The following is a 121,414-nucleotide window of genomic DNA, read 5'->3' on the forward strand; positions in this document are numbered from 1 at the left end:
ATTGATGTGTTTTATTTAACTACGTGAGAGCCCATTGAGTTCACCATCTCCTATGACTGACGCAGTCTCACATCACCACCCCCACTCATATGGAGCCCCTGTCACTGACAGCAGCCACGGCTGGGAGTCTAACTCAGGGGTCCCAGCTGCCAGGAGCTCCCGCAGGCTCCACTGAGCACAGCTCTGAGTCACGGGCAGGCAGGGAGCTGGAGTAAAACTCAGGCCCTTGGAGAGGGCCGGCTCAGGGTCTCTGGCGTGGCCATTGTGAGCCGTGTTCTATCACTCACTGTGAGGTTCTGGTGCAAGTGCGGTCGATACTCACGAAGCTTCTGGTTCTATTGGCTGACATAGTCTCAGCCTCCTCCTCATGCAGTAAAAAACAACTCCAGCAACCAGAGCAGCAATGACTCCAAGGACGATTCCAACTAAAGGTAACGGAGCTGGAGCTGAGGTTGGTGTGGGCGTTGCGTCTCTCGGTTCTATTAAACACAAACGCAGACGATCACAGCAACACGTGAACACCCAAGAGATGCACACAGTCAACGTCTTCTTCCTCTTCCTGCCATGTCCCCCTCCTCTCGTGCGGTCTCTGCCCTGCAGCTCCTCCTGCTCTGCTCGTTGCTGCCTTGGGCCACCTCCGCGTCTACTCCCCAGCCCTCGAATCCGCCGCGTTCGCCACTTCTACTCCCCTCGCTCTCGGCCTGCCCATCTGTCTCTGCCCTGGTGCCTCCACGTCCATCGCCCTTGCGGTTGCCCCCTCCTCTACTAAGGCAGCCCCAGCCGTGTGAGGCGACTCCCTCTCTCCGCTCGAGTGAGATGAGCACCGCCACTTCCGCCTCCTTCTCCAGCTCTTCAGTTCTGACAGATCCAGTCCTGTGATCGCTGAGATCCATCGCACCATCCTCGTTTCTGTGCTGCACACCATCTGCTCCTCCTGGTTGTCAGGAGGAGCAGATGGGCTGTGGCTTTATTGAACGCGCATTCTGGCTCTACACGATACACCTAATGAGGACTGTTTTCCGGAACATGGGGTGATGTTTCGGCTTGACGCTGCTAAGACTCTCATCTCCTTGTCGAAAAGTAGTGTCGTGAGGGTGCTACATCCATTGAAAGGTGTGAATTAATCCACTGTAAGAACCGTCTAATTACCACGCATCTTTTAGTTTGTGTGTGTTTTTAAGAATGTTTCGTGTGAAAAAGTAACACACTCGACATGCACAGCGATGCAATGGGAATGTTCACAGTGCCGCAAGCATCTCGCCATCCAGTCTTTGAGGACTTTAGATGACCGCCTAGATGGCGAATCGGCGACAGAGTCAGGGGCAAGCGTGGGGCTGGGAAATCATTGTCAGGGGAGAGCATTGGACGCGAGTTCTGTGGTGCGGGAATGGGATGGGGGTTTCATGTTAGGGAGTGTACGCATGCAAGACATGGAGAGTGACTCAGAATCATTTAATCCAAAAACAAGGGTCGAAATGTTGTAGAATTAGCAACACAGAGGGAGGGATGATCATTTCAGGCCCAGGAAGACAACCCTAGTTTTCCCACAATGTCAATAATTATCTGTCGGACGCGGTTCTGCCTAATGCATCATTTTCTTGGAACGTAACCCCCTGCGTCCGGTGAGGCCTGCCTGTAAATGTTAAATCGTGTTCAGAACAGCATTTGATGACTTTTTTGGACAATGTCCGGCAGCAGGCAATGACGCCAAATGGAGTCATGGACAACCAGCAGGAGGTCAATCATCGCTGTGCCGGTTTCCTGTTGATGCCGTAAATTACCTTGCAGCTCCCACATCAACACTTGAAGTGAATTCGAATCAGAAACTTATTTCCTGAGTAGAGCCCCTTGAGCTAAAAAGCTTTTTTCCGACATCAAAACATTCCACATCTCACAAGTGGACAACAATCTCATGAGACACAGACAGAGACAGGAACTTAAGCTGTCATTGGCTCATGTAGCCAACTCAACAAAGAGTCACGTTTCTTATACTACAGGATGTAATATCTGTGAGGAATAACAAAGACCCTTTATGGCTGTGCCACAGAGTGAATTTTTGTGATAAATCTGGACAATAAAGAGAATTTGAATTCTCGCTTAGCGAGAATGATAAAACGGTGGGTGTTAAATAGATCAAGGGAGGACATAATGCAAACCTGGCTCATTGTGAACGTTCAGCTGCAGATAACCGATGTCTTCCGTGCTTGACTTGTCGTATCGATAAATCGTGACCTCACAGCGATATCGTCCAGCGTCGTGGGTCTGGATGTTGCTGATGGTGATGGAGGCGTTACACGTCGACTCATCTCCCACCCAAGTCACCTGCATCGGCCTGAGGCTTCTCTTTCTGTGTATGATCTTATACACCTTGATGGCAAACGTGAGAACACACCAGGGCATGACTGTGTGTCCACATAATACACATGCTCATATTCCCAAAACTGACATAATATATAAATAACATTGAATTATAACAGATACATATATAATAAGCCTATATTTTAGGAAATTACTCTTCTTTAGAGGAGAGAGAACAGAGAGAATTTGAGATTATTATGGCTGAATATACAATACTATACTGGTGTCTGAAGAACTTTAAAGTTGACAATGGGACCAGAAAAGGAGAGAGGGTGACCTCTATTGAAATAAATTAGCATGAACGGGCATTAATAAAGAACATTTAATCATCATTGTGAGCAGGAGGGTGTAAGTAATCGTGTGAAAGTGTAACAGTGACGCACCTTCTCATCGTGTCCGTCTATGGTCCTGAACCACTCCACCAGCGTGTGTCTAATGCCCGTGATGTTGCAGGTGTAAGAGCAGGGCAGGAGAGCCGTGCTGCCTACTGTGGCGTCCTTTGCATCCGGGGTGACAACGGCCAGGTCTGTGGACAAACTCACGATGGTCACATGAGCAGTGGGAATGAACCTCTGGAAGAGGAGGAGGTGCTGGTCTCACAACGCAGTGGTGACAATTAGGACAGAGAAAGCGGGCAAATACTTTCCGTTAGAGGTCCCTTCAAGTGGAGCCAAGGTCATGAGATGTTAACTACCTCGCCTGGTAGACAGGGGTCGTGGGTTCGAGCCCGACCCTGACACCTGCTGCTGTATGTTTGGAGTTTGCGTGTTTACTCTCCCGGTGGTCACGTGGATTTTTCTCCGGGTCCTCCGGATTTCCCTGCCATATATAGAAAGATCCGTTTAGAGTATCTGGCTGCGTTAAATGCCCGTATGATAAGCCACTTCGTTAAGCTATCATTTGTCGCGTCTGAAAAAGAGCCATAGACCTCAGTGGGCCTTACCAGGAAAAATAAAATAGTTTAGTTTAAGTGACATTGGAGCAGGGAGGATTGTTTTCCGATAATGCAAAATCGAGTAATGTTTAACACGTTGGCTTTCGCGACCAATACGTGGGCGATGGCGGGATTTTCAAATTGGTGTTCCGCCGAAATGGCGGGAAGGCGCTGTGGTCGTCGGCTTTCGTCGCCCCGTGGCGGTCCAGCAGCCCCCAGCTGAGTGATGTGGTCCAGCATGCTGGCAGCGGCGTGCAGCAGCTCCATCAGCTTGGCGTGCGCCTGCCTCAGCCCCTCTGCCGACACCTCCCCACCCTCCTGTTGCTGCGGCGTAGCCGTATCTGGCCTTCGACTGCTCCGTGCTCTCTTCACCCGTCCCGGGCTCTCCGACTGCAGCGGTGTCCTCCGCCCACGGTATCCTGACTCGAGCTGTCCGGCGCGTGTCCATGTTCGTAGATTTTTACTTCTGACACCAGATGTAATACCGTTGACGACTCTTGACGCCGGAGTTGGAGGCACACAGGTTTATTTCACAGCACAACAGTGGGCATATAACACTCGAGGGGGTATCGGCCCCCTCACCCGGCTAGCTGGGAATACACACGCTAGCTACCCTAGCCTGCCTCTTAGTCCTCCACTAACGGGCTAGGGGAGGCTGTCTGGCCCGACACTGGTCAGTCGGGCTACGGTACCCGGAGTCCCAGAGCACTAGCTCTGGTTCTCGGGACCACGCCGCTGGCTCGGTCCTGCGCGGCCCTGACAAGGGCGGCGTCCCAGGGGAGTCCAGGGCTCTAGCTAGACGATCTTCGGTCTTCACTAGTTTAGCTTTAACATTCTCCCCGAGCCCCCTGACACATCCCTTTTTTATACTCAACCCCCGCTGAGGGGTGGGGCCCCGGGCTGCCCGGTGCGGACGTCGTTGAGAGCACCTCCCCCCGTGCACTCACGTAGCCCCGCCCACTGTGTTTGTTTCCCATAAGCTGCCATGCATAACGGCTCTCTCTCTAACACCCCTACACGTGCAACGCAAATGTTTACATATTGTCGCATGCATCTAGCCGTCCAATGTTACATGAATGCCTAGATGGCGAATCGTTTAACGTTCAAGTGACAGTGTTATGTACGAGTGTTGAGCGTGAGTGCCGTGGTACGGGAAGAGAAGTGGCGGAGGAGGTTTTGTGTTGAGGCCATAGTGAAAACTAAAGAGTGCACACACACAAGAAATGGAGAGCCACTCAGCATCCTTTAGTACAAAAACAAGCACCAACATTATTTAGAATTTGTAAAACAAAGAGGAAGGGGGTGATAATTTTGGATCCAGAAACGCAACCATAGTTTTCCAGTTAGGTCTATTATTTGCCAAATGCGGTTTAGCCCAACGCGCCATTTTCCAGGAACATAACCCCTGCGTTTGACGAGCTCTGCCTGGTTTAACTGCAAAAAGTTTGGAATTAGCCAAATTGAGTGCAATATCAGATAACCAAACAATGTTACGATGTTTGCGTCGTACTGTTTTTATTTAATAAATAATTTCACCTGGATAATCCGTTGAGAGGGAACATCTGCTTCGCAAATGTACCCAGGAGACCAGGCTAAGATGACAAACTCATGAGACTTGACATCTGGATTTACAAACAGGTCGCTTTGTTTTGAACCCAAACTCTCTTAGCAGAGCTAGTTCAGAACTCTGACCTCTGAGCCATACGGCAACCTCATGAGCAAAGTTGTTTTAAGGTTGAGTCAATGAAAAGGAGGCCCAAGCCAGGATTGTATGCCAATTGGACACTGAAAGTGAAGAGTCACAGGCAGGAGTTGAACCCAGATGACCATGGTTCTAGGTGCACGGTTCTGTCACATGTACGTATTCATGTTGAACTGTTTTCACACCGTACGTAGCCAGGCACGGAGGTGCGGGGGAAGGACAACAAACCAAACACGAAAGGCAAAACGTGGATTTATAGGATGGGTATTGAGTGCTCGGGCTGGGCCACATGACAGATGATGGGAGTAGTGAGTGTAAGGACAGACCTATGATGGACGTGATACAAACCTGTTCGTGGGTGGACAGTCAGCTGTAGATACCCAATGTCTTGCTTGATTTGTGGATACACCGAGACCTCACAGCGATATCGCCCAGAGTCGTGGGTCTGGATGTCACTGACGGTGATGGAGGCGTCGCACTTGGACACATCACCCACTGAGGTGGCCTGTAAAGGCCATTGTCTGTTCTCTCCCTCGGAGAAGTGATAAATCTGTGGTCAATAAAGGTGAAAGCAACACAGAGATCAAATGCGTTATATTATTTCAGTATAATATTCGTTCAGATAAAACCCGAGAATGATTCGAAATCCTTAATTTCGATCGGATCATTGGGGTTTATTTGTAATAAATCGGCATTTTGCGACCTCCACAGCCACTGTGTAGCATATTATTACGTGCCAGAGACTTTATGAAATGATAGCACAATAGTCTGAGTCCATAATTGTCAATAAGTAACGGAAAAGCGGTTATAAGTGACTCAGAATTGTGCAAAGTTGCGTATACGGAAGGCAAACACCTTCAGCGAGCGCGATGCCGATCACACACGGTTCGAAATCGACCCTCGATCGATGGCTGTAGAAGCGCCCGGGGATAAGTTCTTACTAACAACTCCTCTATCATTTTTCATTGCTGAGGGGTTGCCCCCCCTACCTGAAAATCCTGGCTCCGCCTCTGGATGCTTCGATCGCAACACAAGCGGTGTTCAACCGCCTGATGAAGACCGCTCGTGTTGCGATCGAAACGTCGTGGTTTTTTTATATGTTTTTTATTGTATTTTCATTTTTTTTTTCTATTTACGTGACTACTGAAAAAACTAAGAATATGAATACAAAACCTGTTCATCTGCTTTGGTTATTTTAAATGCTCAATAGTCACGTGATCAGGTTTACTAACAAAACTTATCAATTCCACGCCTGTGCTTTCTGCAATTTAGCGGCAAATGGCGCACAGAACAGACAGAGGAGTAACTCACCCTCTCTTCTCGCCCGTCGATGATCCTTAACCACTCCACCAGCGTGTGGGTAACGCCGCTGATTGTGCAGGTGTAGGAGCAGGGCAGCAGAAATGTGGTGCCTACTATGACGTCCATTTTATCCGGGGTCACAACCACGAGTTCTAGGGAAACCACACACAACGACAACATTAGTGTATTTTCTTATCTAATATAAATGTAATAACGCTAAACATTTGTCAGTAACAATGCGTTTTTAAAGTACAGAACAGGCAGACCTCGTTGAACGCGGGGGGTTACGTTCTTGGAAATGCCATGTTGGGCACAACTTTGTTAAACAACAAAACAGACCTCGTGGGAAAACTCGGGTTGCCTTCGTACCTTCGAAATGATCACCCCCTCCCTCTTTGTTTAACTAATACTACAAGATGCCCGCCCTCGTTATTGTACTAACGGATGCAGAGTCGTTCTCACGTCGTGTGTGTGTGTGTACACTCTTTGTCCATTTCAACGCAACACAAAACCCCCGTCTCCATTCTTCCCGCACCACGGCACTCGCACCCTACGCTCGCCACTAACACTGTCACTTGAACATTAATCATTCACCATCTAGTCGTCTGTATGACTAACGTTCTCAATAACCAGATGCATGCGGTAATGTTTGAACATTTACGTTGTGCTGCTGCTGTGCGTTTTGAGTGCATTACATTATCACACAAAAAACATACCCACACGTACACAGACATACACGGTAAAAACATCGTTCTCACAGTCGATTCATTCACTCCAACGGATGCAGCACTCTCACGGCACTAACTTTTTTATGCAGATACGAAAATGTTAGCATCGTCGAACTGCGTATCACCGAAATATCACCCCCACGTTGTGGAAAGCAAACCCTATCAGCCACAACCGTCTCGCGACAAAACACGCATTAGATAAAGCTGCGTTGGGCAAGGATTTCTTCGAAAAAAAAATTCGTTACTAAATGTTATCCCTGTGTCCCACCACTAATATACACATTAATTGGGATTTCTCACAGAGTAGTGCAACGTGTCTTGCTAGAGAACAGTCCGCAGAGTGGATATCACAGAGCTGACTCTAAGATTCCTTCAAGCGATCTCTGCTGGTCCACACAGTTGGGAGCAGGACATTCCCAAATTGCTCTTCCACATAGAACAGCGCTTATCGCGTAACAATCAACCAGATACGTTTGAATTATCAGAGTTTTAATTTCGTCAATTAAGTGCAAAATTGCAGAAAGGGGGGGCTTAGTCCATCAACTGACTCGACTTTAGGACGAGTGAGTTGGTTAACTCGCAGGCAAATGTCTGGACTTGAACCCATGCTTCTGAGTGGAGCTAGCTCAGAACTCTGACCTGAGTCACCTCCTATGCGACATTGTTTTAAGATTGCGTAAATGTCGATGAGTAGCAGTCAAAGGTTTTGATGTTCATTGGTGGTGATGAGATCGTAGCCAGGGGTTGAACTCAGTTCACCGTGGCACTGGGCCCATGCCTCTAAAGTGTAGATGTTGAGTTCAATATCAGTTCTATAGGATAGATGATAAGAGTTGTGGATGGTAATATAGACGTTTGAAGGAAATAACACAAACCTGATGGACTGGTGATATTCAGCTGTAGATACCCAATGTCGTGCTTGTTTTGTGGAAACACTGTGACCTCACAGCGATATCGCCCAGAGTTGTGAGTCTTGATGTCACTGACGGTGATGGAGGCGTCGCACTTGGACACATCACCCATCCAGGTGGCGTGTAAAGGCCATTGTCCATCTCCATTGGGGAATCTATAAAGCTGTGGTCAACAAAAGCGAGAGCATGCACTGATCAAAGATGTATGTATGTTGTATGTATGTTGTATGTATGTTGTATGTATGTTGTATGTATGTTGAACTTCTTTGGCACAGTACATAGCCAACTGTGGTAATCGGAGATGCGGGGGAAGGACAACAAACTAAACACAAACATCAGTTTTAAAGAAACGAGTTTTCAACCTAGATGATAATTTAAAAGTGCGTAGCTCCAGTGGCTTCCTCATATCGGAAGGCAGAGCATTCAAGATGGCCGCAGCAGCGCATGTGACACCGCGCGATGCGGTGACCATCTTTGTTCGATGACCAATAAAAAGCTGCTGCGCCTAGAATGAATAAGAATGTCTTTATCACGTGTTGGACGCCTTTTACCGGAATTAAAATACAGGAGGTGGTAAGATGTAGAGTTAGCACGGTTGGCTACTTATCGTGCGAAAAAAGTTCAACGTACATACACGAGACCTGGATATGAGCTATACATTCACGGTCATATGTATGGACGTTATGACATCACAATGCCATGTGATGTCATAGCTGTTGTACATATCAAACAGTCTACCAGAACATGCATGCTAATTGCATTGTCTTTCAAAATGTATATCAATAAAACCCTGGGAGAGAATATTTTGAGACGGGTTTTAGATCACCCACCCTTGACCACTGGCTACGTATGCATATAATTAACGTGAGCAGATAAATATACTGTAGTGCACTATAAGGCAGTACTCGACTTAGGAATATAATTAGTTCCTGTGACCCATTCATACGTTGGATGTTCGTAAGTCGATGACTACATGTACATTGTTCCAGTGATGTCATTTTTTTTATTTAATTTGTATATATTTTAAAAATATACTCTAATGATCGAGATAAATTACCATTCTGTACTATGAATATGGAAAAATGTATTAATTGAAAGAATGGGTTAAATCTATGGGACCTTTTTGCCAGTATCAAAGTGTAATACGAGAGTTCATCGATGAGCGCCAATCAGTGGATAGGCTCCGCCGCTTGGGCCATCACCCAATTAGAGGGATGGGCCGAGGTTAGGGGCGGAGCTCAAAAGGCTCTGGGGAAGTAACCATCTAGAAGGTTCGTGAGGGGACGTGGCTGTAGGCGGGGATTGGTGACGTAGGCCAGGGGATATAAGGGTAAGCGGAAGAGAGCTCGAGGTCAGTGTGCGGAGTCAGAGAGCGAAAAAAATTAAAGCCTCTCCAAGACAAAAACAACCTCAAAGCTAGCGGCCCTGTGGCGCGCAAAACAAACAGTGGAGGAGCAGCGGCTGTCTCAACAGCTAACAAACAATGACGGCACCTCAGCGGCACGAGCTGAGAAAACTGCAGGGCAGCGTGCATGGAGACAAGCCAAAGACTACACAGTTACTCTCTTTCTGGTTCCTTCCATTTTGCTGAACGACATCACTTTTAATTTTCCTGTTGTTGTCCATCCTGCAGATGTGTCCAAATAGCGCCAGTTTCCTTCTCATCAGTGTCTGCATCATCAGGTTGTCTTCTTGCTGTGTGTGTTCACTCTTTGTTCTTCAATATCGCCTCAACACAAAACCCCGGTCTCCATTACTCTTCCCATACCACGGCACTCACGATGATGTTGGTCGCGAAAGCCTGCGTGTTAAACTGACTAACCTCTATGGGGAGGATACTTTTCTTCAAACCAGAAAATTGGAGAAACTCCGAATTAAGCGGATGAAGCTGTGGTCTTCACCGGCGTTCCTCAAAAGATGCAGAGATTACGTTGATTGCCACATAAATAGCCCAACCGGCAGTGGATACCCATTCTCATTTATATGCATTCATTAATCCCCTTGCCCCACATCGCTCAAGAAGTTCTCACAAGTGATGCCATCACATCTACCCCTCTATTTAAGGAACTAAACAGGAGGATTTCTCCACAAATCTGGCTGTCGCCTGATGAAGCTGGTTGTAATTACTGGCGAAACGTCACGGTACTCAGATTGTAAATGTTGTGGCTTTGCTCTGCAACACACCGGTGTGCTGTACTAGTAACGAATTGGCATGTTCTGTTTACGTGACAAACCCCATTACTAATTGCATGTGTGTCGGGTGGTGGCGGATTTAATAACAACTTTGATATATTTACGCGATCTAACCAAAAACAACCTCTAATATGGATCACCCCCCACCCCTCCCCAACAAACCGTGTATAGCCGAAAGACGCATTCAAAAAAGCTGCGTTGGGCAAGGTTTTCCCGCATTCAGCTGTCTCGCTATGATAGAGAGATTTGAAACTCACTCTCTCTTCTTTGCATCCATCTGTCATTCTCCACCACTCCACCAGCGTGTGGTTAACGCCGCTGATTGTACAGGTGTAGGAGCAGGGCAGGAGAATCTTGCTGCCTGCTACGGCGTTCATTTTCTCGGGGGTGACGACCATAAATTCTAGGGAAACAACAACAAACAGCGTATGGAACATGAGAATAGGGTTTAACCCTTTCTGGCAAAAAACCATGAGGTGTGTTAAGATGTTGAAACGCCAAATAGAAACTTTTTTCAAGACATTAAGTGTCGCATTGACCATGCACAGTACTTGTGGTGAACATGCAAACAGACGTGGCTCTGATAATTATATTGTCTTTGAAACTGATTGGCCTGCACCAAAGGACAGACTTATTTATGGCCTAGTCTCACCAGCTGTGTCATACCAGAGAACGCCTAAAGGCGAACAGTACGAAGACAATGCACGTATCAGAGCGTTTGTAGCTGGGAGTGAGCAGCTGTATCACGTTCTGATGGCAATTGGACATCGCTGTTGATGAGATTTATAGCCAGGAGTTGAAGCCAGATATGTTTATACTTATAGTTGCAACATGTCATGAGATGCAGAATCCATTGGATCCCTCAAAGTGCAGCGCAACCTTTCGTGTTAAGAGTATGGCCCACAGAAGTAGATATCACACAACTACCTCTGACATCCCATGAAGTGACCTCTGGTCCATGTGTGTGTGTTGAACTTCTCTCGCACCATACGTAGCCAACCGTGCTAATCGGAGGTGCGAGGAAACGACAACAAACTAAACACAAGAAATTAGTTTGTCTATTTAGATTATTTAAAAGCGCACAGCATAGTAGCTTCCTAATATCAGAAAGAAGAGCATTCCAGACAGTCGCAAAAGCGCATCCTAAAGCGAGGTGATGCAGTGACCGATGGCGAGCCAAAAGCCTCTGGCAGGATATCCAGAGTTCGCGTGATGATGGTTTATGCTCCTTGTTGATGTCAGTAAGGTGGTACTGTGGTTGATTTTTGATCATTGGTGTCTCTCTCCCCCCTCTTCTGGACATTTATAACACCCGCATCACCAGCAAAGCAATCAAGATTGCAGGTGATCCCACCCACCCATCTCACAGCCTCTTCAGCCTGCTGCCGTCAGGGAGGAGACTGCGGAGTCTTCCGGCCAGGACCAGCAGGCTCAAAGACAGTTTCTTTCACCAGGCTGTCAGGAGACTCAACTCCCTCCCTGCTCTACCATCACTCCCCCCCTCTGCCCACCCTCCTCCCTTTGCCCCCTGACCCCAACCTCCACACACACATTCACTCGTACATCCTGATCTCTGGACTGCACATTGCACTACATCGCACTACCACACTGGTTTAAATATCTTATTTCTTTAAATACTTTATTTAAATAATATTTTACATTTTATAATTCTTGACTGTTGTTTATTTTAAGTCTATTACATTTTTTGATTATTTATCTTGTGTTGATCGCCGATTGTTTATTGTTTATTTATGTCTGTTAATTGTGATTCATTTTTTAATTTCTTGGTTGCACCGTGGGACCAAGAGAGAGGACTGTAATTTCATCTGTGTTGTATGTCATGCATGTAACACACTTGACAATAAAGTGACTTTAAGACTTAAGACTAATACTTTAAGAACTTTGTGTAATAAGTGCGACCTTTAGAAAGTGCGAGTTTGGCAATGCAGCTTGGCGAGCACTCGACGGACACGACCCCATCTTGCAGTACCCATCACGACGCGTGCCAGAGAGTTTTGTCCACGCTGCAGTTTGCAAATGTTTTTTTCCTGACATCCCGTAGAGTAGTGAGATGCAATAATGGAGTCTTTACGATATTACTGTACTAGGCTATACGCCACCGTGTTGGCTATGTCACTACTCAAGCAGTAGAGGGCAGTACGTTCCCATCTATCCTGCTACAGAGAGTTCATGTTGATGGCAGTCGGGCCGACTTTTTCGTCATTCTCAGATCTAGAATTGAGGTGCTGCACCAACGTTAATGTGAAGAGAATTTTGTGCACTCACTGTGATGACCGGCCTGAGAGCAATGCACTTGTGAATCTGGCATTAAGGTCAGGTGAAACGAGTTCTAGTTAAATTTTGATTTAAAGCTTTCGTGACTGCAGGGATTAATATTCTTGGTTCTTTCGGTAAAGTCACGTAGAAGGGAAATAATTAAAAGATTAAACAATAAAATTATCACGACTTTCGACTGCAACACAAGCAGTCATCAGGTGTGAAATCCACAGCAAGAAAATTTGAAAAAAGTGGCGTTTTTTTCTTAACGTCAGCACCACGGACAGCGATTTGGCAGTTGGTCAGATGGACGAGTCCATCTATGTTCGGAAAAGAGGAGGGGGGAGCAGAAAAGGGAATGCGGTCTGAAAGTCACCGTAAGCGTGAAAACAATCAAGACCCGAAATGGTTTATCAAATCCTTCCAATGATTGCTAAGCCAGAATCCATCTTCTCGGTTGAAATTGTCTGTGTTTGTATATGTGGATAGCCTCATGCACGAATCTCTCATGGTAGCCAGATGGCTTGCAGAGAACCTCTGTCTTGGAGAAGTCAATATCATGTGAGCCCACTGAATTATAACAGTGATCTGCCACGGCCGAGGTGTTGGTCCTACCTTGTTTTAGGTCTGTTTTGTGCTCACGGATGCGGTCCGAGACGTGTCGTTTGGTTTCCCCAATGTAACTGCTACCACAGAGGCAACTTAGTTTGTAGACGACAGGGTACTGTATGTCTGGAACTACATCTTTTACAGACGGGACCAGATCACGGATTTTATGTACTGTGTTGAATCGGACCTGGGTCTTGTGTATATTCAAGATTTTGGAGATCTTTTTTGTGATCCCCGCAATGTAGGGTAAGGTGATGGTTTTGAATGGCCCCTCTCTTGCCCACTTCAGCGGTTGTTTCTTGCTGTGGTTGTCCCGCCTGATGACGGACGCTTGCGTTGCACCCGAAACGTGATTTAATTTGTTTTTTCACCTACGTGACTTTACCGAAAGAACCACAGAGTATGGATCCCTGCAGTCACGAAAACCTCAAATCTAGATTCGTCCTGTAGCTTTTAATTGAACTAATGGAGCGAGCATAATTATATTTGTATTTTTGGTAGACATTGTTTTGATTCAGAGAGAATATTTTATTTATATATTTATGGCAATTAACATTATTTGCCAAATTGATGTTGTAGTATTATAATTGGATTATAACAAGGTATTATTTAATTTGTGCAGGATTATACAGTATTTAGAAAACACTCTAGATGTTTCTAGAAGATAGTTTAGTTAAATGTAAAATCTTTCAGATGTTATACGTTGAATGTGTATTGTGTATGATAAGCAGGCGTTATACTGGTAGGAACGAAGTGGACCAGCCACCAATAGATTATATCGTCCGTCCGTTTGTCCGTCCGTCCGTGTAGCAACATCGCCCCCTACTGCAAACACTTGGCATGACCCTACAAAAACCGAGACCTAGGCCTGAAACTCTCCCTTCATATCGTACCCCCGCGTGTGTGAAAGGGAGTTATTGTTTAACAATGTTACATTCCCTGATGTTTTTAAATAGAAACATTTACATTTAAAGCTTTTACATAAATAATTAAAACATTTATATTAACAATTAACTCACGGCGGCCTAAGGCCTACAGCTAGGCCTAAAGCCTAGACCTAGGCCTCAAACTCTCCCTTCGTATCGTAACCCCGCGTGTGTGAAAGGGAGTTAATGTTTAACAATGTTACATTCCCTGATGTTTTTAAATAGCAACATTTACATTTAAAGCTTTTACATAAATAATTAAAACATTTATATTAACAATTAACTCACGGCGGCCTAAGGCCTACAGCTAGGCCTAAAGCCTAGACCTAGGCCTCAAACTCTCCCTTCGTATCGTACCCCCGCGTGTGTGAAAGGGAGTTAATGTTTAACAATGCTACATTCCTTGATGTTTTTAAATAGCAACATTTACATTTAAAGCTTTTACATAAATAATTAAAACATTTATATTACCAATTAACTCACGGCGGCCTAAGGCCTACAGCTAGGTCTAAAGCCTAGACTTAGGCCTCAAACTCTCCCTTCGTATCGTACACCCGGGTGTGTGAAAGGGAGTTAATGTTTAACAATGTTACATTCCCTGATGTTTTTAAATAGCAACATTTACATTTAAAGCTTTTACATAAATAATTAAAACATTTATATTAACAATTAACTCACGGCGGCCTAAGGCCTACAGCTAGGCCTAAAGCCTAGACCTAGGCCTCAAACTCTCCCTTCGTATCGTACCCCCGCGTGTGTGAAAGGGAGTTAATGTTTAACAATGTTACATTCCCTGATGTTTTTTAATAGAAACATTTAAATTTAAAGCTTTTACATTAAAAACAACTCCCTACCCCCCCACCCTCGTCGGCGGCTCTCCAGCCGAGCCAGGACTGGGAATCTCTCCCCCGCTCGGGGTGTATTGGGTGGGGCTACAGCGGCAGGGGGCGGGGCTACGCGGGGTTGGGCGGGGCAACGGCGGCAGGGGGCGTGGGCACGAGGTGGAGGGCGGGGCTATGCGGGGTTGGGGCGGGGTTACGGCGGGAAGGGGCGGGGCAAGGTGCTGGGGCGGGGCCACGGGTGGCCGGGGCGGGGTTACGCGGGTGGAGGGCGGGGCCACGGGGCATCCACTTATTGGCGGCCATTTTTTGCCATTTAATTTTATTATAGCCATTCAATTGTTCGGTCCTACCAAGCCCACCCCACAGGGTCCTGTTCATTATTGCGATTCGGGTGGACACTGTACAGGGGTTGAGCAGTGAGGTGGTGTGAACTGGGCTTGATTGGTGTGCATCTGGTCATAATTACAGATGCACAAATGCGCTTCAGAGGAACACTGAAATAAAGAGTTGCAGTTACACAACCCTCTGGTTGTGCCTTGGTGGTGGAGTATACCCCATTCTCAGAGGGAATGCAGAACACAACGCAGAGTATCTACTCATCCCCTCCAAACTCATCTACTATTATTGTTTTTACACGCTTTCATTTAACTCACTCTGTCTGTTGTCGTTGTTGTCGTTGTCTCCTCAAATTTTGTAACTCAATTTTAACCCACTTCTCAATGTGGTATCGACTGCAAACCTGGTATACTTATGTCATACTGATGACAATAATATACTCTATAGCTATTTTCACTGCCCAGATAATAGTTAACTAGTGATGATGATGAAGGTGGTGATGGTGATGAAGATGGTGGTAATAATGATGGTTGTGGTGATGATGCTGATTATAGTGATGATGATGGTGGTGATGATGATGGTGGTAATGATGATGGTGGTCATGAAATTGGTGATAGTGATGATAGTGGTGATGATGGCGGTTGTGGTGATGATAGTGGTGGTGACAATGATGAAGATGGTGGTGATGGTGATGATGTTGGTGGTGACGATGATGGTCGTCATGATGGTACTCTTAGGTTTTTTCGGTAAAGTCACGTAGGTAATAAAATAATAACATAACAATAATAATAAATGAAAATAACTCAATTATATCACGACGTTTGGGAGGCAACACAAGTCTCCGTCTTCAGATGGGACTGTAACATCTAAATTTACTGTATCAAGTGAAGAGAAATCCAAGAGACAAGCTCTTAAATACTGGTTAAGGCGAGGGGGGAGGAGCTTATCTAAATGTGGCAGTCAGGGACTGGGAGGGTGGGGAGGGCTAGATGGTGATGATGGTCGTTATGGTCATGATGGCGATGGTGGCGCTGATGAATTTGAGTTGACCACGACCTGCTATTGAACTCACCATGTGGTGTTCTTTGGTGATGCGCCTCGCACTCGAAGGCATTTCCAACTCCCGCGCTGTCAACGACCACCGTTCCTGCAGATAAATCAGAATCTCAGAATCAGAACTTATTTATTTACTTATGTAATATCTTCAATAATGGCGGGAGACGAGTTGACGGGGCAGCACTCTTTTATTCACAACGGTTGCACAAGTAACAGTCCCACCGAGATAACACCTATGTCACACGTGCCTGACTCGGCCACGCACTCCGTCTCCCCCGTGGGGTACGCGTACCTAACTCTGCCTTGCACTCAGGCTCTCCGGCTACGCTCTCCCCACGGGGAGCTATCAGACCCCTATGCGCATCCGGCTCGGGCCACACTCAGTCTCTCCCGTAGGGTACGCGTGCCTAACTCTGCCTCGGCTCAGGCTCTCCGGCTACGCTCTCCCCACGGGGAGCTATCAGACCCGCCTTGTCAGGCCACGGGTCTCGACCACTGAGTTACACTGCCCGAGCCCTTACAAGGGCGTCGGGCCGTGAATCCCAAGGCCTCGCCTCTGAGCCTCACAGAGCCCCGGCCCTTACAAGGGCAGCGGGGCTAGGAGTCCAGGGCCTATCTCTTCCTCCGTCTTCTATCTTCACCGGTTACCAACTCCCTGAGTGCCCGCTCGCATCGCCTTACATAGCCCTTCGCTCCCCAGGGGGCGGAGCCTATGCGGACCGCGATGTGAGCACCCGCTTGCGGACCGTGATGTAACCAATCACCACGCGCTGGCTCACGATCCCCCCTGCCAGCACGTATCACCACTACACTTGTACTGAATTTTATAGGTAAGATACTGGAGGAATTCGATGAGCTATGAAGCTCTTTTGCAAAGAAGATCCAGTAGGGCCACGGGGTAAGAACGTTACGCTGATGACGATCACATTAGGGGCGCCACGGTGGCTAGTAGATGTTAACGACCTCGCCTGGTATACAGGAGGCCGTGGGTTCGATCCCAACCATAACGCCACGGTGGCTAGGAGATGTTAACAACCTCGCCTGGTATACAGGAGGTTGTGGTGTTCGATCCCAACCATAACGCCTGTTGTATATTTTGAGTTTTCGTGTTTTCCCCGTGGTCTCGTGGCTTTTACTCTGGATCCTCCGGTTGTTCCCTCCACATTTAGAATCAACATCACGCGCTTAGAGTATTTGGCTGCTAGACATTTCCACGTGATGATGATGATGACGATCAGCCACTTCGTTGCGCTATCATTTGTGGCAAGCATCATAGCCGGCGCACAGCAATGCCTTGCATTGCCCTGCTCTTTGCTGTATCTATGTACGTATGTTGAACTTGTTTCGCACCGTACATAGCCAACCGTGCTAAGTGTGTGTTGAACTTCTTTCGCACCGTACGTAGCCAACCGTGCTACGTATGTTGAACTTCTTTCGCACCGTACGTAGCCAACCGTGCTAAGTGTGTATATTAAACTTATTTCGCACCACACGTAGCCAACCGTGCTACGTATGTTGAACTTCTTTCGCACCGTACGTAGACAACCGTGCTAAGCGGAGGTGCGGGGGAACGACAACAAACGACCTTGTTGCTGGCTACACAGAGGCCCGCAGATGCCCCGTGACAACCTGTCAAGCGTGATCGGTGCTGAACTGCCCAGACTCAACAGCCCTGCCAATCTGCACAGACCGGACGAGTTCCTGATTGCATTGTGCCACCGGTATTGACGGTATGTGTGGTATGTGGGGTGTGTGGAATGAAAACCGCAGAGTCGCCTGATTATGCTCGTCGTTGTTGTAATTACCGGCGATACGTCACGGTACTCGGATTGTAAATGTTGTAGTGTATAATACACTATACACTACACTACTATACACTACACTACTACACTACATACTACTGTACACTACACTATAAGTGTAAATGTTGTAGTGGGCTTACTATCCAACACACAACAACCAGTCATAGCTGTACTAGTATAATACACTATACACTACATTATACACTACACTACTATACACCACACCTGTTATCTGTTTGCACATAGTCACTTTAAGATGTTTTCTTGTTCATGTTTTTGTTTTTTGTTTGTTGCGGTTGCACCCTATTCAAGAGCCGAATGGCTCACAGGGCTATACCTAATACATGAACTTTGAAAAAAAAATTACTTTGAACTTTGAACTACACTACACACTACACTACTATACACTACACTACTATACACTACACTATAAGTGTAAATGTTGTAGTGGGCTTATTCTCCAACACGCCAGTTGAACTAGTAACGAATTGGCACGTTGTGTTGACGTGACAAGAATGACCGATTGGCTGTGTCGGTTGTTAGTGGTGGGTGTAACGACGACACAACATTGATATTTACGCGATCTAAGACAACACAAACCTCCACTGTGGATAATGTTGGTCGCGACAGCCTCCTCCTACCACGACGAAGTGTTGCACTGAACCACAGAGGTAGACTCGCAGATCGCACACAGATGGGTGACTCACTTCTACACAGAGACAAAGATCCCCCGTGTAGCCTCAACAGAATGTCGGGGGCAAGTGCTGTTAGTAGTAGCGAGTAATAGCGCTTATGAATGCTACCGGCACTGTGGCACACGAGGGGGTGGGTGGCCAGCACCACGCCCGGCCGCCTTTGTCTCCCTAGTGTCGATGTTTACTACACACCACCGCTCCAGGTATCGTACGTAAAGCTATGCATAGGGAGACTCATAGACCAGACTCATATAGAACCATATAGATCCACAGACACCCACGGAAACCCATAGAGACCCATACTCATCGAAACCCATATTTAAAATAAACTATTTTGATGTTACCAGTTAAGGCCCACCGAGCTGTAAAGCTCTCTTTCAGAAGCGACCTGACCATCACAATAGTGCAACGAACTGGCTTATCATCGTCATCATCATGTTTGGAGAATTAGTGATGGTCAGCTCGCTTCTGATAAAAGAGCTACACAGCAGACACTATGCGACATCTCCTTTACCAGTGGCAAAATATAGTGATAGGGTTTTACCCTTTCAACTGGTACAAAAACTGACACCTTTATACAAGTTTTTGTACCAGTTGAAAGGGTAAAAACCTACTACTATGTTTTGCCACTGGTAAAGGAGGTCTCATAGTGTAAATGCTTACCCCGAGCTCTCAATACTCTGATGGTGATGCTGTCTTTGAGTTGTACACCTTTTGGCGTAATCTGGTCCAATACCAGTGGAGACTAGGCTCTAAGAAAAGCTGTCTCGGGTGTGGACCAATCAACTTCAAGGACAGTGCACATCATTATCAGAGTTGTTTCTTTTTGTTTGCATTTTGACTGCTTGTGTTGTGGTTATTGCAAACATGACGGCTTGTAAAACGGTGTCAGTTTTTGTACCAGTTAAAAGGGTAAAAACCTATCACTATAGCTACACAGCAGCTCAGTGGGGCCTGACGCCTGGTGAGATCAACTTAGTTTAGTATGCGTCTCTGTGGGTCTCTATGGGTGTCTGTAGGTCTCTATGGGTGTCTGTGGGTCTCTGTGGGTCTCTATGGGTCTCTGTGGGTCTCTATAGGTGTCTGTGGGTCTCTGGGTCTCTATGGGTCTCTATAGGTCTCTGGGTCTATATGGATGTCTATGGGTGTCTGTGGGTCTCTATGGGTGTCTGTAGGTCTCTATGGGTGCCTGTGGGTCTCTGTGGGTCTCTATGGGACTCTGTGGGTTTCTATGGGTCTCTGTGGGTCTCTATATGTCTCTGGGTCTATATGGATGTCTATGGGTGTCTGTGGGTCTCTATGTATTTCTATGCGTTTAGAGTATTTGGCTGCTGCTATCAATGTCCACGTGGCTGATCTGCTATCTTTAGTGATGGCCCAGCTCCCTTCTGATAAAAGAGCTACAAAGCAGCTCAGTGGAGTCCTTAAGCCTTGTGACAATAAACAGGAGCAGTGAACAGGAGCAGTGAACAGGAGCAGTGAACATGAGTAGTGAGAGTTAAACAATAAGATGTAGCCCAGTTGCCCGGCTATTGTCCACGGGAGATCCGTGAGTGCTGGGTGGATCACTTCAACAGCAGCAGCAATAAAGACAAAGGCCAACGTGGTCACTGCCGAGATCAAGTGCAGTGAGGGGTCCTTTAGCGAACACTGCACAGATAACAAATGTAAGTGGCGTTTAAACGGTGGTAAACCAAACTCACTCGAGTCAAAACAACAACAGTGCAAGTGCAATGCGAGTGCAAGAGAGAGACAAAGGCGGCCGGGCGGGTATGTTGGTGGTGCTGGCCACCTACCACCAGCCCGCACCCTCCTGTGCCACGGGTCTCTGTGTGTCTATGGGTCTCTGTGTGTGTCTCTGGGTCTACGTGTGTGTCTCTGGGTCTACGTGTGTGTCACGGGTCTCTGTGTGTCTCTGGGTCTCTGTGTGTGTCTATGGGTCTACGTGTGTGTCACGGGTTTCTGTGTGTCTCTGGGTCTCTGTGTGTGTGTCTATGGGTCTACGTGTGTGTCTCTGGGTCTCTGTGTGTGTCTATGGGTCTACGTGTGTGTCACGGGTCTCTGTGTGTCTCTGGGTCTCTGTGTGTGTCTATGGGTCTACGTGTGTGTCTCTGGGTCTCTGTGTGTGTCTATGGGTCTACGTGTGTGTCTCTGGGTCTCTGTGTGTGTCTATGGGTCTACGTGTGTGTCTATGGGTATCTGTGTGTGTATATGGGTCTACGTGTGTGTCTATGGGTCTACGTGTGTGTCTCTGGGTCTCTGTGTGTGTATATGGGTCTACGTGTGTGTCTATGGGTCTACGTGTGTTATCTATAGGTCTCTGTGTGTTAACTATGGGTCTCTGTGTGTGTCTATGGGTCTCTGTGTGTGTCTATGGGTCTCTGTGTGTGTCTATGGGTATCTGTGTGTATCTATGGGTCTCTGTGTGTGTCTATGGGTCTATGTGTGTATCTATGGGTATCTGTGTGTGTCTATGGGTCTATGTGTGTCTACGGGTGTGTGTGTGTGTGTGTCTAAGGGTCTATATGTATGTCTATGGGTCTATATGTATGTCTATGGGTCTCTGTGTGTCTATGGGTCTCTGTGTCAATCACGGGCTCCAGGCTCACACCCAACCCCTTACAGGGCTCACATCTGGAATGGAATTCCATGAACTCCGAGGTTGCTGCGTCAGCGATCTGACCCCTGAAGCATCCAACCACCTGAGCGTTTTGAATGACGCGCCTCTGAATAATGTGCGTACGTGTGTGTGTACGTGTGTGTGTACGTGTGTGTGTGTACGTGTGTGTACGTGTGTGTGTGTACGTGTGTGTGTGTACGTGTGTGCGTGCGTACGTGTGTGTACGTGTACGTGTGTGTAGGTGTGTATGTGTGTACGTGTGTGTAGGTGTGTGTGTGTACGTGTGTACGTGTGTGTGGGAATGTGGGGAGCGGTAGTGCAGTGATTAGCGCTACGCTACGCACCTGGTGACCTGGGTTCGATTCCAACTCACGGCCGACACCGGTGACAATTATTTGAACCGGTCCTGGACCTCCTCTAGGTCCACTCAGGCCTCAAATGAGTACCTGGTCCGATTTGTAAACATCGCCACTGGGGAGACAAAGGCGGCCGGGCGTGGTGCTGGCCACTCAAACCCTCGTGTGCCGTGCCGGCCTTCATCGGTGCTGCTCGCTAACATCACTTGCCCCAACAGTCTGTTGAGGCTACGCGGGGGGTCTTTGTCTTTGATGAACTTCGTTCCAGGCCATTGTGAACCTCCAAAGGTGAGAGACGCTCAGACGCAGATCGTAAACCGAGGATCTGAGCTGACTCAGCGTGTTCGTGACACAGCCATTGTGAAGGTCTCGCACATCGCACCCACTGGGAAACACTGTCAACGCACGACGTCTGATTGTTGTTTGTTGTTGTTCTAAGGTGCAGAGATGACATTTTACATTCCAGCACAGCCAGACAGCCATGAAGCCAGGCAGCCCAGCACGCTATAGTGACGCGTGTATTTGTCAGTAAATATGAGGAAGTGTGGGGGGGGAAAACCCCAAAACCAACATAGCGATGTCGAGTCTCGCTTGCGCAAGTCACGAGACACAAACAGACAGCGGCCACACGCAGGTGGCGAGGAGAAGTCGTCTCCCTCGCCTGGTCTGCAGGAGGTCGTGGGTTCGATCCCAGACCCTGGCGACGCTGCTGCTGCTGTGTATTTGGAGTCTGCGTCTCTCTCCCCGTGGTGGTCGCTGCGTGGATTTTATCACTCTGAGTCCTCTGGTTTTTCCCTTAATTTAGAATCTACGTCACCACGAGCTCAGAGTCTTTGTCTGCTGCTATCAATGTCCACGTGGTGATGATGATGATGATATTAGTCACGTGTCTGAGCTGCTGTCATCAGTGATGTACCAGCTCGCTTCTGATACAATATCTACACAGCAGCTGAGTGGGTCTTACACCTGGTGACACAAACTTAGTTTAGTTGTAGTGTGGGGCTCTGTGGGTGTCTATGGGTCTCTATGGGTCTCTATGAGTATGGGTCTCTGTGGGTGTCTATGGGTCTCTATGGGTCTCTATGAGTATGGGTCTCTGTGGGTGTCTATGGGTCTCTATGGGTCTCTATGAGTATGGGTCTCTGTGGGTCTCTATGGGTCTCTATGAGTATGGGTCTCTGTGGGTCTCTGTGGGTCTCTATGGGTCTCTATGAGTATGGGTCTCTGTGGGTCTCTATGGGTCTCTATGGGTCTGTATGGGTCTCTATTATGAGTATAGGTCTCTGTGGGTCTGTATGGGTCTGAGTATGGGTCTCTATGCGTGTCTATTGGTCTCTTTGGGTCCCTATGGGTATCTGTGAGTCTCTATGCATGTCTATGCATCCAGAGTCTTTGTCTGCTGCTATCAATATCCCCGTGATGATGATGATGATGATGATATCAGTCACGTGGTTGAGCTGCTATGATTATGATAATTGTTTTTTAACCCTTTTATCTGGCAACAAAACTGACACCTTTTTTTACAAGGAGTTATGTTTGCATAGACCACAATACCTGCAGTCGTAATGCAAACAAAAAACACAACTCTGATAATGATATGCACTGTCCTTGAAGTTGATTGGCCCACATCCGAGACAGCTTTTCTTAGAGCCTAGTCTCACATGATGTTGGACCAGAAAAAAAAGTGTCAGTTTTTTTGCCAGATAAAAGGGTAATTTTTTTATTATCATATTTTGCTACTGGCAAAGGAGGTTCCATGAGGCTGCTATGATTAGTGATGACCCAGCCTCGCTTCTAAAAAGGAACTAAGTAGCTCAGGGAGCTTTAACTGGTACAATACAAAACATTGTTTCGCGTTTCTTCTTTTTTCAAAGGTGCGTGCCGGCCTTCATAGGTGCTACTCGCTAACTGCACATGCCTCAAAAGTCCTTTGAGGCTATACAGGTGGGATCTTTGTCTTTGAACTGATTTTAAATCTATTGGCCGTGCTGAGTCTGTGGGCAGTGTAGAGTTTAAATCTTGACTTAAAGCTTTCGTGACTGCAGGAATTCATATTCTTTGGGTCTATCGGTAAAGTCACGTAGAAAGGTTTGCTATTTTCTTTCAACCTATCTACGTGACTTTACCGAAAGACCCAAGGAATGGTGTTCAGTTTATGGGCAATGTTGAGTCTACGGGTAGTGTTGAGTCTATGGTGCAGTGTTGAGTTTATGGTGCAGTGTTCAGTCTATGGGCAGTGTTGAGTCTATGGGCAGTCATCTTTTTGGTTCTTTCGGTAAAGTCACGTAGAAGGGAAATAATAAAATTAAAATAAAATATAATAAAATAAAATTCTCACGACGTTTCGGCCACAACGCAAGCAGCCGTCCTCAGGTGAAGAACATGGCTTTCGGAAAGACAGCGTCCGAAGGACGACAGACCTGTTCTTCACCTGAGGACGGCTGCTTGCGTTGTGGCCGAAACGTCGTGAGAAATATTTTAATTATGTTTAATTTTATTATTTCCCTTCTACGTGACTTTACCGAAAGAACCAAGAAGATGAATCCCTGCAGTCACGAAAGCTTTAAATAGAAATCTATGGGCAGCGTTGAGTCTATGGAGTTTGTGAATAGTCACTCCGTGTGACGTACCGTGTGACGTACTGTGGAGCGGGCATGACAAAACACGCGCACGTTCTTAGGCGCCTTGACGGGCACAGAGAATAGGAAATGTCACGATCAGCTGATTTGTAAAAAACGTTTGCAAATTGCAAACAAATTCCTTGAATACCCCAAAGGAATCGATGTTCCTGTTTGTTCGACTTACAGGGCCGTACATGCCCAATCACACCTCATCTTTGTCACACACAAAGACAAACATCGCTCGCACAGCCTTCACAGACTGTTAGTAGTGAGTAGCAGCACCTACTAAGGCCGGCACGGCACGCGAGGGGGTGGGTGGCCAGCATCACGCCTGCCCGGCCGCATTTGTCTCCCCAGCGGCGACATTTACAGGTCTCTGTGTGAGTCTATGCGTCTCTCTGTGTCTGGGTCTCTATTTGAGGCTAAGTTGACCTAGGGGATTCCCCAAGACCGGGGTCAGTCAATCGTCACTGCTGTTGGTGGTGTTGTCCATGAGCTGGAATCGAACTCGGGTTTCTCCCGGGCTCGGAGCGCAGCGCTAACCGCTGCACCACCGCTCTACGCACACCACACTCACGCTCACCACACACACACACTCACACGCTCATACACTCATACACTCATACACACTCACATACACCGCGCTCACACACACTCATACACACTCACACACACCATACTCACACACGCTCACACGCTCACACACATACACTCACACACACCACACTCGCATACACCACACACACTCACCACACTCACACACTCACACACACCACCCTCACACACTCATACACACACACTCACAAAAACCACACTCACGCTCACACACTCACACATACTCACACACACACCACACTCACACACGCACACTCTCACACACCACACTCACACACACTCACACACCACACTCACACACACTCACACACACCACACTCACACACACCACACTCACGCTCACACACTCACGCTCACACACTCACACACACATACTCACACACACTACACTCACACACTCTCACACACCACACTCACACACACCACGGCGTATTGAGAGTTGTGCAAACACGGCCATCGTGAACCTCACTTCTCTGCGGTTATAAAAGGGAGAGAGAGACCCTGACCCAGGACTTGGAACTCGTAATTATATTCATGAGTGATAAAACATCTCCAGACTGTGCTGTTGGTGGCCATGTGCCAAGGTGAAGGTTGCATTCTGTGTGTGAGTCTGTGGGTCTCTGTGAGTCGGTGGGTCTCTGTGTGAGTCTGTGGGTCTCTGTGTGAGTCTGTGGGTCTCTGTGTGAGTCCATGGGTCTATCTGTGAGTCCATGGGTCTCTGTGTGAGTCCAGTGGTCTCTGTGTGAGTCAGTGGGCCTCTGTGTGAGTCTGTGGGTCTCTGTGTGAGTTGGTAGGTCTCTGTGTGAGTCGGTGGGTCTCTGTGTGAGTCGGTGGGTCTCTGTGTGAGTCGGTGGGTCTATGTGTGAGTCGGTGGGTGGCCAGCACCACGCCAGGCCTTCATAGGCGCTGCTGCTGCTACTCGCTAACAGCACTTGCCCCAACATCATGTTGAGGCTATAAGGGGGATCTTTGTCTTGTTTGCGTGTTATCTCTTGCGCGCGTGTGTGGGTGGTGCCTATCCAACTAATGCAGACGGTTTATCGGAGTTTGTAGTTTTATGGTTGAGTGAAGGGCGATGTAACGCCTCGCATGTGGACTGTGCTCGTGCCGTAATTAACGACACCCTGAGACTCAGCAGTGCCCACAGACTCAGCACTGCTACCTATAGACTCAACTCTGCTACCCATTGACTCAATACTGCTACCTATAGACTCAACACTGCTACCCATAGACTCAACACTGCTACCCACATACTCAACACTGTTACCCCATAGACTCAACACTGCTACCCACATACTCAACACTGCTACCCCATAGACTCAACACTGCTACCCATAGACTCAGCACTGCTACCTATAGACTCAACACTGCTACCCATAGACGCAACACTGCTACCCACAGACTCAACACTGCTACCCACATACTCAACACTGTTACCCCATAGACTCAACACTGTTACCCCATAGACTCAACACTGCTGCCCATAGACTCAGCACTGCTACCCATAGACTCAACACTGCTACCAATAGACTCAACACTGCTACCCATAGACTCAACACTGCTACCCATAGACTCAACACTGCTACCCATAGACTCAACACTGTTACCCATAGACTCAGCACTGCTACCCATAGACTCAACACTGCTACCCATAGACTCAACACTGCTACCCCATAGACTCAACACTGCTACCCATAGACTCAGCACTGCTACCCATAGACTCAGCACTGCTACCCATAGACTCAACACTGCTACCCATAGACGCAACACTGCTACCCCATAGACTCAACACTGCTGCCCATAGACTCAACACTGCTGCCCATAGACTCTGCACTGCTACCCATAGACTCAACACTGCTACCCCATAGACTCAACACTGCTACCCATAGACTCAACACTGCTACCCCATAGACTCAACACTGCTACCCATAGACTCAACACTGCTACCCATAGACTCAGCACTGCTACCCATAGACTCAACACTGCTATCCATAGACTCAACACTGCTACCCATAGACTCAACACTGCTACCCATAGACTCAACACTGCTACCCATAGACTGAACACTGTTACCCATAGACTCAACACTGTTACCCATAGACTCAACACTGCTACCCATAGACTCAACACTGCTGCCCATAGACTCAACACTGCTACCCATAGACTCAGCACTGCCACCCATAGACTCAACACTGCTACCCATAGACTCAACACTGCTGCCCATAGACTCTGCACTGCTGCCCATAGACTCAACACTGTTACCCATAGACTCAACACTGTTACCCATAGACTCAACACTGCTACCCATAGACTCAACACTGCTGCCCATAGACTCAACACTGCTACCAATAGACGCAACACTGCTACCCATAGACTCAGCACTGCCACCCATAGACTCAACACTGCTACCCATAGACTCAACACTGCTACCAATAGACTCAACACTGCTACCAATAGACGCAACACTGCTACATAGACTCAGTACTGCTACCCATAGACTCAGCAGTGCCCCTGTACATGAAGCAGTACCCCTCTTTAGCCTCCATTCCTCTCTGAGAGCATCCTCCCCTCTTCTCCATCGCCCATCCCACTCCTCTTCTCCCGTCTCAACACTCCACTCCGTCCCTCTCGTGACCCCCACGTGACCCCGACGTGACCCCGACGTGACCCCCACGTGACCCCTGCTCCAGACACTCCACCCTCAGCCTCGCTCAGCACTTGCCCCAATAGTCTGTTACAGGCTGCACGTGGTGGTGGTGGTGATGCTACTTACCAATGAAAATTAGTAGTACTATTGGTACTATTGGTAATGTTGTTGTTGTTGTTGTTCCAGGTTTAGAATTCGCGGCCATTCCTTTACGAATGTAGGACAGGAATTCTGCAAAATGAACAAGTTACAAACAATTTACAAATTAATTCATCGTTTGGCATGAGGGTCACATCTCCCCACTTCACCGCGCGGCAAGACTCGTCAACACGAGACAATGCATCTCAACGGGAGCTCTCTCTCAGCTGGTGGTTAAATAAAGGACGTCAATCACAAGGGACAATTCATCTCAATGGGGGTCTGAATCACAGAGCGCAGTCCAATCGGTTCCCCAGCTGGTGAAGGCCACGACAACATTGCACGCCTCTCACCTCCCTGTCCGTGTTGTTCTTGACTTGCATCCCACTGGGATTTTTGCACACAGTGTTGGTGTACGGTGCTTTTTCTGCAATATGTTTCTGTCTTTTCTTGGATTTTCTCCTTGCACAAAGTCATTTTAAGATGTTTTTTTGTTCATGTTTTTGTTTTCTGTTTTTTGCGGTTGCACCCGATTCAAGAGCCGAATGGCTCACAGGGCTACACCTAATACATGAACTTGAACTTCTCTCACCTTAGAGGTACGCGCGTGAAATACCAAACAAACGATCCCAGTCTAACTTCTACTAACAGACTGTCGGTACTCATTTGAGGCTGAGTCGACCTTAGGGCAGTCCCGGGACCGGCACAGATCATCGTCACCCGCGGGTGTTGAGCCAAGTTTCAAGTTTCATGTGAGCCATTCGGCTCTTGAATCGGGTGCAACCGCAACAAACAGAAAACTAAAACACGAACAGGAAAACATCTTAAAGTGAATATGTGATTGAGTGCAAACAGAAAATCCAACAAAAGACAGCAAAATATTGCAGAAAAAGCCACCGTACACCAACACTGTGTGCAAAAATCCCAGTGGGATGCAAGTCAAACAACAACAACAACAACCACAAGACAACTTAGATTAAGGCCATCAGTCTAACTCTGTACTCTCTGTACTACAACAAACAAACATGGCCAAACCGAAAAACTTTTCAAAAATCACCAAAATAACAGCCCCGAGCGGGAATCGAACTCGTGTCGCCGGGTTCGTTCCGCTACTCGCTGCCTCTGCCGCTCCGCACACACAAAGTGCAAAGATCAAAGTTCTCGACTCGCCCAACTGCACAAAGACAAAGATCCCCCGCGTAGCCTCTAACAGACTGCAGGGGCAAGTGCTGTTAGCGAGTAGCAGCGCCTGTGAAGGCGACCGGCACTGACACACGAGGGGGTGGGTGGGTGGCCGGCACCACGCCCGGCCGCCTTTGTCTCCCTAGAGGCGATGTTTACGAACATTTGAGGCTGAGTCGACCTACACACACACATCGCCTCGCACGCTTGGAGATGCGCTTCTGCGGCCGTCTGGAACGCTCTTGCTTGCGATATTGGGAAGCCACTTTAAAATCATCTCGATTGAGCACTCATTTGTTTAGAACTGAGTGCTGTTGTTGCTGTGCTTAGATTGTTGTCCTTCATACGCAACTCCGATTAGCCACGGTTGGCTACGTACGGTGCGAAAGAAGTCCAACATCCACACCAATACCTGCCATTCGCCACTAAGTGACTGTGACGTCACCACGTCGCCCGTGCCAGGCTAGGTGCACTCACACACACACACTTACACACTCACACACTTACACATTTACACACTTACTCACACTCACACACACACACTTATTCACACTCACACACTTACACACTCACACACTCACTCGCAAACTCACACACTTGCACACACTTACATACTCACACACACTAACACTCACACACACTTATTCACACTTACACACTCACACACTTACACACTCACACACTTGCAAACTCCTACACTTGCACACACTTACATACTCACACACACTTACTCACACTCACACACCTACAAACTCACACACTTACACTCACACACTCACAAAGAGTTAAATCCTCACCGTTGTTAGCCCAGTCACAGCTCCGTGGGGTGAACGATGATGATTCGATGCACGCGTTGAGTGGCACCGCGCGTGTGTGTGTAGAGTGTGCGTGTGTGAGTGGCTATCACTGCGTGTATATCAATGCACAGTGGGTGGTGCTACCTGCCCCGTCGCACTCTGACAGCCCAATGGGTGCTTCACCACCCCCACCCCCTCTCCGTGTTAGACGGCTGTGACTCACAGAAGGAAGTGAGATGACTTTGGGGTTCTCTGGCCCAAGGGGTGGGTGAGGTGCTGCACAAACAACGTCACAGATGTTAACTATATTGTTTGGGTCTTTCGGTAAAGTCACGTAGATAGCTTTAAAGAAAATAACAAGAAACTAAAAATAGGTTTCGATCGCTTGTGTTGCAATCGAAACGTCGTAGTTTTTCTTATTTTCCTTGAACCTATCTACGCGACTTTACCGAAAGACCCGAAGAATGTGAATTCCTGCAGTCAACAAAAGCTTTAAGTCAAGAGATGTTAACCACCTCGCCTGGTGTACAGGAGGTCGTGGCTTCAATCCCGACCCTGACGCCTGCTGCTGTATATTTGGCAGAGGTGGGACAAAGTCATTGTTATGCAAGTCCAAGTCGAGTCGCAAGTCATCAAATTCATGACTCGAGTCTGACTCGAGTCCAAGTCACATGACTCGAGTCCACATCTCATAGGTGGGACAAAGTCATTGTTATGCAAGTCCAAGTCGAGTCGCAAGTCATCAAATTCATGACTCGAGTCTGACTCGAGTCCAAGTCACATGACTCGAGTCCACACCTCTGATATTTGGAGTTTGCGAGTTACTCTCCCCGTGGTCGCGTGGATTGTCTCCACGTCCTCCGGGTTTCCCCTCCACATTCAGAATCGACGTCGCCACGAGTTTGGCTGCTGCTATCAATGTACACGTGGTGGTGATGACATCAGCCACGTGCTTGAGCTGCTATAATTAGTGATGGCCCATCTCGCTTCTGATTAAAGAGCTGCACAGCTCAGTGGGGTCTAACACCTGGTAACAATGCACATAGTTAAAATTTCGATTTAAAGCTTTCGTGACTGCAGGGATTCGTCTTCTTGGTTCTTTCGGTAAAGTCACGTAGAATGGAAATAATAAAATAATAATACAACATAATACAATAATTCTCACGACGTTTCAGCCACAACGCAAGCAGCCGTCCTCAGGTGGAGAACAGGTCTGTCGAGAAGATAGAGTCTGAATGACACACCCCAGGCTTGGAGCGTCTATTTAAGCTGGGATGGAGGGGGGAAGAGCGCCTTGACAAAATAATTTGCATATCAAGAGGAATTTAGCATATTTATGGGAAATGCAGATATGCGATTAGTACTACTTGTGAAATGCGTAGGAGGTTTGGCAGGGGGTTTAAAGTCATATTATGCCCGTGCATTATGCAGGATTAGCATCCAAGGGAGGGGATAGGGGTAACATCCCAGCTTAAATAGACGCTCCAAGCTTGGGGTGTGTCATTCAGACTCTGTCTTCTCGACAGACCTGGTCTTCACCTGAGGACGGCTGCTTGTGTTGTGGCCGAAACGTCGTGAGAATTATTTTATTATGTTTAATTTTTATCATTTTATTATTTCCATTCTACGTGACCGAAAGAACCAAGAAGATGAACATAGTTTAGTTGTAGTGTGGGTCTCTGTGGGTCTATGGGTTTCTATGGGTCTCTATGGGTTTAGAGTATTTGGCTGGCGTATAAATGTCCGCGTGATGATGATGATATCGGCCACGTGGCTGGGCTGCTGTCATTAGTGATGGCCCAGCTCGCTTCTGATACAATATCTACACAGCAGCTGAGTGGAGTCTTACACCTGGTGACGTAAACTTAGTTTAGTTGTAGTGTGGGGCTCTGTGGGTCTCTGTGGGTGTCTATGGGTCTCTGTGGGTCTCTATAAGTATGGGTCTCTGTGGGTCCCTATGAGTATGGGTCTCTGTGGGTAATCTATGGGTCTCTATGAGTATGGGTCTCTATGAGTATGGGTATCTGTGGGTCTCTATGGGTCTCTATGAGTATTGGTCTCTGTGGGTGTCTATGGGTTTCTATGAGTATGGGTCTCTGTGGGTGTCTATGGGTCTCTATGAGTATGGGTCTCTGTGGGTGTCTATGAGTATGGGTCTCTGTGGGTGTCTATGGGTCTCTATGGGTGTCTGTGTCTATGGGTCTCTGTGTGTGTCTATGGGTCTCTGAGTATGGGTTGTGGGTGTCTATGGCTCTCATTGGGTGTCTATGGGTCTCTATGAGTATGGGTCTCTGTGGGTCTCTATGGGTCTATGAGTATGGGTCTCTATGAGTGTCTATGGGTGTCTATGGGTCTCTATGTATTTCTGTGCGTTCTAGAGTATCTGGCTGCTGCTATCAATGTCCACGTGGTGATGATGATGATGAGATCAGCCTCTTGGCTCAGCTGATATCACTTCTGATTAAAGCTACACAGCAGCTCAGTGGGATCTTACCTGGTCATCTAAACATCGTTTAAATAATGCTCGTCTTGGTTCTTTCGGTAAAGTCACGTAGAAGGGAAGTAATAAAATAATAAAAATAAAACATAATAAAATAATTCTTACGACGTTTCGGCCACAACGCAAGCAGCCGTCCTCAGGTGAAGAAACAGGTATGTCACCTGAGGACGGCTGCTTGCGTTGTGGCCGAAACGTCGTGAGAATTATTTTATTATGTTTTATTTTTATTATTTCATTTCTTCCCTTCTACGTGACTTTACCGAAAAAACCAAGAAGATGAATCCCTGCAGTCACGAAAGCTTTAAATCGAAAATTAAGTATTGATTTAAAGCTTTCGTGACTGCAGGGATTCATATTCTTGGTTCTTTCAGTAAAGTCACGTAGAAGGGAAATAATAAAATAATATAAATATAAAACATTAAAAATATTCACACCTGATGATGATTGCTTGTGTTGCAGTCGAAACGTCGTGAGAATTTTTATTTTTTATATTTATATTATTTTATTATTTCCCTTCTACGTGACTTTACCGAAAGAACCAAGAATATATAGTTTAAGTATTTTAGTAAAAACTTAAACTCATCACGAGAAGCCTCAGAATCTTTATCTGAGACCAGAAGAATCCGATGAGCTATGAAGCCCTTTTGTGCACAGATGTCCAGTCGCGGCAATGGGTCAGAATGTTACAACAACAAACTGAAGATCGGAGTGCAAAGCAGAGGAAAGGTAAACCAATCAATTGAAAAATATCCAAATAAAACTAAACTTTATAGTTGTTTATCTTACCAGGTAGGGTCCACTCAGCTATTAGCTTATTTTTCAGAAGCGACCACGGTGCACATGTAGTGGTGTTTATTCACGCGGACAACTTCTTTTTAAATCCTTTATATTAAGTTCGCTTGCTTACTTGCGTGGTTGCTTGCTTGCTTACGACCGTGCAAATCTTTCGGTCGTTTTTTAACCCACTTCCCGTGATCCAATCGAGCTGACAATTTGCACACAGACTCGTTGTGCGAGACAATTAATGTTCGTGAAAAACATTTTCCAAAATTTTACACTGTTTAGGGAAAACTAATTAAATATTTAATTACCAATTGCTTAATACTGACAGACAATCATCTGACCCATAGGTGGCAGCCATCTCAAGCCAGAGGACGAGAGGACTCTAGCCGCCACGCATATAAAGGATTTATAGTGAAAAGCTTAGTTTTTACGGGTTATACTTATTCTCCTGTGTCACTTTATTCGAAGCATCCCACACGGAGGCTCCTCACATTCCACCACTCTTCTCTCCCTCTCTTGCTCCGCTATTCCGCTACTCCAAGCTCTCTCGCTTGCTCCGCTATTCTGCTACTCCGAGCTCTCTCTCTCTCTGGCTCCACTAGCCTGTTATCCATTAGCTTCTTACTGTATTCTCCGCTAGCTTCTCACTCCACTAACCTCTCACTGAATCTCTGCTCGCCTATTCTCCGCTTGCCTAACACACTCACTCAGGGTTCCGCTAGCCTCTCCCCCGTTAGCCTGTTACTACACCCACACCTACAACCTCGCCCGTGCCCCCAGCGGGGGTTCAGCCAACACCACTGAGGAGGACGAGGTGTAGAGGGCGAAGTCCCGAACTTCTCTTGTATTGATTCTTCACTTCTTCATCTCCAACCAACTCAACCCCGTTGCTTCACACGTTCCCCTTATATCCCCCTCCTCATTCAGTGTCCTCAGGTGGTCCTCGTTAAGCCGGCGTCCTTCCGGCGTCTCCTGCACATGCTCCCCCCCTTATTGCCTGGATCTCTCGCCTTCTTGGCGCCTACTCCATGTTTGCATTTGCAGCCAGCCAATCACTGCCTCTTTCCCTAATTGCTGGCGTCTCTCTGTCTGCTGTCTCCCAGGCCACACGCTTGCACCTGCTCGTCCTCACTGTTTGCAACCCCGTACATGAATGCAACTGCTGTTTGCAAACCCTGTGCACTTTACGCCACTCCACATACATTGTCAGAGCAGGTATGTTTGCATGTGTAAAGACGACTCGGATGCACTTGTCTTGAGATGCTTTCTTTATTTAAGCAGTCACGTGCTCACTCGGACAGGTGGAGACCCCACTGCAACAGCGTGAGTCTCCCACGCATTCCCCTTATATACGGCGCGTAGCCACGCCCCTGTCCCGTGGCCACGCCCAAGACAAGCTGACTCCAGTCCTCTTACGTCACCTGGCCACACCCCTATTCTCGATCGATCCCGTGGCCACTTGTCCACTCGCACTGCAGGCTGGCTCCCCTGTCATCACCTCCCATTTAGCCACTCGTCCATTCACACTGCAGGCTGACTCCCCTGTCATCACCTCCCGTGGCCACTAGTCCACTCGCACTGCAGGCTGACTCCCCTGTCATCACCTCCCATGTGGCCACTAGTCCACTCGCACTGCAGGCTGACTCCCCTGTCATTACCTCCCATGTGGCCACTAGTCCATTCACACTGCAGGCTGACTCCCCTGTCATCACCTCCCATGTAGCCACTCGTCCATTCACACTGCAGGCTGACTCCCCTATCATCACCTCCCGTGGCCACTAGTCCATTCACACTGCAGGCTGACTCCCCTGTCATCACCTCCCGTGGCCACTAGTCCATTCATACTGCAGGTAGGCTCCACTGTCATCACCTCCCGTGGCCACTTGTCCATTCACACTGCAGGTAGGCTCCACTGTCATCACCTCCCGTGGACACTAGTCCATTCACACTGCAGGCTGACTCCCCTGTTATTACCTCCCGTGGCCAATAGTCCACTCGCACCATAGGTTGACTCTACTGTCATTACACATGTGTAGAGTAATAGCGCTGGCTGCTGATGGAAAGTGGTAACTGCAGTGTACGGCGGTACACACGTCAGCAGGTGACAGTACACACGGGGGGAAAGATAACTAAGGGTAAAGCTCAGAAAGGTGTCCATCTGGAAGTCCCGATAACCTGCTGGTAGGTTCCAGAAGGGGGGCGTGGCCAGGGCGGAGCGAGGCTACGCCGGGAGGATAAGAGGGGGCCCCCAGCAAGAGTTTGGGGCTGTTGCTGGAAGCGGTTCCCATCGCCGTGCTGTCGTCTCACCATCGCCGCCGTCTTTGGCATAGCAGGTGTGCATTTTCTACACACCGCACGAAAACCTACGTAAACAATGACGGTCATATAGATGGTAATCTATGCGCACCTCACACACCAACCCCGCGCCGACAACCTGCAGCCCCGCGCTCGCTTTCTCACACACCCCGCCCCGCACACAGTCGCTCCACTCAAAAATCACAGACACCACGCCGAAGTTCACCCACACACACAGAAATCACACTACACCGATCTTCTGAACTGAAGTTTATTAATGGCGCGTCTTAAGAAAACCCTGTGCGGCCCGGAGTAAATATTCTGCGAGCAGCGCCTAGCCTATCCCTTTTCAATCCCTGGGTGTACTCCCACTCTACCTCGCAGATGCACTCACGGTGTCGCACGGACGCTGTGGGAGTCGGAGGCACGATGATCCAAGAGGTCTCTGCCTGGGGTCGAGTCGTATCGGAGCTCGCTAGCATCTCTCGGACGCTGCGAGCGGCTGGGAGTCGGGCCGGGCGGCTGAATGGCTGGAGGAGAACTTCCTAACGTTTTTCCGCTCCCTCCTTTTATACCCTCGGAATCCTAAGATCCAGGGTCACGTGGTGTTATCCTGCACGGCCAATCGGGTGCCTACTTTTCGATTTTAAACCGATGCCCCGCCATTACCTGGAGCGTTACTCTCCGGTGCACCTTAACCCATTGCCTACGCACCTGTCCTCCCCACCCCGGCCGCAACCGGTTTGGTCGGAGTGACCGTCCCGCGGAATACACAATCTGCAGCAGGTCCAGGAATTTCCCTCCCACCTCCTCGTCTGCGCTGCCCGCGTAATATTTCCTCCCCTGGCCCCTCCCCCATGTTGTGAGTGTCTCATTGTGGTTAGCCCGGTGAGCTTCTTCGCGCCCATACAATTTTAAGCCAATTCAATGGAGCCACAATGCAATTTGGCCTGGAAGGGGTCGGCCAATCTCCTGGCACCGGGAAACCGTGGGGCATCCCCGCTAGGGGCCCCTCGGGTAAAAACCCATGGTACCAGGTGACCCCCCCACGAGACCCTACGTGGGTGCGTGTTGTGTGTTTAGTGGGGGTGTGCGTGCGTTCGTGTGGAGGGGTGCAAGGGGATAAAGGCGCTGGTGGAGTTGCTCCGTTGCTGTGGCACCACATATCCGCCTCCTCTGCCCTCCGTTGTTGTTGGAGGGCGACTGCCTCCAGCTGCTCAGCAAACATCCTTCACGAACCTCCGTCAAAGAGGCCGTTCTTGACACTGCTGGTTACGTTCATCGGCAAGTCCACTCAGCACACACACACGCGCACAGTGTGCCACTGAAATACCGCGCTCATTCTGGGGTGGGCTTCCCCAGTCATTATACATTTTCTAAAACAAAGTAAGTTGTATGAAGACCAAACCAAGCCTAATTACTGCTTGCAATGGTATTGCTTTAAAACATCATAACAGAAGAATCGATCATTCAGCAAAACATAAAAAAGTATTATTGACTCGAGCTGCGAACCGGAATTTAAGCAATTTGTTCAGCACTCCCTTCTCTTCCCAGACAGTCTGGACCATCCTTCTCGCATTCCCAACCTCCAAGCAGTGCCGGATTATCCTAGTGGCAAAAGTAGCACATGCTAATTATCAGTGTCTTAATATTGTAGTAGCAAAAGTAGCACATGCTACGGGCCCCGCACTTTTAAGGGCCCCGCGCTAAATGCTTTCAAGCTATCAATTCCAGTCCAGTGATTCTGCACTTGCTCTATTACTATAGTACTATACCACCTTCAACTTTTATGAACGACTGGGTGTTTAAGGTTAGCGATTTGTTGTATTATCTGGCTGTATAGCAATTGAAAAAATACAATTAATTAAATGTTCAAGTTAAAAATGTATGTTTTAATATGTACGTGTTTTTTTACAAAAAATTGTAGGGCCCCTTTATAACATATGCTACAGGCCCCGCACAAGCTTCATCCAGCACTACCTCCAAGTTGTTTACCCTATCCTGGCCACGTGATTCGTAGCGTCTTGCACGTGCCCCTGCATGCATCGTAACAGGGGGGGGGGGGGGGGGCTTCATTCCAGCCTCAAGCACCCGGCTCGTGACGCTAAGTCACTTCCCGTGCCATGACAAACTTGCGGTGACGAACACAACTGTCCCCCATGATGTAGCCTTGACCAGTCAGTCGAGGCAAGTGCTGCTAGCGAGTAACACCTCGAGAGGGTAGCTGGTTCTTAGCGCAGTGCACGCACACAAACACACACACAGGAAGAATGACCCTGACGAGAGTGGCTCCTGCTTCATGCCTCTCTCGCTCTCACCTCATCTTCTCCAACTGGGTTCATTGGCTGCATTTCTTGAGGCCTGTTGAGATACAAGTGGACACGCGTCGATCACACATCCCCATCCTCGCCCACCTGCAGCCTGTGTCCCTGGCACGGCTGGGAGTCTAACCCACGCCTAACACCTGCCTGGCATCCGCATGGAACCATTGACCACAGCAAACACTGACGCTGATTTGACAGACATCCTTTATTTAACTACGTGAGAGCCCATTGAGTTCACCATCTTCTATGACTGACGCAGTCTCACATGACCACCCCCACTGATATGGAGCCCCTGTCACTGACAGCAGCCACGGCTGGGAGTCTAACTCAGGGGTCCCAGCTGCCAGGAACTCACGCAGGCTCCACTGAGCACAGCTCTGAGTCACGGGCAGGCAGGGAGCTGGAGTCAAACTCAAGCCCTTGGAGAGGGCCGGCTCAGGGTCTCTGGCGTGGCCATTGTGAGCCGTGTTCTATCACTCACTGTGAGGTTCTGGTGCAAGTGCGGTCGATACTCACGAGTCTTCTGGTTCTCGTGTCTGACATAGTCTCATCCTCCTCCTGCAGTAAAAAACAACTCCAGTAACACCAACCAGAGCAGCAATGACTCCAAGGACGATGCCAGCTGCAGGTGATGAAGCTGGAGCTGGGGTTGGGTTTGCGGTTGGTGTGGGTGTTGCGTCTGTCGGTTCTATTAAACACAAACACGGACGACACAGAAACACGTGAACACAAAGTCAACGTCATCTTTCTCTTCCTGCCATGTCCCCCTCCTCTCGTGCGGTCTCTGCCCTCAGCTCCTCCTGCTCTGCTCGTTGCTGCCTTGGGCCACCTCCGCGTCTACTCCCCAGTCCCTCGAATCCGCCGCGTTCGCCACTTCTACTCCCCTCGCTCTCGGCCTGCCCCTCCGTCTCTGCCCTGGTGCCTCCACGTTCATCGCCCTCGCGGTTGCCCCCTCCTCTACTAAGGCAGCCCCAGCCGTGTGAGCCGACTCCCTCTCTCCGCTCGAGTGAGATGAGCACCGCCACTCCCGCCTCCTTCCCCAGCTCTTCAGTTCTGACCGATCCAGTCCTGTGATCGTCGCTGAGATCCATCGCACCATCCTCGTTTCTGTGCTACACAGCGTCTCTGCTCCTCCTGGTTGTCAGGAGGAGCAGACGTGCTCTGGCTTTATCGAATGCACGTTCTGGCTCCACGTGGTGCAAGACCTAATGAGGCCTGTTTTCCGGAACACGGGAGGTGATGTTTCGGCTGGACGCTAAGACTCTCATCTCAATGTCGAAAAGTAGTGCCGTGAGGGTGCTGCATCCATTGGAATGTGCAAATTAATCCACTGTAAGAACCATTTAATTACCACGCATGTTTTAGTGTGCGTGTTTTTGAGAATCTTTCGTATGAAAAAGTAACACACTCGACATGCACAGCGATGCAATGGGAATGTTCACAGTGCCGCAAGCATCTCGCCGTCCAGTCTTTGAGGACTTTAGATGGCCGCCGAGATGGCGAATCAGCGATGGAGTTGGGGGCGAGCGTCAGGCTGGGAATTCATTGTCAGGGGAGAGCATTGGACGCGAGTTCTGCGGTGCGGGGATGAGTCGGGGGTTTCATGTTAAGGAGTGTACACACGCAAGACATGGAGAGTAACTCAGCATCCTTTAGTACAATAACAAGGGCAGAGATATTGTAGAATTAGTAACACAGAGGGAGGGTGATAATTTCAGACCCTGGAAGGCAACCCTAGTTTTCCCATAATGTCTATTATTTGTCGAACGCGGTTCTGCCTAACACGTCATTTTCTAGGAACGTAACCCCCCCGCGTACGGCGAGGCCTGCCTGTAAATGTTAAATAGTGACGGTGCTATTATAACCGAGCCTAGAGGGAGGCCATTGTTCATGATTCTCCTGCGGCTGTGTTCACCGGCGAGGTGTTCACCCTCGACGCACGGTTTGCCCAGCATCGTGTTCATTAGGTGAACGGTAGAACAGCTTTTGATGACTTTTTGGGCCAATGTCGGCAGCAGGCAATGACGCCAAATGGAGTCATGGACAGTCAGCAGGAGAGGTCAATCATCGCTGTGCCGGTTTCCTGTTGACGCCGTAAATCGCCTTGCAGCTCCCACATCGGCACTTTAAGTGAATCCGAATCATAAACTTATTCCCTGAGTAGAGCCCCTTGAGCTAAAAAGCTCTTTTTCAACATCAAAACATTATACATCCCACAAGTGGACAACAATCTCATGGGACACAGAGAGAGACAGGAACTCAAGCTGTCATTGGCTCATGTAGACAACTCAACAAAGAGTCGAGTTTCTTATACTACAGGATGTGATATCTGTGAGGAATAACAAAGACCCTTTATACCTGTGATGGGGTGCAAGTGACGACGATCTCTGTAAGGGCTGATGCCAATGTTTATTAGGGGCTTATGCCTAGGAAATTAACAGGGCTTACGCCTAGGAACGTAACAAGTTTACGCCTAGGAGTTAATAGGGGCTTAAGCCCAACAGTTATTATGGGCTATCCAATATCTCCCCGAGGGAAGGGTACTGGGAGGTCCCTATTACCCAGCCAGGCTATTCAGGCTCTTCCCTCAGCACCGACCGAGAGATCAGCCAACTCAGTCGGCCGGGTGAAGTAGCTGCCCTAGCCTGGTGCTAATTCCCCCCTACCCTGGGTCCCGACTTCCAACCGCTCTCGTTCCCGGCCCCTGACGACGACCTCTTTCATATCACGGGTCCACGCTTATATCTCAGGGTGACATGACGTCATCAACTACTCCTCAACACCTGTGCCACAGAGTGAATTTTAGTGGTAAATCTGGACAATAAAGATAATTTGCAATCTCGCTTAGCGAGAATGATAAAGCGGTGGGTGTTAAATAGATCCAGGGAGAACATAATGCAAACCTGGTTCATTGTGAACGTTCAGCTGCAGATACCCGATGTCTTTCATGCTTGGCTTGTCGTATCGATAAATCGTGACCTCACAGCGATGTCGTCCAGCGTCGTGGGTCTGGATGTTGCTGATGGTGATGGAGGCGTTACACGTGGACTCATCACCCATCCACGTCACCTGCATCGGCCGGAGGCTTCTCTTTCTGTATATGATCTTATACACCTTGACGGCAAACGTGAGAACACACCAGAGCATGACTATGTGTCCACATAATACACGTGCTCATAACATTGAATTTTAATAGATAAACATACAATACACCTAGGAAATGACTTCTTCAGAGTAGAGAGAACGGAGATAATTTGAGATTATTCTAGTTGAAGATACAACACTACACTGCTGTCTGACAATGGGACCAGAAAAGGAGAGGGGGTGACCTCCATTGAAATAAATTAGCATGAACGGCGTTAATAGAGAACATTTAATCATCATTGTGAGCAGGAGGGTGTAAGTAATAGTGTGCAAGTGTGACAGTGACGCACCTTCTCATCGTGTCCGCCTATGGTCCTGAACCACTCCACCAGCGTGTGATTAATGCCCGTGATGGTGCAGTTGTAAGAGCAGGACAGGAGAGCCGTGCTGCCTACTGTGGCGTCCTTTGCATCCGGGGTGACAACGGCCAGGTCTGTGGACAAACCCACGATGGCCACATGAGAAGTGGGAATGAACCTCTGGAGGAGGAGGAGGAGGTGCTGGTCTCACAACGCAGTGGTGACAATTAGGACAGAGAAAGCAGGCAAATACTTTCCGTTAGACGAAGCATCTCTTTAGGTCTCTAGCAGAGCAGTGCAATGCTGCATACTTGAGAACGGTCCACAGAAGGGGATGTCTTAGAGCTACCTCTGAGGTCCCTTCAAGTGGAGCCGAGGTGGTGAGATGTTAACTACCTCGCCTGGTAGACAGGGTCATGGGTTCGAGCCCGACCCCGACACCTTATGGTGTATGTTTGGAGTTTGCGTGTTTACTCTCCCCGTGGTCGCGTGGATTTTTATCCGGGTCCTCCAGATTTCCCTTCCATATATAGAAAGAGATGTTAAGAGTGTAAGGAGTGGTGTCCGACACGGTAAGTATCTTCGGTTTATACTCTTTGGTTTTATTCGGTAAAGTCACGTAGGTAAAAAATTAAATTAAATAAAAACTAAATTAAATCACGAGAAGATGGATGCAAATTGAACAATTATTGGAAAGAGGTTATTAACCATGTATAAATGTAATTGTTCTTAGGATTTCTATCTTATTTACCGGGTACTAATCTATTGTACCGAGTTAATTGTATCAGAGTTCAGCAGTGCGACTATTTTGTTTGGGGCTCCACCATCATCTATCTTGGCTGCAATCGTGTTGCCGTTTTGCTCCCCCTCTCCCCCCGCACACCTCTAGGTAGGCCTCGGCAAGGTAAGGTAATTTACCCTTTTTACCGGGTAAAAGGGTAGAGGTAAAGGGTAAAGATGTCGACATGCCAAGGGGTAAGGTAAAGGGTAGGGTAAAGGTAGCTCGGAAGAATTACCCAGTAGGGTAAAGGTGGCGCGAAGTATTAACCGGTAAATACAGTACCTAGTTTACCACTAAAAGCTCCGTGGCGCAGTCCGTGGCCTCCATTTAATAAGTAATATTAAAACAAACTTTCTTAAAAACACACTTTTATGAAATGTACTGTAGTAATGGCAGAACTCCACGACCCCAGGAAGTGGCCGCAAAGCTTGCCGTAACGTAAGGGACCGTGGTGATTTACAGCCAACGTCAGTTGACCGTGGACAATTAGACCCAAGCCGAAACATAACATATAACAAGTATAACCCGTAAAAACAAAGTTTTTCACTATAAATCCTTTATATGCGTGGCGGCTCAAGTCCTCTCGTCCTCTGGCTTGAGATGGCTGCCACCTATGGGTTAGATGATTGCATGGCAGCATTAAGCAATTGGTAATTAAATATAATATTTTTGTCCTAAAAAGTGTAAAATTTTGGAAAAAAAATTTCACGAACATTAATTGTCACGCACAACGAGTCTGTGTGGAAAATGTCAGCTCGATTGGATCACGGGAAGTGGGTTAAAAAACGACCGAAAGATTTGCACGGTCCTAAGCAAGCAAGCAAGTGAACTTAATATAAAGGATTTAAAAATATATTCGCCTGTGGAGGACGCGGGGATCGATCCCGCGACCTTTGGCATGGGAAGCGAGGGCGCTACCAACTGCGCTACTCCGCCACGGCCTGTGGAGGTGTCACGCTCTGGGCTCCTACACTGTGACGTTCAGCCAAAGCCATGAATGAGTTCTATTTGAATAAATGTAAAAGAATTTTTTTTTGCCTAAAAAGTGTAAAAGTTTGGAAAAAAAATTTCACGAACATTAATTGTCACGCACAACGAGTCTGTGTGGAAAATGTCAGCTCGATTGGATCACGGGAAGTGGGTTAAAAAACGACCGAAAGATTTACACGGTCGTAAGCAAGCAAGCGAACTTAATATAAAGGATTTAAAAAAATGATTTTATGATAGAATATAGTGTTGTCATCAGTATGACATAAGTATACCAAGTTTGCAGTCGATACCGTATTAGGAAGTGGGTAAAAATTTAGTTACAAGATTTGAGGATACAACGACAACAATGACAACGACGACAACAGCAACACCAACAACAAGCGTGTAAAATTGGAATCATCGAGAGTATTCTATATGAATAAAGCGCTCTACCTATCATTTACCGTTATAAACCTTGTTCATGTGTAGTTCCCTAGTAATTACCCTGTAATTGGGTAATTTGTATGGGGTAAGGGTGAAAGGTAGGCTCGTTGCTTTTTACCTTTTACCTGCTGAAGGGTAAAAGGTAGGGTAGAGTGATTGTATTGTGGTAAGGTAAAAGGTAGGGTAAAAATAGGCTGGTTGTTTTTACCTTTTAACTTTTACCTTACCTTGCCGAGGCCTACCTCTAGGAATCACAGCCTTCAACTTCTAGCCCCGCCCACTCCCCACCCTGTCTCGCATCCCATTCCGAGCGTACACGCAACGCTCACTCACTCCCTGTTCTCCCCCCCTCTTCCCCCACCGCCACCGAGGAATCACAGCCTTTAACTTCCAGCCCCGCCCACCTGTCTCCACCCCCTCTATCGCCCTCTCTGCCTTATAAAGCCTTCCTAACTCCGGCATCTCTCCCACTTCAGTAAACATTTCTTTCTGTGGTTGTCACACCTGAAGATGATTGCTTGTGTTGCAATCGAAACGTCGTGATTTAATTTAGTTGTTTTCATTAAAATTTTTACCTACGTGACTTTACCGAATAAAACCAAAGAGTATGGATTCTTGCAGTCACGAAATAACTTCGGTTTGTTTATTCAATAAAGCTCGGTACAGCCACGCGTCTCTGTCTCTTCTCCGCGGACGTCCACTCTTCGTGTGGCTACGCTGCCCTGCGCCACGTGGCTCTCCAATGCACAGCTGACTGACGGTGCGCTAGGGAGCGGCTGGAGGACGAGCCGCCACGTGGTCGATGGAGATGGCGGGGCAGCAGCAGCAGGGCTGCTCTTCAGTCTTCAGCACGACCCCTTCGCATTGCTCCGTGTCCCGTTTATATCCCCCTCCCGGGACTAAGCCCCGCCTCTGGCCACGCCCCTCCTGGAACCTTCCCGAACGTTCCAGAGGCTTCCCTGGTGGAACCGCCTCTCACCTTTTACCCAGATGTAAACCCCACTATGGATAAGCATGGACTGTAGAATTAATATATGCCCCCCCCCTAATAATCCAGGCAATGGCGCTCTCATGACAAGAGTATTTTGGCTGCGTTAAATGTCCGTATGATAAGCCACTTCGTTGAGCTATCATTTGTCGCGTCTGAAAAAAAGCCGCATAGCTCAGTGGGCCTTACCAGGTAAAATAAAAATAGTTTAGTTGAAGTGACATTAGAGCAACACAGCAGGGAGGATTATTTTCCGATTGTGCATTGCAAAATCGAGTAATGTTTAACACGTAGGCTTTCGCGACCTATGTCATCCATAAAATATGTTTTTGGGGGTTAGACCACGTTACTAGTTATCGAGAAATGTTTATAATGTTTGATGCATGACACTCAAACAGACATACAGACAAACCTTTGGTTGAATGCGTGTTTTGGCTCTACACCAGTTACCTGATGTGGGTCGGTTTCCGGAAAATGAAGGTGGTGGTTCAGTTCTGCGTGGTTTAACGCTAAGTTTATCATCTATGTTTCAAAGGGTGCTGCATCCGTTGGAAGGTGTGAATGAATCTACTGTGATAACTATTTATTTACACGAATATTTTTAGTGTATTTGTGTTTTTTGTGTGATAACGTAACACACTCAACATGTACAACGCAAATGTTTACATATTGCCACATGCATTTAGCCATCCATTCATTGATGACAATGTCATACGAATGCCTAGATGGCGAATAATTTAACGTTAAATTGACCGTATTAAGTACGAGTGTTGAGCATGAATGCCGTGGTACGGGAAGAGAAGTGGAGAAAGAGGTTTTATGTTGAGGCCATAGTGAAAACTAAAGAGTGCACACACACAAGAAATGGAGAGCAACTCAGCATCCTTCAGGACAAAAACAAGCACCAACATTATTTAGAATTTGTAAAACAAAGAGGAAGGGGGTGATGATTTCGGACCCAGGAAAGCAATCATAGTTTTCTTGTTAGGTCTATTATTTGCCGAACGCGGTTTAGCCCAACGCGCCATTTTCCAGGAACGTAACCCCCGCGTTAGACGAGCTCTGGCTGGTTTGTTTAACTGCCAAGAGCTTGGAATTAGCCAAATTAAGTGCAATGTCAGATAACCAAACATAATGTTACGATGTTAGCCTAGTACTGTTTTCATTTATTTAATAATTTCACCTGGATAATCCGTTGAGAAGGAAAATTTGTTTACAAGGGTGCCCAGGTGACCAGACAAAGATAACAAACTCATGAGACTTGACATCCGGATTTTTTGCTAATTGAACACTGAAAGTGAAGAGTCACAGGCAGGAGATGACCATGGTTCTATGTCCACAGTTTTGTCACATGTACGTATTCATGTTGAACTATTTTCACACCGTACGTAGCCAGGCACGGAGGTCCGGGGGAAGGACAACAAACCAAACACGAAAGTCAAAACGTAGATTTGTCGGGTGGGTATTGAGTGTTAGGTCTGGGCTACATGACAGATGATGGGAGTAGTGAGTGGTAGGACAGACCTATGAGAGACGAGATACAAACCTGTTCGTGGGTGGACAGTCAGCTGTAGATACCCAATGTCTTCCATGTTTTGTGGAAACACCGTGACCTCACATCGATATCGCCCAGAGTCGTGGGTCTGGATGTCGCTGACGTTGATGGAGGCATCACACTTGGACACATTACCCACCCAGGTGGCCTGTAGAGGCCAGTGGCTGCTCTCTCCATCGGGGTATTGATAAATCTGTGGTCAATAAAGGTGAAAGCAACACAAAGATCAGATGCATTATATTATTTCACAATAATATTTGTTCAGATAAAACCCGAGAATGATTCGAAATCCTTGATTTCGATCGGATCATTGGGGTTTATTAGTAATAAATCGTCATTTTGCGACCCCCACTGCCACTGTGTAGCATATTATTACGTGCCAGGGACTCTATGAGATGATAGGACGATAGTCTGAGTCCATAATAGGCAATAAGTAACGGCAAAGCGGTTATAAGTGACTCACAGAATTGTGCACAGTTGCGTATACGGTACATGACTTCCCTGAAGGCAAACAACTACAGCGAGCGCGATGCCGATCACACGCAGTTCGAATTCGACCCTAAATCGATGGCTGAAGAAGCGCTCAGGGACCAGCCCTTACTTACTAACAACTCCTCTATCATTTTTCATTGCTGGAGGGGTTGCCCCCCCTACCTGAAAATCCTGGCTCTGCCCCTAGATGTTTCGATCGCAACACAAGCGGTCTTCAACCGCCTGATGAAGACCACTTGTGTTGCAATCGAAACGTCGTGGATTTTTTGCTTACATTATTTTAAATTAATTGTTTAAATTTATTATTTTTATTGTATTTTCATTTCTTTTTTTCTATTTACATGACTTTACTCAAAGAACTAAGAATATGAATACCAAACCTGTTCATCTGCGTTGGATATTTTAAATGCTCAAGGGTCATGTGACCAGGTTTACTAACAAGACGGATCAATTCCACGATTGCGCTTGCTGCAATTTAGCGGCAAATGGCGCACAGAACGGACAGAGGAGTAACTCACCCTCTCTTCAAGCCCGTCTATGGTCTTGAACCACTCCACCAGCGTGTGGGTAACGCCGCTGATTGTGCAGGTGTAGGCGCAGGGCAGCATAAATGTAGTGCCTGCTACGGCGTCCATTTTATCCGGGGTCGCAACCACGAGTTCTAGGGAAACCACACACAACGCCTATATTAATGTATATTTTCTTCCGTAATATAAATGTTTAAATGTTAAACATTTGTCAGTAACAATGCGTTTTAAAAGTAAAGAACAGGCAGACCTTATCGAACGCGGGGGGGTTACGTTCTTGGAAATGCCATGTTGGGCACAACTTTGTTAGACAACAAAACAGACCTCGTGGGAAAACTCGGGTTGCCTTCGTACCTTCGAAATAGTCGCCCCTCCCTCTTTGTTTAATTCATACTACAAGATGCCCGCCCTCGTTATTGTACTAACGGATGTTGAGTCGTTCTCATTTCTTGTGTGTGTGTGTGCACTCTTTGTCCATTTCAATGCAACACAAAACCCCCGTCTCCATTCTTCCCGCACCACAGCACTCACACCCTACGCTCGCCACTAACAATGTCACTTGAACATGAATGATTCACCATCTAGTCGTCCGTATGACTAACGTTCTCAATAACTAGATTCATGCTGTAATGTGTGAACATTTGCGCTGTGCTGCTGCTGCGCGTTTTGAGTGCATTACATTATCAAACAAAATAACCATACCCACACGTACACAGACATACACGGTAAAAACATCGTTCTCAGTCGATTCACACACTCCAACAGACGTAGCACTCTCACGGCACTAACTTTTTTGTTTAGATACCAAAATGTTAGCTGCGTCAAACTGCGTATCACCGAAATATCACCCTTGTTGTGGAAAACAACATTCATCAGCCACAACAGTCTAGAGCCAAAACACGCGTTAGATGAAGCCAAATGTTATCCTCGTGTCCCGTCACTAATATACACATTAATTGGGATTGCTCACAGAGTAGGGCAACGTGTCTTGCTAGAGAACAGTCCGCAGAGCGGATATCACAGAGCTGACTCTCAGATTCCTTCAAGCGACCTCTGCTGGTCCACACAGTTGGGAGAAGGACTTTCCCAAGATTTCTCTTCCACATGGAACAGCGTTTATCTCATGACAGTCAACCAGATACGTTTGCATTCTCAGAGTTTTAATTCTCAGAGTTTTAAATTCGTCAATTAAGTACAGAATTGCAGAAAGGGGGGGCTCAGTCCATCAACTCACTCGACTTTAGGACTCGGTTAACTCGCAGGTAAATGTCTGGACTTGAACCCATACTTCTGAGTGGTGCGAGCTGAGCACTCTGAGCTCTGAGTCACCTCCGATGCGAAGTTGTTTTAAGACTGCGTAAATGTCGATGAGCAGTCAAAGGTTCTGATGTACATTGGTGGTGATGAGATCGTAGCCAGGGGTTGAACCCAGTTCCCCATGGCACTGGGCCCATGGCACTAAAGTGTACATGTTGAGTTCTATATCAGGTCTATAGGATAGATTATAGAGTTGTGTGTCGTAATATAGACGACGTTTGAAGGAAATAACACAAACCTGATGGACTCTTGACATTCAGCTGTAGATACCCAATGTCTTCCATGTATTGTGGATACACCGTGACCTCACAGCGATATCGCCCAGAGTCGTGTGTCTGGATGTCACTCAGGGTAATGGAGGCGTCGCACTTGGACTCATCACCCACCCAGGTGGCGTGTAAAGGCCATTGTCTATCTCCATTGGGGTATTTATAAAGCTGTGTTCAACAAAAGCGAGAGCATGCACAGATCAAAGATGTATGTGTGTTGTATGTATGTTGAAATTATTTGACACAGTACACAGGCAACCGTGCTAATCAGAAGTGCGGAAGGAAAACTAAACACAAACATCAGTTTTAAAGAAACGAGCTTTCAATCTAGATGATAATTTAAAAGTGTGTAGCTCCAGTGGCTTCCTGATATAGGAAGGCAGAGCGTTCCAGATAGCCGCAGCAGCGCATTTGAAAGCGCACGATACGGTGACCATCTTTGTTGGATGGCCAGCCAAAAGCCGCTGCGAGGATAACCGGCGTTCATGCCTAGAATGAATAAGAATGTCTTTATCACGTGTTGGATGCCTTTTACCGGAATCAAAATACAGGAGATAGTCAGATGTAGAGTTAGCACGGTTGGCTACGTATCATGCGAAAGAAGTTCAACGTACATACATGCACGAGACCTGGATACGAGCTATTCATTCACGGTCATATTACGGACGTTATGACATCACAATGACATGTGACGTCATAGCTTTTGTACATATCAAACAGTCTAGCAGCACATGCATGATAATTGCATTGTCTACCAAAATGTCTATGAATATAACCCTGGGAGGGAATATTTTGAGACGGGGTTTGGGATTATCCACCAACCCTTCACCACTGGCTACGTATGTATAGTCCTATAATTAACATCACTTGATATTACTCATGCTATTGTGTGTAGGGTGTGCAAGTATATATGCCTACTAAATAAATTAATAAAATTGGGTGGTGGAAGGGGTAAAACTAAATTGGGGAGGGAGGGTCAACAATTTTTGGAAACCATTTAGATAAACTTTTTTATAGTTTTGTGGACGGACAAATGGACATACAAACGATCTAACCCAAAGCAACCTGTATTATGGATCACCCCCCACCCGCCCGTGTTCCGACAAACCACGTAGAGCCAAAGACGCGTTCGAAAAAGCCGCATTATGCAAGGTTTTTCTGCATTCAGATGTCTTGCTAAGATAGAGAGATTTGTAACTCACCCTCTCTTCTTCACGTCCATCCCTCCTGAACCACTCCACCAGCGTGTGGGTAACGCCGCTGATTGTACAGGTATAGGAGCAGGGCAGGAGAATCTTTCTGCCTGTTACGGCGTTCAATTTCTCTGGGGTGACGACCATAAATTCTAGGGAAACAACAACACACAGCGCCCACTTTAGTACATCTCGTATGGAAAATGAGAATAGGTTTTACCCCTTCTGCCAATAAAACAGGTGTGTTAAGATGTTGAAACGCCGAATATAAACCTTTTTCAAGACATTAAGTGTCGCATTGACCATGCACAGTTCTCGTGGTGAACATGCAAACAGACGTGGCTCTAATAAGATATGAATTGTCTTTGAAACTGATTGTTCTACACCAAAGGACAGACTTCTTTATGGCCTAGTCTCACCAGCTTTGTCAGACCAGAGAATGCCTAAAGGCAAACAGTACAAAGACAATGCACGTATCAGAGCGTTTATAGCTTGGAGTGAGCAGCTGTATCAAATTATGATGGCAATTGGACATCGGTGTTGATGAGATTTATAGCCAGGAGTTGAACCCAGATATTTGTATACTTAAAGTGGCAACATGTCATCAGATGCAGAATCCATTGGATCCCTCAAAGTGCAGCGCAACCTTTCGTGTTAAGAGTATGGCCCACAGAAGTAGATGTCACACAACTACCTCTGACGTCCCATGAAGTGACCTCTGGTCCATGTGTGTGTGTGTGTTGAACTTCTTTAGCATCATACGTAGCCAACCATGCTAATCGGAGGTGCGAGCAAACAACAAAATAAACACAAGAAAGCATTTATAAAGAAATTAGTTTGTCAATTCAGATGATGTAAAAGTGCACAGCTCAGTAGTCTCCTGATATCGGAAAGAAGAGCGTTCCAGACGGTCGCAGAAGCGCATCCGAAAGCGCGCGGTGCAGTGACCGATGCCGAGCCAAAAGCCGCGGGGAGGATAACCAGAGATCGCGTGATGATGGTTTACGCTCCTTGACGATCTCGAAAGGTGGTACTGTGGGTTATTTGTGGCAAGAAATGTTTCTGTAAAAGTGCGACCTTATAATGTGCGAGTTCGGCAACCAGAAGCCAATGCAGCTCGGCGAGCACTCGATGGACACGGCCCCATCTTGCAGTACCCATGTTATGTTTCGGCTTGGATCTAATTGTCCACGATCAACTGACGTTGGCTGTAATTGGCCACAGTCCCTTAAGTTATGGCAAGCTTCAGGGCCACTTCCTGGAGTCGTGGAGTTGTTCCATTACTAGTGCATTTCATAAAAGCGTGGTTTAAAAAGTTTTTTTTTAATATTACTTATTAACCAGCTTGTCCCCCTCGTAACGATCACGGGAGGAGAGGGATAGGGCGGGTCGGTTACATTCGTTAAATGTCTCGTTTTGTAGTTAAATAATGGATTACTTTTATGAAAAATGAAACGGTTATTTAATGCTACTACGATTCTTGTTTGAGCATTACTTGTGTTAGAAGATCACTAAATTAGCTTTATTTTGATTGTTATGTATTAATCATTCGTTCCCAGGTGCTCTCTAACTCTTGTCACTGCCCAGTTAATAGTTAACTAGTGGTGGTGGAGGTGGGGGTGGTGATGACGATGACGGTGATGATAATGTTGGTGGTGATAATGTTGGTGGTGACAATGATGGTGGTAATGGTGGTGATGATGGTGATGATGATGGTAGTTGTGATGATGATGATGGTGGTGATGATGATGGTGGTGATGTTGTTGGTGTTGTTGGTGGTGGTGATGGTGGTGATGGTGGCGGTGATGGCGGTGGTGGTGATGGTGGTGATGGTTGTGGTGATGATAGTGGTGGTGACAATGATGAAGATGGTGATGATGATGTTGGTGGTGATGATGATGGTGGTGATGGTTGTGATGATGGTGGTTGTGGTGATGATAGTGGTGGTGACAATGATGAAGATGGTGGTGGTGATAATGATGATGATGGTGGTGATGGTAGCAATGATGGTGGTTATGGTCATGATGGCGATGGTGATGAATTCGAGTTGACCACAACCTGCTATAGAACTCACCTCGTGGTGTTCTTCCTTGGCGCTGAGCTCCAGACTCCGAGCCATTCCCAACCTCCGCGCTGTCAGCGACCGCCGTTCCTGCGGATAAATCAGAATCTCAGAATCAGAATTTATTTTACTTATAATGGAGGAAACCGATGAGTTATGAAGCTCTATTCCACAGATGACCCAGTAGGGCTACGGGGTAAGAACGTTACATTGATGATGGTCCCATTAGGGGCGCCACGGTGGCGAGAAGATGTTAACTACCTCGCCTGGTATACAGGAGGTCGTGGTTTCGATCCCAACCCTGACGCCTGTTGTATATTTGGAGTTTGTGTGTTTTCTACGGGGTCTCATGGATTTGACTCCGGGTGCTCCGGTTTTCCCCTCCACATTTAGAATCAACATCACACGCTTAGAGTATTTGGCTGCTAGACATTTCCACGTGATGATGATGACGATCAGCCACTTCGTTGCGCTATCATTTGTGGCAAGCATCATAGCCGGCGCACAGCAATGCCTTGCATTGCCCTGCTCTTTGCTGTATCTATGTACGTATGTTGAACTTGTTTCGCACCGTACATAGCCAACCGTGCTGACTATGTATGTTGAACTTCTTTCGCACCGTACGTAGCCAACCGTGCTAAGCGGAGGTGCGGGGGAACGACAACAAACGACCTTGTTGCTGGCTACACAGAGGCCCGCAGATGCCCCGTGACAACCTGTCAAGCGTGATCGGTGCTGAACTGCCCAGACTCAACAGCCCTGCCAATCTGCACAGACCGGACGAGTTCCTGATTGCATTGTGCCACCGGTATTGACGGTATGTGTGGTATGTGGGGTGTGTGGAATGAAAACCGCAGAGTCGCCTGATTATGCTCGTCGTTGTTGTAATTACCGGCGATACGTCACGGTACTCGGATTGTAAATGTTGTAGTGTATAATACACTATACACTACACTACTACACACTACACTACTATACACTACTACACACTACTACACACTACTACACACTACTACACACTACTATACACTACACTACTACACACTACACTACTATACACTACACTACTACACACTACACTACTATACACTACTACACACTACACTACTATACACTACACTACTAAACTACACTACTATACACTACACTACTATACACTACACTACTATACACTACACTACTACACACTACACTACACTATTATACACTACAGTACTACACACTACACTATTATACACTACAGTACTACACACTACACACTACTATACACTACACTGTAAGTGTAAATGTTGCAGTGGGCTTACTATCCAACACACAACAACCAGTGATAGCTGAACTAGTATAATACAATATACACTACTACACACTACACAACACGCCAGTTGAACTAGTAACGAATTGGCACGTTGTGTTGACGTGACAAGCATGACCGATTGGCTGTGTCGGTTGTTAGTGGCGGGTGTGCCGACGACACAACATTGATATTTACGCGATCTAAGCCAACACAAACCTCCACTGTGGATAATGTTGGTCGCGACAGCCTCCTCCTCCTACCACGACGAAGTGTTGCACCAAACCACAGAGGTAGAATCGCAGATCGCGCACAGATCTTCTACACAGAGACAAAGATCCCCCGTGTAGCCTCAACAGACTGTTGGGGCAAGTGCTGTTAGTAGTAGCGAGTAACAGCGCCTATGAAGGCTACCGGCACTGTGGCACACGAGGGGGTGGGTGGCCATCAGCAGGCCCGGCCGCCTTTGTCTCCCCAGTATCGATGTTTACTCCGGTATCGTACATAGAGCTATGCATAGGGAGACTCATAGAACCATAGAGATCCACAGACACCCACAGAAACCCATAGAGACCCATACTCATCGAGACCCATGTTACCACGTAGATGGGAAATAATAAAATAATACAAATATTAAACAATAAAAATTCTCACGTTTCGACTGCAACACAAGCAATCATCATCAGGTGTGAAATCTACAGAAAGAAAATTTGAAATAAGTGGCGGTTTTTCCAAACCTCAGCACCACAGACAGCGATTTGGCAGTTGGCCAGATGGACGAGTCCAACTATGTTCGGGAAAAGAGGAGGGGGGGAGCAGAAAATGGAATGTGGTCTGAAAGTCACCTAAGCGTGAACACAATTAAGACCCGACATGGTTTATCAAATCCTTCCAATGATTGCTAAGCCAGAATCCATCTTCTTGGTTGAAATTGTCTCTGTGTTTGTATATGTGAATAGCCTCATGAACGAACCTTAATTGATTGTGTTCACGCTTACGGTGACTTTCAGGCCGCATTCCATTTTCTGCTCCCCCCTCTTTTCCGAACATAGATGGACTCGTCCATCTGGCCAACTGCCAAATCGCTGTCTGTGGGGCTGACGTTAGGAAAAAACGCTACTTTTAAAAAAAAATTTAGCTGTGGATTTCACACCTGATGATGATTGCTTGTGTTGCAGTCGAAACGTCGTGAAAATTTTAATTATTTTATATTTGTATTGCTTTATTATTTCCCTTCTACGTGACTTTACCGAAAGAACCAAGAATATGCTTCCCTGCAGTCACGAAAGATTTAAATCAAAATTTAGGAGTAGTAATAGTTAAACAATAAAGTGCAACCCAGTTTCCTGGCTATTGTCCACGGGAGATCCGTGAGTGCTGGGTGGATCACTTCAGCAGCAGCAATAAAAACAAAGGCCGACGTGGTCACCGTGGAGATCAAGTGCAGTGAGGGGTCCTTTAGCGATCACTGCACAGATAACCAATGGAGGTGGCGTTTAGACGGTGGTAAACCAAACTCACTCGAGTCAAAACAACAACAGGGCAAGTGCAATGCGTGTGCAAGAGAGAGACAAAGGAGGCCGGGCGGGCGTGGTGGTGGCGCCGGCCACCTACCACCAGCCCTCACCCTCCTGTGCCACCGGTCTCTGTGTGTCTATGGGTCTCTGTGTGTGTGTCTAAGGGTCTTTGTGTATGTCTATGTGTCTACGTGTGTGTCTATGGGTATCTGTGCATTATCTATAGGTCTCTGTGTGTTAATTATGGGTATCTGTGTGTGTCTATGGGTCTACATGTGTGTCTATGGGTCTCTGTGTGTGTCTATGGGTCTATGTATGTCTACGGGTCTCTGTGTGTGTGTCTAAGGGTCTATATGTATGTATATGGGTCTGTGTGTGTCTATGGGTATCTGTGTGCGTCTATGGGTCTGTGTCAATCACGGGCTCCAGGCTCACACCCAACCCCTTACAGGGCTCACATCTGGAATGGAATTCCAGGAACTCCGCGGTTGCTGCGTCAGCGATCTGACCCCAGAAGCTTTATGAATGACGCGCCTCTGAATAGTGTACGTGTGTGTGTACGTGTGTGTGTGTAGGTATAAACAACCCCCTACCTCCCCGTGGTGCCGGACGGGCAATGTTGTCGTAGACAATGCTGTCGGGGGGTAGGGCCAATTCTGATTAGCCTTTCCCCTAAGGGCGTTTGTGACCATCACAGCGGCTACATAGAGGCTCTGGATGGGTGCGAGGGGCTGGTAACCCCTCCACCTTCAATAAATTACCACTAAACCACTTGAAAAATATCTAATTAATAAGCTTGTGCTGGAGGCTCCGGGGGGACAGGCGTCTATGACGTCTCCTGGCCAAACCCCATCTGGCGGAGCCAGGAGATTGAATCTTTACCCTCGGGGCTCCTCCAGAAACAACAAAAAGCCACTACGCGTGGCCACGTGGAATGGTCAAATGCTCATTGCGGAGGAGAGGCTGCCACTCCTCTGTCGGGAGCTGGACCTGGATCTCTCTGGCATTCAGGAGGTCCAGTGGACCGGCTCTGGCTCCTGCCACCATGAGGGGTGGACAGTCCTCTAGTCGGGGCAGGAGACTGCCAAACAACAGGGTGTGGCTCTTCTTCTGAATAAAATAATGAAGGGGACGTGGGAGCATGGCGGTGAAGTGTGGGAAGCTGTAAGCCCCAAGCTACTTTGGGCTTGCCTTCCCATCAACCGGAGGCAAGGAGTGGTGGTCGTGGTTACTTATGCCCCCACCGAAGACAAACAGCCATGGAGGGATGCAGGCACGGCCGATGAGTCAGATGCCTTCCATGGCCTCCTGTTACAGGTGCTGGCTAAAGTGGCCCCTCGGGATAGAATCTTCAATGCCCGAGTTGGTCATGATCATGATGCTGGCACCTGGTCTGGAGTGATTGGAAGGCATGGGCCAGATCAGCTCAATAACAACAGTAGGAGGCTGCTAGATTTGTGTGCAGCCCATGGACTTGTAATTACCAACACGCTGTTCCGGCATCGGTGCATCCACAACATCTTGGATGCATGCCGGGTCCAAGCAAGAACATCTGCTGGACTACATAGTGACGGACCAGCGGATGCGAGCCCATGTCCTTGACACCAAGACCTACCGTGGAGCTGATCTGCCCTCTGACCATCGACTAGTCATTTTTAAGATATGCCTGCCATTCTTCCCCTCCGTTGGTGGGTGTACACCCAGGACCCCATTCCAAACTAAGGTGGCCTGGTATCAGCTGATGGAAGTTGCTCGCGATAATTTCATCATCGCTTGCGGCTGGGGTTGGCATCGTCTCCCACTCCTCCTGATGTCGAGGGTAAATGGGCGAGGTTTAAGACTGTGACTCATGCAGCTGCAATGGCTGCTTTGGGTATACGTTCCAGACCTCCCCAGAGACCCTGGCTGACGGAGGAGGTGTTCACGATGGTTGAAAAAAAGCGACAGGCCCACTCTAATCGTCTACAGCATCCCACGTCAGAGAATGCGGAGGCTTACCGCAGCCTTTGCTCGGAAGTTTGGAGAGCTGTGAGGCGCTGTAAGGATGGGTGGTGGTCGTGGGTTGCTGAGGAGAGGGAGTCTGCCTCAGTGGCCTGCGATCACAAATCCCTATTTAATTCCATCAAAAAAGTAACCTGCAACGCCACACCTATTACCATCATTAGGGGAAAAGACGGTGATCCTAAGCTCCAACCCCCAGGAACAGGATTGCAGATTTTCTGAGCATTTCTGTGAGGTCCTGGGGGAGGGGAAATCCCTCAGCCAGGAAAATAACATGGCACAAAGTAGGGATGACCCTGCTGAGGCTGCAGTGCCTCAAATATTGGAAGAAGAAGTCACCCCCTGGCTGAGGTGCCATCTGTTGAGGAAGTACATAAGGCGATCCAGAGTCTGAGACCAGGAAAGGCACCGGGCAGAGATTATCTCCCAAGCGGAATGCTGAGGGAGGGTGGCGTTTGTGCACAGGCTGCCCTACATGACATAACAACAGTCTGGACCACTGGACGGGTTCCGCAGTACTGGAAGAATGACCTGGTGGTCCCCTTCTTTAAGAAGGGGCCGCACAGACTGTAACAACTACAGGGGCATCTCACTCCTCCGTGTGCCGGGAAAGGTCCTGGCAAGGATTATTCAACATCGCCTTGCCAGGCACGCTGAGGAGAGGCTTTTGGAGCCCCAATGGGGTTTCAGGAAAGGGCGGTCCTGCACAGATGCCATATTTTCTGTCCGTTTGCTACATCAGAGGTGTAGGGAATTCCAACAAGACCTACATCTCTGCTTTATTGACCTGGTCAAGGGCTATGCTACCATCAGTAGGCCTGGGCTCTGGGTTGTTCTTCATGCTTTCAGAGTCCCTGACCCTCTGCTCACGATCATTAAGGACCTTCATGATGGTGAGCAAGCCTGGGTAAAACTTCGTGGCCGGGTGTTGGAGCCATTCCCTGTTCACTTTGGGGTGTGACAGGGATGTCCTCTGGCTCCCACATTATTTAACATCTTTTTCGACCACGTAGTCCGTGAAGCCTTTGATGGCTGTACCGGAGGAATTTCCATCTGGTAGAGACACAATGGGAGGCTGATCAAAGCCCGGGTGCATCAAGGGATGGCTCCCTATTGGTCAACCACGTTATGTATGCCGATGATTTGGTAATAGCTGCTCATTCAGAAGAGGAGTTGGAGACGCTGCTGCTGAGACTGGAGCGTGCCACTAAGAGGTGGGGCCTTACCATCAGCCCCACCAAAACTAAGCACCTGCCTGGGTATTTTGTACCATCGGACAACCCACCCCATCACCAATTGGTGATGGGGCAGTTGTGCCCCCCACGTGCCCCCCACGTGCCCCCACCCTCAACCTCGCTCAACGCTTGCCCCAACAGCCTGTTACAGGCTACACATAGTGGTTGTGGTGGTGATGCTACTTACCAATTAATAAGAGTATGAATATTGTTGTTGCTTTCATTGTTCCGAGTGGAGAAGTCAGGGCCATTCCTTTACGAATGGAGGACAGGAATTCTGTAAAATGAACAAGTTACAAACAATTTACTAATTAATTCATCGTTTGACAGGGTCACATCTCCCCACTTCACCATGCGGCAAGACTCATCAACACGAGACAATGAATCTCAATAGGAGCTCTCTCTCAGCTGGTGGTTAAATAAAGGTTGTCAATCACAAGGGACAATGATTTTGAATGGTGTCTGAATCTCGGAGTGAGTTGATTAAATTGTGATGAAATATCCCGGTTAGACCGGTAACCGCAGAGCGCAGTCCAACCGGTCCCTCAACTGCTGAAGGCCACGGCAGCATTGCACGCATACCTCTCACCTACATGCCGCTGTTCCCCACTCACCTTAGAGGTATGCGCGTGAAATACCAAAATAACTATCCCAGTATAACTTCTCCTAACAGACTGTGGGGGCAAGTGCTGTTGGCCTGTGGAGTCTACTCCGACCTGCACTGTGGCACACGAGGAAGTGGGTGGCCAGCACCACGCCCGGCCGCCTTTGTCTCCCCAGTGGCGATGTTTACAACACTTGAGGCTGAGTCGACTTACACACAAACACTGCCTCGCACGCTTTCAGATGCGCTTCTGCGGCTGTCTGGAACGCTCTTCCATGCGATATTGAGAAGCCAATTTTAAATAATCTCCATTGAACACTTATTTATTTAGAACTGAGTGCTGTTGTTGTTGTGCTTAGATTGTTGTCCTTCACCCGCAACTCCGATTAGCCACGGTTGGCTACGTACGGTGTGAAAGAAGTCCAACATCCACACCAATACCCGCCATTCGCCACTAAGTGACTGTGACGTCACCACGGCGCCAGTGCCAGGCTAGGTGCACTCACACACTCGCACACTTACACACTCACACACTCACACTTGCACACTTGCACACTTACACACTCGCACACTCACACACACAATTACACACTTACACTCTCACACACTTACACACTCACACACTTACAGACTTACACACACTTACACACACACTCACGCACACACAATTACACACACAATTACAAACTCACACACTCACACTTGCACACTTACACACTCACGCACTTACACACACAATTACACACTTACACTCTCACACACTTACACACTCACACACTTACACTCACACACTTACAGACTTACACACACACTCACGCACATTAAATTACACACACACAATTACAAACGCACACACTCACACTTACACACTCACGCACTTACACACTCACACACTTACACACTCGCTTACACACACAAACTTACACACTCACACAGAGTTAAATCCTCACCGTTGTTAGCCCAGTCACAGCTCCGTGGGGTGAACGATTATTTGATGCACGCGTTGAGTGGCACCGCGTGTGTGTGTAGAGTGTGCGTGTGTGAGTGGCTATCACTGCGTGTATATCAATGCACAGTGGGTGGTGCTACCTGCCCCGTCACACTCTGACAGCCCAATGGGTGCTTCACCACCCCCACCCCCTCTCCGTGTTAGACGGCTGTGACTCACAGAAGGAAGCGAGATGACTTTGGGGTTCTCTAGTCCAAGGGGTGTTTGGGGTACAACACCAACAACGTCACAGATGTTAACTATATTGTTTGGGTCTTTCGGTAAAGTCACGTAGATAGGTTCAAAGAAACTAAACTAAAAATACGAAGTTTCGATCGCTTGTGTTGCGATCGAAACTTCGTAGGTTTTTACCCTTTCAACTGGTACAAAAACTGACACCTTTATACAAGGCATCATGTTTGCAAAGCTTGTGTTGTGGTTATAGGGCCGGATCAGATAGCCTCCCCTAGCACTCTTAGAGGAGGACTGGGAGTAGATCAGTCGGGGATAGTGCTAGGGGTGTATTCCTGTTGAGTACGGGTGAAGGAGCCGTTACCCCTTCAAGTGTTGTGTTACTGCCCCTTGTGCCTCGACTACGTCGTCTCTGTCTTGCTGAGAACCCACTACAACATGACTCGGGCGATGAGAAATCAGGCGCACAGGCCTACAAAGAGGGAACTGCAGACCACGCTCCGCTCGCTGTCCTCCAAGCTCGAGGATATGAGCCAGAGGTCGCAACCGGGTACCCGATACCCGTACCCTACTCGATACCCGGCTACCCGTACCCGGCCGGGTACAGGTACCCATTTGCGACCCTGGTGCGGCCGGGTACGGGTACGGGTAAGGAATCAAAACCCGTTTGCGACCTCTGCTCAACTCTACAAACGGCTACCCTCGTTACTTCGCGTCCATACTTGTTGTTCAATTTGCCACTACACCTGCTAATGAAACAGCTTATAGACACTTCTACACTCCATTGTATCCTTTTAAACCCTATCTTTGTCCCATTACTTCACCAGCACTCCTTCCAAACTTCATTCTGCTCTTAAAAATATCACCATCTGCGAGCTGCTGCTATTCGTCCAAGGTTCACCGCTCTTCATCCTTTCACATAAAATACCTGTGCAAACTATTAATTCTACTTTTCTTATTTCTGGGTGGTATTGAGCTTCATCCTGGTCCAAATGTAAATAACTTGTATAATTCTGTAGATTTTTCTGGAAAAAAAAGTGTTGGTGTTCTACATGTCAACATCAGAGGGCGTGTGATGAAATTAAGTCAACTAAAACGAGAAGTGGCAAATCTGGACCCGAACATTTTTTGCCTAACAGAAACATTTCTCACTCCTGCCGTAAATGTCTTGTAGATTACGATTGACAACTACACCCTTTTTCGGCTGGACCGAGGGTCTAAAGGAGGTGGAATTGCCATCTATGTTCATAATACTATTGCATGTTCACCAGCTCACACCTTGCTTAAAAAATGTTGCTTTGAAGGTCTGGCTCTCAGAAACACATTCCTGCGGAGGGAGCTGGTAGGAACGTTGGGTTGCTCGGTCAATGGCCTGCAGGGTCAACGGCGGCGTGGTGTATTCCGCAAATATGCCCGACTGTGAGGGCGGGCACAAGCCGGTGTGAGTAGGTTAAATGTTGAGTTTTATAAGGGCATCTATGTGATATCTGTCTCCACTTATGTCTGTCTATATGTCTCTGGTTCTGTGTTTTATCTCTCAAATTTAGCATTCTCAGGAAGAACGTAATCAACCAGGTAGGGTGTTGACTGTTATGTTATCCGACTGTTGTATTACATTACATTTCTAAGTATACTAGATTTGTGTTTCTATTTCATTTATACCTGATGATGATGATTGCTTGTGTTGCAATCGAAACGTCGTATGCTAGTATTTAATTTATTATTTTCTCTTTATACGTTACTTTACCGAAATAACCAAAGAGTAATTCCTGCAGTCACGAAAGCTCCAAATTAAGTATCACACAAAAAGTCCTGATCTTCCCCGATTCCTTTGCTGATAGATCGGTGTTCTGCGCTGACTGACAGACCATCCAAATGCACATTGTTGATGGTCTGCGCCTCAGGGTCCGAATGCATGGGACTGACATTTGCAAACAAGGTCCCGTCTTGAACTGTAATGGGTGTGTCAGCCGTGTTAAGGACCTCCAGGAACAGTGGCTGATTCCTGCGCACGCGTGTGTCAGATGCTAAGCAATGGCGACCAGCCACCGATGGCACCGTAGAGACGATGAGCGGCGAATCCGACCGGGAAGTGACGAGCGGGGTGCGATATCGAAGCGACACCACGGCCTGCGCACCAGGCGCAGAGGTCGCAAATGGGTTTTGATTCCTTACCCGTACCCGTACCTGGCCGCACCAGGGTCGTAAATGGGTACCCGTACCCGGCCGGGTACGGGTACCCGTTCCCTACCCGTACCCTACCCGAAATGAGTGACAAACGGTTACTCACCGGTGACTCACGGCCTACCCGTACCCGGCCGCACCAGGGTCGCAAACGGCTACCCGTACCCAGCTGGGTACGGGTATCGGGTACCCGATTGCGACCTCTGACCAGGCGGGATCGAGACCGTAGTCCCGACCAGCGCCTGAACTCGTGGAAGTTTTGGGCCGAGTTTCGGGCTCAATCTCGCTCCCACCCTGTGCCGTTGCCACTTGCCCGGTCGGCTGGTCTCCGCTGCGCTCCGGTCGTTCATGTACCCCGGTTGCTGCTGCTGTCGGCGGATATCAGGAAGACAGGCCAGGGTTTTCTCGCGGGGCGCACGGTCGGCGGCATCGCTGGTGCTGCTCCATCCTCTGATAGCTGCTGCGGAGTGCCGAGGTCTGGAAGGCTGACCATGGCTCTAGTCCCCTTGCTGGGGAGGTGATGAGGCTGAAGTTCCCCCCGCTCGTTCGACCTCAGGACTTAGCCGGCGAAGCAGCGTGGTTACTGCCTCCAGCAGCTGATTCTTCCTCCGATCCCTAGAGGACGATCTGCAGCGGCGGCGGCGCTGGGTCTGCACTGCCGGGTTGGTGGAGGAAGGTGCCAACACGGGACAAGCAGCTGCCTCGGATCCCGCCGATGAGCCGGGGGATGAATCCCGACTCGTCAGTTCTGGTTCCGAGCAATTCTCGTCCCGGGCCCCTAGAGCATCTTCTGGCTGAGTCTCCCCCCTTGGGATCTTGCGTCGGCTGAGGCGAGACATCCCACCGCTGCCACCAGATGAAGAGAAGTCGGAGACTGGTTAAGCACTTCTTTATTGATAATTGTTTTTTTACCCTTCTATCTGGCAACAAAAGTGACACCTTTTTTACAAGGAGTCATGTTTGCAAAGACCACAATACCTGCAGTCGTAATGCAAACAAAAAACACAACTCTGATAATGTATGCACTGTCCTTGAAGTTGATTGGTCCACACCCGAGACAGCTTTTTGAGTTACAAGATTTGGACCAATCAACTTCAAGGACAGTGCAAACATGACTCCTTGTAAATAAAAAAGGTGTCAGTTTTGTTACCAGATAAAAGGGTAAAAAACCAATTATCATATTTTTTACTGGCAAATGAGGTTCCAATGGTGTAAACACTTCTTTATTCTTCAAACAAGAGCCACACTCGCTCCTCAAAAGCAACCCCGAACACGCATTTCACAGCCCCTTTTAAACCCTCCATTTCCACCCTGCTTCCTAATCCACATCTCTGTCTCGCGTGCCGTGTGCGTGTGACGTCAGTGCCCTTTAATCCCTTGACCCCCGTCTAGTGTATTCACGTGCGCGTGATTGGTGTGTGCTATGTTGAGTGCGGAGATTGTGTGTCTGTGCGGTGCGAGTGTGTGAGGATGGCTTGGACATCCCCTACACAGGCATACCTTGTATAGCGCTCAAAATGCGTTCTTGGTAAACAGTTGCTATAAGTGGTGTGCCTGTATTTCCTGCCAATAGAGGTCAGTCGTTGTGTCGGCCTCGCTGTGCGCTGCGTTGCACCGCTAGCTGAGTAGTTAACCTCGCGTCCAATAAACCCTCAGAGCCAGGATGAACGTCCGACTCCAAACGTAATTTATTGAATTTAACGAGGCAATACTGGTAAGTAAACAGCACAGATACAGCATCTGTTAATACCCAGAAACACCAACACAATGAATGAACACCACAGCATCATAACATTGTCTTAGATAACATGTTTCTCAACAATAGATCCTGGATGGACCAGGCATCTACGTTACCACTGAATAGCTATACAAGAGCATAAGCTACTGTGTTACGTAAAGGCACATCGTGTATTCATCACAATGCACCCCAAATGTACTGCACTACATATAACACTTCACTGTGGATGAGACATTTTGTCATCCTTGCTCTCAAGATCGCAATATAGTTACCTGGGTACAAGTTTGACTCGACTTCGATTACAGGTAACAGTCATAACAAGGCAAGTTGCAGGCTTCGTTGTTAACTAGGCCTCGTATTTATGATAATTTAACAGCATCATAACGGTCATTATAACAATATAACAGCATTGCAAATATTATAAGAACATAAACGAACTTACAGACAATGCTACTTAAAGTCCCACAATGGACAATTGCAGCTGGCTTCACTGGGACGCAATGTGTGCCGCCATCTTGAATTATATGTGTAATGGCCGACGCCCGCGTGGTTGAGCGGAATTCTTAAATCGCAACTTCCTAGTCACGTGACCGAACTTAGCATCAAAAAGAGGAAATTCCTGTGTACATACGCCCCACATCTGCCGTGAGGCAAGACACATGCCGTGAGGCAGAACAGTCGTCATTGTTACCATCGCAATGACCCGTGTTTGTTTCTGGGATTTATGTCAAGATTCTGGCCATTAATCCCAAAACAACTCAGCATCGTTGTTGTGGCTTTGGAATCTACGTTGTTGGGTTTTGCTGAAAAACATGGACGGAGACATGTGGGTAAATGGGAAAAATGGGGTTTGGTTCACGGTTCCTAACGCACGATAGAAAGAAAATCGCGGGCGGCTGAGCCTCACTGCCTCCTCACTCGAGGCTGGAAACACCATGTGACCTGGGACCCCCAATGGGCCACTTGAGAGAAGAGACGGGAGACAAGATGGAGACAAGATGGAGACAAAATGGAGATAAGATGGAGGTAAGATGGCACTGCGTGTGTTCTTCCGCGACAGTAGCAGCATCATCGCGAGCAGTGCAGTTACGACGCGTACAGAAATCTCGTGATCAACCGCGAATGGTCCAGTCAGGGGCGCGATCGGCGAACTCTGTACCTCAATAGACTTGGCACGAAACTGCAAAACCGCGATAGCTAAACCCGCGAGAGCGAAGAGTTTGCTGAACTCGAATGTAAAAACTTTTTTCACAGTATATAAATCACCTTTCATCGTCATATCACGGCACAAGGAATCCACTTGTAAATGTTGCAGAGCAGTGCGACCCCAGTGTGTGAAACAAATGGCTGTGAATGGGACTGGACCCGACTTGTCACAAGAATCCTTCGTTCCCTCAATACCTCCACACATCTGGGCTCGCAACGCCTCACACGATTCACCTTGAGACGTCGCACGGCAGCCAAGCAGACGTTTTAATTAACGGACAAATGAGGTATGATGGGACAAATTTACGCGATGGGTTTTGTTTTGTGCAGTCCATTGGTGACCGGGCTGAGACCATCAAACTCACTGCATTTGAGAGCCCAGTTTAATCACAACCATGTGTCTATAAGTCTATGGGTTTCTATAAAGTATACTGGTCTATATTTTCATGAATGGGTCACTATATTAGCCATTGGCTGTCTTTGAGTGGTTGGGTCTCTGTGTGAATTTATGTGTCTCTGTGTCTATTAGTGGGTCTTTATGTGAGCTTTTGGGTCTCTGTTAATATATTATCTCTATGTGAATCTATAGTTTTCTATGTGAATCTATGGGTCTCTGTGTAAACATCTGGGATCTCTGCCAGTCCGACAGTGCACGTTGCAAAATGGACGTAAAGCTACCACGTGTCTGGGAGGCTCAACCGTGACAGCTGGTTGCCCCTCCCTCCACCAGCAACGCCCACATTTCTATAGCCACGCCCACACAGTTGAAGTCTCGCGTTCTACATCCACATTTTCAGACGGTCCAGACCATACCAAGACTTTGGTAGCTTTACAGTAACCTAATGAGGCATTGCGGTTCAACTTCACATCGCTACGTTGCTGGCGTCTTGATCGTTGACTCGATTGGTTGTGTTAGTTAAGGTTGCTTGGGACTGATTGGCTGGACTTCTGGCTTCGTTAGATTGAGGTCTCACGTTCTCCTTCATTATTTGGCTCATCTCCTTGCTCTGCCAGTGCACCTTGACCTGTTTAATAAAGAGAGGTAAGCGATGAGTGCCTGATGAGGCTAAGTGAGCAGTGTAGGATTGTGCAACACTTGCATAGATAACGAATGCAGGTACATGTACAACAACAGCCGTTCACAACGTGGCAGTGACGTCACAACCGCGCTTGTGCCATACTAGGTGCACTTTGAGGTTCCGTGATTTGTCAAAGGTTCGCTGGCAGGAAGTCACGGAACAGACTCAGGTCTCGTGGCATTTCTGACAAACACCACCTGACCGGTGAATTAAGACATGTACATCGGGCCCTCAGGATGAACGGATACTCTGACCGTACCATCCGCCAAGCTGTCTCTCCCACCACACAGAAACAGCCACATGAAACTCCGACCAAAACCATCACGTTACCATACATAGCAGGCGTGACCAAAAAGGTCTCCAAAATTCTAAACAAACATAAGATCCAAGTCCGATTCAGTACAGTGCATAAAATCCGTGATCTGATTCCATCTGTGAAGGATGTCGTTCCTGACTTACAGTATCCTGGAGTCTACAAATTGAGTTGCATTTGTGGTGATTGCTACATTGGAGAAACGAAACGTCATGTTGCTGATCGTGTCCGCGAACACAAGTCAGATCTGAAACACGGCAGAACTGATTCTTCTGCCGTTGCCGATCACTGCTACAACTCGGTGGGCTCTCATGAAATTGTCTTTTCCGAGACCAAGGTTCTCTGCAAACCTCCCGGATACCATCAAAGGTTTGTACACGAAGCCATACAAATATACAAACACAGACATAATTTCAACCGTGATGATGGGTACAAACTAAGTAATCATTGGAAAGATGTTATCAACCACGCAAAAAAGACCTAATTACACTTTTTTGGACCTTCTTATCTGACAGGCACTATTTTATTTTACTTTACCGAGTGTTAACATCGTGGGATGACTGAGATGGCTGGCAGATGCGCCACCAGTGCCCCCTACTGTGACAACTTTCTGTGCTTTAGCCGTCTTCTCTGCCCTCCGTTGTTGTTGGAGGGCGACTGCCTCCAGCTGCTCAGCAGCGTCCTTCACGAACCTCATGCGCAGAGGCCGATCTTGGCACCGCTGGTACCCAGTGTGCCACTGAAATATCGCACTAATTCTGGGGTGGGTTTCCCCAGTCATTCATTTTTTAAAACAAAGTAAGTTCTATGAAGACCAAACCAAGCCTATTTACTACTTGGAATGTTAAATCTTGACATAAATCTTTTGTGACAGCAGTAATTCATATTCTTTGGGTCTTTCGAAAAAGTCACGTAGACAGGTTCAAAGAAAATATTATTTAAAATATAACACTGATCAACAAAAAAAAAAACATTTTTTTCTGGCCTGGACTTTTGCAGCTGTATTAGACTAATTTCAGGGTGCCGATTCCAAATCTGATCTCAGATTTGCTCTATCACATCATTTTTATTGATTTCACCCGAAATTAACTCTGTCACTTATGATTGCAAGTTGTTGCGAGTCAGTGACTGCTTTAGTGTTTAAACATGGTGCTGTATTTTTAGGATAGTATGTTCATAATATCATTTTATGTAGATATCTACATTTATTTAATGTTTTTCTTCTGCAGTTTTTATTGAAAATATTTTATATCTCAAAAACCTGATGTGATAGACCAAAACTAATGACAGATTTGGAATCAGCACCCCAAAATTACCTTTAAACCGTTGGAACACCTTATACCAGAAAAGGGTGTTGACCAGTGTAATATTAATTGTTTTCTTTGAACCTTTCTACGTGACTTTACCGAAAGACCCAATAATATACTTGTTGTTTCTTTAAAACATCATAACAGAAGAATTGATCATTCACCAAAACATAAAAAAGTATTATTGACTCGAACTGCAAGCCCGAAATTAAGAAACTTGTTGAGCACTCTCCTCTTCCCAGACAGTCTGGAGCACCCTTCAAGTATTCCCAACCTCCAAGCAGTGCCAGATTATCCTAGTAGCAAATGTAGCACATACTACTTTTCAGTGTCTTATTATCCTAGTAGCAAAAGTAGCAAATGCTACGGGCCCCGCACTTTCAAGGGCCCCACGCTAAATGCTTTCAAGCTATCAATTCCGGTTCAGTGATTCTGCACTTGCTCTATTACTATAGTATTATATCACCTTCAACGTTTATTAACGACTGGGTGTTTAAGGTTAGCGATTTGTCGTATTATCTGGCTGTATAGCAATTGAAAAAATACAATTACTTTACTGTGCAAGTAAAAAATGTATGTTTGAATATTTACGTGTTTTTTTACGAAAAATGTAGGGCCCCTTCTCACATCATATGCTACAGGCCCCACACTAGCTTCATCCGGCACTACCTCCAAGTTGTCTACCCTATCCTGACCACGCGATTCCTAGCGTCCTGCATGTGCCCCTGCATGCATCGTAACAGGGGGGGCTTCATTCCAGCCTCAAGCACCCGACTCGTGACGCAAAGTCACTTCCCGTGCCATGACAAACTTGCGGTGACGAACACAACGGTCCCCCATGATGTAGCCTTGACCAGTCAGTCGAGGCAAGTGCTGCTAGCAAGTAACACCTCCAGAGGGTGATGTGGCCAGCACCACGCCCGGCCGCCTTTGTCTCAGCAGTGCTGGCGTTTACACAACGCAGCGAGGTTAAGGAATTGAACCCAAGTCTCTGGTTCTTAGCGCAGTGCACGCACACAAACACACAGGAAGAATGACCCTGATGAGAGTGGATCCTGCTTCAAGCCTCTCTCGCTCTCACCTGATCTTGCTCCTCCATCTTGTCCATTTTGGTTTAATTCGTGCGTTTCTTCAACCCTGTTGAAGAACAGAAGGACACGCGTCGATCACACATCCCCACCCTCGCCCACATGCAGCCTGTGTCACTGGCACGGCTGGGAGTCTAACCCACGTCTCACACCTGCCTGGCACCCGCATGGAACCACTGACCACAGCAATCACTGACCCTGATTTGACAGATATCCTTTGTTAAACCAGGTGAGAGTCCATTGATATAATTTCCTCTTGTGTGAATGATGTGTTTTATTTAACCACGTGAGAGCCCATTGAGTTCACCATCTCCTATGACTGACGCAGTCTCACATCACCACCCCCACTCAGATGGAGCCCCTGTCACTGACAGCAGCCACGGCTGGGAGTCTAACTCAGCGGTCCCAGCTGCCAGGAGCTCACACAGGCTCCACTGAGCACAGCTCTGAGTCACGGGCAGGCAGGGAGCTGGAGTCAAACTCAGGCCCTTGGAGAGGGCCGGCTCAGGGTCTCTGGCGTGGCCATAGTGAGCCGTGTTCTATCACTCACTGTGAGGTTCTGGCGCAAGTGCGGTCGATACTCACGAAGCTGCTGGTTCTCTTGTCTGACATAGTCTCAGCCTCCTCCTCCTGCAGTACCAAACAACTCCAGCAACAATAACCAGAAGAGCAATAACCAGAATGACTCCAAGGACGATGCCAGCTACAGGTGATGGAACTGGAGCTGGGGTTGAGGTTGGTGTGGGTGTTGCATCTGTCGGTTCTATTAAACACAAACACGGAAGACACAGAAACACGTGAACACCCAAGAGATTCACACAGTCAACGTCTTCTTCCTCTTCCTGCCATGTCCCCCTCCTCTCGTGCGGTCTCTGCCCTGCAGCTCCTCCTGCTCTGCTCGTTGCTGCCTTGGGCCACCTCCGCGTCTACTCCCCAGTCACTAGAATCTACCGCGTTCGCCACTTCTACTCCCCTCGCTCTCGGCCTGCCCCTCCGTCTCCACCCTGGTGCCTCCACGTGCATCGCCCTTGCGGTTGCCCCCTCTACTAAGGCAGCCCCAGCCGTGTGAGCCGACTCCCTCTCTCCGCTCGAGTGAGATGAGCACCGCCACTCCCGCCTCCTTCCCCAGCTCTTCAGTTCTGACCGATCCAGTCCTGTGATCGCTGAGATCCATCGCACCATCCTCGTTTCTGTGCTGCACAGCGTCTGCTCCTCCTGGTTGTCAGGAGGAGCAGACGCGCTGTGGCTTTATTGAACGCGCATTCTGGCTCTACACGATACACCTAATGAGGCCTGTTTTCCGGAACACGGGGGTGATGTTTCGGCTGGACGCTGCTAAGAATCTCATCTCCGTGTCGAAAAGTAGTGCCGTGAGGGTGCTGCATCCATTGCAAGGTGTGAATGAATCGACTGTAAGAACGATTTAATTACCACGCATCTTTTAGTGTGTGTTTTAAGAGTTTTTCATATTAAAAAGTAACACACTCGACATGCACAACGAAGCAATGGTAATGTTCATAGTGCCGCAAGCATCTCGACATCCAGTCATTAAAGACTTTAGATGGCCGCCTAGATGGCGAATCGGCGACAGAGTCGGGGGTGAGCGTGGGGCTGGGAAATCATTGTCAGGGGAGAGCATTGGATGCGAGTTCTGCGGTGCGGGGATGATTCGGTGGTTTCATGCTAAGGAGTGTACGCATGCAATAACAAGGGCAGAAATCTTGTAGAATTAGTAACACAGAGGGAGGGGTGATCATTTAGGGCCCCGGAAGGCAACCCTAGTGTTCCCACAATGTCTATTATCTGTCGAACGCGGTTCTGCCTAACACGTCATTTTCTAGGAACGTAACCCCCAGCGTCCAGAGAGGCCTGCCTGTGAATGTTAAATAGTGATGGTACTATAATAACCGAGCCTAGCGGTGAGGTGTTCACCCTCGACGCACGGTTTGCCCAGCATCGTGTTCATTAGCTGAACGGTAGAACAACTTTTGATGACTGGGCCAATGTCGTCAGCAGGCAATGACGCCAAACGGAGTCATGGACAGCCAGCAGGAGAGGTCAATCATCGCTGTGCCAGTTTCCTGTTGACGCCGTAAATCGCCTTGCAGCTTCTGCATCGGCACTTGAAGTGAATCCGAATCATAAACTTATTCCCTGAGAAAAGCCCCTTGAGCTAAGAAGCTCTTTTTTCTGACATAAAAGCATTCTACATTCCACAAGTGGACAACACCACTCTCGAAAATTATAAAATGGTGGGTGTTAAATAGATCCAGGGATGTCATAATGCAAACCTGGTTCATTGTGAACGTTCAGCTGCAGATACCCGATGTCTTGCATGCTTGGCTTGTCATATCGATAAATCGTAACCTCACAGCGATATCGTCCAGCGTCGTGGGTCTGGATGTTGCTGATGGTGATGGAGGCGTCACACGTGGAATCATTTCCCACCCACGTCACCTGCAACGGCCTGAGGCTTCTCTTTCTGTGTGTGATCTTATACACCTTGACGGAAAACGTGAGAACACACCAGGGCATGACTGTGTGTCCACATAATACACGTGCTCATATTCCGAAAACTGACATAATATGTAAATAACATTGATTTATAACAGATAAATATATAATACACCTAGGAAATGATTCTTCTTCAGAGTAGAGAGAACGGAGAGAATGAGATTATTCTAGTTGAAGATACAACACTATACTGCTGTTTGAAAAACTTGTAAGTTGACAATGGGACCAGAAAAGGAGAGGGGGTGAACCTCCGTTGAAATAAATTAGCATGAACGGCGTTAATAGAGAACATTTAATCATCATTGCGAGCAGGAGGGTGTAAGTAATCGTGTAAAAGTGTGACAGTGACGCACCTTCTCATCGTGTCCGTCTATGGTCCTGAACCACTCCACCAGCGTGTGATTAATACCCGTGATGGTGCAGGTGTAAGAGCAGGACAGGAGAGCCGTGCTGCCTACTGTGGCTTCCTTTGCTTCCGGGGTGACAATGGCCAGCTCTGTGGACAAACCCACGATGGTCACATGAGCAGTGGGAATGAACCTCTAGAGGAGGAGGTGCTGGTCTCACAACGCAGTGGTGACAATTAGGACAGAGAAAGCGGGCAAATACTTTCCGTTAGATGAAGCATCTCTTTCGGTCTCTAGCAGAGCAGTGCAATTTTGGACCCAGGAACGCAACCATAGTCTTCCCGTTAGGTCTATTATTTGCCGAACGCGGTTTAGCCCAACGCGCCCTTTTCCAGGAACGTAACCCCCGCGTTAGACGAGCTCTGCCTGGTTTGTTTAACTGCCAAGAGCTTGGAATTAGCCAAATTAAGTGCAACGTCAGATAACCAAATATAATGTTATGATGCTTTCCTTAGTACTGGTTTGTTTATTAGATTATTTCACCTGTTTAATCCGTTGAGCGGGAACATCTGTTTTGCAAGGGTACCCAGGTGACGAGGCTAAGAATGACAAACTCATGCGACTTGACATCCGGATTTACAAACAGGTCGCTTTGTTTTGAACCCAAACTCTCTTAGCAGAGCTAGTTCAGAACTCTGACCTCTGAGCCATCCAGCGACCTCATGAGCAAAGTTGTTTTAAGGTTAAGTCAATGAAAAGGATGCCCAAGCCAGGATTGTATGCCAATTGGACAACAAAATCGAAGAGTCACAGACAGGAATTGAACCCAGATGACCATGGATCTATGTGCACGATGTCACATGTATGTATTCATGTTGAACTGTTTTCACATCGTATGTAGTCAGGCACGGAGGTGCGGGGGAAGGAGAACAAACAAAACACGAAAGTCAAAACGTGGATTTGTCGGGTGGTAGGTCTGGGCTACGTGACAGATGATGGGAGTAGTGAGTGGTAGGTCTGGGCTACATGACAGATGATGGGAGTAGTGAGTGGTAGGTCTGGGCTACGTGACAGATGATGGGAGTAGTGAGTGGTAGGTCTGAGCTACATGACAGATGATGGGAGTAGTGAGTGGTAGGTCTGGGCTACATGACAGATGATGGGAGTAGTGAGTGGTAGGTCTGGGCTACGTGACAGATGATGGGAGTAGTGAGTGGTAGGTCTGGGCTACGTGACAGATGATGGGAGTAGTGAGTGGTAGGTCTGGGCTACATGACAGATGATGGGAGTAGTGAGTGGTAGGTCTGAGCTACATGACAGATGATGGGAGTAGTGAGTGGTAGGTCTGGGCTACGTGACAGATGATGGGAGTAGTGAGTGGTAGGTCTGAGCTACATGACAGATGATGGGAGTAGTGAGTGGTAGGTCTGGGCTACATGACAGATGATGGGAGTAGTGAGTGGTAGGTCTGGGCTACATGACAGATGATGGGAGTAGTGAGTGGTAGGTCTGGGCTACGTGACAGATGATGGGAGTAGTGAGTGGTAGGTCTGGGCTACGTGACAGATGATGGGAGTAGTGAGTGGTAGGTCTGGGCTACATGACAGATGATGCGAATAGTGGGTGGTAGGTCTGGGCTACATGACAGATGATGGGAGTAGTGAGTGGTAGGTCTGGGCTACATGACAGATGATGCGAATAGTGGGTGGTAGGTCTGGGCTACATGACAGATGATGGGAGTAGTGAGTGGTAGGTCTGGGCTACATGACAGATGATGCGAATAGTGGGTGGTAGGTCTGGGCTACATGACAGATGATGCGAGTAGTGAGTGGTAGGACAGACCTATGAAGGACGTGATACAAACCTGTTCGTTGGTGGACATTCAGCTGTAGATACCCAATGTCTTGGATGTTTTGTGGAAACACCGTGACCTCACAGCAATATCGCCCAGAGTCGTGGGTCTGGATGTCGCTGATGATGATGGAGGCGTCGCACTTGGACACATCACCCACCCAGGTGGCCTGTAAAGGCCAGCCGCTGCTCTCTCTATTGACGTATTGATAAATCTGTGGTCAATTAAGGTGAAAGCAACACAGAGATCAAATGCATTATATTATTTCAGCATAACATTCGTTCAAATAAAACCCGAGAATGATTCTTCTCCAGGGCTTGCAACTGGGCTGGATTAACTTTTGACAAAAGAGCTTCACATGGAGACTGTTTTCAAATGGCTGGCCCATGCCTTCACCCAGTCACGTGACCAGGGGCCCTCGATCTGGATATAAAATACCAAACCTGTTCATCTGCGTTGCATATTGTAAATGCTCAAGGGTCATGTGACCAGGTTTACTAACAAGACTGATCAATTCCACGCCTGTGCTTGCTGCAATTGATCGGCAAATGGTGCACAAAACGGACAAAGGAGTAACTCACCCTCTCTTCTCGCTCGTCGGTGATCCTGAACCACTCCACCAGCGTGGAGTTAACGCTGCTGATTGTGCAGGTGTAGAAGCAGGGCAGCAGAAATGTAGTGCCTACTACGGCGTCCATTTTCTCTGGGGTCTCAACCACCAGATCTAGGGAAATCACACACAATGCCCACATTAGTATCTTTTCTTATCTAATATAAATGTATCAGCGCTAAACATTTGTCAGTAACAATGCGTTTTAAAAGTACAGAACAGGCAGACCTCGTCCAACGCGGGGGGGTTACGTTCCCGGAAAATGCCATGTTGGGCACAACTTTGTTAGACACAAAACAGAACTCGTGTGAAAACTCGGGTTGCCTTCGAAATGATCACCCGCTCCCTCTTTGTTTAACTAATACTACAAGATACCCGCCCTCGTTATTGTACTAACGGATGTTAAGTCGTTCTCACGTCTTGTGTGTGTGTGTACACTCTTTGTCCATTTCAACGCAACACAAAACCCCCGTCTCCATTCTTCCCGCACCACGGCACTCACACCCTACGCTCGCCACTAACACTGCCACTTGAACATGTAATGATTCACCATCTAGACGTCCGTATGACTAACGTTCTCAATAACCAGATTCATGCTGTAATGTTTGAACGTTTACGTTGTGCTGCTGCTGTGCGTTTTGAGCGCATTACATTATCACACAAAAAACACACCCACACGCGCACACAGACATACACGGTAAATACATCGTTCTCACAGTCGATTCACACTACCATTTTTTTATGCAGATACGAAAATGTTCGCAGCGTCAAACTGCGTATCACCGAAATACCACCCCTGTGTTGTGGAAAACAAACCTCATCAGCCACAACCGTCTAGATCCAAAACTCCCGTTCGATGAAACCGCATTGGGCAACGGGTTTTTCTATATATTTTTTTACCAAATGTTATCCCTGTGTCCCGTCACTAATATACACATTAATTGGAAAGTCCCGCTCCCACACAGTTGGGAGCGAGACTTTCCCAAATTGCTCTTCCACATGGAACAGCGCTTATGGCGTGACAATCAACTAGATACTTTAAATTCTCAGAGTTTTTATTTCGTAAATTAAGTGCAGAATTGCAGAAAGGAGAGGCTAAGTCCATCAACTCACTCGACTTTGGGACTCGGTTAACTGGCAGACAATGTCTGGACTTGAACCCATGATTCTGAGTGGCGCTAGCTCAGCACTCTGACCTCTGAGTCACCTCCTATGCGACGTTGTTTTAAGACTTAGTCAATGTCGGTGAGGAGCAGTCAAAGGTTCTGATGTACATTGGCGGTGATGAGATCGTAGCCAGGGGTTTAACCCAGTTCACCATGGCACTGGGCCGGCCCATGGCTCTAAAGTATACATGTTGAGTTCTATATCAGGTCTATAGGAATGATGATAGAGTTGTGTGTCGTAATGTAGACGACGTTTGAAGAAAATAACACAAACCTGATGGACTATTGACTTTCAGCTGTAGAGACCCAATGTCGTGCTTCAGGTTATTTACAGTACATGTCGAGCTTGCTGCACGCTACTTTTTCTTTTCCCCCCCACCCTCTCTATCCTTGGCTCCTCCCCCCCTCCCTCATCTATATGTAATGCGAGCGTAAATGGGGTTGTTACTGGGCTCTGGTCCAATCACACGGCCCGGGTTATTGGGGGGCGGAGCCTGGTCTGCGGGGCGTCTGGGAGGGGCCACCGTTCACCTCGGCTCCAATGGGGGGCGAGGTGAATGGGGGCGGAGCCAGCGGGGCAGTATGGGAAGGCCGGATCTGACAATCCGGAAGAGGAGGAGTCAGGGTCACGTGGGGGGAATGGAGGTATGCAGTCAACAATGCTTGACTCAGGGAGGAGGACGCCCCTGCCATGCATAGTCCCATGGGATGTTGGCTATCAACAACAAGGCAACTCCTATGACTAATTGGGAATGGGACGCAAGCGTAGGATTGATCACCCTGTCGCTGGCCGCCTTTGGGGAGGGTGTATAGTATGAAAGGCCGAAACACCCTAGGAACCAAAGGTTCACTACTGACGATGCGCTCCCCAAATTTCACCAGGCTCACTGTTCATGAACTCTTGGAAGTGCTTGCACAAAGGATAGTAACATCTCATCCTGTGTTCTTGGAATCGGAGCCCGAAAGAGATCGGGGCAGTCGGGGAAGTTAAGAGTCTGAGCCACGTTGGGTGGTGAGAGAAAGATCCGCGCCATCGGCCACGTGGCCGAAGGACCTCAGCACGCCGCCGGCCAGCGGTGTGCTGAGTGCGGGAGTGGAGGAGCTAACGGAGGAGCGTGCGGGGCACGCTCCCTCTCACGTGCGGGGCACGCTCCCTCTCACGTGCGGGGCACGCTCCCTCTCACGTGCGGGGCGCGCGCGAGACGATGCTGGTCCATGGAGGAGACCAGCGGGGTGCGGAGAAGAACCTGAATAAAAGACAAACGGAGACCAGCAGTGCCTGACGGAGTCTTTCATTACATATATAACCCATTGTTATCAGCAGCTCTTTTGCCTACTTCAGCAACTGTTTCCTGCTGTGGTTGTTCCGCCTGATGACGGACGCTTGTGTTGCGTCCGAAACGTCGTGATTAAATTTATTTTATACTTTATACCTACGTGACTTTACTGAAAGAACCAAAAAGTATTTGTCCATGAAGCCATCCAAATATATAAACACAGAGACAATTTCAACCGAGAAGATGGGTATAAGCTGAGCAATCATTGGAAGGACGTTATTAACCAGGTAAAGTCATAACTCGCTTTGATGCTTCCATCCTTCCTGCCGTTTAGCTGTTATCTCCGACTCTCTGAGTTGCATTGCCCTGTTGGATGCCTTTGCATTAACGGGCTGGGTCTCACTAACATGGACACCTCTGCTCCCTTAGCCTCGATGTATCGATGGTTCTTACTGTGTTATGGGCTGTGTGTCTCACTGGCACGGCCACTGTTGCGGTGGTTCTCTTGCGTGGACGCGCTTGCCTCTCGCAGCGCAGTTGGCAGTGCCGCAGCTTGTGCCACACATAGACTTGACATTAATTTGCTCATCTCCCCAATCTCTCTCCCTAATCTCTCTCCCATTAACATAGTGCTCATCTCCCATTAACACTGCTGCTGTGCGCATGTGCGGAAACGGTGCTCTTACGCAGCGACGGAAGCTCATTTACTTTGACATGCTAATCTCTATACTCTTAGTTTTTTCGGTAAAGTCACGTAGGTAAAAAATGAAATTAATAAAATAATAAAAAATCACGACGTTTCGGAGGCAACACAAGTCTCCGTCATCAGGTGGGACCGTCACAGCCAGATTTGCCATATCAAGTGAAGGCAGAGATTCCAAGATGCAAGTATTTAAGAACTTGCATCTTGGAATTCCTGCCTCACTTGATGCAGCAAATCTGGCTGTGATGGTCCCACCTGATGACGGAGACTTGTGTTGCCTCCGAAACGTCGTGATTTTTTATTATTTTATTTTTATTAATTTCATTTTTTACCTACGTGACTTTACCGAAAAAACTAAGAGTATGAATCCTTGCAGTCACGAAAGCTTCAAATCTAGAATGCTAATCTCTCTCTCCCTAATCTCCCCCATTGACACAGCTGATGTGCTTGCGTGCGGGGATGGGACTCCGTTCCAGCTCGGGCCCCGCTTCCTTGCCCTTGGGCGACACCCCCTCAAACAAATATAACCCCCTTGTGGTAGCAGCTCTCTCGCTGTGTTCTTGCTGTTTCAGCAGTTCTACTGCTGGATTTTGTTTCGCCTGAGGACGACCGCTTGTGTTGCGATCGAAACGTCGTGATACATTATTTTTATTACATTTTTCTACCTACGTGACTTTACCGAAAAAACCAAACAGTAAGATGATGGTGGTTTTGGTGGTGGTGACGATGATGATGGTGGTAATAATGATTGTTGTGATGATGCTGATGGTAGTGGTAGTGATGATGGTGACGATGATGATGGTTGTAATGATTGTGGTGATGATGCTGATGGTAGTGGTAGTGATGATGGTCACGATGATGATGGTGGTGGTAATGATGATTGTGGTGATGATGGTGGTGATCATGACGGTGGTAATGATGATGGTGGTCATGAAAGTGATGATGATGACGATGGTGGTTATGATGGTGGTGGTGGTGATAATAGTGGTGATGATGGTCGTGGTGGTGATGGTGGTGGTGGTGATGATGGTGGTTGTGGTGATGATAGTGGTGGTGACAATGATAAAAATGGTGGTGGTGATGATGATGATGGTGGTGATGGTGGTGATGGTTGTGATGATGGTGGTTGTGGTCATGATGGCGATGGTGGTGGTGATGAATTCGGGTTGACCACGACCTGCTATTGAACTCACCACGTCGTGTTCTTTTTTGGCGCCGAGCTCCGGACTCCGAGCCATTCCCAACCCCCGCACTGCCAGCGACGACCGTTCCTGCGGATAAATCAGAATATCAGAATCAGAATGTATTTATTGATACTGGAGGAATCCGATGAGCTATGAAGCTCTTTTTCACAGATGATCCAGTAGGGCCACCGGGTAAGAACGTTACACTGATGACGGTCGCATTAGGGGCACCACGGTGGCTAGGAGATGTTAACTACCTTGCCTGGTATACAGGAGGTTTTGGGTTCAATCCCAGCCCTAACACTACGGTGGCTAGGAGATGTTAACGACCTCGCCTGGTATACAGGAGGTCGTGGTTTCGATCCCAGCCCTTACATCACGGTGGCTAGGAGATGTTAACTACCTCGCCTGGTATACAGGAGGTCGTGGGTTCGATCCCAACCCTAACGCCTGTTGTATATTTGGAGTTTGCGTGTTTTCCCCGTGGTTTCATGGCTTTTATTCTGGATCCTCCGGTTTTTCCCTCCACATGTATAATCAACATCACGCGCTTAGAGTATTTGGCTGCTAGATATTTCCACGTGGTGATGATGATGATGACGATCATCTACTTCGTTGCGCAATCACTTGTGGCCAGGTCGCTTCTAATAAAATAACTACACATCTCAGTGGGCCTTACCTGGTAGAATAACAATGTTTAGTTCACGTCTAGATCCTTCTGTGGAAGATGCTTTCACGAATGCGTGCAAAGTGGAGAGAGATCGTGTCACCGACTGGCGTAATAACGCACAATGCGTGCGTGTGTTTGATTCAGCACACGGAGGCATTACTGAGTCTCTGTTGTGCCCCTACGCCCCTCTCGTCAATCCACTGCTGGATGAGCGCCTCATCACACCATGGCGGCTCCTGATGGCCACGTGACATACTTCACCATTCTGGTCAATGTGGGTTGGTGAAGGCAAGCATCATAGCCGGCGCACAGCAATGCCTTGTACTGCCCTGCTCGTTGCTGTATCTATGTACGTATGTTGAACTTCTTTCACACCATACGCAGCCAAGCGTGATAATGTACGTGTTGAACTTCTTTCACACACCACGTAGCCAACCGTGATAATGTCCGTGTTAAACTTCATTCGCCCCATACCACTGGACGGGTTGCGCAGGATTTCTACCTACGTGACTTTACCGAAAGAACCAAAGAGTATATGCTACACGTGGTGGTGGTGCCGGTGATGATGCTACTTACCAAATAACAATAAAAGTACAAATATTGTTGTTGCTTTTGTTGTTCCGAGTGGAGAAGTCGGGGCGATTCCTTCACGAATGGAGGACAGGGATTCTGTAAAATGAACAAGTCACAAACGATTTACAAATTAATTCATCGTTTGGAAGGGTCACTTCTCCCCACCTCACCGTACGGCAAGACCAGGGGACGTGCGGTCAGGGGAGGCAGAGCCTCACCTGCCATACTGCAATGAAAATAGCTGTTACGAAAAGTAAAAAAACAGAATAATCAAATAAAATAAATATTAAGATTTGTCCACTGATCTGTGTTATAAATGTCATTTCTGTACGATTCCAATCATGTTCATCGTCAAAATCGCCAAATTTGCGGAGCTCCGCTGCAAATAGAGGAAGAGACGAGAGGTGAGGCAGCGACGAGCTCAGCCTCCCCTCTGATTGCGCAACCCCTCAGTAACTGGATGGAGCGCGGGCAATAAGCGCGTGCCTGTTACTATCTCAGTGTGTCACCAATGTAATGTTTGTAGACCCCTTCATTTCATGTCCTCGCCTTCCATACTCCAGGTAACTTATTTCACGTTTGTGTATAAAGATATTTAGGCTCGCTGGTCTCGTCATGAAACTGCAATGAAAAAGCACCAGGGGGAGGCAGCTATCACATCTGCCTCACTGAGGGGGACATCTCGATTTAAAGCTTTCATGACTGCAGGGATTCATCTTCTTGGTTCTTTCGGTAAAGTCACGTAGAAGCGAAATAATAAAGTGTGTGACTGGCTCTGACACGAGCCAGTGCCTCCCCAGCCATTGACCTCACCGCACGTCACTGGGCAAGACTCGTCAACACGAGACAGTGAATCTCAATGGGAGCTCTCTCTCTCTCAGCTGGTGGTTAAAACACATTGTCCTGCGGAGGGAGCTGGTAAGAACGTTGGGTTGCTCGGTCAATGGCCTGCAGGGTCAACGGCGGCGTGGTGTATTCCGCAAATATGGCCGACTGTGAGGGCGGGCACAAGCCGGCGTGAGTAGGTTAAACGTTGAGTTTTATAAGGGCACCGCGGGGTGACCAGCCCCTCCCCACCCAGCCCCACCCCTCCCACCCCCCACCCAGCCCCACCCTCCCCACCCAGCCCCTCTCCACCCTCCCCACCCAGCCCCTCCCCACTCTCCCCACCCAGCCCCACCCTCCCCACCCAGCCCCTCTCCAACCCTCCCCACCCAGCCCCTCCCCACCCTCCCCACCCAGCCCCACCCCTCCCACCCCCCACCCAGCCGCACCCTCCCCACCCCACCCAGCCCCTCCCCACCCTCCCCACCCAGTCCCTCCCCATCCAGCCCCACCCTCCCCACCCAGCCCCTCTCCACCCTCCCCACCCAGCCCCTCCCCACCCTCCCCACCCAGCCCCACCCTCCCCACCCAGCCCCTTCCTCCCCACCCAGCCCCTCCCTGCACGACGGACGGACGGACACAATAATCCCCTGTGGGCTGGTGTAACCAGGAGGTTCCTACCAGTATAAAGGACGTCAATCACAAGGGACAATTCGTCTCACTGGGGTCTCAATCTCAGAGCGCAGTCCTCAGCTGGTGAAGGGCACGGCAGCCCTGCACGCCTCTCTCACCTGCCCGTGTGGTTCTCTCACCTGAGAGATGCCCCTCACCTGCCCGTGTGGTTCTCTCACCTGAGAGGCGTGGTTCTCTCACCTGAGAGGTGCCCCTCACCTGCCCGTGTGGTTCTCTCACCTGAGAGGCGCCTCTCTCACCTGCCCGTGTGGTTCTCTCACCTGAGAGGCGTGGTTCTCTCACCTGAGAGGTGCCCCTCACCTGCCCGTGTGGTTCTCTCACCTTACAGGTACGCGCCGCGTGAAATACCAAACTCACAACCCCCGAGCCTCACTCCTACTCACAGACCGTGTGTGGCAAGCGATGTTGGCCTGTAGCGCCTGCCAGGCCTGCACTGTGACACACGAGGAAGTGGCTGGCCAAGCACCACGCCCGGCCGCCTTTGTGTCTCGCCCAGCGTCCGCGGTGTTCGCTACGTACCACGGGAGGTGCTCATTTGAGGCTGAGTCGACCTTGGGGCAGGCCCGGGACCGGCTCAGATCATCGTCACCCGGGGGAGTTGAGCCGCGAAGAGCGGGAACTCAACTCGTGTCTCCGCTTTCGTAGCTGCAGGTAAAAAGAAACTCGCTGTCACTTCCTCTCCGCCCACACAAAGTTCAAAGGCTCAACTCGCTCACCTCCGCAAAGGGGCCGTCCATAAATGACGTCACGCACGCACCTAGGGGGGGAGGGGGGACAGACATTTGTGACGATGTGTGACGAGGGGGGGAGGTAGGTTTGAGAAATGTGACGTCACATCAAAGTGCGCAAATTTTTAATGTTAATTTAATATAATTGTTATAACACTAATTTTGATTAATTTTCGTGATTAACTATTTGATTATTTAAATTGACTAAGGTCACCTTTTATTTATTCCATGAAAGAGCATTTTGCTTCTCCATGGGAGAATGGAGAAGCATACATTTTGTACATTTTTTGAATGATTGTTATTAAACATTTAGATTTTAATGATTCTACCAGGCCTTTTCATTCTGTGAAATGAATATGTGATTGTTATAATTGTACTTTCAATTTTGCTTCGTTCTACTACAAAGTTAGAAGTTTTTTTATAGTTAGAATACATTTTATTAACTTATAATTATAAGAGAATTTCAATATAATATTCTGAACATCTGCAGTTTAAGTTAGACGTTTAATATTTTCAAGTTAATTTTATGCTAAATTTCAGCTTTCCAACGCCTCCGTTTTAATACGTGTTTTCTCCTACAACATCAGAGTGCAGCGCCACATTAAATACGCACTACAATGACAATAGTTTAAAGCGATTTGACGCATGTTTTATTTTTAAAATGTAAATATGTTTTTTTTGGGGGGGGGGGGAGCTTTGTGACGTGATATTTGAGGGGGGGGGGGTGGGTCTGACTGTTTGTCAAAGATGGTGATAAGATGATTTGTACCAGCTTATCTGACAGGCACTATTCTACTTTACCGAGTGTTGACATCCCCAGCGTTTACCAGTGTTGCTTACTTTTATGCTTATTATCAGCTAACACCGGCCACAACCATGAGCCGATGGCAGACGTCGCAACCGGGTACCCGATACCCGTACCCTACCCGATACCCGGCTACCCATACCTGGCCGGGTACGGGTACCTGTTTGCGACCCTGGTGCGGCCGGGTACGGGTACGGGTAGGTCGTGAGTCACTGGTGAGTCACCGTTTGTCACTCATTTTCCAACGTCTTGTCTCTTCTCACAATTCAAGTTCCTAGAATCAACCCACCCGCGCCTGCAACATGGCTTCATCCCAGAGGTCGCAATCAGGTACTCGATACCCATACCCTACCCGATACCCGGCCGGGTACGGGTAGGGTACGGGTGGTGTTGGTCAGAAATGCCATGGGCTCTGTGGTATAGCGTTTTGATGAGAGAATTCTTTTGAGATGGGTGGTGGTGGGAATCCGGTTTCAAGTAGGAATCTGTGTGGGTGGCTTTCCTGTAGACAGAATGTCCCAAGGATCCGTCAGGCCTCCTCTCAAACAGAATATCCAAGAATGGTAGTTTACCGTCTTTCTGGCCGGTGAATTAAGACATGTACATCGGGCCCTCAGGATGAACGGATACTCTGACCGCACTATCCGCCAAGCTGTTTCTCCCACCACACAGAAACAGCCACATGAAACTCCGACCAAAACTATCACGTTACCATACATAGCAGGCGTGACCAAAAAGATCTCCAAAATTCTAAACAAACATAAGATCCAAGTCCAATTCAGTACAGTGCATAAATCCGTGATCTGATTCCATCTGTGAAGGATGTCGTTCCTGACTTACAGTATCCTGGAGTCTACAAATTGAGTTGCATTTGTGGTGATTGCTACATTGGAGAAACGAAACGTCATGTTTCTGATCGTGTCCGCGAGCACAAGTCAGATCTGAAACACGGCAGAACTGATTCTTCGGCCGTTGCCGATCATTGCTACAACTCTGTGGGCTCTCATGAAATTGTCCTTTCCGAGACCAAGTTCTCTGCAAACCTCCTGGCTACCATCAAAGGTTTGTACACGAAGCCATACAAATATACAAACACAGACATAATTTCAACCGTGATGATGGTTACAAACTGAGTAATCATTGGAAAGATGTGATTAACCATGCAAAAAAGATTTCACTACACTTATTTGGACCATCTTATTTGACAGAAAATTATTACAGGTTACTGATAGACAGCCAGTTGTGTTTTACCATGTTTAGCTTTCTACCAGGTTAAGCTTTCTTTTTTCACACTTGTTATGCAGGCCAGGCGTAGTCACAAACCGAACTTCTCCATAATAAAGGCTCAGTCTTTTGTTATGCAGTCTATTCATAGTCTCAAGCCGCACCTTTAATCATTGGAAAGATGTGATTAACCATGCAAAAAATATTTAACTACACTTATTTTGAACCATCTTATTTGACAGAAAACTATTGCAGGTTACTGATTGACAGCCAGATGTTTCACCAGGTTTAGCTTTCTACCAGGTTTAGCTTTCTTTTTCACACTTTTATTATGTAGGCTAGGCGTAGTCACAAACCGAACCTCTCCATAATAAAGGCTCAGTCTTTTGTTATGCAGTCTATTCATAGTCTCAAACCGCACCTTACCATAATAATAAAAAGTGGGCCATTCCTGCCCCTTCCCCCCCCCCCCCTCAACCATTATATAAACGGAGTGGTAGCTCCTGTAATCTCTCATTTACTTGATACAGCTGTCGGGCTGTGACGGTTCCACCTGAAGACGGAAGCTTGTGTTGCCTCCGAAACGTCGTGATTTTTACTTTTTATTTTATTTTACTTTTATTAATTTTAATGTTTTACCTACGTGACTTTACCGAAAAAACCTAAGAATAAGAAGATGAATCCCTGCCGTCACGAAAGCTTTAAATCGAAAATTAAGTATTTATTTAAAGCTTTCGTGACTGCAGGGATTCATATTCTTGGTTCTTTCGGTAAAGTCACGTAGAAGGGAAATAATAAAATAATATAAATATAAAACAATAAAAATTCTCACACCTGATGATGATTGCTTGTGTTGCAGTCGAAACGTCGTGAGAATTTTTATTGTTTTATATTTTTATTATTTTATTATTTCCCTTCTACGTGACTTTACCGAAAGAACCAAGAATATATAGTTTAAGTAGTTCAGTAAAAAGTTAAACTCATCACGAGAAGCCTCAGAATCTTTATCTGAGACCAGAAGAATCTGATGAGCTATGAAGCCCTTTTGTGCACAAATGTCCAGCCGCGGCACTGGGTCAGAATATTACAACAACAAACTGAAGATCGGAGTGCAAAGCAGAGGAAAGGTAAACCAATCAATTGAAAAATATCCAAATAAAAGTAAACTTTATAGTTGTTTATCTTACCAGGTAGGGTCCACTCAGCTATTAGCTTCTTTTTCAGAAGCGACCACGGTGCACATGTAGTGGTGTTTATTCACGCGGGCAACTTCTTATTTTTCTCCTGTGTCACTTTATTCGAAGCATCCCACACGGATGCTCCTCACATTCCAGCACACTTCTCTCTTGCTCCGCTATTCTGCTACTCCAAGCTCTCTCTCTCTCTCTGGCTCCGCTAGCCTGTTCTCCGCTAGCCTCTTACTGTATACTCCGCTAGCTTCTCATCCCACTAACCTCTCACTGAATCTCCTGCTAGCCCATTCTCCGCTTGCCTAACACACTCAGGATTCCGCTAGCCTCTCCCCCGCCAGCCTGTTACTACACCCACACCTCCAACCTCGCCCGTGCCCCCAGCGGGGGTTCAGCCAACACCGCTGGTCATTCACCAAGTGAGACAGCATCCCCGAGATCGTGTGGTTAAAGCGGTCTACCATCCCGTCCGTTTGTGGGTGGTAAGGGGACATATGCACTTTCTTGACACCCAGCATGTCACACACCTCCTGCAAAAGCTTGGAGGAAAAGTGTCTGCCCTGGTCCTCCAGCAGCCGCTCAGGAGCCCCCTTGTCAGCTACATACCCTTTTACAAAGGCGTCCGCTATGGACGCCGCAGTCTGGTCGGCCAATGGGCAGGCAAATGGCCAGCGTGTAAAATATTCCATCCCCACCAGTAGGTGTCTACTTCCTTGAGGAGTGGCAGGGAAGGGGCCCAATATATCGAGGGCCACGAGCTCGTTTACCCACGGAACTTTAATGGACTGCAGGGGTGCGCTTCGCGTGACCGGCGGGGGCTTCCTGTGAGCACAGTCCACGCACGGCGACACCCCACGGTGGATATCGGCGGACATGCCCAGCCAAAAATAGCGAAGGCATAGTGTAGCCTTGGTCTTACGGCTACCGAGATGCAAAAACTGTCGGGCATGAACATCGGAGCATAGCTGACTCGGCAGGGAAGAGGGCACCACCAGGACTTTACGGTTCACAGACGCGTCCCAGCGCATCAACAAGCCTTCCAACGTGAGGGAAAACTTCCCCGACGTGGGTAGATCGTCAGCGCGTGCCGCCTCTGCCAGCCGGCAAAGCGGTGCCAAAGCCGCGTCTGCCTGCTGCCGATCCCTCCATTCCCGCAGGGTGAGCCCCAAGTGGCTATCAAGCGATAGCAGCGGCCCCGCCCAGTCCGTGTCCTCGGCGGAATCCGGCACAACGATCTCGTGTTGCGCCGCAGCCGGCGGTCTACAGAGTGCAGATCCGTCGCTGCAGGTGCACTTAATGGGGGCTGGCAGCCTGGACAATGCATCAACGTTTGTATGCCCGATTCCTTTCAGATGCACCGCTCGATACATGGACTCTTGCAGCCACTGCCTCCAGCAGCTGATCCATACTCCGATCCCTAGAGGATGATCTGCAGCGGCGGCGGCGCTGGGTCTGCACCGCCGGGTTGGTGGAGGAAGGTGCCCACACGGGGCGAGCAGCTGCCTCGGATCCCGCCGATGAGCCCGGGGATGAATCCAGATTCGTCGGTTCTGGTTCCGAGCAATTCTCGTCCCGGGCCCCTAGAGCGTCTTCTGGCTGAGTCTCCCCACTTGGGATCTTGCGTCGGCTGAAGCGAGACATCCCACCGCTGCCACCAGATGAAGAGGAGTCGGAGACTGGTTAAGCACCTTTTTTATTCTTCAAACAAGAGCCACACTCGTTCCTCAAAACAAACCACGAACACGCATTTCACAGCCCCTTTTAAACCCTCCATCTCCACCCTGCTTCCTAATCCACATCTCTGTTTCACACTGTGCGCGTGTGACGTCAGTGTCCTTTAATCCCTTGACCCCCGTCTAGTGTATTCCCGTGCGCGTGATTGGTGTGTGCTATGTTGAGTGCGGAGATTGTGTCTCTGTGGTGCGAGTGTGTGAGAATGGCTCGGACATCCCCTACACAGGCATACCTCGTATAGCAATCTAGGTGCGTTCTTGGTAAACAGTTGCTATAATTGATGTGCCTGTATTTCCTACCAATAGAGGTAAGTCGTCATTGTAGCCATCACAATGACCCGTGCTTGTTTCTGGGGTCAACATTCTTGCCGTTAACCCAAAAACAACTCAGCATCGTTGTGTTGGCTTTGGAATCTACGTTGTCGGGTTTTGCTGAAAAACATCTACGGAGACATGTGGGTAAATGGGGATAATGGGGTTTGGTTCACGGTTCCTAACGCGCGATAGAAGACAAAATGGCGGGCGATTGAAGACAAAATGGCGGGCGGCTGAACGTCACTGCCTCCTCACTCGAGGCTGGAAACACCACGTGACCCGGGACCCCCAATGGGCCGCTTGAGAGAGGAAACGGGAGACAAGATGGAGACAAGACGGAAAGATGGGAGATATGAAAGAGATTTGATGGAAACAAGACAGAGACAAGATGGAAACAAGACAGAGACAAGATGGAGATAAGCCAGGGACAAGATGGAGACAAGATGGAAACAAGACAGAGACAAGATTGAAACAAGACAGAGACACGATGGAGACAAGACGGAGAGAAGACAAAGATGGGAGATATGAAAGAGATTTGATGGAAACAAGCCAGAGACAAGATGGAAACAAGCCAGAGACAAGATGGAGACAAGCCAGAGACAAGATGGAGACAAGATGGAAACAAGACAGAGACAAGATGGAAACAAGACAGAGACAAGACGGAGGCAAGATGGAGACAAGATGGCACTGCGTGTGTTCTTCCACGGCAGCAGCAGCATCATCGCGAGCAGTGAAGTTACGACGCGTATGTAGTGGTGGTGTTGACGTGCGCCGACAGTGACAGTGATGGATCACGGGGCGGCACGGGGTGCGGGGTTGGGCACGCGTTGTGGGCGTGGTGTGGACGCGCGCGCCGGGAGTGAGAGATGACGGGGCGGCGCGGCGTGAGTGGTGAGGCGCGCTGAGATGTGGGAAAACAGGATCGTAGCCAGCGCCCAGTGATTGGTCAAATAGGATGGGTGCTCTCAGCGACGTCCGCAGGAGGGGTATAAAGGGTGACGCGCGAGAGCACTCGGGGTTGTTGTTAATCAGTTGAAGATCGAAGACGGAGGGAAGAGGTAGTGCCCTGAGACCCCTAGTCCCGCTGTCCTTGTTGGGACCGGGGCCCTGTGTGGCTCGGAGGCGAGACTGTGGGACCCGTGGTCCGACGCCCATGTGGGTCGGGACTGTGGGACCCAGGGTCGAGAGGAACACCCCGGCTGGGTGTGTTCCGAGAGGCTACGGGGCGTAAGAGCCCGTGCCGAGTAGCTAAGTGGGTGTTGGTCACCCGAGTAGCTCAGTGGGTGTTAGTCGCCCGAGTAGCTAAGTGGGTGTTGGTCACCCGGGCAGCTCAGTGGGTGTTAGTCACCCGAGTAGCTGAGTGGGTGTTGGTCACCCGAGTAACTAAGTGGGTGTTAGTCACCCGAGTAACCAAGTGGGTGTTAGTCACCCGAGTAACCAAGTGGGTGTTAGTCACCCGAGATACTACAGTGGGTGTTAGTCACCTGTGAAACGAAGTTGGTGAAATAAAGAGTGTGCTACCCGTGAAGTCGTCTCCCGCCGAGTTACTACATTACACGTACAGAAATCTCGTGATCAACCGCGAATGGTCAGGCCACAGCGGTAAGATCGGCGAACTCTGTAGCTCAATAGCCTTGGCACGAAACGGCAAAACCGCGATAGCTAAACCCGCGAGACCGAAGAGTTTGCTGTACTCGAATGTAAAAATACACTTTTTTTCACAGAATAGAATTCACCTATCGGCGTTAAATCACAGTATGAGAAATCAACTTAAAAATATTCTTCCAGCAGTAAAAAAAAAACAACTCCAGCAACAGCACCCAGAGCAGCAATGACTCCAAGGACGATACAAACTACAGGTGAGCTGGAGCTGGACTTGGTGTGGGTGGTGCGTCTGTCGGTTCTATTAAACACAAACACAGACGACACAGAAACACGTGAACACCCAAGAGATGCACACAGTCAACGTCTTCTTCCTCTTCCTGCCATGTCCCCCTCCTCTCGTGCGGTCTCTGCCCTGCAGCTCCTCCTGCTCTGCTCGTTGCTGCCTTGGGCCACCTCCGCGTCTACTCCCCAGTGCCTCGAATCCACCGCGTTCGCCACTTCTAGTCCCCTCGCTCTCGGCCTGCCCCTCTGTCTCTGCCCTGGTGCCTCCACGTTCATCGCCCTCGCGGTTGCCCCCTCCTCTATTGCTAAGGCAGCCGCAGCCGTGTGAGCCGACTCCCTCTCGAGTGAGATGAGCACCACCACTCCCGCCTGCTTCACCAGATCTTCAGTTCTGACAGATCCAGTCCTGTGATCGCTGCTAGCGAGTAACACCTCGAGAGGGTGATGTGGCCAGCATCGCGCCTGGCCGCCTTTGTCTCAGCAGTGCTGGCGTTTACACAACGCAGCGAGGTTAGGGAATTGAACCCAGGTCGCTGGTTCTTAGCGCAGTGCACACAAACACACAGAAAGAATGACCCTGACGAGAGTGGCTCCTGCCTCTCTCGCTCTCACCTGATCTTGCTCCTGCATCTTATCCAACTGGGTGCATTGGCTGCCTTTCTTGAGGCCTGTTGAGAGAGAAGTGGACACGCGTGTTCACACATCCCCATCCTCGCCCACATGCAACCTGTGACACTGGCACGGCTGGGATTCTAACCCACGCCTCACACCTGCCCTGGCACCCGCATGGAACCACTGACCACAGCAATCACTGACCCTAATTTGAAAGACATCCTTTGTTTAACCAGGTGAGAGTCCATTGAGACCATTGTATCTTGTGATTGATGTATTTTATTTAACTACGTGAGAGCCCATTGAGTTCACCATCTCCTATGACTGACGCAGTCTCACATCACCATCCCCACTCAGATGGAGCCCCTGTCACTGACAGCAGCCACGGCTGGGAGTCTAACTCAGCGGTCCCAGCTGCCAGGAGCTCACACAGGCTCCACTGAGCACAGCTCTGAGTCACGGGCAGGCAGGGAGCTGGAGTCAAACTCAAGCCCTTGGAGAGGGCCGGCTCAGGGTCTCTGGCGTGGCCATTGTGAGACGTGTTCTATCACTCACTGTGAGGTTCTGGTGCAAGTGCGGTCGATACTCACGGGGCTTCTGCTTCTCTTAGCCGACTTTGTCTCTTCTTCCAGCAGTAAAACCCAACTCCAGCAGCAACGACCAGAAGAGCAGCAAGGACGATACCAGCTACAGTTGATGGAGCTGGGGCTGGACTTGAAGTGGGTCTTGCATCTGTCGGTTCTATTAAACAGAAACACAGACGACACAGAAACATGTGAACACCGAAGAGATGCACACAGTCAACGTCTTCTTCCTCTTCCTGCCATGTCCCCCTCCTCTCGTGCGGTCTCTGCCCTGCAGCTCCTCCTGCTCTGCTCGTTGCTGCCTTGGGCCACCTCCGCGTCTACTCCCCAGTCCCTCGAATCCGCCGCGTTCGCCACTTCTACTCCCCTCGCTCTCGGCCTGCCCTTCTGTCTACACCCTGGTGCCTCCACTTTCATCGCCCTTGCGGTTGCCCCCTCCTCTACTAAGGCAGCCCCAGCCGTGTGAGCCGACTCGGTCTCTCCGCTCGAGTGAGATGAGCACCGTCACTCCTGCCTCCTTCTCCAGCTCTTCAGTTCTGACTGATCCAGTCCTGTGATCGCTGAGATCCATCGCACCATCCTCGTTTCTGTGCTACACAGCGTCTCTGCTCCTCCTGGCTGTCAGGAGGAGCAGATGTGCTGTGGCTTTATTGAATGCGCATTCTGGCTCTACACGATACACCTAATGAGGACTGTTTTCCACAACACGGGGGTGATGTTTCAGCCTTACGCTGCTGAGACTCTCATCTCCTTGTCGAAAAGTAGTGTCGTGAGGGTGCTGCATCCATTGGAAGGTGTGAATTAATCCACTGTAAGAGCCATTTAATTACCACGCATCTTTCAGTGTGCGTGTGTGTGTTTTTGAGAGTCTTTCGTGTGAAAAAGTAACACACTCGACATACACAGCGATGCAACAGGAATGTTCACACAGTGCCGCAAGCATCTCGCCGTCCAGTCATTAAGGACTTTATATGGCGAATCGGCGACAGTCAGGTGCGAGCGTCGGGCTGGGAAATCATTGTCAGGGGAGAGCATTGGACGCGAGTTCTGCGGTGTGGGGATGAGTTGGCGATTTCATGTTAGAGGAGTGTACACACGCAATAAATAGAGAGTAACTCAGCATCCTTTAGTACAATAACAAGGGCAGAGATATTGTAGAATTAGTAACAGAGGGGTGATAATTTCAGACTCTGGAAGACAACCCTAGTTTTCCCACAATGTCTGTTATCTGTCGAACGCGGTTCTGCCTTACACGTCATTTTCTAGGAACGTAACCCCCAGCATCCGGCGAGGCCTGCCTGTAAATGTTAAATAGTGATGGTGCTATAATAACCGAGTCTAGATGGAGGTCGTTGTTCATGATTCTCCTGCGGCTGTGTTCACCGGTGAGGAGTTCACCCTCAACGCACAGTTTGCCCAGTATCGTGTTCATTAGTTGAATGGTAGAACAGCTTTTGATGACTTTTTGGGCCAATGTCGACAGCAGGCAATAACGCCAAACGGAGTCGTGGACAGCAGCAGGAGAGGTCAATCATCGCTGTGCCGGTTTTCTGTTGAGGCCGTAAATCACCTTGCAGCTCCCACATCAGCACTTGAAGTGAATCCGAATCAGAAACTTATTCCCCTTTGAGCTAAGAAGCTCTTATTTCCGACATCAAAGCATTCCACATCCCACAAGTGGACAACAATCTCATGGGACACAGACAGAGACAGGAAGTCAAGCGGTCATTGGCTCATGTAGACAACTCAACAAAGAGTCGAGTTTCTTATAATGCAGGATGTGATATCTGTGAGGAATAACAAAGACCCTTTATGGCTGTGCCACAGAGTGAATTTTAGTGGTAAATCTGGACAATAGAGAGAATTTGGATTCTTGCTTAGCGAAAATTATACAGTGGTGGGTGTTAAATAGATCCAGGGAGAACATAATGCAAACCTGGTTCATTGTGAACGTTCAGCTGCAGATACCCGATGTCTTGCATGCTTGGCTTGTCGTATCGATAAACCGTGACCGCACAGCGATATCGTCCAGCATCGTGGGTCTGGATGTTGCTGATGGTGATGGAGGCGTCACACGTGGACTCATTTCCCACCCACGTCACCTGCAATGGCCTGAGGCTCCTCTTTCTGTATATGATCTTATAAACCTTGACAGCAAACGTGAGAACACACCAGGGCATGACTGTGTGTCCACATAATACATGTGCTCATATTCCCAAAACTGACATATGTAAATAACATTTAATTATAACAGATAAATATATAATACACCTAGGAAATGACTCTTCTTCAGAGTAGAGAGAACGGAGAGAATTTGAGATTATTCTAGTTGAAGATACAACACTATACTGCTGGCTGAAAAACTTTAAAGTTGACAATGGGACCAGAAAAGGAGAGGGGGTGACCTCCATTGAAATAAATTAGCATGAACGGGCGTTAATAAAGAACATTTAATCATCACTGTGAGCAGGAGGGTGTAAGTAATAGTGTGCAAGTGTGACAGTGACGCACCTTCTCATCATGGCCGTCTATGGTCCTGAACCACTCCACCAGCGTGTGTCTAATACCCGTGATGGTGCAGGTGTAAGAGCAGGGCAGGAGAGCCGTGCTGCCTACTGTGGCGTCCTTTGCATCCGTGGTGACAACGGCCAGGTCTGTGGACAAACCCACGATGGTCACATGAGCAGTGGGAATGAACCTCTGGAGGAGGAGGTGCTGCTGGTCTCACAACGCAGTGGTGACAATTAGGACAGAGAGAGGGGCAAATACTTTCCGTTAGACGAAGCATCTCTTTAGGTCTCTAGCAGAGCAGTGCAATGCTGCATGTTTCAGAACGGTCCACAGAAGGGGATATCTTAGAGCTACCTCTGAGGTCCCTTCAAGTGGAGCCGAGGTGGCGAGATGTTAACTACCTCGCCTGGTAGACAGGGGTCGTGGGTTCAAGCCCGACCCTGACACCTGCTGCTGTGTGTTTGGAGTTTACTCTCCCCGTGGTCGCGTGGATTTTTCTCCGGGTCCTTTCCCCTCCATATTTAGAAAGATCTGTTTAGAGTATTTGGCTACTATACATTTCCGTAAGAAAAGCCACTTCGTTGCGCTCTCATTGGTCGCGTCTGAAAAAGAGCCACATAGCTCAGTGGGCCTTACCAGGTAAAATAAAAATAGTTTAGTTGAAGTGACATTGGAGCCACACAGCAGGGAGGATTATTTTCCGATAGTGCATTGCAAAATCGAGTAATATTTAACACGTAGGCTTTCGCAACCAATATTATCCATAAAAAAGGTTTTTGGGGTTAGGTCGCGTAAGGAGTTATCGAGAAATGTTTGTAATGTTTGATGCATGACTCTCAAAAAGACATACAGACAAACCTGCCCAATGTGGCTTTGTTGAATGCTCTGGTTCGGTTTCCGGAACATGGGGGTGATGGTTCAGCTCTGCGTGGTTTAACGCTAAGATTATCATATTCGTGTCAAAGAGAGCTGCATCCGTTGGAAGGTGTGAATGCATCTACTGTGAGAACTATTTATTTACCACGAATGTTTCGTGTTTTTTTTGTGTGATAACGTAACACACTCAACATGTGCAACGCAAATGTTTACATATTGCCACATGCATATAGCCATCCAATGTCATACGAATTCCTAGATGGCGAATCGTTTAACGTTCAATTGACAGTGTTAGGGGCAAGCATTGGGTATGAGTGTCGTGGTAAGGGAAGAGGAGAGGAAACAGGGGTTTTGTGTTGAGGCGATAGTGAAAACTAAAGAGTGCACACACACACACAAGAAATGGAGAGCGACTCGGCATCCTTTAGGACACAAACAAGCACAACAATTACTTAGAATTTGTAAAACAAAGAGGAAGGGGGTGATAATTTTGGACCCAGGAACGCAACCATAGTTTTCCCGTTAGGTATTTTATTTGCCCAACGCGGTTTAGCCCAATGCACAATTTTCCAGGAACGTAACCCCCGCGCTAGACGAGCTCTGCCTGGTCTAACTGTTAAGAGCTTGGAATTAGCCAAATTAAGTGCAATGTCAGATAACCAAATATAATGTCACAATGTTTGCCGAGTACTGTTTTTATTTATTGAATAATTTCACCTGGATAATCCGTTGAGAGGGAACATTTGTTTACAAGGGTGCCCAGGGGACCAGGCTAAAATGACAAACTCATGAGACTCTACATCTGGATTGTTTGCTAATTGAACACTGAAAATGAAGAGTCACGGGCAGGAGTAGAACCCAGGTGACCATGTTTCTAGATGCACGGTTCTGTCACATGTACATATTCGTGTTGAACTGTTTTCACACCGTACGCAGCCAGGCACGGAGGTGCGGGAGAAGGACAACAAACCAAACACGACAGTCAAAACGTGGATTTGTAGGGTGGACATTGAGTGTTAGGTCTGGGCCACATGACAGATGATGGGAGTAGTGGGTGGTAGGACAGACCTATGAGAGGCGTGATACAAACCTGTTCGTGGGAGGACAGTCAGCTGTAGATACCCAATGTCTTCCATCTTTTGTGGATACACCGTGACCTCACATCGATATTGCCCAGAGTCGTGGGTCTGGATGTCACTGACAGTGATGGAGGCGTCACACTTGGACACATCACCCACCCAGGTGGCCTGTAAAGGCCAGCCGCTGCTCTCTCCATTGGGGTATTTATAAATCTGTGGTCAATAAAGGTGAAAGCAACACAGAGATCAGATGCGTTATATTATAATTTCAGTATCAAATTCGGTCAAATACAACTGTAGAATTATTCTGTCTCCAGGGCTGCAACTGAGTTGGATGAAGGTAGTGTGTGGCTTGTAGCATATGTTTTAACGGGGCCCTAAATAACAAAAAAAAACAGATTAAAACACGAATTTTTTACTTGCATAGTAAAGTAATTGTATTTTTTCATTTGATATACACTGTACAGCCAGACAATACGACAAATCGCTAACCTTAAACACCCCGTCGTTCATAAAAGTCGAAGGCAGTATAGCACTATAGTAATAGAGCAGGTACAGTATCACTGAACCAGAATTGATAGCTTGAAAGCATTTAGCGTGGGGCCCTTGAAAGTGTGGGGCCTGTAGCGTATGTAGCTACTTCTGCTCCTAGGATAATAAGACACTGATAAGTAGCATGTGATACTTTTGCTACTCGGATAATCCTGCACTGGGCTGGATTAACTGTTGACAAAGGAGCTTCACGTGGAGACATGTTTTCAAATGGCTGCCCATGACTCCGCCCAGTCACGTGACCAGGGGCCCTCGATCTGAATAGAAAATACCAAACCTGTTCATCTACGATGGATGTTTTAAATGCTCAAGGGTCATGTGACCAGGTTTACTAACAAGACTATCAATTCCACGCCTGTGCTTGCTGCAAATGGCGCACAGAACAGACAGAGGAGTAACTCACCCTCTCTTCTCGCCCGTCGATGATCCTTAACCACTCCACCAGCGTGTGGGTAATGCCATTGATTGTGCAGGTGTAGGCGCAGGGCAGGATAAATGTAGTGCCTATTACGGCGTACATTTTCTCTGGGGTCACAACCACCAGATCTAGGGAAACCACACACAACGCCCACAGTATATTTTCTTACGTAAATATATATATACACAAAAGGGAAATTTGTGATTATGTGTGTCTGTTAAAAATGTTTATCGTTCTTCCCAACATGCAATAAACTTGAAATTTGCCATGTGGGTACTTTCCAGACTGTACACCATGCAAAAAATATTAAACAGACTTTTGTATATTTTAAGGGGGGGGGGGGCGCAATAATGCATATATTTTGCACGGCAAGTTAGCTGTGACGTCACATCTGTCCATCTGTCATGTGACCCGTGTGCGGAAGCGTAACGGAGTGTGCCTGCTGATCGCGGGTAAAGTGAAAAACAAATGTGTTGCAGGTCTAAGGCGTTTTTCGTGCCGGCGTTCATAGGTGCTCGCTAACAGCATGGGGGATCTTTGTCTTTATCCTGTGTGGGGGGGGGGGGCAGCGACTGAGACACGGTGAGACACGTGGTGAGAGACACGGAGACACAGTGGGGAGTGGTAGTGTAGTGCTTTTCGTACGCTGCGCTATGAACCCGGCGACCCGAGTTCGATTCCCGCTCACGGCCACCACCGGTGACGATTATTTGAACCGATCCTGGGCCTCCCCTAGGTCGACTCAGCCTCAAACGAATAATTGGTGTGGTGTGTGAACATCGCCACTGGGGAGACAAAGGCGGCCGGGCGTGGTTAATCCAAGTCCCGGGCGAAGCTAGTAGATGTATAAACGCTAAACATTTGTCAGTAAGAGTGCGTTTTAAAAGTACAGAACAGCAGACCTCGTCGAACGCGGGGGGGTTACGTTCCTGAAAAATTCCATGTTGGACGTAACTTTGTTCAACACAAAACAGACCTCGTGGGAAAACTGCCTTCCAAATGATTACCCCTCCCTCTTTGTTTAACTAATACTACAAAATGCCCGCCCTCGTTATTGTACTAACGGATGCGGAGTCGTTCTCATGTCTTGTGTGTGTATACTCTCAACGCAACACAAAACCCCCGTCTCCTTTCTTCCCGCACCACGGCACTCACACCCTACGCTCGCCACTAACACTGCCACTTGAACATGAATGATTCACCATCTAGTCGTCTGCATGACTAACGTTCTCAATAACCAGATGCATGCTGTAATGTGTGAACATTTACGTTGTGCTGCTGCTGTGCGTTTTGAGTGCATTACATTATCACACAAAAAAACATACCCACACGTACACAGACATACACGGTAAATACATCGTTCTCACAGTCGATTCGCACACTCCAATGGACGCAGCACTCTCACGTGACTACCTTTTTTTATGCAGATACGAAAATGTTAGCAGCGTCAAACTGTGTATCACTGAAATACCACCCCTGTGTTGTGGAAAACAAACCTCATCAGCCACAACCGTCCTATGCGACGTTCAATCTTAATTTTAGAACTTTCGTGACTGCAGGAATTATTATTTGGTTCTTTCGGTTAAGTCACGTCTAAAGATAAAATAATAAATTAAATAATAGAATACGACGTTTCTTTAGACGTGACTTAACCGAAAGAACCAAATAATAATTCCTGCAGTCACGAAAGTTCTAAAATTACGGGGAAGTTTTAAACTTATCTTTTTTCTCTCTCTCTCTGGCGACTTGTTTTCTCTGCCTGTGTCATCTTTAGAATGTTCACACTTAAATTCTAACTTAGCAATCTTTGAAATACGTAATCAACCAGGCTATGCGTTAATTGTGTGTTGACCGACCCTCTGTGTTGTATTACATTACATTTCGATATTTTACTAGGTTATTTAATTTTAGTGTGTCTTTCTCCTGATTTTCAGGCATGCTTGCCGTTTACTTGCAGCACCACGTCTGTTGACCACTCATTGATATGCTAATTTTGTCTCTAACCCCCTCCCTCTTTCTGCCTCCGCCCCCCCTCTGTCTATTTAAGGCCACCCCACAGAGACGATCACCCCTCTCTGTTACATGTGTTGCTCTCGCTATGTATCTTGGTGATATCTGTCTGCTAATATGTCTGTCTATAGTTTTCTGGTTAGATTTTATGTCGCTATTTCATTATACCTGATGATGATTGCTTGTGTTGCAATCGAAACGTCGTATTCTATTATTTAATTTAATTTATTATTTTATCTTTAGACGTGACTTAACCGAAAGAACCAAATAACTATGAGACGTTGTTTTAAGACTGCGTAAATGTCGGTGAGGAGCAGTCAAAGGTTCTGATGTACATTGGTGGTGATGAGATCGTAGCCCAGGGGTTAAACCCAGTTCACCGTGGCACTGGGCCCATGGCTCTAAAGTGTACATGTTGAATTCTATATCAGGTCTATAGGATAGATGATAGAGTTGTGGGTCATAATGTAGACGACGTTTGAAGCAAATAACACAAACCTGATGGACTGTTGACATTCAGCTGTAGATACCCAATGTCGTGCTTGTTTTGTGGATACACCGTGACCTCACAGCGATATTGCCCAGAGTCGTGGGTCTTGATGTCACTGACGGTGATGGAGGCGTCGCACTTGGACAAATCACCCATCCAGGTGGCGTGTAAAGGCCATTGTCTATCTCCACCGGGGAGTTTATAAATCTGTGGTCAACAAAAGCAAGAGCATGCACAGATCAAAGCTGTATGTATGTTGAACTTCTTTGGCACAGTACATAGCCAACCGTGCTAATCGGCGGTGCGGGGGAAGGACAACAAACTAAACACAAACATCAGTTTTTAAGAAACGAGTTTTCAATCTAGATGATGATTTAAAAGTGCGTAGCTCCAGTGGCTTCCTAATATCGGAAGGCAGAGCATTCAAGATGGCCACAGCAGCGCATGCGACACTGCGCGATGCGGTGACCATATTTGTTCGATGGCCAGCCCAAAAGCCACTGCGAGGATAACCAGAGTTCGCACCTAGAATGAATATGAATATCTTTATCACGTGTTGGATGGATGCATTTTATGGGAATCACTCTACAGGAGATGGTCAGATGTAGAGTTAGCACGGTTGGCTAGCAGTGACGTGCGGTGAGGTCAAAGGCTGGGGAGGACGTCATCCCGGCTGGAGGCAGGAATGACGTCAGGGCCGGTTCAGGGATTTGGCGGTTGGGTGAGGTCGTGGCACTATGAGTGAACCCGGCTGGACACGTGACCTATCAAGATGGGGGCCGGGGGCCCTGGGTGTGACCTTGGGTAGCCAGGTGGACAGCCGGCGAGCTTTGAGAGGGTTCTAGAAGAGGGGCGTGACCGGGGTGGGGCCCGGACACGCCGACGCTGATATAAGCAGCCTCCTCACTGAGCTCGAGGCTGCCCGTGTGAAGAATGAGGAGAGGATCGTGAAGACGCCTCCTAAGAAGAAGAAGAGTCAAGGCTCCAGTTAGCGGACCCGCCAGTAGCCCACGTGGCTGGGTCACGCTAGTGTATCCGAGAGTCTGAGATAGAGAGCGACGGTGTGTGTGTTAGTCAGAGCAGGACAGTGGTTACCACCTTATGTTAGTGTAACGAGGTTGTTAATAAACAGTGTTGCCTCCCAAGAAGTGTGTGCGCCTATCTACACTATGATAGAGAGATTTGTGACTCACCCTTTCTTCAAGTCCATCTCTGAACCTGAACCACTCCACCAGCATGTGGGTAACGCCGCTGATTGTACAGGTGTAGGAGCAGGGCAGGAGAATCTTGCTGCCTGCTACGGCGTTCAATTTCTCTGGGGTGACGACCATAAATTCTAGGGGAACAACAACAAACAGCGACAACATTAGTACATCTCGTATGAAAAATGAGAATAGGTTTTACCCCTTTCTGGTGTGTTTAGATGTTCAAACATCAAATAGAAACCTTTTTCAACAAATTAAGTGTTGCATTGACCACACACAGTTATTGTAGTGAACATACAAACAGACGTGGCTCTGATAATATTAAATGGCATTGCCATTAATAATAATGTAATTATCGTGTTATATGCATTGTTTTTGAAACTGATTGGCCTACAGCCAAGAGTTGAAGCCAGATATTTGTATACTTATAGTGGCAACATGTCATGAGATGCAGATTCCATTGAATCCCTCAAAGTGCAGCGCAACCTTTCGTGTTAAGAGTATGGCCCACAGAAGTAGATATCACACAATTACCTCTGACATCCCATAGAGTGACCTCTGGTCCATGTGCATGTGTGTGTGTTGAACTTCTTTCACACCATACGTAGCCAACCATGTTAATTGGAGGTGCGAGGAAACGACAACAAACTAAACACAAGAAAGCAGTTATAAGAAATGAGTTTGTCAATTCAGATGATTTAAAAGTGCACAGCTCAGTAGCTTCCTCATATCGGAAGGAAGAGCGTTCCAGACGGCCGCAGAAGTGCATCTGAAAGCGCGCGATGCAGTGACTGATGGCGAGCATGTTGTATGTATGTTGAACTTCAAACAAGCTGACGAGCTTCCGAGTTATTTTGAGCAGCCTCCCGGGCATGCACCAGACGACGCACATTACCACGGATGTGGTCGGCAATCTTAGCCTTAGATGCGAGCTGTTTAATGCGCAACTGCATGTCGATTGGGGGGCAAACCTCCCTATCATACATAAGATAGAATGGCGAGTACCCCGTGGCAGCATGGGGCGTCATTCTATAGGTGGCCAAGACACCAGGTATGTGGAGATCCCAATCAGTCTGTGACTCAGACACCTGGTGGCTTAGCATGGAGGTAAGTGTCCTATGTAATCGCTCGACCATACTGTCAGTCTGGGGGTGATATGGCGAGGTGCGAATTTTATGTGTCCTTAGCAGGTTGCACACATCCCACAACAGGGTGGAAGAGAAATTTTTCCCTTGGTCGGTCAGCAGGCGTTCTGGAGCACCCTTATCCAGGACGTAGCCCTGGAAAAAGGCCTCCGTAATGGCTGATACAGACTGGTTGGGGAGTGGCCAGGCCATGGCCCATCGGGTAAAATATTCCACCCCAACCAAAAGGTACTTATTACCCCGAGGAGTAGCGGGAAACGGACCCAAAATATCCAATGCGACGATCTCATTGACCCGGGAAACCTTAATGGATTGGAGCGGCGGGCAGGACGGCCTAGCAGGTGGTTTCCGCCGTGCACATTCGGTGCAACCTTGCACAAGGTCAGCCACATCGTTTGCCATGCCCGGCCAGAAAAATTCCAATTGAACATGGCTAGCGTTTTCTGAACGCCCAAGTGCAGAGGCGACTGTGGGTTTCCCACAAGCCGTCCCCGCAGGGAGGTGGGCACCACCATCATGTGGGATTAGGACCCCCCATCCCAATGCATGAGGACGCCTTCCCGGATGACATATGATACGGGGCCCCCCTGTGACCCTCGGCATCCCTAGCGCGGCGTCTCAATTTGAGGAGGGAGACTTCTTCCATCTGAAGACGTCCCCAGAGTCGTCCAACCCGAGGCCCAGCAACGCGTCCTGCGGAACTTGCGTGGAGGGAGCCCCGTGGTCCCCGACCCCATCCCCGACCGCGGCCGCAAGGGATGGGGGGCGGTACCCCGTCAGGCTGCCTACAATGCCCCGCACCAAGAACACAAGCACAGCGCCTGTCGGTCGGCAGTCGCGAATACCCGTCGGCGTTCCCGTGTTGAATCCCCTTGCGGTAAATGACAGTGAACGCAAAGTCCTGGAGGATCTCGAGCCAACGCGAGAGCTGTCCAGACGGTTGGTCCACTCGCAAGGCGTATTGTAGTGCCGCGTGGTCGGAGCGTACTGTGAAATGCCTGCCATACGGGTAGGGTCTGTACTGCTTTATGAATAAAACGATAGCAAGCAATTCGCGGTGCGTCACGCAGTAACGTTGCTCTGCGGGCGACAGCACCCTGCTGCCATAGGTGACGACGCGCTCCACTCCATTGACAATTTGCGACAGCACCCCTCCAATTCCGGTGTTGCTGGCGTCTGTATCCAGAATGAACGGAGCAGTAAAATCTGGATAGGACAGGGTAGGAGCATCGACCAGTGCTTTTCGGATGGCATTGAACGAGGCCTGTTCTAACTCTCCCCAATGGAATTTTACACCTTTGGCCGTTAATTTGTGGAGGGGCTTCACGATGGATGCGAATCCCGCAACAAATCGGCGATAATGAGGCGAAGCTGATAAAACTCTGCACCTCCCCAACAGAGGTAGGAGTTGGCCATGAGCGCACGCAATTTGTCTTTTCCGGGTCCGTGGCAATGCCCGAGTGGCTGACAATATGGCCCAAGTAACGAACCGAATCCCTCATGAGGTGGCACTTTTGCGGTTTGAATTTGAGGTTATTCGCCCGCATTTTAGGGAAAACTGCCTTTAACCGCATGAGGTGTTCATCAAAGTTTTGCTGAACACGATGACAATGTCGAGGTAGATTAGGCAAGAATCCCACTGGAGCCCAGCGAGGACCAGCTCCATCAGGCGCTGGAACGTCGCCGGAGCCGAGTGAAGACCCATGGGAAGTCTGTTGAATTGGAACAGTCCCTGCGGCGTGCGAAAAGCCGTCTTTGGTTTGGTGCGTCATCAAGGGGCAGCTGCCAAAACCCCGAGAGGAGATCCAAGGTGGAGAAGTAGTGCGCACCAGCTAAGGCATCGAGCGACTCGTCCATCCTGGGAAGCGGGTAGGCGTCGGCCACAGAAATCTTATTAAGTTTCCTGAAGTCAACACAAAAGCGGAGGCTCCCATCGTGCTTCTTAACAAGAACGATCAGCGCCCCCCATGGGCTATTTGATGGCACAATGACATCGGCCGCCAACATATCGTTCACAGCCACCCGTACATGTTCCTTCTCGGCCGGGCTCAACCGGAATGGGTTTTGACGAATTGGAGCGGCATCACCCGTGTCGATGTGGTGGCTAAGCAATTTAGTACAGCCAATGTTGAATTTGCTTTGACTGAAAACGTCGGAGAAATTGCTCAGCAACGTACGTAATTTAGCATGTTGTCATGGTGACAAATCGGCAGAACTGGAGCAAAGCGCGTCGAGCCATCCTGCGTCAAGACCCGGCTTGGTAACAGGAGGTGGCTCGTCCGCTACGTGACCCACGATCACATCTCCTGACGGGGCTGGCGTCGCGTGAGCAAGCACCATTCCCTGAGGGATAACGGCCGTTTCCAATCCCGCATTCAGGACCTGGAGTAAAGGGCTCGCGGTCGCTTCGTATGAGCATTTGTGCACACACGAGGTCCGACACCTGCTCAGTCGAACGTGAAGGCCCGATCACAGCGCCCCCCATGAACGCGTCGGAGTCAAGGGGTTTCTGTATCCGGAGGGGAACCAACATCTGAGAGCCTGGAGGAATGTGAATTGTACTGGCCGCCAACGCCTGCACCGTCGTAGATGCAGAGTGCAACCGAGTGGGTGTGGGCAGGAAGGCCGTGCGTCGGCCGGAGGGGAGCTCAATAGAGCCCTTGTTAATGAGAATCTTAATGGGCATCTTCCCCAAGAAATCTGTTCCGAGGAGGCACGGAACGGCGAAGGTTGAAGAGACCAAAATGAGCCCAACCAATTGGACATCAGCAATGCGGATCTGAGCATTGATCCGTCCCGTGATGCCCAACGAACCCCCATTTGCGGCAAAGCATGGCACATCAACTGGCTGCAAGGGACGGCATGTATCGGGCAGAATGTTATAAATTATGTCCGAAATGATGGTCGTCGACGCACCCGTGTCGATCAACATACGAACATCGACCCCGTCGCGTCGGGGGACCCTGCAGCCGGACGCCACATGGCCCCGAAGGCCGCAGTTGTGGCAGACGATGGATGCGCCGTCCTGGCGTGAGGTCGGCCGGTCCCACTGGTGGTAGTCGCGCTGGGATCGGTGGTCAGACGTGAATCCGTGACCTCCCGTTGCCGCGAAGGCCTGGCGAGGCCACAAATCCATGTCATGGCCCTGGGCCTCAGGTGGGGCCGTGCAGGCGGCAACGGTCGCAACCCCCAGGAACTGCAGATGTGCTTGGATGCACCTGGCAGCGCATATCGATGTGAAGTCGTCGTTGTCGGCTGCTGGCATGGCAACTCGGAGTTCGCGGGCCCAGCTGAGGAACTTCTGCAGCACCAATGAATCCATGCGAGGGTAGGCAATCCCCGCCATGGCCAGCAGCGCGCTGCGGTACCCCAGCGCCGACTCTGAGGCCTTCTTCTTCCTGGCATCGAAGCGGTGACGTGCTTCGGACAGGGGCCTGTAAATCAGCCGCATCTGATGAAGGGCGTCCGTCAGAGTGGCTCGCTTCTGCCGTGGCACCGAAAGGAGTGTGGCCAGGGCGTCGTCGTCCAGCATGGCCGGGAGGGTGTGGAACGCCTCAGCCACCGACCAGCCGGACGTCTCTATATGAGAGACGAACCGGCGTTCGAACGCCGCCCACTCGCCTCCAGCTGCAGAAAACGCCTTGGGTTCCGGCAGGCGTTGCTGGACGTGAGCCCCGTATTTGTTGCCTGGCGACCCGGCTGAAGCTGGCTCCTCGTCCTCAGTGCTGGCCGAGTTGTCAGTCGGCGGTGAGGGTCGCAACGCTGATGACGCGGCGCTGTTTGGTTGGACGGCGCTGGGCCAGGAAGTGACGTCACTCCCAGCGGACACTGCGTCCCCGGCGGAAGTATCCCCCACATTTATGGCGGGAACGGCGGTGGCGTCCACCATTTTCGTGGCAAAGACGGCGGCGGCGGCGTGCTCGGGCGGGTGCTGCGCCGTTTCTCTCCCTCCCGCCATTGCCTGTGAGCGACGCATGTCGTCCAGGATGGAGATGGTGGCGTGGAGCAGCTCTGTGAGACGAAGCAGAGTTTCCTCCATTGCTGCTCCCGACGCTGGTGGAGGGACGGCCGGTGGAGCGGATGGCTGCTCAGCCGGCGGTGCGGCGTCAATCTCGGCCGAAGTCAGCGGCCCCGTTGGTGCCTGCTCGCCGAAGTCGCCGTCAGGACTGCAGGTACGTGGCTTGCTTCGTGTCTCCATAGCCAATAGCCACTTCTGACACCAAATGTAATGGGTTCCGGAGACACTTGTAGAGGTAACTTCTTTATTACAATACAACACTCCAACAGTCCTTATACACAGTTACAGCCTAGGGACAGTCTACTCCTAGCGTGCCTGACACTGGCTACGCTCTGGGGTCCTCCGGCTACAATTACCCTAGGAGAGGCTACCTGACCCGACCCAGCCAAGGTGCGGGTCTCAACTCTGGCTTCCTCGGAACTCGCCCTTACAAGGACGTAGAGCCGGGAGTCCCAGAGTCCCACCACTGGCCCTCACAGTGTCCCGGCCCTGACAAGGACAAGTGGGACGAGGGGGTCCAGGGTCCTAAGCTGGCTGGTCTTGGGTCTTGAGCTGCGACTCGACTCAATCGACTGGCGAGCTGCCCTTTTATCCCTCTTGCCCATCGAGGGGTGGCGTTGCGTGGGATCCTAGATCCCCCGCAGCACCCCATTGGTGGCACCAAGGGGCTCAGCTGTCTGGGTTGTCTGGGATCCTGAGGCCTGGCGCCGAGGGCTTAGCTGCCTAGGATCCTAGAGCCCCCAGCCGCCCCCCCCCTCCCCCCTCTTGGGCTGGCACAGTGGCCCCTCCCCTGGGGGTCCGAGGTACCTGCAGATGGGCCCTGTCCACCGCTGCCGGTAAGTGTGGCCCATCCACGGCACTACATATGTGCTTGCGTGCGGGGATGGGAATCCGTTCCAGCTCGGACCCCGTTTGCTTGCCCTTGGGCTACACCCCCCTCAAACAAATATAACCCCCTTGTGGTAGCAGCTCTCTCGCTGTGTTCTTCCTGGTTCAGCAGTTCTACTGCTGGATTTAGTTTTGCCTGAGGACGATCGCTTGTGTTGCGATCGAAACGTCGTGATATATTATTTTATTTTTCTACCTACGTAACTTTACCGAAAGAACCGAAGAGTAAGATGATGGTGGTTTTGGTGGTGGTGATGATGATGGTGGTGATGATGATGATGGTGGCAATGATGATTGTGGTGATGATGGTGGTGATCATGACGGTGGTAATGATGATGGTGGTCATGAAAGTGATGATGATGACGATGGTGGTTTTGATGGTCATGATGGTGGTGGTGGTGATGATAGTGGTGATGATGGTCGTGGTGGTGGTGGTGGTGGTGATGATGGTGGTTGTGGTGATGATAGTGGTGTTGACAATGATAAAAATGGTGGTGATGATGATGATGATGTTGGTGGTGATGGTGGTGATGGTTGTGATGATGGTGGTTATGGTCATGATGGCGATGGTGGTGGTGATGAATTCGGGTTGACCACGACCTGCTATTGAACTCACCTCGTGGTGTTCTTCCTTGGCGCTGAGCTCCGCACTCCGAGCCATTCCCAACCCCCGCACTGTCAGCGAGCACCATTCCTGTAGATAAATTAGATTCTTAGAATCAGAATTTATTTATTGATACTGGAGGAATCCGATGAGCTATGAAGCTCTATTTCACAGATGATCCAGTGGGGCCACGGGGTAAGAACGTTAAACTGATGACGGTCACATTAGGGGCACCACGGTGGCGAGGAGATGTTTACTACCTCGCCTGGTATACAGGAGGTCGTGGGTTCGATCCCAGCCCTAACACTACGGTGGATAGGAGATGTTAACTACCTCGCCTGGTATACAGGAGGTCGTGGGTTCGATCCCAGCCCTAACACCACGGTGGCTAGGAGATGTTAACTACCTTGCCTGGTATACAGGATGTCTTTCACACACCACGTAGCCAACCGTGATAATGTACGTGTTGATCTTCGTTCGCACCGTACCACTGGACGGGTTGCGCAGGATTTCTACCTACGTGACTTTACCGAAAGAACCAAAGAGTATAGGCTACACGTGGTGGTGGTGCCGGTGATGATGCTACTTACCAAACAACAATAATAGTAGTATGAATATTGTTGTTGCTTTTGTTTTTCCGAGTGGAGAAGTCGGGGCGATTCCTTCACGAATGGAGGACAGGGATTCTGTAAAATGAACAAGTTACAAACGTTTACACCATTGGAACCTCATTTGCCAGAAGCAAAATATGATTATTGTTTTTTTACCCTTTTATCTGGTAACAAAACTGACACCTTTTTTACAAGGAGTCATGTTTGCATTGACCATAATACCTGCAGTCGGAATGCAAACAAAAAACATAACTCTGATAATGTATGCACTGCCTTTTGGCATCATCTGGTCCAACACCATGTGAGACTAGGCTCTAAAGAAAGCTGTCTCGGGTGTGGACCAATCAATTTCAAGGACAGTACATACATTATCAGAGTTATGTTTTTTTTTGCATTCCGACTGCAGGTATTGTGGTCAATGCAAACATGACTCCTTGTAAAAAAAGGTGTCAGTTTTGTTGCCAGATAAAAGGGTAAAAAAACAATTATCAAGTCACAAACGATTTACAAATTAATTCATCGTTTAGAAGGGTCACATCTCCCCACCTCACCGTACGGCAAGACCAGGGACGTGCGGTCAGGGCAGGCAGGGGAGGCAGAGCCTCACCTGCCATACTGCAATGAAAATAGCTGTTACGAAAAGTAAAAAAAAAAATCTAATAAATATTAAGATTTTTCCACTGATCTGTGTTATAAATGTTATTTCTGTACGATTCCAATCATGTTTATCGTCAAATTCGCCAAATGTGCGGAGCTCCGCTGCAAATACAGGATGAAACGAGAGGTGAGGCAGCGACGACCTCAGCCTCCCCTCTGATTGCGCAACCCCTCAGTAAATGGATGGAGCGCGGGCAATAAGCGCGTGCCTGCTACTATCTCAGTGTGTCACCAATGTGATGTTTGTAGACCCCTTCATTTCATGTCCTCGCCTTCCATACTCCAGCTAACTTATTTCACGTTTGTGTATAAAGATAGTTAGGCCCGCTGGTCTCGTCATGAAATTGCAAAGAAAAAGCACCAAGGGAGGCAGCTATCACATCTGCCTCACTGAGGGGGACATCTCGATTTAAAGCTTTCGTGACTGCAGGGATTCATCTTCTTGGTTCTTTCGGTAAAGTCACGTAGAAGAGAAATAATAAAATACTAATAAATTAAAAATAAAATAATAAAAACAAAAAAATGTTTATGTTTTATTTTTAGTATTTTATTATTTCCCTTCTACGTGACTTTACCGAAAGAACCAAGAAGATGAATCCCCCATAGACTCCAATGTTAAAGTCTCCCATAGACTTCAATGCTAAAGTCTCCCATAGACTTCAATGTTAAAGTCTCTACCTATAGACTCCAATGTTAAAGTCTCTATCCATAGACTCCAATGTTAAAGTCGCCCGTAGACTTCCATGTTAAAGTCTCCCATAGACTCCAATGTTAAAGTCTCCCATAGACTACAATGTTAAAGTCTCTACCCATAGACTCCAATATTGAAGTCTCCCATAGACTCCAATGTTAAAGTCTCTACCCATAGACTTCCATGTTAATGTCTCCCATAGACTCCAATGTTAAAGTCTCTCATAGGTGCCCTTATAAAACTCAACGTTGAGTTTTATAAGGGCACCACGGGCCACGGGGTGATCAGCCCCTCCCCACCCAGCCCCTCCCCTCCCACCCCCCACCCAGCCCCACCCTCCCCACCCAGCCCCTCCCCACCCTCCCCTCCCAGCCCCACCCCTCCCACCCCTACCCTCTCCACCCAGCCCCCACCCAGCCCTACCCCTCCCACCCAGCCCCACCCTCTCCACCCAGCCCCTCCTCACCCAGCCCCACCCTCTCCACCAAGCCCCTCCCCACCCAGCCCCTCCCAACCTCTCCACCCAGCCCCTCCCCACCCAGCCCCCTCCCTCCCCACCCAGCCCCTCCCTGCACGACGGACGGACGGACACAATAATCCCCTGTGGTCTGGTGTAACCAGGAGGTTCCTACCAGTATAAAGGACGTCAATCACAAGGGACAATTCGTCTCAATGGGGTCTCAATCTCAGAGCGCAGTCCTCAGCTGGTGAAGGGCACGGGAGCCCTGCACGCCTCTCTCACCTGCCCGTGTGGTTCTCTCACCTGCCCGTGTGGTTCTCTCACCTGAGAGGCGCCTCTCTCACCTGCCCGTGTGGTTCTCTCACCTGAGAGGCGCCTCTCTCACCTGCCCGTGTGGTTCTCTCACCTGAGAGGCGCCTCTCACCTGCCCGTGTGGTTCTCTCACCTGAGAGGCGCCTCTCTCACCTGCCCGTGTGGTTCTCTCACCTGAGAGGCGCCTCTCTCACCTGCCCGTGTGGTTCTCTCACCTGAAAGGCGCCTCTCTCACCTGCCCGTGTGGTTCTCTCACCTGAGAGGCGCCTCTCTCACCTGCCCGTGTGGTTCTCTCACCTGAGAGGCGCCTCTCTCACCTGCCCGTGTGGTTCTCTCACCTGAGAGGCGCCTCTCTCACCTGCCCGTGTGGTTCTCTCACCTTACAGGTACGCGCCGCGTGAAATACCAAACTCACAACCCCCGAGCCTCACTCCTACTCACAGACCGTGTGTGGCAGGCGCTGTTGGCCTGTAGCGCCTGCCAGGCCTGCACTGTAACACACGAGGAAGTGGGTGGCCAGGACCACGCCCGCCCGCATTTGTGACTCGCCCAGCGTCCGCGGTGTTCGCTACGTACCGCGGGAGGTGCTCATTTGAGGCTGAGTCGACCTCGGGGCAGGCCCGGGACCAGCTCAGATCATCGTCACCCGGAGGAGTTGAGCCGCGAAGAGCGGGAACTCAACTCGCGACTCCGATTTCGTAGCAGCGCTGCGAAATGAAACTCGCTGTCACTTCCCCTTCGCCCACACAGAGTTCAAAGGCTCAACTCGATCACCTCCGCAAAGGGGCCGTCCATAAATGACGTCACGCACCTCGGGGGGGGGGAGTGGGGTCAGACATTTGTGACGATGTGTGACGAGGGGGGGAGGGGGGTTTGAGAAATGTGACGTCACATCAAAATGCGCAAATTTGTAATGTTAATTTAATATAATTGTTTTAACACTAATTTGGATACATTTTCATTATTAACTATTTGATTCTTTAAATTGACTAAGGTCACCTTTTATTTATTCCATGAAGGAGCATTCTGCTTCTCCATGGGAGAATGCAGAAGCATACATTTTGTACATTTTTTAAATTATTGTTATTAAACATTTGTATTTTAATGGTTCTTTTAGGGCTTTTCATTCTGTGAAATGAATATATGATTGTTATAATTGTACTCTCAATTTTGCTTCGTTCTACTACAAAGTTAGAAGTATTTTTTGAATAGTTAGAATTAATTTGATTAATTTATAAATATAAGATAATTTCAATAAAATATTCTGAACATCTGCAGTTTTAGTTAGACGTTTAATATTTTCAAGTTAATTTTATGCAAAATTTCAGCTTTCCAACGCCTCCTTTTTAATACGTGTTTTCTCCTACAACATCAGAGTGCAGCGCCACATTAAATACGCACTACAATGACAATAGTTTAAAGCGATTTGACGCATGTTTATTTTTAAAATGTAAATATGTTTTTTTTTGGGGGGGGGGCAGAGCTTTGTGACGTCATATTTGAGGGGGGGGGTGGGTCTGACTGTTTGTCAAAGATGGTGATAAGATGATTTGTACCAGCTTATCTGACAGGCACTATTCTACTTTACCGAGTGTTGACATCCCCAGCGTTTACCAGTGTTGCTTACTTTTATGCTTATTATCAGCTAACACCGGCCACAACCATGAGCCGATGGCAGAGGTCGCAACCGGGTACCCGATACCCGTACCCTACCCGATACCCGGCTACCCGTACCCGGCCGGGTACGGGTACCCGTTTGCGACCATGGTGCGGCCGGGTACGGGTAGGCCGTGAGTCACTGGTGAGTCACCGTTTGTCACTCATTTCCCAACGTCTTGTCTCTTAAATTTTGATTTAAAGCTTTCGTGACTGCAGGGATTCATCTTCTTGGTTCTTTCCGTAAAGTCTCTTCTCACAATTCAAGTTCCTAGAATCAACCCACCCGCGCCTGCAACATGGCTTCATCCCAGAGGTCGCAATCGGGTACCCGATACCAGAGGTGTGGACTCGAGTCATGTGACTTGGACTCGAGTCAGACTCGAGTCATGAATTTGATGACTTGCGACTCGACTTGGACTTGCATAACAATGACTTTGTCCCACCTCTGCCCGATACCCATACCCTACCTGTACCCGGCCGGGTACGGGTACCCGTTTGCGACCCTGGTGCGGCCGGGTACGGGTACGGGTAAGAAATCAAAACCCGTTTGCGACCTCTGGCCGATGGGCACCGTTGTTCTCTGTTAGCCCCGCTCCCGAGAACCATCAGGCCATACCCCTGGCTACCACATTCAGACAAGCCCCTCCCCCTCCCCTCCCCCTTAACTTGTATTTAAGGGTTTGCCTCTTGAATTTTTTCCTCACTTAATACGGTAAATTCAGCTGTGACGGTCCCACCTGATGACGGAGACTTGTGTTGCCTCCGAAACGTCGTGATTTATTATTTTATTTCTATAATTATTAAAATTGTTATTATTTATTTATTTTTATTTTCCCCTACGTGACTTTACCGAAAAAACCTAAGCGTATGAATCCAATATTAAAGTCTCCCATAGACTCCAATGTTAAAGTTTCCCATAGACTCCAATGTTAAAGTCTCCCATAGACTCCAATGTTAAAGTCTCCCATAGACTCCAATGTTAAAGTCTCCCATAGACTCCAATGTTAAAGTCTCCCATAGACTCCAATGTTAAAGTCTCCCATAGACTCCAATGTTAAAGTCTCCCATAGACTCCAATGTTAAAGTCTCCCATAGACTCCAATGTTAAAGTCTCCCATAGACTCCAATGTTAAAGTCTCCCATAGACTCCAATGTTAAAGTCTCCCATAGACTCCAATGTTAAAGTCTCCCATAGACTCCAATGTTAAAGTCTCCCATAGACTCCAATGTTAAAGTCTCCCATAGACTCCAATGTTAAAGTCTCCCATAGACTCCAATGTTAAAGTCTCCCATAGACTCCAATGTTAAAGTTTCCCATAGACTCCAATGTTAAAGTCTCCCATAGACTCCAATGTTAAAGTCTCCCATAGACTTCAATGTTAAAGTCTCTACTCATAGACTCCAATGTTAAAGTCTCCCATAGACTCCAATGTTAAATTCTCTACCCATAGACTCCCATGTTAAAGTCTCCCATAGACTCCAATGTTCAAGTCTCCCATAGACTCCAATGTTAAAGTCTCCCATAGACTCCCATGTTAAAGTCTCCCATAGACTCCAATGTTAAACTCTCCCATAGACTCCAATGTTAAAGTCTCCCATAGACTCCAATGTTAAAGTCTCCCATAGACTTCAATGTTAAAGTCTCTACTCATAGACTCCAATGTTAAAGTCTCCCATAGACTCCAATGTTAAAGTCTCCCATAGACTCCAATGTTAAAGTCTCCCATAGACACTAATGTTAAAGTCTCCCATAGACTCCAATGTTAAAGTCTCCCATAGACTCCAATGTTAAAGTCTCCCATAGACTCCAATGTTAAAGTCTCCCATAGACTCCAATGTTAAAGTCTCCCATAGACTCCAATGTTAAAGTCTCCCATAGACTCCAATGTTAAAGTCTCCCATAGACTCCAATGTTAAAGTCTCCCATAGACTCCAATGTTAAAGTCTCCCATAGACTCCAATGTTAAAGTCTCCCATAGACTCCCATGTTAAAGTCTCCCATAGACTCCAATGTTAAAGTCTCCCATAGACTCCAATGTTAAAGTCTCCCATAGACTCCAATGTTAAAGTCTCCCATAGACTCCAATGTTAAAGTCTCCCATAGACTCCAATGTTAAAGTCTCCCATAGACTCCAATGTTAAAGTCTCCCATAGACTCCCATGTTCAAGTCTCCCATAGACTCCAATGTTAAAGTCTCCCATAGACTCCAATGTTAAAGTCTATAGACTCCAATGTTCAAGTCTCCCATAGACTCCAATGTTAAAGTCTCCCATAGACTCCCATGTTAAAGTCTCCCATAGACTCCAATGTTAAAGTCTCCCATAGACTCCAATGTTAAAGTCTCCCATAGACTCCAATGCTAAAGTCTCCCATAGACTTCAATGTTAAAGTCTCTACTCATAGACTCCAATGTTAAAGTCTCCCATAGACTTCAATGTTAAAGTCTCCCATAGACTTCAATGTTAAAGTCTCTCATAGACTCCAATGTTAAAGTTTCCCATAGACTTCTACCCATAGACTCCAATGTTAAAGTCTCCCATAGACTCCAATGTTAAAGTCTCTACTCATAGACTCCAATGTAAAAGTCTCCCATAGACGCCAATGTTAAAGTCTCTACCCATAGACTCCCATGTTAAAGTCTCCCATAGACTTCAATGTTAAAGTCTCTACTCATAGACTCCAATGTTAAAGTCTCCCATAGACTCCAATGTTAAAGTCTCCCATAGACTCCAATGTTAAAGTCTCTCATAGACTCCAATGTTAAAGTCTCTCATAGACTCCAATGTTAAAGTTTCCCATAGACTCCAATGTTAAAGTCTCCCATAGACCCCAATGTTAAATTCTCTCATAGACTCCAATGTTAAAGTTTCCCATAGACTCCAATGTTAAAGTCTTTAATGTTAAAGTCTCTACCCATAGACTCCAATGTTAAAGTCTACCATAGACTCCAATGTTACTGGTAGGAACCTCCTGGTTACACCAGCCCACAGGGGATTATTGTGTCCGTCCGTCGTGCATCCAAAAATGGGAGGGGTGGGGCTGGGTGGAGAGGGTGGGGTGGGGCTGGAGGGGGAGGAGCTGGTCACCCCGTGGTGCCCTTATAAAACTCAACGTTTAACCTACTCACGCCAGCTTGTGCCCGCCCTCACAGTTGGCCATATTTGCGGAATACACCACGCCGCCGTTGACCCTGGCCATTGACCGAGCAACCCAACGTTCCTACCAGCTCCCTCCGCAGGAATGTGTTAAAATGTCCCATAGACTCCAATGTTAAAGTCTCCCATAGACTCCAATGTGAAAGTGTCCCATAGACACCAATGTTAAATGTTAAAGTCTCCCATAGACTCCAATGTTAAAGTTTCCCATAGACTCCAATGTTAAAGTCTCCCATAGACCCCAATGTTAAATTCTCTCATAGACTCCAATGTTAAAGTTTCCCATAGACTCCAATGTTAAAGTCTTTAATGTTAAAGTCTCTACCCATAGACTCCAATGTTAAAGTCTACCATAGACTCCAATGTTACTGGTAGGAACCTCCTGGTTACACCAGCCCACAGGGGATTATTGTGTCCGTCCGTCGTGCATCCAAAAATGGGAGGGGTGGGGCTGGGTGGAGAGGGTGGGGTGGGGCTGGAGGGGGAGGAGCTGGTCACCCCGTGGTGCCCTTATAAAACTCAACGTTTAACCTACTCACGCCAGCTTGTGCCCGCCCTCACAGTTGGCCATATTTGCGGAATACACCACGCCGCCGTTGACCCTGGCCATTGACCGAGCAACCCAACGTTCCTACCAGCTCCCTCCGCAGGAATGTGTTAAAATGTCCCATAGACTCCAATGTTAAAGTCTCCCATAGACTCCAATGTGAAAGTGTCCCATAGACACCAATGTTAAATGTTAAAGTCTCCCATAGACTCCAATGTTAAAGTCTCCCATAGACTCCAATGTTAAAGTCTCCCATAGACTCCAATGTTAAAGTCTCCCATAGACTCCAATGTTAAAGTGTCTCACACAGACTCCAATGTTAAAGTCTCCCATAGAATCCAATGTTAAAGTCTCCCATAGACTCCAATGTTAAAGTCTCCCATAGAATCCAATGTTAAAGTCTCCCATAGACTCCAATGTTAAAGTCTCCCATAGACTCCAATGTTAAAGTCTCCCATAGACTCCCATGTTAAAGTCTCCCATAGACTCCAATGTTAAAGTCTCCCATAGACTCCAATGTTAAAGTCTCCCATAGACTCCAATGTTAAAGTCTCCCATAGACTTCAATGTTAAAGTCTCTACTCATAGACTCCAATGTTAAAGTCTCCCATAGACGCCAATGTTAAAGTCTCCCATAGACTCCAATGTTAAAGTCTCCCATAGACACTAATGTTAAAGTCTCCCATAGACTCCAATGTTAAAGTCTCCCATAGACTCCAATGTTAAAGTCTGCCATAGACTCCAATGTTAAAGTCTCCCATAGACTCCAATGTTAAAGTCTCCCATAGACTCCAATGTTAAAGTCTCCCATAGACTCCAATGTTAAAGTCTCCCATAGACTCCAATGTTAAAGTCTCCCATAGACTCCAATGTTAAAGTCTCCCATAGACTCCCATGTTAAAGTCTCCCATAGACTCCAATGTTAAAGTCTCCCATAGACTCCAATGTTAAAGTCTCCCATAGACTCCAATGTTAAAGTCTCCCATAGACTCCAATGTTAAAGTCTCCCATAGACTCCAATGTTAAAGTCTCCCATAGACTCCAATGTTAAAGTCTCCCATAGACTCCCATGTTCAAGTCTCCCATAGACTCCAATGTTAAAGTCTCCCATAGACTCCAATGTTAAAGTCTCCCATAGACTCCAATGTTCAAGTCTCCCATAGACTCCAATGTTAAAGTCTCCCATAGACTCCCATGTTAAAGTCTCCCATAGACTCCAATGTTAAAGTCTCCCATAGACTCCAATGTTAAAGTCTCCCATAGACTCCAATGTTAAAGTCTCCCATAGACTTCAATGTTAAAGTCTCTACTCATAGACTCCAATGTTAAAGTCTCCCATAGACTTCAATGTTAAAGTCTCCCATAGACTTCAATGTTAAAGTCTCTCATAGACTCCAATGTTAAAGTTTCCCATAGACTTCTACCCATAGACTCCAATGTTAAAGTCTCCCATAGACTCCAATGTTAAAGTCTCTACTCATAGACTCCAATGTAAAAGTCTCCCATAGACGCCAATGTTAAAGTCTCTACCCATAGACTCCCATGTTAAAGTCTCCCATAGACTTCAATGTTAAAGTCTCTACTCATAGACTCCAATGTTAAAGTCTCCCATAGACTCCAATGTTAAAGTCTCCCATAGACTCCAATGTTAAAGTCTCTCATAGACTCCAATGTTAAAGTCTCTCATAGACTCCAATGTTAAAGTCTCCCATAGACTCCAATGTTAAAGTCTCCCATAGACTCCAATGTTAAAGTCTCCCATAGACTCCAATGTTAAAGTCTCTCATAGACTCCAATGTTAAAGTCTCTCATAGACTCCAATGTTAAAGTTTCCCATAGACTCCAATGTTAAAGTCTCTAATGTTAAAGTCTCTACCCATAGACTCCAATGTTAAAGTCTACCATAGACTCCAATGTTACTGGTAGGAACCTCCTGGTTACACCAGCCCACAGGGGATTATTGTGTCCGTCCGTCGTGCATCCAAAAATGGGAGGGGTGGGGCTGGGTGGAGAGGGTGGGGTGGGGCTGGAGGGGGAGGAGCTGGTCACCCCGTGGTGCCCTTATAAAACTCAACGTTTAACCTACTCACGCCAGCTTGTGCCCGCCCTCACAGTTGGCCATATTTGCGGAATACACCACGCCGCCGTTGACCCTGGCCATTGACCGAGCAACCCAACGTTCCTACCAGCTCCCTCCGCAGGAATGTGTTAAAATGTCCCATAGACTCCAATGTTAAAGTCTCCCATAGACTCCAATGTGAAAGTGTCCCATAGACACCAATGTTAAATGTTAAAGTCTCCCATAGACTCCAATGTTAAAGTCTCCCATAGACTCCAATGTTAAAGTCTCCCATAGACTCCAATGTTAAAGTCTCCCATAGACTCCAATGTTAAAGTCTCCCATAGACTCCAATGTTAAAGTCTCCCATAGACTCCAATGTTAAAGTCTCCCATAGACTCCAATGTTAAAGTCTCCCATAGACTCCAATGTTAAAGTCTCCCATAGACTCCAATGTTAAAGTGTCCCATAGACTCCAACGTTAAAGTCTCCCATAGACTCCAATGTTAAAGTGTCTCACACAGACTCCAATGTTAAAGTCTCCCATAGAATCCAATGTTAAAGTCTCCCATAGACTCCAATGTTAAAGTCTCCCATTGACTCCAATGTTAAAGTCTCCCATAGACTCCTATGTTAAAGTCTCCCATAGACTCCAATGTTAAAGTCTCCCATAGACTCCAATGTTAAAGTATTCCATAGACTCCAATGTTAAAGTCTCCCATAGACTCCAATGTTAAAGTCTCCCATAGACTCCAATGTTAAAGTCTCTCATAGACTCCAATGTTAAAGTTTCCCATAGACTCCAATGTTAAAGTCTCTACCCATAGACTCCAATGTTAAAGTCTCTACCCATAGACTCCAATGTTAAAGTCTCCCATAGACTCCAATGTTAAAGTCTCTACCCATAGACTCCAATGTTAAAGTCTCTATCCATAGACTCCCATGTTAAAGTCTCCCATAGACTCCAATGTTAAAGTCTCCCATAGACTCCAATGTTAAAGTCTCCCATAGACTTCCATGTTAAAGTCTCCCATAGACTCCAATGTTAAAGTCTCCCATAGACTCCAATGTTAAAGTCTCCCATAGACTCCAATGTTAAAGTTTCCCATAGACTCCAATGTTAAAGTCTCTACCCATAGACTCCAATGTTAAAGTCTCTACCCATAGACTCCAATGTTAAAGTCTCCCATAGACACCAATGTTAAAGTCTCCCATAGACTCCAATGTTAAAGTTTCCCATAGACTCCAATGTTAAAGTCTCCCATAGACTCCAATGTTAAAGTCTCTACCCATAGACTCCAATGTTAAAGTCTCTATCCATAGACTCCCATGTTAAAGTCTCCCATAGACTCCAATGTTAAAGTCTCCCATAGACTCCAATGTTAAAGTCTCCCATAGACTTCCATGTTAAAGTCTCCCATAGACTCCAATGTTAAAGTTTCCCATAGACTCCAATGTTAAAGTCTCTACCCATAGACTCCAATGTTAAAGTCTCTACCCATAGACTCCAATGTTAAAGTGTCTCATAGACTCCAACGTTAAAGTCTCCCATATACTTCAATGTTAAAGTCTCCCATAGACACCAATGTTAAAGTCTCCCATAGACTCCAATGTTAAAGTCCCCCATAGACTCCAATGTTAAAGTCTCCCATAGACTCCAATGTTAAAGTCTCCCATAGACTCCAATGTTAAAGTCTCCCATAGACTCCAATGTTAAAGTCTCCCATAGACTCCAATGTTAAAGTCTCCCATAGACTCCAATGTTAAAGTCTCCCATAGACACCAATGTTAAAGTCTCCCATAGACACCAATGTTAAAGTCTCCCATAGACTCCAATGTTAAAGTCTCCCATAGACTCCAATGTTAAAGTTTCCCATAGACACCAATGTTAAAGTCTCCCATAGACTCCAATGTTAAAGTCTCCCATAGACACCAATGTTAAAGTCTCCCATAGACTCCAATGTTAAAGTCCCCCATAGACTCCAATGTTAAAGTATCTACTCATAGACTCCAATGTTAAAGTCTCTACTCATAGACTCCAATGTTAGTGTCTGCCATATACCCAACGTTGAACTCATGGGATTAATCTTTTCCGGCAGAAATAAATTTAAAGAATATAATAAAGAATACAAAATTTAAATGAAAATTGAAATAAAATAAAATAATTGATAAGATATAACAAACTCTTTGGTTCTTTCGGTAAAATCGCGTTGGTAGAAAAATAAAAAAAAATTTGCTATTTCTTTTATACCTGATAACGATTGCTTGTGTTGCAATCCAAACGTCGTAGTATGCTATTATTGAATTTATTATTTTATCTTTAGACGTGACTTTACCGAAATAACCAAAGAATGATTCCTGCAGTCACGAAAGCTACAAATTAAGATTGAACCACTTCTACGGGGAAGTTTTAAGTTTATCTTTTTCTCTCTCTCTGGGTGTTTTGTTCTCTCTCTCTGCCTGTGTATCGATCTTCGTGTTTGTGTCTTTCAAATTTCACACTTAACTTCTAACTTAGCAATCTTTGTAATACGTAACCAACCAGGCTATGCGTTAATTGTGTGTTGACCGACTCTCTGTGTTGCATTACATTACATTTCGATATTTTGCTAGGTTATTTAATTTAGTGTGTCTCTCTTTCTGTGTGCCGATGTGTGTTCTCTCTCTATGTATCTTGGTGATATCTGTCTGCTTATATGTCTGTCTACAGTTTTCTGGTTAGACTTTTGTTTGCTATTTCTTTTATACCTGATGATGATTGCTTGTGTTGCAATTGAAACGTCGTATGCTAGTATTTAATTTACTATTTTATCTTCATACGTGACTTTACCGAAAGAACCAAAGAGTAATTCCTGCAGTCACGAAAGCTACAAATTAAGATTAAACAAATTAGAATTAAAATCAGGCACCGGCCGCGGCCACCTCTGTCGAGGTCGTCTCAGGCACCGGCCGCGGCCACCTCTGTCGCAGTCCCCGGCATGCGAGGACCCCGCCGGCAGCCCCCCCCCTCCCCCCCACGGTGTCATGGCGGCGCCCATGACAGCCGTGAACTGCGAGGACTTTTCGGAGTTTCAGGTAGGAGGGTCGACGGGTTTGATAGTTTTTTTTATTATTATACAATTATTGTTTTTATTATTATACAATTCTCATTGTGGTTCTTATTATAATTATACAACTATTGTTATTATTATACAACTTACAATTATACAAGTATTCTTATGCAACTACGATTATTATAAACTACAATTATTGCTATACAATTACGATTATTATACAATCTCGCTGTCTCACACGCACACTCATTCACTAATTCATTCACTAATTCACTAATTCATTCACTAATTCACTCGCTCACTCATTCACACGCGCTCACTCACATCCACTCATTCACTCTCTCATTCATTCTTTGATTCACTCACGCACCCACTCTCTCATTCACTCATTCACAAACTCACACTCACGCTCTCACACACTCTTTCACTCACTCACTCACACGCACACACTCATACGCTCACACACACACTCACTCACACTCTCACACACTCATACTCACACTCTCACACTCACTCATACTCTCAATCATACTCTCACTCACTCACACACTCACTCACACTTTCACTCTCCCACACTCACTCTCACCCACACTCACTCACTCTCACTCTCCCACACTCACTCACCCACTCGCTCACGCACTAGCTCACCCACTCGCTCACTCACCCGCTCACCCACTCCCTCGCTCACCCACTCGCTCACTCACACACTCACTCGCCCACACATTCACCCACTCACTCGCCGAACAAAAGCTGTTTAGGCATGCGGTGGCTGGGCATGCGGGCTACATGACCCAGCCAACGCAGCCTTGCCTGCCGGAGGAGCTCACCGATGGACCTTTGCCCAGATCTTTCAAGGATTTGTGAGCTGCTCACACAATCCAGCCTGTTAAACCAGGATGGATCGTAGGCAGGCCAGCCTAAATTTTTTCCAACCGGCGAAGATGCTCCATTAGGGGGGTCCTACGTTTCGCAAGCGTAGAGAAGGGAGGGAATGATGTGGGCCGAGAAGACCTGAAGCTTCGTGCGGAGCGACAGACCAGGTAGCTTCCACACAGCGTCCACGCAACTGATGAAAAGATATTTCCGCTCGACTGATTCGGAGTGAGACCTCTGCTGTTAAACTGGAGCCGGTCATGAGCACACCGGCCAGGTATGGGAAACTCTCCACTCTCTCCACTACTGCCCCATCACCGATTGGGAGTTGTGGGGGTGGAATGTCCGATGGTACAAAATACCCAGGCAGGTGCTTAGTTTTGGTGGGGCTGATGGTAAGGCCCCACCTCTTAGTGGCACGCTCCAGTCTCAGCAGCAGCGTCTCCAACTCCTCCTCTGAATGAGCAGCAATTACCAAATCATCGGCATACATAACGTGGTTGACCAATAGGGAGCCATCCCTTGACCGCACCCAGGCATCGATCAGCCTCCCATTATATCTGTACAAAAATGGAAATTCCCCCGGTACAGCTATTGAAGGCTTCACGAACTACGTGGTCAAAATAGATGTTAAATAATGTGGGAGCCAGAGGACATCCCTGTCGCACCCCAAGCTGTACAGGGAATCGCTCTGACTCCCGGCCACGTAGTTTTACCCGGGCCCGCTCACCATCATGAAGGTCCTTAATGATCGTGAGCAGAGGGTCAGGGACTCCGAAAGCATGAAGAACAACCCAGAGCCCAGGCCTACTGATGGTATCATAGGCCTTGACCAGGTCAATAAAGCAGAGATGTAGGTCTTGTTGGAATTCCCTACACCTCTGCTGTAGCAGACGGACAGAAAATATGGCATCCGTGCAGGACCACCCTTTCCTGAAACCGCATTGGGGCTCCGCAAGCCTCTCCTCAGCGTGCCTAGCAAGGCGATGTTGAATAATCCTTGCCAGGACCTTTCCCGGCACACTGAGGAGTGAGATGCCCCTGTAGTTGTTACAGTCTGTGCGGTCCCCTTTCTTAAAGAGGGGGACCACCAGGGCATCCTTCCAATCCTGCGGAACCTGTCCAGTGGTCCAGACTGTTGTTATGATGTCATGTAGAGCAGTCTGCGCACAAATGCCACCCTCCCTCAGCATTTCACTTGGGAGATCATCTCTGCCCGGTGCCTTTCCTGTTCTCGGACTCTGGATCGCCTTCAGTACTTCCTCAACAGATGGCACCTCAGCCAGCCACTCACATGGGGTGACTTCTTCCTCCAATATTGGAGGCACCACAGCCTCAGCAGGGTCATCCCCACTTTGTGCCACGATGTTTTCCTGGCTGAGGGATTTCCCCTCCCCCAGAACCTCACATAAATGCTCAGCAAATCTGCAAACCTGTTCCTGGGGGTCGGAGATTGGATCACCGTTTTTTCCCCTACACACACAGACACCTACACACACAGACACCTACACACACAGACAACTACACACACAGACATCTACACACACAGACACCTACACACACACACACAGACAACTACACACAGACATCTACACACACAGACACACAGAGACCTACACACACACACAGACAACTACACCTACACACACAGACAACTACATCTACACACACAGACAACTACACACACACACAGACAACTACACACACAGACACCTA

The 121,414-nt window shown here is 48.0% G+C and overlaps 3 protein-coding genes across 3 annotated transcripts in view; all 3 read right to left on the bottom strand.

Annotated features, from left to right (window-relative positions):
* Positions 1-1,280: 1,280 nt before the first annotated feature.
* LOC144738070 (junctional adhesion molecule-like) lies at positions 1,281-109,132 on the bottom strand. Its single transcript, XM_078620980.1, has 9 exons — positions 108,928-109,132; positions 106,211-106,306; positions 51,602-51,679; positions 49,537-49,679; positions 7,900-8,098; positions 6,306-6,448; positions 5,415-5,544; positions 2,742-2,884; positions 1,281-1,292 (listed from the first exon to the last, which is right to left on the bottom strand). Exons 1-9 carry the CDS (start codon positions 108,941-108,943, stop codon positions 1,281-1,283), a joined length of 960 nt encoding a protein of 319 aa, XP_078477106.1. The 5' UTR covers positions 108,944-109,132.
* On the bottom strand, positions 63,266-78,067 carry LOC144738102 (junctional adhesion molecule-like). The gene is made up of 9 exons (XM_078621012.1): positions 77,995-78,067; positions 76,006-76,068; positions 73,627-73,769; positions 73,058-73,259; positions 71,200-71,342; positions 70,624-70,834; positions 68,918-69,095; positions 68,326-68,381; positions 63,266-65,570 (listed from the first exon to the last, which is right to left on the bottom strand). The coding sequence occupies exons 3-9, from the start codon at positions 73,741-73,743 to the stop codon at positions 65,503-65,505; spliced, it is 975 nt and encodes a 324-aa protein (XP_078477138.1). The 5' UTR covers positions 73,744-73,769; positions 76,006-76,068; positions 77,995-78,067; the 3' UTR covers positions 63,266-65,502.
* Positions 109,133-118,673: 9,541 nt separating the features above from the next.
* LOC144738071 (uncharacterized) overlaps positions 118,674-121,414 on the bottom strand; it is a 10,028-nt gene continuing 7,287 nt past the window's right edge. The window contains exon 5 of the mRNA XM_078620981.1: positions 118,674-118,733. Within this exon, the coding sequence (XP_078477107.1) occupies positions 118,674-118,733 (60 nt within the window). The remainder of the gene's footprint in view (positions 118,734-121,414) is intronic.

Source organism: Lampetra planeri, chromosome 77 (genome assembly GCF_965212315.1).
Source record: "Lampetra planeri chromosome 77, kcLamPlan1.2.h2, whole genome shotgun sequence".
Classification (NCBI taxonomy): domain Eukaryota; kingdom Metazoa; phylum Chordata; class Hyperoartia; order Petromyzontiformes; family Petromyzontidae; genus Lampetra; species Lampetra planeri.

Bases quoted from the DNA above. Each gene is read 5' to 3' on its own strand.
- LOC144738102 (XM_078621012.1), bottom strand. From the start codon at position 73,743: ATGGACGCCGTAGTAGGCACTACATTTCTGCTGCCCTGCTTCTACACC. The intron at 73,260-73,626 runs GTGAGTTACTCC...AATTGACCACAG, and splicing joins CCGACGAGCGAGAAGAGAGG to ATTTATCAATACGTCAATAG. The intron at 68,382-68,917 runs GTGAGTATCGAC...GTTCTTCAACAG, and splicing joins ACAAGAGAACCAGCAGCTTC to GGTTGAAGAAACGCACGAAT.
- LOC144738070 (XM_078620980.1), bottom strand. The intron at 6,449-7,899 runs GTTTGTGTTATT...TGGTTTCCCTAG, and splicing joins GAATATCACCAGTCCATCAG to AACTCGTGGTTGTGACCCCG. The intron at 5,545-6,305 runs GTGAGTTACTCC...TATTGACCACAG, and splicing joins TCGACGGGCGAGAAGAGAGG to ATTTATCACTTCTCCGAGGG.